This window comes from Mercenaria mercenaria, chromosome 1 (genome assembly GCF_021730395.1).
Source record: "Mercenaria mercenaria strain notata chromosome 1, MADL_Memer_1, whole genome shotgun sequence".
Taxonomy (NCBI): Eukaryota; Metazoa; Mollusca; class Bivalvia; order Venerida; family Veneridae; genus Mercenaria; species Mercenaria mercenaria.
In genome coordinates this window covers 113,852,712-113,954,007 of record NC_069361.1, presented here as the reverse complement: position 1 = coordinate 113,954,007, position 101,296 = coordinate 113,852,712, and the positions used below count along the sequence as shown (strand labels likewise).

General features: G+C 34.0%; 3 protein-coding genes across 10 annotated transcripts; 1 reads left to right on the top strand and 2 right to left on the bottom strand.

The window, feature by feature from the left end:
- Positions 1 to 12,408: 12,408 nt before the first annotated feature.
- Positions 12,409 to 35,112, bottom strand: LOC123525310 (transcription factor ces-2-like). The gene is made up of 2 exons (XM_045304257.2): positions 34,983 to 35,112; positions 12,409 to 15,098 (listed from the first exon to the last, which is right to left on the bottom strand). The coding sequence occupies exons 1-2, from the start codon at positions 35,038 to 35,040 to the stop codon at positions 14,296 to 14,298; spliced, it is 861 nt and encodes a 286-aa protein (XP_045160192.1). The 5' UTR covers positions 35,041 to 35,112; the 3' UTR covers positions 12,409 to 14,295.
- A 322-nt stretch (positions 35,113 to 35,434) lies between these two features.
- Positions 35,435 to 101,068, top strand: LOC123525263 (zinc finger protein 79-like). Of its 8 annotated transcripts, none has more exons than XR_008366667.1 (9): positions 35,435 to 35,685; positions 36,795 to 36,882; positions 38,785 to 38,867; positions 41,919 to 42,062; positions 42,394 to 50,722; positions 51,191 to 51,334; positions 52,982 to 55,018; positions 59,682 to 59,825; positions 72,519 to 72,533. XR_008366667.1 is itself a non-coding variant. In XM_045304171.2 (9 exons), exons 4-9 carry the CDS (start codon positions 89,733 to 89,735, stop codon positions 98,803 to 98,805), a joined length of 1,755 nt encoding a protein of 584 aa, XP_045160106.1. In that variant the 5' UTR covers positions 54,773 to 55,018; positions 59,682 to 59,825; positions 64,831 to 64,886; positions 89,717 to 89,732; the 3' UTR covers positions 98,806 to 101,068. The 8 variants fall into 8 exon arrangements, 6 of the variants coding, with proteins under 6 accessions (XP_045160106.1, XP_053377124.1, XP_045160133.1 ...); XM_045304171.2 differs by lacking the exons at positions 35,435 to 35,685; positions 36,795 to 36,882; positions 38,785 to 38,867; ... (2 more) ...; positions 51,191 to 51,334; positions 72,519 to 72,533 and adding exons at positions 64,831 to 64,886; positions 89,717 to 89,796; positions 90,468 to 91,637; ... (2 more) ...; positions 97,404 to 97,493; positions 98,711 to 101,068 and having other exon boundaries at positions 54,773 to 55,018; XR_008366668.1 differs by lacking the exon at positions 72,519 to 72,533 and having other exon boundaries at positions 35,436 to 35,685; positions 59,682 to 59,831.
- Positions 66,093 to 75,773, bottom strand: LOC123525302 (mitochondrial amidoxime-reducing component 1-like). Its single transcript, XM_045304245.2, has 7 exons — positions 75,445 to 75,773; positions 74,546 to 74,719; positions 73,636 to 73,810; positions 72,998 to 73,138; positions 72,425 to 72,489; positions 67,545 to 67,619; positions 66,093 to 66,572 (listed from the first exon to the last, which is right to left on the bottom strand). Exons 1-7 carry the CDS (start codon positions 75,645 to 75,647, stop codon positions 66,458 to 66,460), a joined length of 948 nt encoding a protein of 315 aa, XP_045160180.2. The 5' UTR covers positions 75,648 to 75,773; the 3' UTR covers positions 66,093 to 66,457.
- Positions 101,069 to 101,296: the final 228 nt, after the last annotated feature.

Here is a 101,296-nt window from a genome sequence, read left to right as displayed (position 1 = left end):
ATCTCAATTTGTAGAACATTACATTGGACACTTTCTCTTGTACAACATTACATTTATTGTATGCAAGGCTCATATCGCCCCCACTGCATTACATGACACTTCTGTAAATAAAATTTACATTACATTACATTTGCATTACAAAGATTACATCATCCTTCTTTTTGATAAAACCTATTTTATACCAGGTTTACATGAGGTCCATGTTATATTACTTTCGATATTAACCTCTACAGCATTGTTATATTTTGACACGATGTATAAAATTACATTAGATTACAAATTATTTTTTTTTACAATGGTTACTTTACATTATTTTACAGAAGATCAACGTGTTTTATTCAATATTCTAACACGACCCGATTAATTTTTCTAATGAGCAAAGAAGGCTGAAAATTGTGTGTTATTATACACAACACATCACAATTATTACGTTATAGCGTTAATCGGCATAGCAGCGCGCTGGAAAAGAAACCAACAGAAAACGGGCAAATATTTAATTGATAACGTCAAGAATGTACTTAAAACCCTTGGTAACGTGTTAGAATCGAAATAATATATTTCATTTAGTGATTTGCTCTTGAATAAAACCGTTGTTTGTAGTTTTGTCATTTAGATGCGTAGATTCTACTATTTATAGTCAAGCAACAATACATAGTTTTTAAGCTTTTCTTTGTAATTTTCGTTCGATGTTGTATTCTTTTTGACGTTTTCGACATTCTTCGGAATCTGATGAAGCTCATACGGGCACCTAGCTTTCCGTATATTATTATACTAATTTATTTTAGGTCGATTTAGTCTCTTCAGCTTGAATGATTGGATTTTTAAAGCACAGGCGAATAACTGAGTAGAATCTTTGCACGAAATGAGTTCTACACTCAAACTGATGTTCACCGCCGCTCGGCGAGGGGCAAGTAATTTGAAGTTGTTTCAGAGAAAAATACAAACATACAGGAAAAAAATCAACATGATTTTGTTTTGTTTTTGTTTTGTTATAAATTTTATTGCTTATATTCACAACGTTAAGTCGTGATTTGTTTTCTACGTTTGTTCTGAAATCTTTAATGAATATTTTACTGTTTCGACGCAACATTCATATGGCTGCATTTCTGCAGTTTCAATTACAAGACTCGTATTTTAGCTTGATATTTTGACTTGAACATTGACGTAATTGTCCCTTTGATCCCATGCTACGACGGCGTCGGGTGAAAAGGTCATGATGCAATCGCCATCAAGCGTCTCAGATATCAAGAACAGCTGGCTGCATGCATTCATATCGCACGCTTGATCAATATGGCGTTAGGCTGAATGGAATATCATAACCCAAAGCTACAGGTTTGAATTTTATATAAAGCTTTATCCCCATATTGTGTCATTTTGCTAGAAAGGTTCCGCTATTATATCATAACATGGAAGACGAATCCGTCATTATATATCGCCAAGGAGCCATTCTAAATGAAAACAAATGTCCTGCATATACAACTACAAGCTTTTCATTTGTTTTACCAAATTGATAAATAAGATTGTTGTAATTTTAGGAAAATTGCAGGAACATCAAATTTCTCGTTATTTCTTATTCGTCATGACGCTAACTGCCCTCTTACTGACCTTGCTAATTTGCATACTTGGAAGATGACCCAATGCATATTTGCTGATAATAGATTTGTTATATTAGAGAGTTGAGAAAAACCATAACTAATAATTTCAGATCATATTTCTTTGTTTTATTGATTAATATGGATTCCGCAATGGTGGACTTTCTGCATCTCAGCGGGCAGCAAGGCTCGTATTGATCAAAGAAAAACAGACCTCTCATCTCTGTATGAACATAGGTTTACGTCTCAAATATAATTAAAAATACTTGTGATCTCTCACGTTGACCATTAATATCAATTATTGAAAAGTCTGAATGTTATTTATCTTTATATGAAATATAACAACGGTGTCTTTGAATAACATCAAATCAAATCATTAAGATCAGGTTTCGAGTTTCCTTCTTAAAAAGAAACAGTATTTTTACACGACAGTGCAAAGCTAACTAACAATCATTGGAACTGTTTTGTGAAAACATATGGAATTGTATACATTTACAAAATACAATGATACTGAGACGTAACCGTTGATAATAATAATAATGAGTTCGGAAAACTGATTCTACATCGCACCAAGTACCACTCTCTCTTGAAAACTGTTTATTAAATAATGTTATTGTACTGTTATAAAAAGACAAATGAGATATACTTCGGCGCTGAAAAAAAATCAATACTTAATAAAATGAGAATTCCCAAATTTATGCTATATGTAATCAAGTAATGATGGACGTTTTAAACTGTTATGATATGATGTGATTTACACTGGAAAACACATATTGTTGTATCAAATAAGGAAATGAAATAAATGCTATTACGCTGCTGTCTTACAATATAAATGGCACCATGTCTTTACTATTTAGTCAATTATAGACAGAAGAAAACAGAAAACGTGCTAAAACAAAACACATAAAGCAAAACAGATCATACATTAACTGATTGGTTTTAGAATTGCTCTTAACCTTCAGTACAGGATAACATACAAATATCTTTGTTAATAGAATGAAAAATGAATTATTGATGTAGACTATATGACTTGGAATTAAATGTTAATTTGAAATAAAATATTAATAATACTTTGGAATTCAGTATAATATCTTTTGCTAGCAAGGAGAACACTATCCATAAAACATTTCCATGACTTCATTTTAAAACAAATTAATGAGATTTCATTTGTCATCATTATACCAATTTTCTACAAGCTTCTCTCTACAGGTTTCCATAATTCACGTAAAAATTATCTTATCTTGTTATCCATATAATCGCCCGTTCGATAATCTTATCAGCAATGATTGAACATGGCGTTTGGACTTAGAAATGCCAATGTTAGAATGCTGCAGCATATAACGAACGCAACAGGGTATTTTATCTACCCTCTAAACCTTGATTAGATAATGATAATTGGCTAATTATTACATCAGTCAACGTTTAATTAGATTAATTTCCAAAACGTCATTATTTAAAGCAGCACGCTTCCAAATCTTCATCAAAATACCAAGAACATTTAGAGTAAATAGAATTTGAACAGAAATCGTTATCATCTAGATGAAATTTTCTTTTTCCTACAATCATGCTGTTTTAACTTTTTTGGCTTTACAACCTAATAAAGGACAGATCAATTGGAATGTTTTAAATACACCTAGACTTTTATGTCGTCAGTTATTCACCAAAACCCATATTGTGAACAAATAGTATGAAACAAATTTCAAGGTATTGATACGCAAAACAGCCCAGACTGCTACTATAATACGTTTAAATATGACATTATGCGCGATATTAGCCTTTGTGGCTTTTATTTGATAGCTTTCACCTTGATTTACCCACTACTTGAATCATTTCTAATCATATGATCTCAGACCGGCAGTGTTTTCTTGACCCCGTTCGGCTAATAATTACAAGTTCATATCTTGTTCACGTTCAAATTTTCCTGTCAAAAATACCATATATCTTTGTAATTGACTGCATTGCGTGTCAGCAATGGCATGACTGGAACCCAGCAAGGGATTCTAAACTAGAAACTGATGCTTACACTTTATTTTGTTTTATAAAATACAGTTTTTGCACATTGTCTGGTTCCCATCAATGCATGCAGGAACGTAAACGTTTACCTCAACCGACTACTGTTTGTGGGTATACTGTCTTACAGTAGACATAAAGCCCTGTAATAACAGGTTATGATGACTGAAACTTGATAGATGAACTTTTTCAAAAGGGTTCGTAACCTGCCATGACCTGCTGCGAAAATAGAGCATTTTAACCTATCGTAGATTATGATGATTTTGTTGCGCAGAACAAACTTCTATTTTGCGTTGGAAATCGTAATACACTGTATGTACATCACAGACCAAACTGAACATGTTGAAACATAATTCTTTCGGTACATTATAATGTATGATAATGCGAGGCAAATACAGTTCGACATTATTCATAGACACATATACACATTTCTCCACGTCAATTATTTTTGTTATTACTGGACATTTTTCTGAAAGATGTTTTGTAAGGCCAGACATTACTTAGATAAGACATGTGCTAGTTAAGCCGGACATATTCACGGCGGTAAAACGTTATCTTGCCAGTTCTGGCTTTCTGAGACACCAACATTTCATATTAATCAAGAATAGGGACATGAAGCTGCTGTGTTAGAAATACTGTATTGACGGTTGACTGTTGCTCTGGCATGCTTTCTTGTAAGTTAGGTACAGTTGCGGTAGAAAAAATAACAACGTAATGGTTACATTAATTTTGATTGTTTGTCGAGACGTTGCTCTAGTTAAAAGATCTTGTGTGTATATTTTCTGGACATTTTGTATGATTAGCTTGTTAGAAGTTGCCCCAGTAGAACAGCCCAGAGATATTATGTTTGTTATATATATTGCCCTGTAAAACTGATACTTTTACTTAAATAGTCTACTGGTATTTTATATTGTAAAGTTTTTGTTTTTTTTTTCAGATTTTTGTTTAATATTGTGTAACAAGTTATACAGGTATATCGGGTGTTGGGAATAACGCGAAATATAACCCCGATTAAAATGTTCGAACTGAAAGTTAAATAAGAACTGTCAAAAACTACAGCTTACATATGTATTTCGAGTAAATGTTAGTTATCCGAACGACCTAGATAAGTATATATATAACGATACAATCAATGTAACCTTTGAGAAAACATGGTTTTGAAAAGGTATTTAATGTTCTTTTTTTAATGATCATGGACAGCCGAGTATTTATTGTATAATTATATATTTTTCCAAACAAAGCAACTTCTCTAAAGGGCCTCTCCTACCTGCTCTGAAACATTTGGTTTATTTATTTTGAAAAGGAATGGTCGATGTAGTATATGATTCATATGTGGATGGTGTTAATACTTCAAAGACATTAGCTTTCATATTAAGATCAGCATGCCAGTGACAACAATATTACAAATCGGTGACAATGTCATATGTAATATAAAAACAACAATTCTAAAGACAACAAACTTTTCATGAAATTTTAAGATGAAAACTGTAATGTAGTCTATCCATTATTTTGCTTGGCCATATGGCGCTTTTATTTTTATTTTCTCATGGCCGGTCAAAATTAACAAAAACAACAACATTTTTCTTTCCAGTTGACAAAAGACCTTATATAAAGCCGAGCACAAAATGACTTAAATATTCTGTATTCATGTCGGTCACATTCAAAATACACGAGTAATAGTAAATGTGCAGAAAAACTTAACACCTACAGTCATTCTTTTTCCAGAGGATGTGGACATTTTCATTGTAACAAGGCATTACATTGTATGTTATTATAACCGGGCAATGACACAGAATTTATGTAACAAAATACTAGTATCCCATCGGATCATTTACATTAAATTAAAGTTTCAATTTTAAACATAATTCATGTATATGTAATACATTAAAGGAAAAATAGATACAACTGATATAACACAATATGATGTCAAATACTATCACGTAATCAAGTAAAAGTTACAAATATTGTTTACAAATTATGCAAAGAAAAATAATATTTTCAACAGTAACAAGACAGGCGTAGCAAACCGTAGCTAGAACAGAGTGGGTATTAATTGAACAGAGAGTAAACTTGTACTGTTTCTTTACTTGATACATACTCGGTAGTGGCTTTTAAAACTGAGCTTAATAAATTAATAAATGTATCCACTAATTATACTTACATAAGCTAAGAAGAATGTCAATACTGACACCAAATTTACCTCAATTTACAAAAGCCCATTAAAAAGACTAAACGCCGAGATTTTGCTGCGTTTTGCCTGGCACCGATACCTATTATGGCGGCGTTCCATGGAAGACTTCTGGTATGGTTTAGTCTCACGAGTGTTCCAATTCAGTCTCGCGAGTGTTCCAATTCTTGGTCCAGCGGGTTCGGTTCTACCAAGATTACCACCCATATCTGAAATAATGTCAGGAGGGGAAACATAGTTAAACCACTGTGTCACAGATGCTTGTCTAATTTTTTACACGTATTATGTTAGTATTTGAAGAAATAATTACCGTTATATTTAAGTTAATATACATTAAATGTCACATCACTTCTGATCTAACGACGATTATAACATTTAGTGCATTATAAAACTCAGAGTAACTTTAGCAATCTCCCTGAAGTTAAAACTAGGTTAGACATTACGGTCGCTGCATTTTATGCATAATTTATTATCATAATGTAACTACTGACCATATATTTCATCTGGTGTGACCACATTTTGGCATGATATACGGGGGTTAGGTCATTTAAATGATAATGCTTCATTACAAGGGCCAGTTGGCTATTTAGATAAACAAAGTTAGTAGCTAAACATTGCCTTAAGTGATACTTATTACGTGCATTGGTTTATTTGTATTAACTTCAAATGAAATGAAAACAAATACATGCATCTGGTAGTCGCCGGCAGTAATATACATCGAAATATCCAAGAGACTGGTATAAGGATAGGACAGTGTGTGCACAGTGGCTTTTTAAACATTTCTTAGGTCTAATGTTATTCATCAGAAGTGAAATTAAAACAAAGCTTTTTATACACATGTACTATTGTAATGTTGTAAATTCATAAACCAACACAGTTTTGTCAAAACATGTTTCGCTTTCATAAGCTTCTTTAGTTGACAATAAAATACACAATACCATTGTAACAAAGCTTTGACGTCGAAGTTATTTCAAGTATAGAGAATGTTGGTTGACTTGACTTTGTCTGTAATAGGTAAAGAAAGAAGAAATTTCAATGTTTCATCAGAAAAAGCTAACATGTGTTGATCCTTTCGTTGAACTTTTCAAACTCGTTGAATAAAGATGACAAAATAATCGCCAGAACCTCACATTTTAATGTTTCCTCCAACGAGTTCGAAAAGACATCCATGGAAGATCCTTGATATATGTTGTAAGCAACTGCTACCTCTTATGCTTGTTGACAGAACAGTTTATTACCTCATCCAATGTACTCCCTCACGGTTAGTTCGCTTTGGTACAGAGTTCTTTCTAAAACAGGAAGCATGTCGTGAAAATGTGCCACAAGACAAATTGTAGTTCCATGCTGTTGATAAAATCTGGTACAATAAGTCATATGAGGATGTGACACTAATATTTTTGGCTTAGTTTTATTGCTTATTGTATTAAGAAAAGATCTAGACCATTTTCTTTGTGAATTTCCAGGTATAAGTGATATTCTTTGAGAAAATTTCTACATACGCGTAATTGCTAAACGGATATTTTCACGGGAGCATTTTTAGAGGGTGATGTTTCTCAGAACAGATTATTATTCTTATATGTAACATAACATGTCAATATTTTCTATTTTTTGATAAGAAGACATGTCATACTAAATGACCACGTATGGTTTTCATATCACTGAAATGCTCTAAAGTTCTGAAAATGAGGTCTGAATATTTTATTGTTTATATGGAATAAAGAAGCAACTGAATTTGTAGAATATAACCTATATAGATACAAAGCATTTTATTATTCATGCTAAGAAGCTTATATAATATGGAAATAAAATATGATTGTAGTAATTTAGCGTTGTTTATTTTTGACAAAATGCATGCAACATTAACACTGATATTAATAAATAATGAACGGAATGCGGAATATACAAGAAAATATCAAATATAAGATACCAACGGAAAACCTATACTATAAGTATAAAAGACGAAACGGAATAAACATGCCGTCAGAAAAAAATCAAAGTTACTTCTCTATGCAAAAATAATTATTTTATTTTCAAATACTTTATGCATTTTAGTAATTATACACAATGTTTCAGAAAACAGATACGAAAGAAATATTTCTTATATGCATGGCAAGGGCAGACACTGTCCATATTCATTGCAAAACATGTATAACTATTTCTGGTATACTGGTTATGAATATCACGCAACTTCACCTATGTTCGACCTGTTTCATACATAATCATAATTCCGATATGATCAAATTGCGCCAATATTATCAAGATCAAGTACCTGATCTAATATAGTTAATTCAGTATGTCAGGTGATTAGATAGTTTGGAGGAAGTATCGAATAATACTCGCTATACACGTGCATGCTGCGGTAGTGATTCTCTGACCTGGAATTATTCGATATGATTATGCAAGTTTTCCTAATCACGGGAAGAACGTCTCGGATAGATGAATACTAGTAGATGCCAGAGAAACAGAAAAAGTTATAATATTAGTTAGAATTTTATTAAACAAACAAATCGGCTTATCTGCTTTAGCCTAAAAAATTATTTTTGTCGTATTGTTATTGGAAAGAAGAATTATTATTTGGCGCTATACTGGTGTCGAGATAGTGTGCTACCACATTTGATACACTTCTTTATATAAAAGACGTTTCAGAATCGAAATTATATAACAAGTATAGCACGTCGTTGAATTAAGTGTTACCCCACTCTTTAATAATATCATATCGATTCTGAAAAGTCTTTTATATAAAATAGTAGGTCAAATGTAGTAGCATACTTTCTCCGTAGCTGTACGGTGCTAAATAATATTTTACGTCAAATTTCCGTATTAATGTGCATGAATTTTTCATATCAGAATTCTTAAATAATTTTTGAACTTAGTATAACCAGTATCCCTGCGACATCAGAAGGGATAGATAACAACCTCTTTTGAAATAGAAAAACATCTGCTCTGTCACCAAATACATACACTAGTTTAAAATTTTTGACATTCGGAATTCAAATCAACCAATAATTGTTTACCGATAAATGTTTGATTTATAGTTACTGTAAATACATTAAATTTTATCACAATATATCTGTAGACAATATTTAGTCAAAGATATTATCTTAAATAGCGAAATAAGCTGATGACACGTGCAGATATGGTAACAGGCGCGTGCAAGACCGTGCGCGTTTTCTCTTCAGTGCTCACCCATGATGAATGCATATTAAAATTATCAAATGAAAATCAAAATCAATAAGAGCTTGTATATCTTGAAGCAAATGAAGATACATTTTACTGATAAGTGTCTTATTTTATTGTTCAGTGGTTGAAAATGTAACTCTTTTTGCACGCTTTTCTGGATGAAAAAGATAAATAAAAAATGCGGACAGGTGTATGGATAGATTGAACTTTTGCTACAGTAGTCGACAAAGAATAAATGAATTAGAAATTTATTATTTCTTTTAATTCAAAAATAAAATTGTATCTTGATGAAAACGATCATTAATAGTTGTCTGTCGACATGATCTGGTTCTGTCGTCTGCGGCTATTTTCTATAATATCACCTTCAAGAAATATTATGATAATTGTTTCAAAAGGAATGTAGACTTTTTATTATTGAATTTATTTATGTTTCATTTTTACTGGCATATTATATTGTTCTTATGAATTTTAATACACGTATAACTTATCACGATCTTTTCCTGTAATAAACGATGACGTTACGGCGACTATAGGGACGAAGAAATAGTGCTACCATGTCCCAGTAGTTTAAATAAAAGTCATATTAAAGTCAAATAGTATGTAGAAACGTGATAAGATTTATTCAAACACTCCAAATCTTTTACGTTTAATAAACATATGATTCTGTCATTTGATATTTCTTAAATGAAGAAAGAGGTGTCCCGGCTCCAAAAATAGACCCGTATTAACCTCCCATAAACACTGTATGAATATGAAATACATGTTTTAATACTATATTAAAATTTATCATCAAAAGCCAACATTTTTATCACTACGTGACCGCTTTGTTGAATGAAACATTACAAAAGAAGTCTAAACGGATACAACGTAACGTCAATTAGGTTGCATCTCGTGTAATTCTTTACATAACTAGTCAGTCAATGTCACCTTAGATTGTGCTGGTAAAGACAATTCCTGACACGACTACTGTCAGTACCCTTTCTTCAAAGGTTCCGTAAGTTGAAATTCATGTGCAATACCGTGCCGCGTTTAGCCATCAATGTCAAATCTATGTAATCATGCGGAACATTCTGCAGCGCGAAATGCATGATGAACGAGCGTGCTTTATAGCATAGAGACAAATAATTACAATTTCATACTGCCTATGGTGTTCGGCAGGGGACTGTGTTACGTCAGGTGCCAGATGCAGGAGCAATCATTACCCAAGTACATCATGTTAACTGAGCGCTTTACTGCTCGTCAAATCTTTGCACATTTGTTAAAATAAATCCTCCATTTGATGGTGTTTATATTAAATTACAGCGGGTATAAACAGCCAGTTCTTTGTAATACGAAGATATGCTATGTAGTTTCGAGCCATTTTAGGTCGTCATAGTTTTAGCTGCAAAAAATAATATTGCACGGGTCTCAATGTACCCATAATATTACTTTAAAGTTTATCAAAACTGTATTATAAAATGTAAGCAACTGTTGCGCGCCGTGTTCAAAAATGAACATGTGGAAATTCAAATTTTTAAATTCATATGTACTTTTAATGTTTTGTAGATTAACATGAATAGCTTATTACACATGAAAGAAAATATTTTTCTTTTAAAATCGAAGCAGCACTTCTAAGCTCTTTTATCATTTAATAGCAAACGTTTTTAAAGGGGAACAGATGCTGCTGTGAATGTTGTATAAACGGGAAGTCTTCAGTGGCTTGGACCTCGTGGAGTTCATGGCCGTCGCTATACCATTTTTGTTATAATATTTCAAACGCTTAAAATATTTCGTCCTCTATTAAGTTTTCCTCTGATGTTATCTGGTTATATGTCACAAATACTAAAGGAAGGTCCTTGAAGAATATGTAATACGTCCTTGTCTGTACTTTGATTAAGCCAATCAGCATCCTAAGAGGCAACTGGTATTATTACATCTTCCTTATTATAAACACCGTTTGACCAGTACTTACTGAAAGATCTTGTATTTATGATAATGATAAAACGAGAAAACGCCATTATTTCTAGAACAAATTTATAAAAACAAACTTTTAAGAAATTGTGACAGATACAAAATGTAGACGATCATTTTTACTTGACTGAACTACCTTCTTTTCTCAGCTGTGAGCAAAACTCTTGATTGTTTTGTAATTTGTGATAACCTGCTCTACTGTGCATATAAGTTTTCTTCTGTTTTAAATAATCAAACGAATGCATTTATCTACCCTTTGAAGTGTAGTGATTTGATGTCCTTTAAAAGATCTTACAATTTATGTTTACTGTATATGTCGATAGTGCATTCAGATTGCATACAAGTACATGCATTCTTATTTTCCCCAAAATACACTATCTTTCACTAGGCTAAATAGAATAAAATATATTCTAAATTCTTGAATTCTACATGAAAAACAACACTTCTTTTCACCAAATACATTGCCTATTGTGAACATGTCGCAATACATGTTTGACCTACACTCAATACACATTACGTTCGTATCTTATCTTGAAACTGACACATATTTAGCCAAATATTAATTAGATTATGTAACGCATTTGGCAAATGTAATATCCGTTACATAACACATGATATGTTACCTCACCTTTACATATACCTTGCGATATCTAGCCTCTAGGTTAGGTGTACATTTGTAGAAAGGAATGTGTGATGTGTTAACATCTATGATATATTACATGTCCACCTAATATGTTGCGCAATTTGACCCGCTTCCCGACATTTGTACACTCGTCGGCAATGCAATAAGCTAAAGCAGCAAACGGTAGTCGTACTTCAGCTACTGAGAATGCAAATATCACTGTTACATATATATATATCGGTTTATTCTAAACAAATAATGGGCTGTTCACTTTGATCCGATAGTATTTCACCAATGTATACATTTGGCAAGGTGGCTGTGTTCATATTTGTTATTATGCAAGATTGATTTAAATACTGTTATCTTAATCACCTAATTCTATTGGGAACAATTGTTAAATGAATGTTTAATTATGCAATTTTCTAAATACTGTTGAAATTATGGACATACGGTTTGGTCAAGAGTTCACCCGCATGATTATGCAAGATTTTGTAAAGGCTGTTAGTGTTGGATCGATAGTATTGTGTAAGAGTGGCGTAATTATTAACTCTCGGCTACGGTCATGACCTAGTACTGAATCACGCAATAAAATACACGAAAATTGAATTGTTGCGTATTGTAAGCTGTACTTCAAACAAAGAAGACAAAAGTGTTCCAATAATCTTTGACCAAAATATCCTATGAAACATATTTTTTTCACAATAATATTTTAAGCGTAAGGTACTAAAAGTTCACCCTTTATGCTGTTCTTCAGTAGTAACTTACTTTACATATACAAAGAACTAAAACACGTAATAACGTTTGTTTTATTTTTAATTGTTTACAAAATTAACAATAAGACATAAAATCATTATATTCTAGTGGATTTAACATATATTATATTATATTAACAACTCACAATCCATGATTTCTCTTACACGACTTAATAAAAAATGACAAACACAATTAAGACTGTCTTTGAAATAAGAAAAAAGAATATCAAAATGTGAGATTCGCATAAAGAAATACATGAGAAAATATGCTGTCTGATTGTTAAGTCGAAACTATTATAGAAGACATAGTAACAAAGTTATCGCTTAAAATTTATTGACACCAATAATTTTTGAGCATTTTGTTCAACTGGCTACTTTATGACTGAAACATATTTTATTGGCCACACTTGGATATTTCGAGGTGGTTATGAGGTACCGATAACAAAAATAGTATTAAAGATAAAATCAATAAATTCTAAAATTTACTGGAACAAATAGTAGAAATAGATGACATAATGTAAACTTTATTTAATGATAATAAAAATGTATAATTCAGAATGTCAACCGAATCGTTTAAATACCCGTAAAGTTTTGCTTCATAAGATATAAATGAATGAACTGTTTAAAAACGAATATTAACAGGAGAGAGGGTTACAAAAATGCCATTTCTCGATTATAATCAATAAAAAAAAACATTTCACAAAAGAGTAAAATGAAATTAATAATATTCCTGAGAAAGCTAAAACATCTAAAATATATAGCAAAATGTGGACTGTGTTGGAGTTCAACTACATGTATAAGTTACGACACAAACCTTGTTGTGACGTCAATAAAGTCTCAACACTGTAAGAATGGTGGTTTATAAATGAAATAAAGATTAATATAAGAAAATATAGCACATTTATGCAGAACATGTATACATTATAAGTGATGGAAAGCAAATAAGTTTTCATTTTAATAACGACTTACGTCAGCACTACTTATATAAGCAAAAATGTTAGTAATACTTCAAAAAGCACTTTATTCACACACACAAAATTGGAACAAACGGACTTGACTTTTTTGATAATGTAAGTTCGACGAAGGCATTCAGAACGGCTTTGTGCATTAAAAAAAATCTTAAAGTAGACGTTACTTTATATAAAATTGTAATAAAATATCAATTATCTGTATGAGAAACAAAACACACAATTGTTACAAAAATCTCTTTCAGTACAAAGTCACTTAAATACATTCAAACAGTATCATTTATACACACATCTATGCACCAATATCAGCCTATGAGGTATTTTCAGGTGTATAGTTCCTTTGTTTTGAACTACAAAGCACTTCGACATTTACGCAAACAATAAACAGAATCTGTAGCTAGGTATTTGTAAAACTTATTTTTTTCTTTGCATTACGCTTTGTCCAGGAGACGGCAAGAAAACAATGTGATAAATAACTTTTGTCTACAGTGCTTACTTGCCATTTCTTAAAAAAGTAGGATTTAATTACGAAGCCAAAGAACAAAAATTAAAATCAAATATAAACAATAGAAATATATAAATCAAAGAGACCACTTGCAAAACAGTTCAAGTACCATACCTTATTCATATGAGTTAAAAATATTTGAACATTTTAAAATCATAGTGTCGACTGATTCCGTGAAAAACAGATAATCCTACATATTTTACTCACTGGGTTATTTACTGTAAATTAGTTAATTCTAGCTCCAACTAGTTGTTAAACTGTCAATACCCGAAGAACATGCTTTGTGATAACACAACATATAGAATAGTTCATGAAACATTTGAATCAATATATGTGAAATTCATCTTCCCAAATCAACATCTGTTCTGGTTTTAGAAATTCAGCACAATCGTATTAGCAAGTCATATCAAAGCAATTACACACAATATTAGCTTATAAAAAATAATTATAGATCCCTGAACACACATCTGATAACGAGCACATGATATCTCCTGAGAAAGATGACGTCTTTGAAAAATAAATATGCATCTAAATTCTGTTGTATAGCATATAATGCAATTTAGCAGTTTCATTTTTCAATATTGCCACTTGAGCTCTTAATTTCAGATTTTCCTGTTCCAAAAATGCAGCTCTCATTGCTATTTCCTCCTCTTTGCATCTTCTATTGTCTCGAGATCTTTTAGCTGCTTCATTGTTTTTTCTTCTCCTTTCCCAGTACGAATTGTCTTTCTTTTCTTCAGGCACATGTTTAAGTTTTTTATTTTCCGAGTCAGAATTACTGTCTTGGTTGGTATTTGAACTAGATCTACTCTCAGCTCTTCGTTTCCTTTGTAAAAGATGTGATGTTAATGGTGTTACAGGAAATGATGGAAAAGAAGCTGAACTCTCGTATAATGATGATAATCCGAGCCCGACGGGTAATCCCGTCGGTAATCCGGTTGCGTGGCTTGACAGAAGAGCAGCTGAAGCCGGCGATGTGAACACTGAGGTCATGCTTTCTAATGGATACGATTTGAACGGGCGGCTAGTGCCGGCTGATGATGGTGTTGTCGGTGATGATGGTAACGAATCCCCGTTACCATGATTAATGTCTGGATTTGAACACGGGGAATCACGAATACTGGTTGGAATAGGTCCTGGCACAGGTTTTATTGCTGACGGGGGTAACGACGAAGAGTCACTTTCATTTCCGTCGGATGATGATAAGGTTCTAACTGGCGTACGTGGCGAAGGCGGTGTGTCATCGGAAAATGATCGTCGGGATATCTGATCATCTTTGGTCGCCGTGGACTTAGAGGAGAGGTCCAGCGCCGCATCACTCATTTTGATACCTGAAGTAAGGTAAAGTATACATACATTTAAAAACATTTTTCCCTTTTAACACACATATCGTCTTTCATTGGCTATCTTATTAATTATATTTAGTTTGAGCAAGTATTATCAGTCTCTGTTTGTTATAAAATTAATAACAAAAAATATCAACACACGTTCACAAAAATATTCTATAATATACATTTGAGAATATTAAAAATTCGTATTTCCCATAAAATATTACCTTTTTCATGCAACCTTTAATGCTGGTAAAATCCAAGTTTCGCTTTTGAAATGATAGTATAAATTTTCCCGTTATGAGGTTGTACAATATGATCCTTCTCTAACTACTAAATGCAGTGGTCAGCCAATGACCACAGCTTATATGATATCTTGTTAGTATGAACTCTGAATGACCTGCTTGCACAATGTATGCATAAAGCGCAGAGTAAAAATGACGTTATGCGAAAGTTTGTTTCGTTTTCTGGATTTGTTTCTGATATATTTCTTTATTGTTTTAGGCGTTCTTTATGCTGTCTTATATAATCTTGCAAAAGAGCACCGTAATGAAAAATACTGTATAATTATCGCGTAATCGTAGGTGATTTTAACGCAGAGGCAATGCGTGGTTTTACACCCGATTGGTCAACATAGCGGGTCGAAATGACCGCAAGGAGGTTTTAGTGTATCGTTGATAGGATCTCAATGTTTAGACAGATCAGGGGAAAGATGGGCAAAAGTGATGAACTTGTAAATTTTCATTTGTGGAAAACAGACACCTATCATTACGCGGATACGTCTATCGTTATCATAATTCATATCATGTTAAAACGTACTGTCAAAAATATCTTTACTGATTCCCGTTTCTCGTGCTAAACGTTTTCTTCTTCTACAAAACATTTAAAAATCTGATTTTGTGATACGAAGTTTGTAATAAGATAAGTTTAATTAGAAATGGTAGACCAGTTCAAGGTCTGGCTGTCTGACTTTTACCATCAATATCATAATTTATGAAACAAACGGAAACTTAAAAGTATAAATTGGCTCGTCAGTATCACTTGAATATATTTTCACATTTACAACTGATACGAACTATTGATTAATCTTATAACTTTGAAATGTTTAAATGTTATGTGCTGTTTCCCAAATTACGGTTTACTATCATTCTTTTTCATTATTTTATTTCCGAAACTTTTTTTTAAATTCCATACATGATACTTAAATTAAATTAAATAGACAACATATAGGAGCTAGCCATGTTTCTGTATCCTGGACATACATAACTTGTTTTTATCTCGTTTTCGGTTAATTTTATTATTTTTTTTAAAATAGTTAACAAGACAGTTACAGTTTTACAAGACAATATGTTAAAAACGATTTCTTTAGATCACATTGACATGGATAGAAAGTTCATTTTTAAAGGAAAAATGATCGCAGTATATTTGCATGATACTTTGATTTAAAGATGAAATAAAAGACATTTAATCAGACATCCTTTTGTTTTCGCAATTTTATTAAGTTCCGTCTGTGATACGTATTGTATTATATTACATATCACTATGGTAACAATATTTATCAAATGCTGCAATAAAGAATTGAAGTTCGAAAATAACCGAGAAAGATTAGAATGTGCCTTTTTTTTTTCGTTAATGCGCCTGAATTTTTATGATTCATAGTGAATATTGAAGGCTGCAATTACATGTGTCGTTGTAGTTTTAAAACGTGATATAAAGATTTGAAACCCGGCAGACATTCTTGATTATTGATATCAAGTAACAACAGGGAACTTGAAACAAGGCATTGCTGGTATTGTAGGACTATCGATTAAGCCAGTTGAACTCTCTATGTAATATTACGATTTTTGGATATAAATGACCATCTTTTACAAACATAATGTTTGTTTTACCAGGTCATGTTTGGTCAGTCGGTTGAATATTCTAAAGATAAATAAACTATACAAACAACGCTAAAATCATGTAACATTTCAACTATGACTAGGAGATTACGCAAGGCTTATCCAACATTTTAATATAACCAATACAGGATATTTCTGTACTACAAATGTGAGCCGTCATGCCAAAAGGCACCATCTGGTGTGAGGCGACTACTAGTATTTGGTTTTAACTTTAGAAACTTACTGGTTTTTGTAAATTAAGATGCGTTCTGTTTATACTTTAAATGTATTTCGTAGTTCTTTCAAGTACAAATTTAATAAGTGTTCATAAACCCAGGAAGAGTATAACGTTGTCGGCTTTGCAATGTTTTTCTTCTCTACATGAATTCCCGCGTAATTTGAAAGTTTATAATTATTCAACAAACACAGTGTAGGATGACAATCGCTGCAGAAGTAGTGATACAAAGTAATGTTTGAACATTTTTTATTTTCTAAAATGCAGAATTAGAACGAGATAGTCTTTTTCTCAGTAACTTTTAAAGACATCATATGAAAAAGTGTTTGGTATCAGAGACCGTTTGATAAAATAATTAGCTTTTTTGTTCATACTGTGTGACATAAAAGAATATCAAAAGATTTTAAATTATATGCAAATTGTAACTTCTTTTTTTCACATCCTGATTGAACCGTTATTTCGTTGCAAGTGTTATTGTCCAATTTCCCATAGCATTGTTCAGAATGGTTTGACCTTACGAAAATTGGGTTCACTTGCCCGGTCACCTTACACAAAACTGTTTTAATACAGTTAACATTGGGTATAAGAGCCGCCTTTGATGACACGGCGGCTGGTCTTTATGAAAGGACTGGTGTCAAGTTAAGGTGATGTGCAGTGTTCCACCAGATACAACACGTTCCAATAGTTAATGTAAGTCAAATTATTTCAATAAGACAAAAGAGAAGGGTTCTTTCTGTGCAATAAAATACAATAGTAATATTACATCATTAAGGTAATTTCTGGGCTATAACCACCAATTTCCTTCATACAGATACTGACTTGTATACTAACGTTGAATATAATTAACAATTTTAAAGGTTACTTTAGGAAAGCTGTTTATAGAAATATTGACTTTTGTTTTACCAATATTTTGTTTCGTAAATAAATGCTATAAATAAAGAGTGGTATTCGGTATTGGGACACCAAGATGCTATCATAGCTTCCTCTGATGGCTGATTTGCTAAACATTATGACCAATGAGAAAACAGAACATGTGATTCAGTAGCCAAACACCTTTACTTGAAAAATACAAACTTTTTTCATACAATTTTCTGAATTTACCTACTTAGTAGAACCTCATATTTCAGAGAAAAAAGTATGTAAATATGATATCATCATCCAAATATAGTTTCTTCAAATTATTACAATAGTTACAAAGGACATGACCTAAATTTATACGTCAATGTTTTGGTCACAATATGTTATAAGGAAGGCGTAATTATGAGTGCTTCCTGAGAAGCTGATTGGCTTAATTGAAAGGCCAGCAAGGATATGTTACATATATTTCAAGGACTTTTCTAAAGTGTTTGTAACGTTTGAACAGACAATAGGAAGGAAAGCTTTGTGTATGACTAACTGAGGGTTTACAGAGATTGGTTCTCATTTGATATTTTGGATACTGAAGAATGAAAACTTCTAGACCCATCCCGTGGACGCAGACTATCTTTTTCGCTGTCGACAGAACGTGTTGGCAGAACTGGGACTGCAATAACCGCCGATCTGTAGAAATATATCGCGTAGGTATCGGCTAGAAATATACAATGAATATTTACAATTATAGGCATTCTTGCATTATTATCTTGTTGTCTTGGGCATTTCATGTGTGTTTTATTACAGGTGTATAAATTACTCGAGGTTTCCTATATTTATGAATCTACCCGTAGAACACAAACCCATGAATTAAGACGTCGTGAGTTCAATTAAAAGGCGATGCAAAAGATTACTCTGACGATTCGTTAGGGAAGCCATCCGCTGTCCACCTCAGCTTCATGTAGTGAAGTTGTTAGTTTCAATACCAGTACAGGATGCAGGAATACTGAATAACCGAATGTTTTAACATGAGTGAAAGAAAATATTTTTAAAAATGGTTTCAAATCCGCACCAGCCATGCATGAACCAACAGATTTTTCTTTATTTCCGTTCTCTAATGTTGTATTCTAAATCTGATTTTACTGAAAACCAAATTAACGTCAGTGTCTGCATTTTCTCTAAAATGTGATATAATATATCCAATCTTTGCATTGGTAGAGAGTGTATGACAGTACTACCTCGTGTCCGGGCGCTGTTGTGAAAGTTATAATACTAGCTGCGTAACTTTGTTATATCTGATAAGAATCACGCGGTACTTTAATTTCACGTTTTATTTATTTGGTTTGAAAAGTTACGTGCAGTGCAATTAAGTTTACTTTTTCTAAAGCTTTTGTAATAGAAAAGCACACCTTTGCACTCATAAACGTTTGAAAGAATGTATCTTCAGTTTGTGTACTGCTTTGTTTCTTTGATTTTCATCAGTCTTCAAGTTAGAGATGTCCATTTCAAAGCTTACGCATGTTTAGAATATGAGATATTGTTTAATATATTTCCTACTATTTATCACATGTTTGACGTCGTGGAAGTGAAATTAAGCCATTACATAAATTTCATAATATTAAAGTTATTGTACTAGTGTAATGAAAGCTTTGACGTGTACGTCGATTAATTATAGGAGACGTTGGTCGAATTTACTTGGTCAATAATAAGTGAAGAAAGAAGAAATTTTGATGTAACAACAGGAAAAGCTTACATGTGATAAAAAGAATATTACATTTGACTTGTGTCTTACCACATTGAATTTATTAAACTAGTTGAATAAATTCAATATGAAAAGACACTCAAATATCCTCTATTTATTTAGCATTCTTGCAGTTTGTTTGGACGTATACTTACGTTAGCACTATTCTATTAACACTAATGTTATTTATATTTTTTATTTGCCTGGCTGCTATTTGATTAACCATCATTATTATTATATAGAAACAATACACATTTATACATTATTTGTATTATAAACCCTGATAAATGTTCGTATAGATGTGGAAAGTGAATGATCAATGTTACATGTTCTGGTTTTTAGAAAATCAAATTGTGCTTTCACATTTATGTCCATGTTGTAAGCTTGACCTACTTAAGTGCATGTTGCTATCATTTACATCCATTAGCTCATGTTTGACCACAGAGTTGATGTCATATCGCCCTTTGTCATAGATAATAATAGATATATAACATATGTAAAATTAGAAGTTTGTTGCACAAAAGTTATTATTCATATCCACGTGTCGATAATGGCCGCCCACGTTTTCAAGTAGTATCTGTTACATGTACATGTACATGGACATGTTAGGAAATGTAAATATAACATATTGACAGTTTTAGAGCTTTTTAGTATCTGTAAGCTGAAAACAATAGTTTTATCATATAATTTGAATAAAGGTGACCCGATGGTCTAGTGGTAACACGTTTGACCGTTAATCCAGATGTCCGGGGTTCGAATCCTGGTCCAGACACTGGAAATTTCTGAGATGCTCTTGAGTGCCTCCCACCTAACTAAGAGGCCAGTACTGGTTCTTCCCAGGAAAGACGGCTTCGCGTATATCGATACTATACATCGGGAACGCTAAAGAACCAGATTGTCTAGTCGCAAAGTTAGCCGGGCAGGCCTTATCTAAAAGGATCTCACCCCCCCCCCCCACCCCCCCCCCCCCCACCACCACCCCTCTCTCTCTCTCTCCTGGGGGCGTTCTCACCCTGTCACTCTGGTCAGATCGCTGGTCAGATCGCACTGTGTGTCCTATTAGAGGATGAATTGGGCGCACTGAGTGGCTGCCTTTGCGCTATGTAAAGCGTCTTTGAACGTGTTTATCATGAAAAAGGCGCTATATAAATCTGGTAAATTATATTATACCAGAGAATACAGTAATTCATAGCAGTGGTGTTTTTAGTATGCAATTTTGCAAATAACATGCGGTACACATTATCAAATCGAGCTGACTGAAAAAGCAAACCTTTAATTTTATGGTTTTCTTGATAAATGGAAGAAACAGCCAGAAGAACAAACATTCCCAGTCATTGCCAAATAATTTTTCATCTGCTTAATTTTATTGGTGCGACTCTTTACATGCTAAGTAGTACCGTTTATACCTATCTTATCCATAACTGGCGTACTGATTATTGCCAATGCCCATCTGTTTTGTATGGTCAAAGGCTTCATGTATATGGTTACCTGTGATTATATAATACATGTACTTTTATCTGCTAATTATTTCAATGTCATTTTCAGCTCCAACGACAATCAATACTAAAATACATAGGTTTTTATACGTTTTGCGTTATTAATTTCACTCGGATGAAAATGCTATATATCAAGTGACCGTAGCGCATGTCAGTTATATCATATCTGTCAAGCCGTTGGTCAATTAGCGGCGTTAACTAGGTCGACGGTCATCTTGTCGTTACAAATTATGTATTTTATGATGTAGTTTTACAGCGCTATTGTTTTTCTCATTATCAATTACGGCAAACAAGACAGTTCATATATAAGAATAAAGCAGGGCAAACTTTGCCAAAAATACCATAAAAATCAATTATTTATACATTATTGTGACATTTGTATGACAAATGCAGTGGGCAGATCATCGCATAAAACATCCTTAAAACATGGACAAGTTTTACTGTTAATTATTATGGTCATTTATAAGATGTTTGCGTTCATGTCAAGCGCGTAACCTAGATACAGTCATATAAGTATTGCCTAATATAGGGATTGTGTAAGAGGGAGTGTATTTAGCGGTCATATAAGAAAATTTACAGTTGAAATTTACGGATGTGACATCCGTATGCTAATTCTTAATGTAACCATTTGCTTAAGTGTTCTTACTCTAAACATACAAACAACTAGGAAAATATTACATTACAATTTTAACTTATCGTTCAAGTCAACAGCTATTCAGTTCCAGAACAAGTTGAAAGTAATAAAGACTATTGCAAAATTGAAATCAAAGATCTTTTTTAAAATCTGATGTATCAGTAGTACATGTAAAACATGTACTAATCTATTCTTATTTGGTTTAAACACAAGTGTTTATCCAAAATACAATTTTGAATTTTGTATATCGGCGTATATGGACGAAATAGATTAGCGATATTCTTCTACGAACTGGTGCAAAAATTGTCAGATTGATTAATAAATTTTAGTTTAAAGCGGTTTAGAAAAAAGAGCATCTCCAATAATATAACCGACTGAAATAGATCTCGGAGTTTATATATACTCATTTTCGAAGAGCTTATTATGATATAAATTGCCACTAATTCAGGTCAGTTAAATTTATTACGTAACAAAAACCACCGCACATTACAGGTACTCCAGATACGGTATATACTTAAAATGGCCCGACTTTGACCCTAGACGCAAATTTGTCTGATTTTATTGAAAGAATGTCAACAAAATAAATCTCAGACACCTGGATTACATCATTTTACGGGGGTCATGTCCAGGTGATACCCCTATGTATGCTACCTATCTTATCTTTATGAATTACATAAGACGACTTCAAGTTAACTTAAAATGCTCCTCCTCCTGGTCAAAGCTGTGACCTCAAACTTCTGTCGTTGATTCGGTCACCCTGGTTTCAATATAATGTAAAATCATTGACATAAAATGATCCCAGATACAACCCTGTTTAATGTTAGGTAATTAACAATAAGGGACGCGCTAATTTGGGCTGTTTCTCACGCTCTCTCGTGACACTGTTAGGAGGACAATTTGGTTGCGTAGTAATGCGCATGCGTGAAATCATGCAAATTAAGAAATTGACTAGGTAAGAGACTTTCGTATTCAAAATTACGCAACTCTTGTACGATGGTTTACCTTTCAACCAGGCAAGGATGGGTCATGTGTGTTTGAATAACTTCTGTCTAAAACAGAAGGTGAAAAGTTCAAGAAATATTCATAATCATAATGAAAACAAAACAAAATGTTTTATCTAGATGTTGGCTTATTGTTTTTACATATATCACTGTCTAAAGTTTCATGTGTGCAGATTTTGCTTGACGCTATATTTCAAGCAGTTTTTACATCATATAATATTATAATTTTCTATTGTTTGATTTTGATTTTTTAATATGAATTTATTAGAGGCGAACATCATGCAGTTTGGAAATGTAATACATCGAGTATTATAATAAGCCGAAGTTTTGTTTTATCATTATCCAGTACATTTACAAACGGTTGATGATTGTTGTTGGTTTGAACGTATTCCTAAGCAGTTGTAGCTTAGAGTCAGATTAGTATAAAAGTTAGAAAAGTCTTATACGCTTATACACGTCACCGTTTTCAGTTACTATGACGGCATGCTTATTTGTTCACGTGCTATGGACAGATTAACACAACTTAAAATTGCAGTTACGAAGTACAATTTAAGGTTCCATACGAAATTTTTAGATGATACTGAAGACTCCAATATGCAGTTGGAAGTTAACATTTTCAATAGTCAAAAAAAAAAAAAAAAAAAAAAAAAAAAGAAAAAAAAAACTATCTACAGAAAACCAGAATAGTCTAAATAAAATGTAGCTGTATTGACAGAGCTAGATAAATTCGAAGCATCAGAACACATTAATGTTTTCTCGCGAAAACCGTGTTATAGATCGCTGGTGGAGTTAGATTGAATAAGAATAGATTTAATACATCTGTATTAACAATTTGGCCACACAATCCGATTATAACCACAGAGTGGTCAAAAGAGTAACGTTTATTATTATGTAAGGATTAATTCCTTATTACTTAATTGAACTTTTCCATTGTTAAACGTTAGATCATAATTTTATAATGTTTATCTGCCCTAATAATGACATTCTCCGTAGTACATTCCAAGGCCAAGGAAAAAATTATTTGTTCGTGATTAAGCTATCTGCTAAAAAAATTTATCGACTTTACCGATTTTTCGTAGTCAGGAACATAAGAGAACAGAACTGACACAGTAAAATTTCCGTCTGCCAAACAAAAAAAAAATACTTTTGTTGTAATCCGTTACATGCATATACGAGTGTTCAAGTAAAGGGCATGCCTATTACAATGTAAGTACAATTTATTTTAAAATCAAAAGATATAATGTATGAAGATAGTTATGTCATATGAAAGATGAGATATTGGCGGCCTATAGTTATATGTTCCATCTGAAAGAGTTTAAATGTAAATAAATTAAAAGTATAATTGATACGCAAAGCGAAATATCAATAGAAAAAAGAGATCCATTTTGAGGTGGGGATCGGGGTTGTGGATGGACGAGGTGATGGCAACACCTCCAACAATAGAGGAATATTAGTGATTTTATATACAGAACTTAAAAATAAAATACATTCGAAACGGCCGATCTTAATTGACTTTACCAATAATATACTGCGTTTTTTCACCACGAAACACATTTTTGGCACAGCTCTACTCATATTAGTATTTCTAAACCTCTTCAAATAACTAATAAATAAATGAGCCGCGTCATGAGAAAACCAGCGTAGTGCATTTGCGACCAGCATGGATCCAGACCAGCCTGCACATCCGCGCAGTCTGGTCAGGATCCATGCTGTTCGCTTTCAAAGCCTATTGCAATTAGAGAAACCGTTAGGCTGGTCTGGATCCATGCTGGTCGCAAATGCACTATGTTGGTTTTCTCATGGTGCGGCTCAAATAGTGTATAGCTCTTTGACTTCATTGAAAGTACAAATGTAGACTAATGTTTCTGGAAGTTAACATGATAACGCTATGGAACACAATAACAATCTGTACTTCGTACTAACTAGAAAAGCGTAAATTTCACATTTTGAATTTAATTTTCATTTAAATATTTCGTTAAGTGAAAGTCTACTATTACAAATTATGTTTACTGTCAGTAAGAAGAAACAATTTATATTCAGTCTGAAAGCAAGAGTTCGGAAGAAAAAAAAAATGTCGATTGGTACCTCAATTATATACTTTAATTTGAGCATTTGACTGTAAAGTATAAAACGGCTTTTCGCGCACGTGTAAATCTGTATCTCTATGGAAGCTGATATTTTAAAACGGATTTGTAATTCAGACAACATTGTTAAAACTTTCTTTGCAAAAAGTAATATAGACCATTTGATAACGACAAATATGGTATTTTATGAAAGTTACAATCGTGTAGCAAATATATCTGTAAAAACTTTGTTAATGTATATCAATGCTATTCTAGTAGTATTATATGCTGGTATCTAATTATTACCCTGGTATATTTTTGCATAGTTTCCTGTTAGATTAATTTGCCTACTAGATTTATTTGCGTACTAGAATCACCTGTACCATACCTGTACGCCCTTACGGCCAATAGTTCAGGAGCAACATGTTACATACATGACGCAATAACACAAATTGAATCCAATAATACAGAGGCCATGACATATTGCGTTGCGCAATGGCACAGATTAAATAAACCTACCTCACGTAATAGCGATATTACAGTTTATTTTATACCTTCATTATATAACAAGTAGCTTAACATGTACACGGCAAACAAAGGGATATAGAAAAATGATCTAACTTCTTTTGACCGTATACGAATCACACCCAGATTTCTCTCAAGAAAGAGTGCTTTTGATACACAAAAGATTTCTTTACATACTTATTGTAAAGCATAAAGATCGACCAAAGTCTTTCAAAAGTATCATGCGTTGCTTACATATTACTAGTGTTCTAATGGGTTCCATCCCTTTAACCTATACATCACACCCATTGTAATTTTAACAGTATTCATGCACACATTATATAGACTTCTTAACACAACATCTGATAGAAGAAAAATAGTTTTAAAAACTAACGTTTTTATTAGAAAACTATTGACAAATTGACTAATCAGCACACATAATTATCAAAAAAGACAGTACATTTTTGTACTTCCGACCAAGCATGTGTACACAACTGTAGTTGAAATAACAATTTGAATAAATTTTCCAAAATGTATTCAGCGCTATTATATTTTCTGGTCCTCTGGGATCATGTAGTCCATCAATGGATGTGTAATAGATTTCCGCTTAAGCCGCTGCTAGGGGGCGTGAAGGGTGCTGTACATTTCATTACCTCTCATGAACAGACTCAATCAAACTGAGTCTACTATTATTCTGTTTTGGTTGGATTCTGTGCTTCCAAGGGATCTTTTTACAGATTTTATTAAGACAATTAATGCTGTTATTACCAACGTTATAGTTATATAGTGAAGTAACATATAACCATGGTACACCTTTCACGTGGTTTTCATTATTACACTAATTTTTACACCATAGACTTTTTAAAACTTCCTATAACTTTGTTAATTCTCTTTGAATTTTTTTCAAATTGAACAATTTATTTTCTCTTCAGCAGTATAAGATAATGATCTGATGATATCTGTCAATGATGTATAAAAATATTGTACTATAACTATAAATACAATATGTTACAACACACGTTTGAATTACAATTTGCATATGTAACATCTACAGTTGTTGGTTGCTTATAACATCTATAAATGTAAAAAAGTGTTTAATTTCAATTTTGCTAACATTTCTTTTTAAAACTGGTGGAAAAGATTTGAGAAAAATATTAAATGGAAGTAATTTTGAAGAAAATACACCAACAAATTCTTTTAATTGGGTCCATATAACACATGGGCTTATACTCAAATATTGTACAGACTGAACAAGAAAAACTAAATGTTGACTTTGGACCTTCCAGTGTAACATTGACCTTTGATCTAGGGGTCTGGGTATTGTACATGGCACAATATCTCATTAGGGGAACATTTTTGTCAGTAGTATTAAAACCTCTTAATTGATGACAGAGTTATGGACTAGACAGGAAAAATACAACCTATTGACTGTGAACTCGACCTTTGAGTTAGGGATAAGGATGTTGCGCAAGGCGCGTTGGCTGATTATGAGAAATATTTGAGCCATGTTATATTACAATTCCTTTATGGTTGACATAGTTATGGACCAGACAGGAAAAAAACCCTATTGATCTTTGACCTCCAAGTGTGACCTTGACAATTTTGATAGGGGTATGTGTTTTACACACGACACTTTGTCTTATTATGGAATACATTTGTGCCAAGTAATATCAATATCCCTTCTTGGATTGTCGACTTACAGACCGGACAGAAAAAAAGACTTGTTGACCTTTGAACCCCAAGTGTGACCTTGACATTTGAGCTACGCGTCCGTGATTTACGCATGACGCGCCGTCTCATCCAGGAAAATATTTGTGTCAACTTATATTTAAATCCCTTTTGCATGACGAAGTTATGGACATGACAGGAAAAAAATACCTTATTGACATTTGATCTCCAAGTTTGACCTTAACCTTTAAACTAGGATTTTGGGTGTTGCACATGACACGTCATCTGATTATGGGAAATATTTGTGTCAAGTAAAATTGTAATCCCTTATGGATGACAGATTCTGGACAGGACACGACAGGGACCCGGTTCATGCCATGTAAACATTTGAATGGACCTTTAAGCTGGGGAAGTTGTACATGACAAATTGTCCTACTATTATTTACATTTTTGCCAAGTAATATGAAAATCCCTTCATGGATAATTGAGTTACATACAGGAGCTTTGTTGACATTTGACCCTTAAGTGTGATCTTGACTTTTGAGCTACGGGTCCGGGTTTGGTGCATGACACGTCGTCTTATCATGGGGAACATTTGCGCCAAGTAATATTAAACTCTCTTGATAAAAGACGGAGTAACTAGTATGGACCGACACGATATTGCGGACGGACGGAATGACGGACGGACGTTCCTACATATGGGTATTTATGTGGCTACTCTTTTGTTCTCTCTATTGTTCTTTTTGTCACGTAAAAAAATATCCACAGAAAGCCTTACGGAAATGTGCAATCTTATAGTCCCTGAAACTGGTTTAAACCCGTAGGGGACTAACAAAAACTGGTTCGCCTTGTTCTTTGATAGTTTAGTTTAAACATATTTTATTGCCAATATATACATATATAAACAGATAACTACGTCAATTGTACATATAATAGGCAAAAGGGTCGACCCACAAGTTCTCGCAACGTTCTTTGATATTTACTAGTCAAATTCAAAAATGCTGCCTTTCTTTAAGATATATGATCGGTTGATTCCATAATACCATGGTAGTATGTGCTCCCAGTATACATTTTGGTTGAAATGTATGTTAAAGAAATCGTGCAATCGATGTAGCATCAGGAGACAGCACAATATCAGGATGGTGATGGAGCGAAGGCACGATGACGAAGACGCGATACTACGATGGAACGATACTCCGACACCGTGCTTTCGTTCGATCACAACCGTGCATCCGTATTGCTGGGGTATCTCGCGTGTCTGTTGCTCCAGCGACGGTGCGATGACGTAAAGTTGCGTCTTTGTTATCGTGCTGTTGTGTCATCACCATCGTGTTATCGTACTGTCGTGGTATAAGCTTGACATGATGCGAAGACGATAGTACGATGGCGCGAAGAATTTTGGTGTCTTTATCATTGAGCTATTGCTAAAGCAACAAGTACACGATGGTACGATGTTGATGGAGCGATGCATTAATTCGGTAACAGGACGGTGATGGTGTAAAATAGTTCAAGGGAAACTACTTCGACAAAATGAACATGTATTAAAGAAGATTGATGTCCCTTGATAAACAATTTAAAGTGAATATATAGGAAAGAGCATCGTAGTTATAATTTCAACATTACCTAGCTTTAAAGGGTGTTTACACAAAATGTAGCAGTGATAATCGGAATTGTTTCTTATTATACTTTAATGAAAGAAGACAAAGCCCACTTAGACTTTAAATAGACCATTAGCATAATATTTATTTTCCCAACTACTTACTGTAATTTGTTTGGTTACCGCCACTTAAATGAATTTCAGTTTCAAACACTGTTTTAGGACTATGAATAGACAATGGTGTTGCTATTAGGACTATAAATAGATAATGTTGTTGCTTTTAGGACTATAAATAGATAATGTTGTTCAAAACCGGCAGAGGAGACTTTATAGAGCGGTGTTTGGTAATATAATCTTCTGCCTTTTATAACAAACTTTGACTGCCCACAGTCCAATTTGTAGAGAACGTGAATTTTTTTGCACTTTCTATTCATATTTTAGTAGACTGGCATCAGTCGTTAGAGTCATAAAATGTAAAGCAGTGGACATAAAATCAGTCCTCTCTGAAACCACTTTCTAAAAAAATTAACAATATCTCTTGCCTCTGTCTCTAACGTTGAGATGAGCCTAGAGAGAAAATGGTTTTCTGAGAAAATATCAGTGTCAGTATGAAGAAACTAAGTAATATTATTACAGATTATTTGATCTCAACAGACTTTGTAAGTCTAATATTTTAGTTGTTAAGAGGTTTTCAAAGCAGAACGTCATACATAGACAATGCTAATAAAGAGTTTATTTTTGTTGGGTATTTCAGAACTTCCAAAAATCTTTGATATTTCGGAACTGGCAGTATGACTCGTTGAAAGATAAAAATGTTCTAAGATTGGCCAAATTTATTATTCATGGCAAGTACAAAGTACGGACATGTTGACAGACCTTTGCCAAATTCGAATGCTGTGTGTGATCAGAAGACGGATACTCGTTCTGCTTATCGGGAGTCAGTGCCCTGTGTGATCAGAAGACGGAGTCACACTGGCCATAGCTTTATCAGATCAAGTGGTTCCAACGTTGTTTGAATGGTGAAATTTACGCCAATCAGGTGGAGAAATATGGCCGATACTACAAATTTCCGGTATTATAAGTATGATTTAAAGGAATTTCTACCCGTTAAATAACGGATCAAATAAAAAACGATGGGTGCACCTGGAGCGCAAATGTGTCTATGTTTTAACACATGTGTCCATTTAGCTGAGATTTGTGCCGTTTATTCAAACACTTCTGTACAGTCCGGCGGGGGAAGGAGATTTTTTACAGTTTTTGACAATATCGCCTCAAATGTTGTGTTTATCGGGAACAAGTAACTGTTAAAACACTTTTTATGTAAAGGGCTACATCTTAAAACAAAGCGTGTGTATTTTCGTAGATTTATTCAGAGTTGTTTCTGAAAAATCGGCCGAAAACCTGATGCAACGCCGTTTCGAGTGGGTCGCTATGCAACGCAATCAAGTGGATACCGTCACTGTGTCTTACTTGCGAAGTCTTATCCGTCTTAAAACAGTCATTAAGGCCTAACAATGAATAAATTTAGAGAGTTTTATATCATTATAATAATCCCGCCATTTCTAATACATTGTACTTTTACATTTTTATGCTCGCTTTAACATTTAACATATTTTTGTGGACATTGTCAAGAAACATCAACACAAAAAAACATAAAGCAAGGATGAACACCGAACAATATCATAAAGTAAATAATAGTATTAGTTCGTTAAAACAAGAACCATTTCACTTATCTCCTCCGCGAATGGTACTGAACAGCATACCAAAGGCGGATTGACTCTTTAAAATCAGTATAGTTACAGTTGGTAAATTTTAGTCCTTTAAAACCAATACATTGCGATTTCATTACTGTTGTGCATTTAAGCTGTTCATACAAAATAAATAAAATCACAGAGACCGTTAAAATTGGCCAGGAAAAGACAAGATTTTCTTTTTGTCCTCCATAAAACAGAAACGACGTAATAAAACTCTATGGTCGCCGTTCAAAAATGAAAATACAAATGAAATACAGACACCAATAAAAAAAAACGGACCAGCAATTCTAAGAGAGACGTGTCACCAAGCAAACGATTAAAAGCGTTTTCTCTATGTGCTCAAAGTGAATAAAAAACACACAAAAAAACCCCGAAAATTCTGCTAATTCCAACTTCAAGCACCAAAATATCAAGAAAAAAACCCTGTTCACAATAAGGAATTAGAAGAAAGAGTTTTATCAGATGAAATGTTTGAAGAATTAACAAAGGAAGAGACAGATTTTTTAGATATAGACATTGCAAGCGACAAGGCTGTCCTGAGACAACTTTCTGAAGCAAAAGATACATTATTTTACAATATTTCTAACTCTTATCAAATCGAATAAGTACCCCTTGGCAAACATCGATTTTCTTCTTTAGTTACAGACAGTTAAATAGTACAACTGTGACACGTCTCTCTTAGTATTATTGCTAGTCCGTTTATTTTCTTTCACTGGTGTCTGTATTTCATTTGTATTTTCATTTTTGAAAGGCGACCATAGAGGTTTATTACGTCGTTTCTGTTTTATGGAGGCATAGAAAATTTTGTCTTTTTCCTTGGCCAATTTTAACGTTCTCTGTGATTTATCTCTCTGAAAATAAATGAAGGCTACACCAGGAATATGAATGAAAATGTGTACAAACAACTGATCAATACTTTTATCATGGACTAAACTTTATTTATTTTGTATGAACGGCTTAAATGCACAGCAAATCAGTAATGAAATCGCATTGTATTGGTTTTAAGGGACTAAAAAGTAACCAACTGTTACTATACTGATTTAAAGAGTCAACCCGCTTTTGGCATGCTGTTCAGTACCATTCGTGGATGAGATAGATATCCTTGAACTGGTTCTTGTTTTTACAAACTGTAACTATTATTTACTAAATGATCTTGTTCGATGTTCATCCTTGCTTTATGTTTTTGTGTAGATGTTTTTTGACAGTGTCCGCAAAAATATGTTAAATGTTAAGCGAGCATAAAAATGTAAAAGTACAATATATTAGAAAGGCGGGATCATTATAATGATATAAAGCTCTCTAAATTTATTCATTGTTAGCCTTTAATGACTGTTTTTAAGACGGATAATACTTCGCAAGTAAGACACAGAACGGTATCCACTTGATTGCGTTGCATAGCGACCCACTCGAAACGGCGTTGCATCAGGTTTTCGGCCGATTTTTCAGAAACAACTCTGAATAATTCTATGAAAATACACACGCTTTGTTTTAAGAGGTAACCCTTTACATAAAAAGTGTTTAAACAGTTACTTGCTGCCGCTAAACACTATATTTCAGGTGATATTGTCAAAAACTGTCAAAAATCTCCTTCCCGCGCCGGACTGTACAGAAGTGTTTGAATAAGCGGCACAAATCTCAGCTAAATGGACACATGTGCTAAAACATAGACACATTTGCGCTCCAGGTGCACCCATCGTTTTCATTTGATTCGTTATTTAATGGGTAGAAATTCCTTCAAATCATACTTACAATACCGGAAATTTGTAGTATCGGCCATATTTCTCCATCTGATCGGCGTAAAATTCACCATTCAAACAACGTTGGAACCACTTGATCTGATAAAGCTATGGCCAGTGTGGGAGTAGGGGTAGCCTTACTCGTTCTGCTTATCGGGAGTCAGTGCCCTGTGTGATCAGAAGACGGAGTAGGGGTAGCCTTACTCGTTCTGCATATCGGGAAAGCTTATTTAATAAATTGCCATCCCTCTTATGACGCATTGTGTACACTACGGTAGCGCTTTCATACTGTCGCACTGACCTGTGTACTTTCGCTCGGGGCATTATGGGTAAGAATTATTTTCAACATGGAGTCGTAAACAAGGAAGTGAAAGTGTGTTTTGCATTTTTAGTTGAATATTCACCATTGTTGTTTCCAGAGTATGATTAATTCTAGTGTATCCATTCTAGTATCATTTGAAATGATGAATTTAAGTTATCTGCAGTTGTGTTAATCGATTCATACCTGAAAAACGGCATCGTTTAGCTTGTTTACCTCAAAATTGTACATGTTTATTTCTGTACAGTTTTTTGTTTGTTTGTTTTGGGTTTAACGCCGTTTTTCAACAATATATCAGTCATTTTACGGCGGGCAGTTAACCTAACCAGTGTTTCTGATTTCTGTACCAGTACAAACCTATTCTCCACAAGTAACTGCAAACTGCCCCACATAATTAGAGGTGGAGGACTAATTATTTCAGACACAATGTTATTTATCAAATAGTCGCAAAGAACATCAGCCCCGCCAGATGATCGAACTCTCGATCCGTAGATCTACACGCTACCTACTGAGCTGTACATGTACATCATTTCATCAAACGAATGTACAAAAGTATTGAACGCACCATTTTCAAATTCAGTATAACTATATAGAAATAACGTCAGTCATACATTTTTTTAATTTTTTGCAGGACTAATTTCCAAAGTATCAGTATGATGTAGTCCAGTAAGGCTAAATGTACAGCCTAGTCAGAAATGGTCCAGACCTTAAAGACTAAATACCAGACCTAAAAGGCTATAAATACCAGATGCACACTTTGTTTTCTTGTATTGTATTCTTGTTTTGTTAATTGATATTTTTTCTATACAAATCTGAATAAACAGCTGATAATTAGTACGTATTTATATGATGTCGGAATAGTAAAAATCATATTCAATAAAAATTTTCTCAGCTTACTTCAAAATTTAAAAAATTTCAGAATTTATTTCTCGGTGAGGACAGTCTGTGACAGGTAGCTCAGTTGGTTAGAGCACCCCAGACATAGAAGTACAATGTCATGGGGAGGTCTCAGGTTCGAATCCTGACCTGGCACATGTCCACCTTATTACCTCCAATTATGTCAATTTACAATTCCAAATTTTAACACATAAATCTTTAATTCTTCATGTATGTACATTTGATCTTATAATATCTTTCATAACACTGCACATTTAGAAAGTGTTTCAAGCATTTTGCCATGGAAAACTTATGAGATTGATGCTTTAATTTATTGTTATAAAATTTGTTGTTGAGCACAATATCCAATTAACTTTGATATAATGTTACAGTTTAGATACATGAAACAGTAGGTATATACTAATGTAACATTTAGATTTTTATGCCCCCGGAATGGAATCTTTTGAAACTAAGTGACATTGTTATTTTTGTTTCAAAATTAATTATGAATAAAATCCATTTCAGAAGCAAGGGACTTGATTTAAACATACTGCTTTGTGTTTTAATGGTATGGTTGACATAATATTTACCAAAAGTTTTGGTATGAAGATGTAAAAAAGATGGAGATTTTTGGTAAAATATTGGAAATTAAACCTACTTTCTGAGAGAAGAATGAACCAAATATTTTACAACTAGCCTGGCAAACAGAATTTTTGTGTGAAATACTATCAAATTAAAACATTGAAAAGAATCTAGAAACATTTTAAACATCTTTTATTGACTGTATATATATATACATTGTTAACATTCTAGTTACTATTTTCATTTAAGTTATGAGTGTATTACCCTTTTACCTCTTACTGATCTGATAAAATGTTTTAATGTGTGTACCAGTAATAATATTAATAATCATTAGTAATATTGCATGACTTCTTACATAAATATCTGGTCCATAGTTTGTGTTTTATGACATGTCTAATATTTAAGAATAATTGTTAATATTAATGTCTAAAGTCATGTTATATACCACTTATTGAATGGCTTGCCAGTCAGTATTCATGACTTGGCCTTATTTTTACTATTGACCAGCAAATACTTCTATTAATAATTATATTGTACTGAAGTTGTCTGTACTTAGGATTTTATATGTTTACCTGAAGTGTATTTGTTTGATATGTTCCCAATGTTAAGCAGGCCTGTTAATTAATAAAAAATAGACTGCAAAATAGTGTGTATGAACTTTAATATATGTACAAATAAAACTGGAATTTACAAAGGTGGTTGTTTTTCACTCATGATAGTGATGTTGAAAACTGAAATCCTGTCAGTATTACATTGTCCATGGTTCATACAAACAAGTGCTTTTTAGCATTTCCAGTTAGTAATAGGCTTTAGCAGAGAAATTACTCTCTCTTTGGTCTAACTGTCAGTGGTGCACCAAGGGAAGGACTAGACTATCAAATTGCTATATGTAAACTTAGAGTAAGTGTTTGGTTATTAACACTTTGAACAGAATATGATATATCAATACACCTACATTGACATGGGGTGACAGCTGGTATATCAGACCACACAGTATTCCTTCTTGATGACATGACTTAAGCACTCTATTTGTGCATCATTAAGACGTTTAGGACATTGATCTTATGATATCTAAGTCTCCCGATCCATATTGCGTTGCAATACTATAGCATAGGAAAGTGAAAGTAGATTTTCCATTTTGTCAAAAAATAATTCTATGACACGTGTCAGAGAACGATAACGGTTTAAAAAGTTTAAGTAGTCACAATTACGCGTATTTCTTGTAATAACATGCAAAAAGTAAGTAAATTCTGAAAATTTCACCTCCTCCGCGGGACTATGTTTTAGTATATGTACAATTATCCAAAATCGGCTAGTCATCAGTTCCTAGTATAGAGGTTAGACGGAATATGTGACGTCACGCTCTATGTATAGAATGCTTATGACGGGACAGCGACGGTCAAAAGTTAACACGCGGTACCTAAAGGTCCTATTACTTGGACTAGGGTAGTGCTGTGGGTGGGGATGGGGGGGGGGAGGCAGTTAAGGATTATGGGAGTTGTTTATCATGTTTTATCACAAATCTACTTCATGTACGCCCTACACTTGTTTCTTCCGGTTTTAATGCGCACGTGCTTATTTTCACGTTCACTGTAGCTTGTTTATAAAGGAAGTATCATTATATTTGTGCAGAGGCTTATTACCAAACGTCATAGTGGGTAAGTTACTTTCTTCTATATTTTCAATGTTTAAATTTGATAGGAGCCAGCATTTACATAATTACTTCAGCTTATGTTTGGGGAAATACATTTCAGAATATTGTGATGATCGATATTTTCTTTATCGATCGATATTTTCTTTATGTCTGTAATACCATACGACTGAACAGCACTGGCGGATTGCTTTTATTATGATAGTGTGAATCAATACTTCTGGCTGTATTGTGATATTTAAAACATATCTCGTATATTTTGTAAGCATCAAAAATATTGTTGAGAAAATCCTCATTCAAATAAACAGGAACATAATGGAATTATATACAACATATTCTATTAATAGATCTCGAATAGGAAGATGCATATTGTAGAATAGATCCCCGCTCTTTCGTTCTAAGTGACAATTAACGAACTTGGAAATTACAGGGTTCTTTTAAATGTATACATGGGTACAGTATATATGTGTAAACATGGGAACCATAAGACAAGAAACCATATTGAACAGATATATATATTTATAGCCACTCAAATCTATCTGATAAAGAAGCCTATAAATTACGTCTGATAACGACAAGTATTTCATCGTATGATTTATTCTATTATCATAACTACTATGTCAAATCAATAACGATACGTTTAAGCTAAGTATTTAGTATTTGGAAAACAACGATTTCAATTTTTGACATTAATAAACAACAACAACAACAACAACAACAAAAAACAATGAGACATAAACCCGTTACATTTTTCTAAGCAGTACATATTTAGATTAAATTACAAATAGAAATCAAATCTTTTTAACTCGCAGTAAGTCAGTGCGAATATTCCATTTGTTTATGCCCTCGTCAACAAAGCCGTTTTACAATCTCTTATTGCAGCTATGCTAGACTAGCCACTAGACTGATAAAGAATTTGTCACAAAATTTCAACTTTTTCTTTTTTTTTATGAGATAATGACAAATGCAAATCTTATAGTGATAACGCAACAAGTTGGTTCGAGTTTCTCTTATTGCCCAGCGCTGCGCGCCTGAACAATTAAAAACCAATCTGACTAAAGTACTCGAACCAACTTGTTGCGTTATCACTATAAGACTTTCTTCTTTCACTTGAAGGTGTCACGTTTCTATAAACTGTCCGGGGTATTCTCAAATGGTTTAGTTTCTAAACATAAGGCTGAAGAAACGAACAAAGATTGAAAAGGTAAAACATTCACTTGTATATGACTTAATAATTTACATACGTTTAAGCTAAGTATTTAGTATTCGGTAGCCTAGTGGTAAAGCGTCCGCTTCGAGTGCGGGAGGTCGTGGGTTCGATCCCCGGCCGCGTCATACCAAAGACGTGAAAAATGGTACCAGTGGCTCCCTTGCTTGGCGCTTAGCATTAAAAGGGCAGAAACTGGCCTCTTCTCTCATACCCTCGTGGCGATGGATTCCATCAGGAATGAGGTGTCGAGAGTGATTAATATAAGTTGTAGAACTTCCTTCACAATCGACCTAAAATAAATTATGTATAAACTAATTTACATAACAAGAGCTGTCGGAGGACAGCAACGCTTGGCTATTCAACAGCCTTGTCAACTGAATAAATACAAAAGTCGAAAAAGGGGCATAATTTTGTAAAAATTCAAAACAGAGTTATGGACCCTGCACAGTGTTTATCAGCTCCTAACAGTGGACAAGTGTGTGAAGTTTCAATCCATTCCAAAGAGTGGGTACTGAGATACCAGCATACATACCAAACCTTAACCAAAAACTGCTAAGCTGGTATCTCAGTATCCACTCTTTGGAATGGATTGAAACTTCACACACTTGTCCAGTGTCATGATCTGACATGCAGTGTCACGTTCCATAAGTCTACTTTGCACTTTTACAAAATTATGCCCTTTTTTAATTTCTAAGTCGAAAAAGGGGCATTATTTTTGGGTACTGAGATACCAGCTGATATACAAAACCTTTACCAAATATTTTTAAGTCGAAAAAGGGACATACTTTTGTAAAAAAGCAAAAGAGAGTTACGGAACCTGTGCAGTGTAAGTCAGTTTATAATAGTGAATAAGTGCCATACCACCAAGTGGTTACTGAGATACCAGCTTACATACAAAATCTTAACCAAACCGGGACGCCGACACCGACGCACGGGCGAGTCCAATAACTCTATATATTCTTTAAATAGTCGAGCTAAAAATTGTGAACAGAAGATTTCAGTTGTACGCGGTATTAACACTGTTAAACAAAATATTTAAGTTCTCTTACTTGCGTTTTTGATAAGCCAGGCTAATTGAGCTCTTTTATGTAATCTTTTATCAAGAATCTTGCATTTGGATTTAATCTACATATTTTGTACAATAACGAATGGCCATATGCACTGAAAAAGCAACGATGATATTTGACAATGAATTTGGAATCAAGCTTGCAAATTTAGTAAAATGATACCCTTCAGTGCTGCAACCCCTCCTCCAGAACAGGAGGTAGTCTTGTAAAGACGACTGGTCATCATCTTGACTTAGCGCAATGCCCCAACCTTGGGCCGCAAAGTTCTCAACATTGTAGAGTTAATAACACAATAATGTAATTCGAGTTGACACTGTACAGAAAAGTGTTTTTGAAACTGGGGAAAATATGTAAGCGACCTTTCAGTTCAGTCCATAGGAATATTTGAACAGTCTAGCTGTGCATTTTCGCCTAACCTTGTGACCAGTTTATGATTCATACTTTCATACTATTTTTTCCCTAAGAAAATGGACTCGTAATGGCATTCGGCAATTTATGTGCGATTACTTATTCTCGTCCGGCAATTTAGGATTTCTTTGTACGTAAAGTAGCCCAACGCGCACCTAGCCTGGTCCCAAACTGGTTGTGAGACTACTACTCCATAAAACGTAGAGAGTAAATACGTAAATACGACACCAGTCTTCTTTCGTAAAAAAATGGAGAATGCCTAATTCATGTACGGAGACTACGTTATTTGCCGATTGTCCTGACGGGTCCACTATCTGTCTTAATAATCCGCTTCTGCCTCGTAACTTTGAAATGGCAATATGGTTCGCCCATTCGTTTCGTTTTATGAAGAACTAAAAAAGTGTCTCATGTTTTTTTTCAGAACCTGACAAGTGGAGGATCACATAGTCTCAACTCATTTTATAATTAATACGAATAACAATGCAGCAATGCAATGGAATAACAGTAGGCCATAGATTAGATCTGTAATATACACTCAGTTCCAAAAGAAAGTGTGCACATAGTTTTCTGTTATTTTTTCTCGGTTATTTTCATGAAAACGTATAATGTTTGGTACCAAAATTTAAATCAGTTCGTAAACAAATTGGTGTGCATTTTAGACTTTGAGTTATACGAGAGGTAGTGTATGAAAAAAATGAAACAAAAACGTCGGGGAATTTTTTGAAATATTTAAACTTAAAAAGTGCACTCTTTCTTTTGGAACTGAGTATATGTATGGAATTGATACATGTGGTATGTCAAACAGGTTCTTACATAAGCTAGAGTTCTTCACAAATCCGGTCCTAAAATGTTTTGACCAAAAGGATACAACACTCGTTTTTGATATAAACAGTTGCAGGACAGCGGTCTCTTTATATTCCTAAAATTTCAGATTTAAAATGTTTTTCAAAAATTTAAGTCTTTCTGTAACACTTGTATTTTCGTAGCGCCCGAAGTTCACAACCATACAAAAATATGTGTTTAGTTAATTTTAGAGTAAAAGCCTGTTATGCATATCAATAGATGAACACAATAATATTTCCCAATACTTCGATGTTCTTTGCTTTACTATGACATTTTTGTGTCTTACAAAGAATATAAAGATTTCACAGTCATTTCTATTTTGACAAAACTCTGTTCAGACGTTCTAATCACAAGTATTTTGTGGCGAAGTTATTTATTACCAAGGTAAACTATTGACCGAGGAAGTGCTTTGGTTATTTTAGCTCACCCAGTGTCCGTTGTCCGTCGTCGTTGAGCGTCATGCCTCGTCAATGATTGTACCGTAAGCACTCTAGAGATTAGAGTTTTAGTCCAGACTTAATGAAACTTCATTAATAAAATCTCAGGCAAGTCCATTACTGGGTCATTTAGGATCAGAATCTAGGTCACTAAGTCAGTTTGATAAGGAAACCTTGTTACCAGTCTAGAGGCCACAGTTTCTACCTCAACGTTATGAAAAATTCTCGACTACGAAGTTTAAAACTGGGTTACCAGACATAAACACTAGGAAACTGGGTTAAATCCTAGAGAAACCTTGTAAACACTAAGAGGCTAAATGTTCTGTTTTATCGTCTTGAAGCTTTGTCAGAAATTTTTTTGTATGAAATCGAAGTAAACTTTAAAATTAAGTAATCTGAGATCAAAAACTAGACACTATGTCAAAATCATAGAAAAACCATGTTAATTAGCTAGAGGCCACATTGTCTGTGTGATCTTACTAAAACTTTGTCAGAATATTTGTCTTTGTGAAATCAATGTTAAGATCAAAACTTGTTTACATGTGTTCAGAAACTAGTTTAGTAGGTCAAAACAAGAAAAAACATCGTTAACACTTAAGAAATCACATTATCTACTTGATCATCATAGATCTGTGCCAGAATGTTTGTCTCAGTAAAATCTAGGTCAAGCTCAGAATTTGGTTACCCGATGTCGGTAGGTCAGTGATAGAAAAACATTGTTAACAAAACACAGGCCACATTTACTACTTTATCTTAGAACGTTTGCTGTTTTGAGAGCTAAGTCAAGTTTGAAACTAGGTTACCTGAGATCTTAAATTATGTCATTACTTCGAATCATAGGAAAAAAACCTTTTAACACTCAAGAGAGCACCTTTTCTACTTGATTAACAGACAACTTTGTCAGACGTTTGTCTCTATGAAATCTATTTCAAGTTAAAAACTAGATTATCTAGGTCAAAACTAGGCGACTAGGTCAAAGCATGGAAAGACATTGTTAACACCCATAGGACAACATTTCCTATATTTATCTGTTTTAAATCTTAGATTAATTTGTAAACTGATCTAAGCCATTAGCTCAAATCATAGAAAAACTGTGCTAACACTTCAAACGCCACTTTTTCAACTTGATAATCATACATTTTTGTCGGACTGTTGTCTATATAGAATCTAGGTAATGTTCAAATGTGGAGTAATTGAAGTAAAAAAAAACTATGTCACTAGATCAAATCATTGAAAAAAATTTGGTCAATGATCAGCCTGATGTACGTAAGACATGGTAAAATGTTTGCCTCTTTGAAATAAATCTAGGTCAAATTAGATACTAGGTTATCTTTGGTAAGAAATAGGTGAGCGATACAGGACCTTCTTCTTGAAAAAATACACCAGCTGCATCTCAATACTTTCCATACCTGTACAAACTCCTGGAATTCGAGGATGAATTCTAAAATGGAGGGGGTGTATGTAGTAGGACAGAGTAGAAGGGTGCACTTAAACTTCCTTGCTATTGAGCTAGCTTTATAGTGACGCTGTAGAGTGTCCGTCCCGGGTTCGATTCCCTGTCAAGCCTGAAGTATTTTCAGCCTGTTACAGAAATTATTGTCTATTTTAGATACAAGTAAAGAATAAGCTCTTCTATGTTTATTTGAACATTCTAAATTTAAGATTTTCAAGTTAGTTGTCAAAGAATAGATGAAATATTCATATGTAATACGTGATGAAAAAAAATCCATTGCCTTACTCGGAAGCTTAATAAAACTATTTAGACTACTAAGAGCAATGACAATTGACTCCACGCATCTCAAAATGTTCAGTCTTAGAATATTAACCAGTAAAATTCAAAAATGCCGCCTTTGTTTAAAACATGATCGTTTCACGATTGTTTTCAAGAGCTCTAAACCCACAAAACCTTTTAAGGAATAATATACGGGATTTTAAAATATACCAACGTGAAAAAAATGGAAATAGTCGACGAAAGTATGAAAATATACTAAAAACATACAAATAAGACTTAGATAAAGACAATATAGCTTAGAACTAATGTAAGTGTACGTGTATTTACTGCATTGGTATAATGGCGGGAAAGACGATACAGTTCATGTAGCCAGTGAACATAATATCATAGCCTCAATACTGTGGTGTAAGAATTTAGGGGAAGGTATTATGCAATGATTAATAAATAAATCTTCTTAGCAAAACATTTCCTGGGTCACTGTTAGAATTAAATATAATTTACTAAAGTGAAGTACCTATTTGCATTGCATTGTTTTCAATTCAGGTTGAAACAGAACCAGTACTTAATGTCACTGGACCCAAAAAACGTTTCCATCTAACGTTGACACAGGCCGAGGTTTTGGCTTGGATTTCATTCTGTCTGTGTTGCTGGCCTATCGGTGGCTACGCTATAATATGTGTAAATAAGGTACAGTTCACTCTTTTTACCCCTATCAACTACACTTCAAGAGAGAACGTAACTCCATACAAAGACAGACAATTTCTTTCCAAGTTCATATACATCTTAGTACTTAGCAGCAGCATTAAAATAGGCCTATTTTAGTCATCTAAACCGTGAACGTTTTAAATACATAGGAGCTGACTTGGCCGAAATGTTACGAACAATGGAAGTGCTTATAATTATTTTTAATTTTTTTTAAAAAACTATTTTATTAGAAGGTTTTTTTCTATGTCACACATTATCGTTTTCACGTATTACTGACGGGCTTCAATTGCTAACAATTCTGTTTACCTTTCAGGCCAAGATTGCTGAGGATGACGAAGAATACGAGAAAACTTTAGTTTGTGCCACATGGCTAGGCATTGTAGCCCTGGCTTTTGATCTTGTCTTTATTATAGGATTGGTTACACTCTTAATCGTCATTAAGGTATAAGGGAGTTATCTCCTTCGTGGACAAATCGCATAATTGCGGACACTGAAAGGTATCAATGTTTCCTATGAAAGCATTTGGAACATCTGACATTTTATAAATTCGGATTCGTTGACTATCTGTTAAAAGCACTAACCTCCAGATTGAAAGACAGCAGAAAAGGAAAAAAAAAGTTAGATATCAGGAAATCATTGCTATATTTCTTAAGAAGGTTTAGAACCTTAGTTAAGGCAGATGTAAACAGATGCGAACTGGATGGCGTTTGTAACGGTTACCGAAGTTAAACCGCCGTAATTATTACTGCCGTTTAAGCACGAATTCATTCGTGGTGTATTGGTCAAAAAGGAAATAAAGTTTTTTCTCGAGGCAGCCTGGGTGCGACCCCGATTCAGACATTTGATTTTTCTCTGATTTCACTTTTTTTTTCATTTGGAAACAAAGTATCATGTTCTAAAGTTTATAATATAACCAAACCACTGCTAAACAAAGATCATTTTAGCCAAAATCTGGTGTATATTCTCTTTAAGACTTGGAAATGTATGTGTATGAAAAAGCATTTTATTCCTATGCTGTTTCAGTTATAACAATGTCGTTTCATACCGTACAACTTGCACCATTCACATTGTGTTGTAACAATTATATACAGGTATTTGTAATGCTTCTCAGTGCCTGTCTAAAAAGAAGGGCGTTTCCTGAACGTTTGTCGATTAGAGAGGGTTTCTATTTTCGTTTCCACTTTTTAAAGGAGACATTTCTTTCTGTAAATTACAATTCGTAATCACAAGTAAAAATCGTATTGCGTTTGAAATAGATGATGTCGAATGAGTGCAGTCTCAGTACCCGTTGAATATAGAATATTGCTAAAATTTTGAGAAACGCATAATATTATAATATCTGAAAAATAGCTGTTAATAAAGTTTAATTGTCATAGAAGTTGATTAAACAATGAAGCAGTGGTACGCTCGTGTCACTAACTGCTGAAAATAATTCATGATTTGCAATCTACGCTGGAAATATTATCCAAATGGTGTATGTTAAATTCAGGGGCAATTGAATTGATGAAAACTAACGGTAACATTGACCTTTTTTCGGCGACGCCGTTTAAATTCGTTTTCGTTACCTATGCCACGTGACTTCAGTTTGCAAATCAAACTACTTGATAACGCATTATAGATAATTTATCAAAATAGAAGATTTATGCAACACTCAGCCTGATTGGACGAGAGTGTCAATTTCTTTCACTCTGTTGATTGTGCTACGCTGAGTGAAATATAGACAAAGCGTTTATCCTAAACGACGCTGTTCACAGTTTTAAAGCTAACTTTGGCTCAGTATATTTAGCAAGAATATTGATATATCTCAAAATGATAAGTAAGTTTAATAAATATGATAAAAACCTGTTCAAATGCCAACATATATCAAATTAAAGAAAGAGTTGAATACGGTCTGCGTATCACATGAATAAGGGTGTGATAAGAGTCTTTTATGTAGAGAAGTGCTTTTTAAAAGATTGTCCTTGTTGTTTGCTTTGATATATTTGTTATAAATTATTTAACTGATTTATTATATATGAATATTTTTCTTTAGTATGGTATGCAAATATTGAACTCAGTTGAAATCTGTTTTATTCTATATATATATGCTATATAATGACTGAATCTCATTACACTGAAATGGAGGTACGCTGCATTCAGTTTATCTATGTGATATGACTACGGTCAAACTTTGCTTATGAAACAGAAATATTGAAAGAATTACAATTGTATGTTTTGCTTGACCTTCACTTTTTTATAGGTGTGACGTCATTGTCCAAAGATGCATGAATAGCGAATATGCATTTGTTAAAGCGGGATCAGTTGGCCTATTTTAGAAATAAATAATAAATAAAAAAAATCCTTTAACTGATTTTTTTTCATGTATTCTAATCAAACTTGATTTGTAGCATCTTTATTAGGTCCGCAGCCAACTTTGTTCAGCTGGGACATTTAACCCCTTTTAGGGGCTACTAGAGCTAAAACTAGAAATGCCTTTATACAGCGTCTCATGAACAGATTGGTGGATCTTTGTCATACTTGGTCTGGAGCATCATTATAAGGTCCTCTTCCAAATTTATTTATATAGGAACTTGGGCCCTATTAGGGACCACTATAGCTAAAAGTAGATATGCCTTTGTAATGGATTTTTATCAAACTCGATGTGTAACAATATTGTAAGGTCTCCTGCTATTTTCTTACAAATGGGGATAGGGACTAATTTAGCTAAAAATATAAACACGTTAAATGACCTGTTCTCATCATGAACCGCTTCATGAATCTTCATCAAACTACTGCTGTAATTATTCGTCTAAGGATAAACGAAACAAAATTGCAACCCTACGAAACCTTTGCGAAAAATTAAAAGAGAACCATTTAAATTGTTAAAGTTTAGTGTTTAGTTTTGCAATTTAAAAAAAATGTTAGATGAAAGATGAATGTTAGATGAAAAATTCATAAACTTCTTTCCTTATTACAATTCGCCGACCATCATTTTTAAAGATTTCTTGTTTTGTTCGTATTACAGGTCTTCTGTTAGCTTTACATGCTGTGACAATGAGCTGACACTTACGGGTCAATACACTTACCTAGGTACTCTGCATGATCAGTGCTAAGCATGTAGCTCAATGCACAAGCATGATTGCCAAATCTAAAGTTATAGGGTCTTTGACATATGACGTTTTTGTAAAGCTGTACGACTCGACGATATTGCCTGTTATTTTTTACGGAAGTGAACTTTGTGGGTAATAAATCGTTGATTGCTGCACACCTACTCTATGCGGAACAGGTATGCCAGCCACTGCATCTGAAACAGTGATCTGTCTGTCAACAATGGCACAGTTTTATACAAATATATGTAATAAGTTTTCACAACATGTAAAGCTATTAAGGGGAATGGATGTAAGCGACCTGTGTGGTTTCCACTTTTTCTATTTTAGCAGTCTATTTTACCATTTTATGGGCAAATTAAGAGTAACTGAACAATTTAATCAGTGTAGGGGATAGTCATATAAATGTTTTCGGGATAAAGATATTGAAAGCTTAATCTTTAGCCGTGTGTTGAACTTGTTGTGTTCATATTTTTCATTTTTATTGATTCGTGGACTCTTATTATTTTTATTTTTGATGCCTTCTTACCGTAATTATTCAAAGTTTTGACAGGCAATCTAATAATTAATCTAAGGCATTTATAGTCGCAGTATTTTATCTCTTCCAAATCTCACCATCATAGATTTCACATTCGTACTTAATCTGCATAATTGTTGCTATTGTGTAAACATTTCCTAATGGAGAAGAATTCATATAAGTTTTGTAAACTTGTTTTCTAATCCATTCATATACAAAAATGATGTATATTGTTATATGTGCAGTTCATGGCCAGCTAATTATTCTCCCACTTGGTTATCAGTTCCCTCTGATTGTATTTTCTCCCCAAACCGGTTATTAGTGTTTCACTTCCATATATTTTGCATTGATATAGGTAAATGCAAAGGGCAATACATTTTATATTAAGCTCGCATATTACGTGTTTTTACATGTTTTTTTCTGAATGTTTTATGTTTTTGCAGAATTCATATTTCTATAGGAATCTATTAAGTGACAGGATTTATAACGAAAATGGTCAGAGCAAACGTGTCATCACCATCGTGCTATCGTACTGTCATGGTATATGTTGCGGCGACGATAGCACGACGGCGCCATCTTCATCATCGTGCGATCGCTATTCCACCAAGAACACGTAATGCCGCACCGTACTAGTACGACAGTAGTGATCTGTGCAATGATATAATACGCCATTACGTGTTATCGTTGTTGCATCGGTAACACACGGTGCCACGACAGTACGATATCACGGTGGTGATGGTGTTCATGATTGCCGAGGGCAAGCAATTCAAGAGAAGCTAATTGCGCCAAAATGAAAATGAATATAAGAAGATTAAGTTCCCTTGATATACCTGTAAAAGTTGAACAAATAAAAAGAACATATAAGAAAGAGCATCATGGTTTTAATTTCAACATAATTTTTAAAAGATTATTTACAAAAATGTACCATTGGTATTCAAAACTGTTTCTTATTATACTTCAGTTATATCCAACTGTCATCTGAATTTCTGTTTGAGACCATTAGCATAATATTTTTTCTTTCCGAAATACTAAATGTTATTTGTTTAGTTAACGTCACTCAAATGAATTTCAGTTTCAAACACCGCAGACAATTGATATATATTGATATAAATTGGCCAAATTTATTATTCCTGACAAGTTTAAAGTACGGAAATGTTGGTAGACCTTTGCTAAACTTGTTGTTATTAAGCTTAAATACACTACAGATGCTAAAATTATGTTACATGAAGTCAGCGTCCTGTGTGGACAGAAGGCGGGGTAGGGGTAGCCTTATTCGATGGCTTATGATCTGATATTTTGTAGTTGCCCTGCGGGACAGCATCACGCTGTCCCTAAAGGTTTTGTTATTGCCACTAAGGTAGTGCGGGGAGGTGTTTGTGTGTATGTGTTTTGGGGTTGGGGGTGGGGGTGGGGGTATTAAGTATGATGCAAGTTGTTTTATTCTCATGTTCGTTCAAAAAACTACTTTATGTATGCCCTACACTGGCTTGTTTCGTTTTTATTGCGCATGTGCTAACTTTCACGTTTATCAACAAAGCATCATTATACAGAATATTTGCAGAGAGGCTTATTACCAAACATCATGGCAGGTAAATTACGTTTTTTTCTATTTTGTTAAACATTTAAATTTGATAGGGCCAGAAGGTACATAAGTGTTTGATTATGATAAGAAAATGGGGAAATACAGGTAATTTTTTTCTGTTTTTCTGTAATACCAAACCATTGAACAGCACTGGCGAATTGCTTTTATAAATATGTACAAAGCGTATCTTGTAACTTTATTATGATAGTGTGAATAAATACTTCTGACTGTATTGTGAGTTTTAAACCATGTCTGAGAAAAGTCTTATATATTTGTAAACATCAAAACTATTAAATGCTGTACCGATAAGTACCTCTTATCATTCAAACAAACATGAACATCTTTATCTAATGCAATGGTAATCAACATATTCTATTAACAGATTTTAGGCTTTCAATGCCATCTGATCAGATATTGGAAAATGAACTTGGAAAATGCACTGCTTTTGAGACAAACATTTAAGATTTTGTTCGATAAAAAGCGACGAGATATATAATAAAGGGTCATTACAACAGTAGCTTGATCTGGGATTTTGTATAGAACATTATTATATAATGTATTTTTAACTGATTGCTTTTATTGTGCATTGTTAGACCGCATAGAATAGTGCATAATATATAATTTTATGTTGAAATACATAGGTGGCCACTTCTCTAATGCTTCTGTGACTGTTAAAATCGATCTACATGTGTATATGAATCGACAAATCCCTAACACATATCTAAAAATATCAACATATTAATTGAGTAAATAACATATGTCATCAGTCTCTGAGATATGTGATTGGCTGATAATGATGCATGTGTTTACTTGTCTAGAACATTTTGCATTAGAATGATTTTAATATGAAATTATCCTCCAATGTGATGAGCAGAATAATTGTCCATAATATTTATTAATGTAGGACTATCAATATTCGACTTTTACATGGGAACCATAAGATATGAATCAATGTTACAAGATTCATATTGAACAGAAAACTATAATTTACAGCGTTTAAAATCGATCTGATAACGTTGCCTATAATTTAAATCTAATAACAAGTACTTTTATCGTATGGTTGATTTTAAAAACTTTATCGAATCACTTATGATACATTTTTGTCTAAGCATTTAGTATTTTTTAGTATTTGGAAAATAACGGTTTCCATATAAAAATAAAACACACACGCACGCACGCACGCACGCAACAACAGCAAAAAATGAGACATAAACCCGAACATTTAATATTGTATTTGTTTCATGCCTACGCCAGCTATTCACCCAGACTTTTACAGTTCCTATATTTACAGCTATGATGAATGTGACATTATTAATATAAACACAGTAAATACATAATATGAACACCTAAAAATTACCAGGAAATGTCATGAACTAATTTTATATTATTATATATCGCTACATAGGTTAAGCCCTCTACAGACGGTAAGTTTTTGTTGTACAACACCAATTAAATTTAAGATGTACAGCCAAATATTATCGTGTGTATGATGCTATTCCTCGATTTCGTAAATCTTAAGTCTTGACTTACAGATTAGGACATGTTCTATTTCGTAAGTCTTGCCTTACGTACCACCCACGTTGTCAAGCAACAAATTGGTAAATAATTAGTTGATAAGAGGCAAGTGAATGAAGTTCCAGAAACAATTGCCCAAAAAATAAACACAAATCTGAATATAAAATGGCTTCTAATGCATAATGGAAAAAGGATGACACTGAAAAATTAAATGATTTGAGCCGCGCCATGAGAAAACCAACAAAGTGCGTTTCCGACCAGCATCCGCGCAGTCTGGTCCATGCTGTTCGCTAACGGTTTCTCTAATTGCAATAGACTTTGAAAGCAAACATCATTGATCCTGACCAGACTGCGCGGATGCACAGGCTGGTCTGCATCCATGCTGGTCGCAAAACCACTATGTTGGTTTTCTCATGGCTTGGCTCATTTGTGTCATGCGTAATCAAATTCATGGGACATAAAAAGGTGAATATTATTTTTTATTATTAATGGTTACATTCTTTTCGGTGCCTGATGCACTATGTTTACTAGGTAAATCTCTGTGATTTATATGGGAATGGAATACTGTCTGTATGTGTAAAAATGTACAATTTCAAAATTGTACATCTTTGAGATAATTAGTGTTGTACAACAAAAACCTACCGTCTGTAGAGGGCTTTACAGTCACTTCTTTAATGCTCCGGCACGAAGCGCTGGGTGATAGGAGACACTGTAACATCGGTGTAATCTCTTGCTTGTTTTCACTTGAAGGTGTCAACTATTAACTATTTCTTGTACGTACGTTGTGATTCGGGGTCTTTCCACCGATTTTGTGTCTAAACATGATGCAATAGTAACGACAAGAAAATATCTAATTCCACTTGTATATTGCTTGAATTTACTATTTGTATAGAGATTGTGCATTATACGCGGTATTAACACTGTTAAAAGAAAAGTATCAAGTTTTCATCCTAGCGTTTAAAAGTTTTATTACAATTTAATCTACATTCTTTGTACAATAAAAAATAACCATGTTCACTGACAAAGAAACTGACAAAGAAACAAGGATATTTGACTGAGAACTTGGAATCCAGCTTGCAACTTTACTAAAGAAACTGATATCCTTCAGTACCAACGTTAACACCACTACAACATTCCTCCAGTACATGAAGCTTTGCGCAAGGGTTTGTCATTGAAGAGTTATTAGCATAATAATGCAATTAAGTATAACTAGGTACAGAAAAAGGTTATGAAACTGGGGAGAAATACGTGAGTGAACCAATAGCTCGGCTGATAGGACAATTTGAACAGTCTGGCTGTGCGTTTTCCCCCTCGCCTCGTGTCTAATTTATAACCAATACTGAGGTATTACTTTCAATTTACACGTTAGCTCAGTGTAATCCACCTTCCGATACTCTCTCCTGTCACATTACCTCTGTCGTGGAAATCAGATAGAAATTAATTATAAATTCACAAATCCGAAATTATCAAACTTATAGTTATAGAACATCATAATATACAGCTAAAGGTTATTGTTTTAAGAAAATGGACTCGTAACGCCATTCGGCAATTTCCGTGGGATTACTTATTCTCGTCAGTCAGTTCGACAATTTTCTAAGAATATAGAGTAGCTCAACGCGCACATGATTTTTCGTAAATAACCGGAGAATGCCGAAAGCGCTTACGGAAAACATGCACTTTGCCGATTCTCTTCAATGTTCAGTCTTAATGATACGGTTATCCCTCGTACTCATAGCTACCAGACTTTGAAAAAGTAATATGGTAAGCCCTTACGTTTCGTTGTTTGATGATCTAAAGAAGTGTTAAATCATGTTGTTTTTTTTTCAGAACCTGGCAAGACGGTATGTTCTTTCATTTTCGTGGGCAATTTTCATGTTGGATATGTTCATATATCAGTATATACAGTTTTTCATGTAAACAACAGAATTACCTTGCACAGAATGTAAGTAAACATGTTCCTGACAATGATCAAAAACTGAATCTTGGAGGAACAGTCTCGGCTTCATTTGTTTATTTCACTCAGTTATACTGAGGTAAATTCATAACAATATAGTGATGGAATAACAAAACTTTTTACACTCAAGAAGCCACATTTTCTATTTGACTTTCATAAAACTTTGTCAGATTGTTTGTCTATATAGCTGTGAAATCAATTTCTGTCTAGGTCAAAAACTGGGTCACTAGGTCAAATCAGAAATATACATTGTTAACACTCAAATGACCACATTTCCTGTCTGACCTTTATGAGACTTGGTAATAATATTTGTCTGTTTAAAATCTAAGATAAATTCTTCTTAGCAAATCTGGACAGTTTTCCTGGGTCACTGTGAGAGTTAAACATAATTTGCTAAAGCGAAGTAATCAAGTGTTTATGTTTCAACATTAGAAATTCCATTCGTTTTCAATTCAGGTTGAGACAGAACCAGCACCTAAAGTCACTAGACCCAAAAATCTTTTCCATCTGACGTTGACACAGGCGGAGGTTTTGGCCTGGATTTCATTTTGTCTGTTTTGCTGGCTTATCGGTGCCTATGCTATAATATGTGTAAATAAGGTACAGTTCACTCTATTAGCTAGTATCACGTTTCCCCTATTAACTACACTTCCAAAAAGAAAGCAACTCTATACAAAGACAGACAATTTCTTTCTAATTACATAAACCTCTTTAGTACAGCAGCATCTCTAAAACAGTCCCATTTTATTCATCTAAACCGTGAACGTTTTTAAGTATGAGGGTCCTGCAAAAGGTTTTGACACTAATGGCCTTCCATAGTTTTATTTCAGGTACTTTTTAAAACGCTTCAATGCACTTAAATGGTATCTTCAATAGCTAACGATATCCGTTGATTTAGTGCAAATTGCTTTTCAAATGACTTGAAATACCTGCAGTCATATAGACTGACCAATTCACTAGTCACATTGTTAAATGGACGAAAAGACTGAAATTTGTAGCTATATTGATTACCGCATTAAGCATGATATAGATTCAAAGCAGATATTTGATGAATTGTGTGGTATATATGGACCTTGGGCCATTTCAATGCGCACAGTTTTTAGGGGGTTAAAGCTTTTACAGCTGGGAAATATCTGCCGAAGATGATATCTATTCTTGTAGGCCTAGAACCTCTGTTACCAAGGCAAACATCGCTGCTGTAAAAGCGGAGGTCGAACAGGATGCGCGATTGTCGGTATAAGATATAGCAAGTTGTACTGGCATATCAGAAGGCAGTGTGCAATCAATTCTGAAAAAGCGTTTGCATCTCAGAAAGGTTTGCGCTAGGTGGGTACCTAATTTGCTCACTGAGGAGCTAAAGAAACAACGCTTTAAATGTGCCTGGGAACTTTTGAAAACATACAAAGGCTGTGATAGTTGGATTATTTATAACTTGCTGACAGGTGACGAAGCCTGTGTACACATGTCTGAGCCAAATAGAATGGATGGAAGCGAAATGATAAAAAACGCCCCTAAATTGCCAAGAGAACCTTAAGTTCGAAAAACATGTTGTACGCAGTTTTCTTGAATTCTAGTTGGCCAATCGTTCATGTACCTTGCCCATCTGGTCATACAGTCACTGGATGATTCTACAATAACTCTGTACTGGAGAAAGTGAAAATGTTTTACAATCAAAAACGTCCAAGCAAAGGATGGTCACAGTCAATCATATACACGACAATGCCTCCTCTCATAAGTGCGAGGTTAAGTCTTTTTTTTGCTTCTGAAAATGTGGAAGTTGTAAACCATCCGCCGCCTTATTCACCTGACCTGAGTCCATGTGACTTTTTATTTCCAAGTGTTAAAAAAATGCTTCAGTTCTCTTTGCAGCGTCATTTATCAGTGTCTCAAACAGATACTAAAATAAGACTATTTATCTGCTTTTTGCGATTGGGTAAAAAGGTTATAAAAATGTGTTTCGGTAAAATGGGAATACTTTGAAGATTTGTAATAAAAATAATTTTGATAAAACGTAGCACTTAATAAATCCGAACCTAATGACGGAACTTTTTGCAGGAGCTGACTTGACCGAAATGTTACGAACAATGGAAGTGCTTATAACTATTTCTAAGTTCTTTAAACTATTTTATCAGACACTTTTGTTAATATTCACATACACATTAGCGTTTTCACGTACTACTGAAGGACTTGAATGACCAGTGATAAATATCTACGAAGCACTTGCTACCAATTCTGTTTACCTTTCAGGCCAAGATTGCTGAGGATGACGAAGAATACGAGAAAACTTTAGTTTGTGCCATATGGCTAGGCATTGTAGCTCTGGCTTTTGATCTTGTGTTTATTATAGGATTGGTTATACTCATTACGATGTAATTTTTTAAGAGAGTTATCTTTCTGTGGATAAATCGCTTATTGGCGGACACTGTATGGGTAGCAATGTTTCCTATGAAAGAATTATGAACATTTCACTTTTACAGACTTTGGATTAGTTGACTACCTGTTAAAGGCAATGACCTTCAAATTGCAAGACGACAAAAGAAAAGAGAAAAGTGTAGATATCAGGAAATTATTGCTGTATTTGAAGGTTTTGAACCTTATTTATTGACGGATAGAACCACTTGCGAACCAGCTGTTTTTGCCATTTTCTATTCAAAACTGGACAGTGCCTGAAACGGATTACCGGAGGTAAACTGCGTAAACATTTTTAGCGTTATAGTGAACTGTCGTCAAGTACGAATTTCTACGTGGTGCACTGGACAAAAAGGAAGAAAATGTTTTATTGCCAAGGCAGTCCGGTTTCGACTTCCTACTCGGACATGTTTTTTTTTTTGTAGATTTCACAATTTTTAAGATCGATTAGAAACAAAAACTCATGTTAATGTACTTTACAACTGACATTATTCATATTGTGTTGTAACAGTTATATATATATCTGTTATGCTACTCAGTTCCTCTCTGAAAAGTAGGACGTTTCTTCTGAATGTTTGTCGATTGGAGAGGCTTTATATTTTCGTTTCCGCTTTTTAAAAGAACATACATTTTATCCTGTAATTTAGTTGTGGTGTTGTCCACTTCAGACTTGAAGCTGGCTGTTACGAGAACCTCCCCATGTCAAATTTGCACAAAATCTGTTTAAAATGAGGTGCATGTAACACTATATTTTCATTGTTATGCTTTTGAAAATGTAAGACTGAAATTTATAGCGAAAGCTCTTTAGATTAAACCTGATTTTAGTCCATTCACAAATTACGAAAAAATGTTTTTATTTTCTCCAACGATGATATTGTTAACTTATTAACTTAAAAGTTACTGCAAAAAACTGTTACAGATTGCTGCAATAAAGGTAAAACATTTTGTATCAGTAGGTAATTTAGAATTTTATCCTTTTTATTATTGTTTAGCGATAGGTTTACTTAGTACTCAGTAGCCACTGAAAGTTTCTTTCATTTGTACTGATATAATAGTAATAGATGGAGGAATAAGTTTTAAAGTAACTTATGTTAGTTCTTAATGAATTTGATTTGATAAGAGAACTGGCAGTATGTTCACACAAAAATTTCAGTCTCACCTGAGTTTGATAAACTGTCAGTCGTATCTAAACTGCATGTTAAAAATAGAATGTTTAGGTTGTATTTTCAAGAGACAATTCATATTATTTAACTGAAAGGTAATCTTGAAGTTCTAGTAAAATTTCCTGTCAAATTTCAGTCTGATTTTTCTCTTACCAGTCGTTTAGTCAGTCCAAATGTTAATTTTGTTTCTTATTTAAATGTGTAGCTAACATTTTACCCAATCGAAGTTAGCATTAGTTTCTGACTATGTAATGTGTAGAGTAGATATGATGTTGAATTTTAGGGACATTTGTCTCAATATATATCTGAGTTGTGACATAAACACCATCTTAATGTTTTACTTATTGTCACTTACAATTCATTGAATTAAGAATTTTATATATGTATGCATGTTACTATTTGTACTATGACCAGCCTCAAATAAATGAATAGCCATGTAATATAAGTAGTTGACGTGATTATATAGGCCAATTGATTGTCAACAAAATCAAATTATCGAGATTTCACTGTAGTATGGATGTGTAATCAAAATAGATTACAATCAATTAATCATTGTAACAAGCAATTGTATTGCACACGTGCCTATATTAATGTCGACATACTTAACACGCTCATAAACAAGGAAGTTCCATTATTTCGTATATAATATTATACTTTCGCAAATATTATTATAATTGTGCAAGTGCTTGATAACCAGACGCCATCATGTCAGGTAAATATTTTTTTTGAACTGTCAAGGAATTGTTAATTTAGAACTAAACAGTAACAGTACTGTTACATTTAAACTAATTAAGAAAATTGCATGCCTTTATAAACATCTACTCAGTAGGATTGCCGTTAAGTGGCACGCTGTACAATATAGCATTTTATAAATGCAGAAATAATAATTTGCTATGAATTTGACATTCAGTGACATAAAAGCTAATAAGATATTTTCCGCAAATAGTTTTTCAAATATTTTCGAATTCAGAGGCGTAGAGAACAGGGTTTTGCAAATGAAAATTCTTCAGTTTGCTTCTGTAATGCTTTGCAGATTACGTTGCTCACTGATATTTTTCCTCAAGTTATAACTGAAATTTTAGTAAGTTGCAAATTTTGATAATGTAATGATATGATGTTTCCCAAACCTAAAAGCACCTCTCCAAAATAAAATTAACAGACTTACCTTTTTTTCAAGTAGTCAGCAAATCTGATATACATATAGTTTTGTGCTATTTACAGAAATCCGACAGCACATAAGAAGCACGTGCAAAATGTACGATAAGATAATTCTGGTCTAACTGAGGTAGCATGATCAACATACAAGTATCATAATCATGAATAATAAATTGAAATTAGATGCCTATGAAATGCATCTACTCATTGTGTTCAGAAAGTCGACCAACCATAATACGGAGCCTCCGTGGCCGAGTGGGTGGTTTATGTTTCTGACTTCGAATTACTTGCCCCTAACCTATATGGGTTCGTGCCTCACTCGGGGCGTTGAATTCTTCATGTGAGGAAGCCAACCAGCTGGCTTACGGTAGATCGGTGGTTCTACCCAGGTACCCGCTGTTAATGAAATAATACAAGGAGGGGCACAAAAAAGAGCCATAATACTGTCACCTGTCGCTTTAGTCACGAATGCGGGTAGTTGAATAAGCCGGACATGGATTTAACAACGCTTCGATCTGTAATATTACGATTTTTAAAAGGTTCCAACTTATTATGATAATAGTTTGGGTAAACAAAAAATGTCGAAAACGACAGGACGAAAAGGCACAAAGTAAAACATGTCATACCTATATGTGTAACTGAAGGCCTGTATCCGGAATGATATGTTATTCTCTTTTTTTTCCAGAGCCAACCACTGTGGTATGTGCTTTTCATTTATGTAGATATTTAATGGGATTAAGGTGACTGTTTATGTTAAATACAAACAATTCCTTTAACGATGTAAATAAAACAAATAGGATTGACTCGGGTAAGTTGTTTTAGTAAGTATTTCTATGATTTAATATTTATAGCAAAAGAGTGTTTTAACACTAATTATGCACGATGGGCGGTTATACGTCGGGCGTAATAATTTCACGAGGGCACAACCCGAGTGAAATTATTTGTATGACGTATTACCGCCAGAGTGTATAAATACTGTTAAAAAACTCTTTTGCTATAAATTATTTCGATTCTAATATGCCCTTAATCTAAAACAGTAGATAAAATATAGTAGCGCTCTTTCTTGGCCGCAACAAAAACATTGACGTCACCGCACGTTAACGTGACGTCATTCCAGCGTATAACTGTATGAGCATATCGAGGTTAAATATAAAGTTTTATTTTTAAGGCAGTTTATCTCCAGTACCCGTTACAAACGCTTTTCAATTTTGAATGGAAAAATAGGAAAAGCAATTAATTCTAATGTGTTTCTATAAGCTTACAAAATCACATCTCGAATACTGGGATCCCAGGTTTAATATACATGTAATTTTTTTTAACTTCTTCTTTCAAAATGTTGAAAGCAAGGCTCTGATCTCAATAGCCTGTCCCCAGACGTATGTTCTGTACAGGACCATATAATGTATGTTCTTCAGGTAAAAGGAAAAGCAAAGCAAATGTTGTTAATGTGTTTATCATTCGACGCAGCCCAGAAGGCGGCGTCGGGTATATGGGATACACTTTTATTTCGGACCCTGTAGAGATGATAATGAATGGTTTCGGAGTGATAAACTGAACACAGTGAATAGTTTCTAAAAGGATCAACGATATTGCACAATAGATTTTAGTGAATAAACAAAATATGGCAAAAAGAAAATATAAAAAATGTATGTAATGCAATTTATTATGTGATTTAAAACAATGATATCTGTCTTTCCTCTCTTTATTTGTAGAACAGAAAATACTTTTTTATTTACAATTTCGTCAAAATGTTGATCCGATTTATTGATAAGGGAGGTTACTCTGTAAGTCAAGTTTTCTATTCTGATCTTAGCATGACCTACTTACCTATCTCATTTTCTATAAATGGAACACACCGCAAATGTACCATACTGCAACGCGTGAATCGCCTGGACAAGGGAGCGTTCATGTATTTTACAGTAAACTTCGAAGAGAATATTAAAAAATAAAAATACGGAAAATTACAATTTGCCTGCATAAAATTCCTTGAAAAAAAAAACGTATTAACAAACTAAATAAAGGAATAAATAAGCATATATATGTTGAAATGAACGAAGAAAGTGCCACTGTTAACTTATTTTCAACCTTAAACATTTTATCTTATTTTCTTTGTTGATAGGTACACTGATGTAATTTCAGAATGCGTACATTTTTGCAAATTCCTATTTCTATTTGTTTTTGATTTGTTTGTTTTTTTTTTCTTTCTTTTTTTCTGCTTATGTGTCATATACTCATTTATTACAGATATACACTGTCAACTAAGGTGTGCAATAGGCTAAAGAGCATTTGGCTGAATTTGTCAGTGACAAGTTAATACTTCGTTAAATGTGGTTAGATCGAAATATCAAAAGCCTATCAAAGCATCAGTGCCTTTAAAATAGAATTCCTTGTTGAATTTATATTTTCATTGATTTTGTATGACTAGGAAGTTGCTGTGATTGTAATATATCTTGTTACTTGCTTCTTTTTTCTTTTTTTTTTTTACTTTAATAGATAGTTTTTGTACCTGTCCATTCCTGACTTAAAAAACACCCATTTTCATCGACATATTTTCTACACTTTGGCAGTGGGTTATTATGCTTATTATTTCTTGTAATATTAGATTTGTATCTAGACACTTACATATTCCTAGTAAGCTTACGGTTCAACGAGGACTTCAAGTTTATCGTTCGTCCGAAAAAAAAATGAATTCTATGATATTCCAAGAGTATATAAGAAAGATTCATGCTTTGTGATTAGGAGCAATATAGAGATTATTCATGTTATATCATTCTTTTCTTGGACAAAATTTTTGGTTGTTTTGGCAACGGAAACAGTAAAATGCTGTGTATAATCTGCATTCTGAAATCTATAATGTAGGTGACTAAGGTCCATGAAACTTCATCAGTAAATAGAAAACACTCATTACATTACATAATAATAAAAATAATGGTTTCTGTGAACCACAACTTTGAAATAATTGTCTTTCAACATGTCCTCATTTCCCAACAAACTGCATTCCTGTGAAACTTCATACACACGCTCCTGCATATAAGAACTTTTCACAGGTGCTGACCTTAGTTAGTGAAATAATTACTTTAGTTTTGTATGTAAAGGGACCACCTACTCGCAATGTCAATGTCATTGAAAGTAGAGGATTTATATTGCATGGTAATACTTTTCCATCATGTTTATTCTTCATTATTTAAACAGTTTATAACATATATTGTTTTATGTGCTAATGTTGGTAACTTGTAGCTAGTCAGACTAATAAAGTAATGATTAGGTGATTTCTCATATTGCAATAAATGTACTTCAGACACAACACATGGCGGCGTCTTTAATGCTTGCATAAATGAATTTCCTTGTTTATTTCTGAAGTATCTTTTGCGCATAACCCAACACACCTACATTATGGTGGCTGATTTCTGCCATTTCGTGTTGTCGTGTCGGCGGGGCGAAAATACGACAACACGAAAACACGAAAACTCGACAAAAACCTAATTTGTCGAGTTTTCGTGTTGTCGTGTCGGCGGGGCGAAAACACAACAAATTTTACGTGAAAACTCGACGTTTAAAGGGCGCCGACACGACAGATTTATCTGTCGAGTTTTCGTGTTGGCGGGTATAAATATGTCGTTTCGGCGCCCTTTATTTGTCGCGTTTTCGTGTCGGCGGGACGAAAACACGACAACACGAAAACTCGACAAATTAGGTATTTGTCGTGTTGTCGTGTTTTCGCGCCGCTGACACGAAAACACGACAAATACCTTCGTGTTTTCGTGTCGGCGGGGTGGAAACACGACAATACGAAAACTCGACAAATTAGAGGCGAAAACACGACAACACGAAAACTTGACAAATTAGGTATTACATGAAATGACAGAAATCAGCCACCATACTACATTCTAAACAATTTCGTGTTAAGATGAAATACTCTCTAGATCTTAGTGTAACGCATTAACTTCAAACATGTGATTATATGTGCTTAATTTGTCTTTCATGTACAAAGTAGATTAAATCAAAACCATTACCAAAGAACGCGAGGGGTTTTGAACATCATCTCATCTCATGTACAGAATTATTCAAAAGTCTGATTATCATTTCTCTTAGTTGGATTCTGTACTTCCAAACATTTAATTCTCTACAGAAAGAGTATTGTACACACGTTTCTGTTTTTTCGACAACCATTAAAGTTGTATGTTTTTTTATTATTATTGTTATTATTATTTGAAATCCAGGTTGTAACACAGCCGGCCCCCAGATCCGTGAGACCCACTCAACGTCCTCATCTTACTTTGAAACAGGCGGAGGTGTTGGCTTGGATTTCATGCTGCTTATTTTGCTGGCCAATCGGAATCTATGCTATAATATATGTAAACAAGGTATAACTTTGATTTTTTGACGTCAGATGACATTTAACATCAGTACCCGAGATGTTTAGGTGGCGGTTCTATCATTACTTGTCCGCCATAAAAGCTTTATGTTAAAGGAAGGATGAATACTTCACTCATGTGACAGATTTAACGGTATTCCTTTCTAAATAAAGCTGGGATTGTCTAGAGGTTAAGGTGTCGGCCGCTCAATCCGGGGGTCGTGGGTTCGAGCCACACTGGGGTCACGACCAGGACTTCTCATATGACACCAGTACTGGATTTTCCAAGAAGCGGACTCGAGAGTGGTTAAAAAAAACTTAAAACTTTCATCACAATCGAGCTAAAATAAATTAGTATAAACTAAATAAAGCTGGAAATATGTCATATTGCCTGTTTGGTTAATAGAAATAAAAGATTGGTCAGATATAATATACACACGTTTAAAAGAGTGTCCGGTGCAATGCACCAGCTAATTATATATGTACTGCATCTTAAACGCTTTCATAGACTCGAAACCTTCCATGTATCAGAGCTTCCTTGGACAGTGGTAGATTAATAACTATTGCCTTTCTGCTTTGCTTTTAAGCCAAGATTGCCAAGGATGACGAAGAATATGAAAAGTATTTAGTTTGTGCTACATGGCTTGGCTTCATAACATTAGCTTTCGACGTGCTCATAATTATGTTCATACTTACAGTCCCTATCACAGTGCATATTCCAAAACGTTTCATGAAATAATTAACAGTAGTTTCGAGCTCGTGGCGATCACAATTCAGTTTTTTCTTCATTTAGTTAAGTCTAAATGCGTTTACTAGTAATTAACATAAGCCTCGGAACTTTGATTTCTGCATATATATAGAATATATAGAAAAAATGTACATCTCTCTATTTCATTTAATAAAACACCATAACTTTAATACGCACGAGCACCTTTCCCGCCAAAATTAAACACTGCGAGCATACCTACTTATGTTTGTTTGCGACAACAGCAAACGACATTTGGGTAAACGGTGGGTACATTGTACCTCAAGTCGCAGATAACGTGAGATTCGGAGCTCTCTCTCTCTCCTCTCTCTCTCTCTCTCTCTCTCTACACCGCCCCCCCCCCCACCCCAATTCTCTCTCTCTCTCTCTCTCTCTCTCTCTCTCTCTCTCTCTCTCTCTCTCTGTTGTTTTTGTTTGTTTGTTTTGGGTTTAACTCCGTTTTTCTACAGTATTTTAGTTATTTAACGGTGGGCAGTTAACCTAACCAGTATTCCTGGATTCTGTACCAGTACCAACCTGTTCATCGCAAGTAACTGCCAACTTCCCTACATGAAACAGTGGTGAAGGACGAATGATTTCAGACACACTGTCTTTTATCGAATCGTCTCGGAGAACATACGGCCCACCTGAGGATCGAACTCACGACCTCGCGATCCGTAGATCGGCACTCTCCCTATTGAGCTTAGCTTGCGGGTCCTCTCTGTTGGATTCAGTGTTATATTTAACATGGGCACATGATGACTGGGTGTCTAGAAGTATAACCCGTTGACGTCTGTCTGAGAGATAACTTCGAAACTAACAGAGCAAAGATCCAGTAATACTTGCATGTTCTAGTTTGAATAGAAGCCCTTTGTGCCATACTTTGTCGAAGGCTTTACTTATGTCGATGAAGACGACACAAAGTTCCAGCACATTGTCAAGAGCTTTGCAAAGTGTGTCGTAAATGAAAACAAGTTGACTGACAGTAGAGTAACCAGGAAAAAACAGGACTGTGCTGTAGTTATAAAGTTGATTATCTTGAAGATGGTTGAAGACATGCTTAAATGCCAGTCGTTTGAACAACTTTCCAGTTGTATTTAAAAGAGAAATTGGTCGATAGTTACTTGGAAGTGATGCATCACCTTTCGTGTAAATAACAGTTAGTTACACGGGCCTTTTTCCAAATATACGGCTGTGTACAAGTTTGTAAAGATGCATTGAATAATTTACAAAGAGGAAAGGACAGCTCTTGGGAAATTTCAAATAGGTGTTTGTTACTGATACCATCTGGCATTGCTGCTTTCTCAACTTGTATTGATTTGAGGACATCTTCGATTTCGACTGTGTGCAGTAATAGATCGGATAAAAAGGACAAGGAGCTGGGACGACCAATGTCAGGTGCTTCTCTATTGCCGTCGTCAATATTCCTCTGTTGTACAAAGCAATCGTTAAGACTAGCCTTATCGGAGTATGTTGTTTGGTTGGTGTTAAAGTCTTGAAGACGGGGAATGTTATTCTTATTTGGTTTAGACATAAAAGCTCTAAGAGTTTTCTATCAGTCCTAAGACGATAGAGAAGCACGCTTGAGTTTGTCAGAAATGTTAAGAAAGTAATTCGATTTGGCCTTGCGTATTAATATTGTATTAATATTTGGCCTTGCATTTAATATTGTTTCGTTTTGAACTGTTCTGCATTTTTGCCAATGACATTGTGTTAGGGTTCTTTTGGCCTATATATATCGCCGTTTGCGTTTACTTATGTTTCTCCTTATGTCATTTATAATCCAAGGTACATCAAGGGGTCTTACTTTAATAATCTTGTTAGGAACGTTCTAAGATGTAAGGTCAGATATGTTTGTTATTATATATTGGCATATCTGTTGACATCTACATCAATACAGTTATCCCATGTATGATTTTTAACAGAATCTCGCAAGCTATCATAGTCACCGCTGTCGTATTCCAAAAGATAATAGGTAAGGGTAGATTTCTCGGAAGCACAGAGCACCACAAAAACAGCCTCAGAGATACGCATTTGAAAAGTAGGCCCACAACAAAAAGAAGCTGTAACGGAAAAATATTATAGACGGGTTGCTTCAAAAATCCAACAAGTACATTTTAATTTGATGCAAAATATAGAAAAAGTGGGGAGGAAGGTGTAGGGGGTAGAAAATTGGGGGGGGGGGGGGGGGGGGGGGGGGCTGAAGAAGGAAGTGGAAAAAGGATGAATATTCAAAAGGGAATGCTACGTTCCTTAATCACAGTTACCCTACAACGTAAACCACAGCAGCGCAGACACTCGTGTACAAAAGACACACACGCACACACACACACACGGCGCACGCACACACAAACACACATAACTAACTTACAGAGATAAACAGACAAGTAAGATATAGAAACCGTTTGACATACAGATCGTCGATACCAGTGAATGTGTTATTACACTTCTCTTTCTGTCATCATTTGATAAGACGCCCCCGCCCCTGTTACTGTTTCATTACGCTTCTCTTTCTCTTCCTGTCATTATTTGATGAGACACCCATTGACATGCACCGTGCCGCTGTGTCTCTATAACAATTATACTTTCTGATATAGTACCATTGAAACTTATAGAATTGACATATTGTATCCTTACAAAAAATACAATTATTGTGGTACATGTACATCTAAACTATCTGTTGTTTACAGACCTACAGAAACCTATTATTTGAAAAAGAGCCAGTATTGCACATATAAAATTTGGACACGCACTATTTACTGGCAAGCTTCAACTTCTCTCCTATCTGAAGAAAGACAAAAAGGAGTTTTTACAGACTTGCAATCTTTATAACGATATACAGATGTTAAACAAAGATGATCTAAATCTATGTTCTCTAAATATTAGACTTACAAAGTCTGTTGAGATCAAATAGTCTGTAATAATATTAATTTCTTCACACTGACACTAAATTATTTTCTCAGAAAAACATTTTCTCTCTAGGCTCATCTCAACGTTAGAGACAGAGGCAAGAGATATTGTAAATTTTTTTAGAAAGTGGTATCAGAGAGGATTGATTTTATGGCCAGGTGCTTTACATTCAATGACTCTAACGACTGATGCCAGTCTATCTAAATATGTAATACAATCCAAATGAACTAAGAGATCCCCGGACATTCATCAGATGAGAACAAGACTACATATGAACACATAGCAAGGTCACTTCCAGCGGGTCATTTCTTTCAGAAAGATGTTAATAGCTACTACTTATTTTTAACCAAACTTATGATAGCTGAACTTGTCATCTTTATAGTTCTTTTTAGATAAGTTGGTTTACCTGCAAAAGTTTAAACATCTATTTCATGAGTTTAGATATTTAAAATAAATTTTCTGACTTGCCACAAGTAATAATGTATTCCTATCATCCTCTAGGAACATCACCATTCATATTTATGTAATTGTTTTACTAAATACTATTATCCTTTTAAACATGGTCAAAACCATATGGTTGTAATTAACCTATCAGACTTACTTGACATTGCAGTTAGTGGCATGTTTACATCTTTTTGACCATTTCCTTAGGAATGGCCTAACATAACGAAAGGGCGAAGCGTTACTTGGCATTTATATTTTTCAACACAGCAAAATTGCATAGAATTATTACCGAATGAATGTATGTGTCAAACTATTTTAAAACCACTCAAGCAATTTCGCCGGAGATGATAAAAAAGTTTTTTTTAACCATAAAGATGAAACTATTTATGCCGCTGGTGGCCATGTTTTCTTGACAATCAATATGGCTTAAAGGAATTCAGTGCAGGTAACCTAAGAGATTTTTCTGTGAAGTCATTTTTACATCGGACCTTCAGGTTTTTTTCTAAAAGTTGCTGCTGAATAGAGGAAACTAGCCCTGCCCCACGTCAGCTATATTTAAACGAATCAACATGTTTTTCTTAAACTTTGTAGAGAGTCACCCAAGGTACATTTCTGTGCAATAAGCTGCTGTTTCAGAGAATCGTTTTCGAGTTTTCATCACAGCCATAGAGACAATTAGCCCGCCAACTGGCGGCGATGTTTTTTTAACTTGAAGGAATTTGGTAGATAGTCACCCCAAAACTATTGCTGTGAAATTTTCTCGTCTGGCAATTCAGCATTCTTCCAACTTAGATGCAGCTCAACGCACTCATGGCTGTCTATAAACACCGGAGAATGTGAAAGTCGGATACGGAATAATACATGTGCATAAGTTTCTGACCACTTCATTAATTTAAAAAAGTCTTACTTTTTTCAGGCCAAGATTGCTGATGACAACGAAGCGTTTGAGAGAAATTTAGTCTGTACCACGTGGTAAGGCATTACTCAAGATCTCGACCTTACTTAAAATGTATAGTGCTTTGAAGAATTGCGGGTTAAAGGGATGAAATATACTTATTCAGGTTGTCCAAACACCTATCTCATATATGAGCAGTTAAAATAATATTTCCTTCAATGACTTGTCTAATGTTTCGATCCAATATTTGCATTGACTGGAGAGAGCAATTTGTCAAGAAAACTTCAATAAAAAGGGGGATAAGTGTGTTAAAATTCAAGTAGGAGTAATGGGAGTTGATGACATAAACTTCTGTTATTACCTGAATGATGGATGTGACGTTTTAACATTATATCTATAATGCTTAAAACCATGTTTATTGTACTGTTTGAAAAACCTTAATCAAAACTTCTAAGTTAAAAAGTGGCATACAAAATTTACATCTGGAAATTCTGCAGATACAATTACGAATCTTGTCAAACTAATATACACTAACATTCTCAAAAAGTACACCATGTTTCAGTCGAATATCTTATGTAATTAAGATTCTACTTTAGTTTAAAAGAGGCACAACTCTAGCAATTCTAAAGACAGACTTATGCATCTTGTCACACTTATGCACATTGCCAATATGAGCCAGTACAGCAAATTTCATTTAAATATCTTAGGCAATGAAAAACTTATCGGTCTTTATAAAAGTTTTAACCAAGATTTCTAAGTTAAAAGAGGCATGGTTCTGGAAACATTGCATTTACAGGTACACAACTTGTCACACCAATGAATATTACTAGTATAGCAAGTTTCAATTATCTTAAGTAATAAAGAAGATATTGGACTTTATAAAAAACTTTCACAAACACAGACGCCGACACCGGGGTGAATGCAACAGCCCTCCTTATTATTCAAATAGTCGGCTTAAAACGGACTCTCATTTTTATAGATCGTATGCATGTCATTTTTGTCAGCTCATATTTACAGAATTATCGACCATCTCATTTATATATAAAAGATATACATCAAGAGTGTACGTGATCATTTAAAGAAATATGAAAATCCTACGGTAACAGAAATTTACTGATTTTATCCAATATTTGTAATAAAGACAAGTTTTTTAACATTACTGGGATATTTTGTAAAACGTTTTACGTCGATAACCCTTACTGCGAGGACTTTTTTTTATCGTACTCGAGAACCAAACAATCCCTCGGAATTAAACAGATGTCATAACACGAAAAAAAAACACATGCGTTATCCCTACATTTATTAGTGTGTGGTATTTTAATCTTATTCGCAGTGCAGTTTATACACACAAACAAGTCTATTTCATGTTCACATAGTTACTGTTCAGTTCGCAACAATTATATGTTTTAGGGACTTGTAAGTTTACTTGTGTCCCAACTTAAATACTGCGTTTATGTTGTGGCATTGCTTCTATAATACTTGTCAGTGCAATTTAAGCTGCCTTTGGACCATATGAGGTCTAATGTCCATATCATAAGAAAACCTGTCACAGAAAAAATGAACTGATACAAAATATAGAAGTAATTACAATATATATTGAAACAGCAGGAAAACATTTCAGCAACATTAGGATCTTTCTATCCCATGTTCATTTTCTGATGACGTACACTGGGTCTCCAATCTTGATCTCCCCCTCCGCCTCGACCGCTGTATGTATTCCCATCACAGGTTTGAATGAACCATAAGGTTCCATACATCGAAATCTGAAGTGGTTTAATACAGTTTGAAAGTTTAGTTTCAGATAAATACAATTATGTAGTTTTGATGTTAGCAAAATCTGTAACCATACTCTTAAAGAAGTATTTGAGCCGCGCCATGGGAAAACCAACATAGTGCGTTTGCGACCAGCATGGATCCCGCTAATAATTTCTCTAACTGCAATAGGCTTTAAAAGCGCATGTATCCTGACCAGACTGCGCGGATACGCAGGCTGGTCTGGATCCATGCTGGTCGCAAAACCACTATGTTGGTTTTCTCATGGCGCGGCTCAATTTTTATCATTTGAAGCTCTTAACGCAGCTAGTATGCCAGGGGATCGGTAACTGTGAGTACAAATATACCGTTATGTGCAAACAAATCCACAAAATGATGTTAAAATTATCAAAAATGTTCGAAACGGAAAAACTCATTACGTTAAGAATACTAAAGCCAGTTTATTTTCTTTAAAGTTTCCTTATAAAATAGTCGCATCTGTCTTCATGGGTATTTTATGTGTGTTCTTTAACTTAACTGGAAGCGAAAATAGAATAGCAATTTCCGTACATTTTCACGAAATTTCGGTACACCGGTACTTTCGGTACATGATTAAATACTAACGTGTTGGTAGTGGTGGTCACGTTCTATCTTCATTTGCCTTTTGATTTGTTATTCTTGTGATTTAAGCAGTTTGATTTGTATAAAACTTGTCAGGGATACCCAAGCTATTCAGTATTGTAATTCTGGGTGATATGAAGAGCACCATGTTGTAGGACTCAAATAAATATAATGTGTTGCGTTTGTTAATGCTTATCATACTATCAATATCACTACACTAGCTAAAAGGCTTTATAATATTATAACTAATTATGGCAGCCAGAATATGCATTTAAACAAATAAATATGAAAAGTGATTTTTCGCTTTTGCTCAACGAATTATTATGGATAAGAGAACCTAAAATGTATACAGTAGGATTTACTTTTTCATTTCTGTCAGCGGTTGATTTTCCTTATCCCTTGATCCAGTGTCAGGATTGATGGTAACTATTTGGCACCTAAGAAATTATATCAAACACACATGTGAACACTTAAAACACTTAAAAAGATATGACATAAAAGATTACAAACAAGACATATACTGATAAGCATTTAGACCAACATAAAATTTCAAAAATAACTAAAACCTAGCAAATACGTCTGTGAAACTTGGCAAGTTTACACGCAAACCACAACAAATATGCATGTAGCCCACGGCAAATAAATATGCTGAAAAATTACATTTGACTGTACAACTATACCTTTCGACCATGACAAACAGACATGCAAAACAACTACATTTACACAACTTTGCCTTTAGCACATGGTTAACAGACATGCAAAGCAAGTACATTTAGACCATGGCAAATAGACCTGCAAAACAATTATATATTTATAACTATGCCTTTAGACACCATTACATCTATGTCTTAAAATCACACGACGGGACAAATAGACATGAATAAGCGCTAAAACATTGTCAGTTAACAAGCAAATTCGATGAACCTGGCAAAAAAATATATCCGGCAAAAAATTAAGGATGTTACTAAGGAGCAAATAATTTCATTAGTCAAAATAAATTTAACAGAAAATGAATGCTTATTTTTGTTTCGGTGGTGTGTGTGTGTGTGTGTGTGGGGGGGGGGGGGGGGGGGGGGGGGGGGTACCGGGTGAGGGTACATAACATCACATGTGGATTATAAATACTGATGGAAATTAAAATGAAAAAAACAAAACAAAAAAACAAGAAATCACAGAGTGATCTTGGCGCCCACCATTGAGCCATTTTTTAATGTTCCAAATTTCAGGACTAATATAAAAATATCTAATATTAGAGATACACTAAAAATTAATACAAAAAAGTGTCTTACGGACACATGTGACCACAGAAAAATGTATTTACTTTTTACGTAGGACTAATAATAAGAAAGTTAGAAAAATACCTAAAATATTGAAAATCTAAAAATAGAAAATAGAATTTCTAAAAATAGACTAATTCTTGGAATTTAAGGGGAAGTAACTCAGTACAAAAGCTAACAAGAGAGATGACACCATAAATGAGTTATATGCATTCTTTTCTTATTACGGAAACAGAGAATGCACATATAATTATTTATTTTATAACTAATGATTAAACCCATACCCTAAACAAGAGAGATGACATCATTAATGAGTTATATGCAATTATTATTTTTTTATTATGGAAACAAAGAATGCACATATAATTACTTATATTATAACTAATAATTAAAGCCAGAAATTTCAGTACTAAACAAATTAATCATCAATCTACTAGGGTAGTCCATTCACTGCTGAGTTGTAATAAGAAAATAATGGACAAAATTGAATGATTATCTCATTAGCGTCTGCAGACTTTATGACCAGTCTACAGGTAAGGCCACAAAAAACCAATTAACTACTTGGAGGGCCACTGGATATAAAATAATATTAGAAATCAAAATAAACAAAGGGCCATAACTCATTAAAAAATTGTTGAACCAGTCTGATTTTCAGGGGGACACAACTAGGGTACCAAAACATCATTCTGACAAAGTTTGGTCAAAATCCGCCCAGTAGTTTCTGAGGAGATGCGATAACTAGAAATTGTTAACGGACGGACGGGATGACGGATGGACGGACTGACGGACGGACGGACCACGGACGCAGAGAGATTTGAATAGCCCACCATCTAATGATGGTGGGCTAAAAATTGGTGGAGGGGGGGTGCATGATCGGGGTGGTGGGCATGATTGGGTGGAGGAGTGAGGCGGGGGAACGGTACAACCTTGCATGTTGATAAATATTCATGGAAGGTTTGAAAAAAAATAATAAAAAGGAATAAAAAAATTATTATAAAAAATTTAGGGAGGGGGGAGGGGTGTGACCAAGGCAAGGTGGTGACCAGATGTGGGTACACAGCTTCACATGTTTATAATAAATGTTCACGGAAAAGAATGAAAGAAGTTTAATGAAATTCTACCAATTAGTTGGTTTGTTATGTACAAATCTGTAGATTTTTAAACAATTAAAGGGCAATAACTCTAAGGAAAATTTACCAATAAAAAAAATGACAGGCATCATCGAAGTATGTTGGTTCATATTTATTTCAAGTTTCATGAAATTCTACCAGCTTGTTACTGAGAAATGGCTGCAGACATATGGGAAAATTAGACCCATCGTGAAAATCACCACAAAAGCCGATAATACGTTTGGCCAGGTAAATCGGCTGTCGAGACTGTTCGCTAGTTTTCGGCCTACTCCGTATTTCAGGCCGATGTCTAACCCTTCTTCGCCAATGTACCGTTACATTAATACTTTTGATCATATGGATTTAGGGATATTGTTAAGCCTAATTTACAGTGATTGCAAAGATAGATTAGAAAATAGAAACCTAAATGGCTGTTGGTGGTTTAATCAGAATACCATTTATAACGGTATTCTCAACAAACACATTATTATAAAACCAAACAATGACTTTCCAAAAGTAATTTCTGCTTTCTTACAATCAGATGGAAACTCGCTTTTATAACACTTTCTTTGATGTTCATGATAAAGAAATAAAATAACTGCACATTTATTATTATGTCGTGAGCGGTGTCCAACTAGCTTAGAATTTTATGCCAGCTCGAAGATCGAAATTCAACTTCATAACTTATCGAATTTTGATCCTAAGCTACACCTGAAGATTGAAAAACGTCAAATTGCAAAACAGCTTTTTATTTCGGGACAGCTCAATGATCGAAATTAATAATATTCCAAAAACCAAATTTCGATCTCGTATTGAATGAACAGCCTGTTCCAAGATTGATATTGAAATGAAAAAGTCAAATATCGAGCAAGCAGTTAGTGTCGAGCCATCTCGAAAATCGTACTTCAAATTTTGAAAAGCTGAATTTCAGTATAATACTGAAACTGCGATCTGCTCAAGATTCAAAGATTAAAAATCGTGCAATATCGGATATATAGAAATTCAAGTTTTTATGCCCCCGGCATCTACTGATGCGGGAGGCATATAGTGATTGTCCTGTCCGTCCGTTAGTTCGTCCGTCCGTCCGTCCATCCGTTCGATGTTAACCAAATGGGACCGTTTCGTCTAGCATCAATGCCCCTTACTAGAATGGCTTGATACTAATGCAGATGTAACCTGTGACCATTCCTCGTCTTCAGACATCACCTGACCTCAGTTTGACCTTGACCTTGAACTTGACCTCGTTTTGGACTTAGGTTGCTTTGTATCGACAAGGATGCCACCGGGAACACAGCTCCTTGTTAAAAATCTAAATAGATTATTCTCGGTATTATATTTCAAGCATGCTCGAATTTTTAAAGCAATCGAATTTAAAACTGGTATTGAATGTGAAGCTATCTTTTAAACAGCCAGCTTCCGGGAAAACCCAGTACTGGTGTCATATGAGAAGTCATGGTCGTGACCCCTTTCACGGATGCTCGAACCCACGACCCCTGGGTTGAACGGCCGACACATTATTCACTGGACGACCGCTCCCCTAAAAATATTTGAATTTCGGTCATCCTGCTGGATCTAATTTCAATTCTGCCTCGAAATTCGACGAATTCTTTTTATTTTAATTTCGATTTCCTAGTCTGTGCGAAATTCATTGTAAGCGAAATTCAACATCATCCTTTCAAAATTTGAATTTTGATTCTCTACTTCTAACTTGCCCAAAAATGCCGCCTAAAATTTCAACGTTTCTTTTTTAAATTTTGAACTTCGATCCTCGAGCTGTTTAAAATTGACTATTGGCTGTAAACAAATCATATTATGGAGCGTCCACTAATTTATAAATCCGTACATGTGTGCTGTTTAGCGGGTGAGAAGATATCAGTCTTTACCGTTAAGGAGCTTAAATTCCGTAAGAATTGACGGAAACATACGAGAATGTTCGAGTCTTTCCGATAAGGAAAACAAACCTATACTCATCTGCAAAATGCTTAAAAAAGACCATTTTCTTCTTCACCTAGAAAACTGAAATTAGTATGAAACAATAGCTAAATGAATATAGATTACTAAGTCGTTTGCAAAGGTCTTTAAGCACACATAAGACTCTATTTATTCTTTGTTAAACAGAAGAAATTTCAGCAAATTATCCATATTTTACTATATTTCTAATTGTAGATAGACAGACATAAAGTATACGCAAATAAGACCATTTTCTTTTAAATTCATTCTTAAAATAAAATATTCATAAGAAAGACAATGCATTGAATATTATCACATCGTTTGCAAAGCTAAAATACCTATAATACTTTTTCCATGAATTTAAATAAAGTAAAGGGTTCCTTCTTTGCGCTATATAAAATATTTTCACTCGTGTGAAAAATCGATGGGTCTAATTTTCCCATATGCGTGGATTTTTCATTAAATCAAGGGCAATAACTCTAAGGGAAATTGACCAATCAATAAAAAAAAAACTTGACGGGCATCATCGCAGTATGTTGGTTCATGTTTATTTCAAGTTTCATGAAATTCTACCTGTTAGTTACTGAGAAATGGCTGCGGACGGACAACGCCATTTCAATACCCCCTCCCGATTTCATCGGCGGGGGATAATAATTAATAATGAGATAAAGCAATGCAGCATTGCTGATAAAAATAAAACGAAGATTGTTAGAAAAAAAGACCATACTTTTTAAAATATAGCAAAAACATGTATTGCGACATAACTATACTCTTAATTCACAGAATACAGCTTCATAGTTCTGGAACGTGTTTTACAACCTTGAATATGCATCCGTTATGAAATTAGGAATATTACATATTATTTTTAATTTTCCTTATTAATGTAAAATAGTTTTAAAGCCTTACCTTGTACATTTATCCACAAATCGTGTTGCAGCCTTGTCACCAATGTATACATTCTGCCATGATTCCTAAAATGTATATATTTACTTGATTATAGTTATGAACAGCATAATGAATATGAAGAAGAACATAATGATAGACATGGTGTGAAACATGATGATGAGTATGATTGGAAATATGATGATAAATATGATGATGAACATGATGATGAACATGATGTGAAACATTATGATGAATATGATTGGATATGATGATAAATATGGTGATGAAAATGAAGATAAGTAATGCACCATGACGGAAAGCACTGTGTTACCACTGAAGTTTATGAGTAAAACAAAATAATCTTCTTTCCGCCAGCATTGGCTTTCTTAGCATAAAAGTTGTTCAAAAACACGACATTTGAAAATCTGGTCCGAGTACAGAAGATTTAAGCGATGAAGACTCGGGTTTCAAATGAATCAGACGTGTAATTGATTGGCTTTTACTGCACAGATTACTTTTGTCTTTCTTCTGTACATGCAGCTAACGATTAAATAATTAATATTATATGATATGCGCAACGTTTTTGGCAATTACTTCGTCAAATGGTTGGCTTCCTTCGATCATCAGATTTGGTCTGAACTGTAAAGGTGAAACTGGCTTCTCTAACCGTTTGTTCAGAGTGTCCATTGATGACTCACTCATTATCATACATGTCACGAAATCTTGGAACGCTACCTGCAATAAAAATATACTTGTTTATATATATTATAAATATTAATCATCCGCGCATTTTAACGGTATATGCAGATACAGAAATAACTTCAAGTTCCATAAAAGTAAATGATGCAAACCATCAATATACAACTGTTTGTGCATTTAATTTCTGGAGAAAGAAGTACTTAAACGATCACTTGCAAGATCTGCTCTAAGAAAAGAAATGCAAATATCAATATGCTCTTTTCAAATATCAATATATCACCATTCTTATCCTCGAGTTTTCAAATTTGTCCCGACCGGATTATATAAAGAGTTTCCTTTATCAAGTAGGTCACAGACAAACAGTGATTAAGCTCAACATCAAGTCCTCTCAGATCATCCGTAAATGTATAACTGAAGAAATATGATATTCTGCATATACATGTATATGTGCGGTCAGGTTTCAATGCCGTGATGCAAGATATATGAGCGTGTAGTTTACGTAAAAGTTAATACTGTTAATTGTGACCATTAACCTCATCATGCTGTTGGATCAGTGTCGGCCAATCTTTCGAAACCTTGTGGGAAAGGCGTTTCTCGACTGTTGGTGCCGAGTGGTGTAATCTTAAATTGTCCTTCCCCAAGACTTTGGATAGCCATGCAGCAGCCTTGTCACCACAATCTATAGCTGACTGGGGTAATTCCTTCACACTAGCAGGTAGGATAAAGATATTATGTATTTGATACATTTTCGAAAGAATAAATCCGGTTATGCGCAATAATAATTTTATTTAGGGTGAAAACATTATATGTTTAGTATTTCTTTGACATAAACAGACGAAAAATAATTATGTCAATTGTATTTCTTTCAGCCTAAGGATAACGGCATTTTGTGAACACTATCTAGTAGTATAGAATCATATTTTGCTATTTTTGGATTCACTTACAACAATAATGAAACATCTGTTTCTTCTTTTTTTATATATAATTTCTCTCTAACATGTTGACTGATCTCTATCAAGCTTGCAAGGTTAAAAGTCCATGAGGTTTTAAATTTTATGTTAGGAAGATAAAGATATTGTCCAAATAGAGAATATGGCTAGAAAAGTACTAAACCCGCCCTCCTGCTGGGAGGGCGGGGGTAATCAAACAATAATACTCTCTGGTATGTGCCAATGACAAATATTATTTGAGAAAGGAATTATCGGAAATGGGACAAAATGTATATTTATATTCAAAAGAAAACAATATTGCAGTCACATTTAAAAAAAAAGGGATATTCATGTTAAGATCAGCAACGCCTTCGGAATAAAAATATGAAACTTTGCTCAATTTTGCGATTTCTTAAATTCTCGGCATTTATTTGTATTTATCATGGTCAAAACTGATGTTTTACTAAAATATCAGTAACTGCTAGAAATACGTTTGTATGAATGTACCACTTACAAAACAGTGACGATATTTTCTTCGTTGATTTCTGGAGTTATTGGTAACAAAAGTGGTTCCACGTTAGGCGCATCCAGTCGAAGGTTGTCCCCCTCAATACTAGTCCGTATAAGCGTTAACTGTGGTATAAAGCCCAAGTTTTGTCTTTGTCCATTTTTAGTAACAACCCAGTGCCTTAAATTTGAGAAAATGTTTCGTGAATGTTGCAAGTTGAATAATCGATGTATTTTTGCCATGATTTAAGTTTTCAGATACTTCAGTCGGGTCATTCTTGTCAGCAGACTGCCAGAATGATAGATTTCATCTCATTAGACTGAAAATAATCTTACCCATACAGAAGACTGAACACTTATTAACTGTAACAAACGGTATTGCGCAAAATCCCAACATAACCCTCGTTTCGAACTTGAACGAAAGTGGGTACAGTATTGATTTTAAGCCTCGTGTGCCATTGTAGTTGTTTCCCTTTACACTAAAATATCGATAAACCTGCAAACTGGCAAATTTCACGCTCTAATTATTGAACTGTGTAAACATAACAACATTTAGCTTAGCAAAAGGTTCCTTCTAGAGCATATACAATATTCTGTCTTTTAAGAAAATCTGTTTTAGCATCATGTTACAGATGTTTAATAACTCTGTTTGGTTACTTTATGTGCATTCTTAATTATTTTGAAAAAATATGTTGACCGATGTTTTACACGTGCATTTATTTATGGAAGTAGAAGTTGATATTGATAAATGCCGGTGCTTATGAAGCATAGTAATAACAAATAACATAATAACAAATTAAAAAGTTTCTTTTGTGTAATTGTAACACTGTTAAATTTTTGAAATTATTTTACTTACTATGACATATACATGTATCATAATAGTTCGCAAACATGGATAAAGCTTACCTGTCGCTCAATCCCTGTATCATCAATCCGTGTTTGGTTAGCTTAACATGTGTAACGTTCTGCAGTTCTCGCGCGGATTTTAGCGGAAACACGTTTATTCGTGATATTTTCCCAACATACTGTTTTTGCCTTGCACTAGCTATCCATGTTAATGCAGAAGCTTTAAAAGTTGCTCCGACACCTAACGCTATCAACACGTCCATTTCTTTATGCTCTATTTTCAATCTAGTTGGACATGTCAAAATGTTCAAATAGCTGCGTTATCTTTATTCACAAAGATGAAGGTGGCAGTTAGGTCAAACTAACTACCGACGCTAATATGTAGACACTCAACTTGTGTGTGACTTCAAATGTTGTTAAACCTATAAAGTACGTCTATGCATGATTAATTCTAAATACATTTTAACAGAGACAGATCAATAAAACATGATACATTGTTGAAAATTAAAAGAAAATACACAGCTTTTTCAATATTTTCACTTTCAGTGGAGGTAATAATAAAATCTTATAAAAGACAATAAAATATATATTTCCGACAAAAAGCTGCATGGCTCCTTTTTGTCATCATACAGATCATATCAGATCAATGTGATTTCATGTAAATATTAAACATTATAATTCAAACCGCCTAAACATAGTGTGCTAATTAGGTATTTTATAATTTCGATGTAATATATATTTAAGGTATTAGGTCACTAATAGAGAACCTCCTTTTTGAAGAGTATTTAATTCCTACTATAAACCTACTTTTACTGCAATTCTTAGCGGGGCGTAGGTTCAAGCCCTACTGGGACCAAAATTTTTTTTCTTTATTTTCCTTTTTTACTAGTAAGCTTTTACTTCTTTCAAGACTTATTATTGATGTTTTGTACAAAAATGGAAAAAGATGAATCTTATAAGCGACTTTTTGGTGTTCAAAGAGAATTTACTACTTAAACAGAAGGGGTAGAGTTACACATCTTAAAAAATATTGAGTTACGCACGGTGAAAGTTCTCTATTTTGCTTTCACTCTTAGATTATATGTTGTGGAAGAAAATTAGGTAGGTTTTACGTCTTCCCTAAGGTTATTTTTAAATGGAGTAAGCAAAATTCAAAACAGAAACACATCATTCGACCTTATTTTTTCAATGTTGAAGTATGACTTCTGTCTCATTAAATCCGTTTACTTGAGGCACCATAGAAAAAATGATATTGACATTTTTATTTTGTGTTTTATAATTGTTTACCAATAGTTTGATGATTCTTCTATTGAAATTAATGGTGAAATGAGTTCTCTGCAAACGTTTTGGATAGTGGCTATCACTTTGAAATTTGTCTCTACTTGAGCTTGAGGAGATACCATAAGTTATTCAAAATTTATAAAAAAAAACGGCACGGTAAAAGTTGTTTAAAATTTGCAAAATAGTGCAAAACACGGTTACCTTTCAGAATATACCAAGCAAAGGCCATTTTGTAAACATTACTATTAGTGACCTAATACCGATAATATTTGAATATCTTTGTCATATTCAACTAAGGAGGTAACATACCTCTAGATAATATAACATATAATATTAAAAATGCTTAAGATATAGAAATCTTTAAGGACTGCAACTTATACAATCATTATGGAATATATGTCAAGGCTTACAAAACCAATACAATCACCACGCAATGTATCTCAATGCTTACAAGTATACCATCAACATGCCATGTATCTCAATGCTTACAAGTATACTATCAACATGCAATGTATCTCAATGCTTACAACTATACCATCAACATGCAATGTATCTCAATGCTTACAACTATACCATCAACATGCAATGTATCTCAATGCTTACAACTATACCATCAACATGCAATGTATCTCAATGCTTACAAGTATACCATCAAGTTGAACATGCAATGTATCTCAATGCTTACAAGTATACCATCAACATGCAATATATCTCAATGCTTACAAGTATACCATCAACATGCAATGTATCTCAATACTTACAACTATACCATCAACATGCAATGTATCTCAATACTTACAACTATACCATCAACATGCAATATATCTCAATGCTTAAAAGAACAATATAGCCCAAGGAAGGCTTACATCCAATGCAATTAACATGCAATACATTTGAAGGCAGATAGTCTATGCCATGATATACAATTTGAATATTCAAATGATATATTTAAAAGTAACGAAAATGCCTATTTAATGTATCATAAAGCTCTGTTAGTCTTAAAAGCTTAAAACCGTTACAATCGAAATATCATTTATGTATTATATAATTATTACAAGGAATACATTAGAAACAAAAAAACAACAACATAAAATAAACAAAATAAATAAATGTAGGTGGCAGAGGGGTTTTATTTACTTGTTGATATGACCGAACAAAGAAATACAGTAACCGGCGACGTTTGGAATTCTCCAAATATAAGCTTCGATAACCAATGAGATAATCAGTTGCAGTTTTACTATTAGATGACATTAATACCTGAAAATTTTGCATAGCAGGCCATGAACATCAGCCCAGGAATTTGGATCTTATGTAAGTGTATCTTGGGCAACATATTATGGCATGATATTCTGACTCAATAGATTTTTAACTGCATAATTTACGCAATCTGTTATCCCTTTCTACAATAACATATCTTCCTAGTTCTATCTCTAAACTATATGAATATAACCGTAAACTGATCAGTTGTTTTGTTAGGTTGTCATGTGATATAACGTCTAAATACAAAATTCAGTTTTATATCTAAAATCTCCATTCTTGAGTAAATTGATCTCATACATTTTTTAACGAATTGTAACGATTTACGCTAGGATCAAAGAACACTCTTATGATCGCCAGTTCGAGCTGGTCTATAACAGGATTTATTCTGCTAGCCAAATATTTACATATGAGCCGTGCCATGGGAAAACCAACATAGTGGCTTTGCGACCAGCATGGATCCAGACCAGTCTGCGCATCCGCGCAGTCTGGTCAGGATCCATGCTGTTCGTTAACGGTTTCTCTAATTGCAATAGACTTTGAAAGCAAAGCGAGCAGCATGGATCCTGGCCAGACTGCACGGATGCGCAAGCTGGTCTGGATTCATGCTGGTCACAAACCCACTATGTTGGTTTTCTCATGACACGGCTCATATATCATTATGCATGCGGTTAATAGGTAATTCGTTATTTTTCATCACTTTTAATCAGAACTTATGCTTACAAATAGATAACAACGTTACGCGGCCAAGTTCGCCATAAACAGCATAATTAGGGGTTCAATACTTTGTTACACTTAATATTTAGTTAAAAAACGAATGTGTAATGTTTATTTACCTCTTTATAATTATAAATTTACAATTTTAGATACTTCATACTTCACGTCCGTATGTTGAACTTGAATCAAACAAAGATAACTTGGTTCTAATCTAATCATTTGTTGGGTCTATTTTAAATTATGCTTGTCCAGTTTGGGGATTTCCAAAAGTAAGGATCTAGAAAGGATCCACTTAAAATTCTGTAAATCTATTTTGGGTGTTAAACTTAGTGCCAGTAATGCGGCAGTTTATGGCGAATTGGGAAGATACCCTTTATACATAAATAGATATGTTCAAATAATCAAGTACTGGTTTAAATGATTGCATACAAACAATATTTTACTAAATGTAGTGTATGACAATGCTTTAAATGAATGTAAGAAAGGTGTTAAAAATTGGGTTTCCAAAGTAAAATGTTTGCTTGAAGAATATGTTTTTTCAGATATATGGAATAACCCACTTGCTTATCAGTCAAATGTGTTTTTACTAACATCTAAAGAAAGGGCTATAGATTGTTTTAAGCAAAATTGGTTTCTGATATTGCAAACAACAATGTATTAAATACTCTGTATATGTATATTAAACCTGTATTTGGTATGGAAAGTTATCAAGAAAAAATTGTTTGTAAAAGAACTTGACAATATTTAACCCGTATTAGGGTATCTGCACATAGTTTGCGCATAGAAACTGGAAGATATGGTAGAGATAGATTGGAGAGAAACCAAAGAATTTGTCAACTCTGTAATGTCCACGATATTGAGGACGAGTTTCATTTTATTTTGAAATGTAACTTTTATAATGAATATCGTAGCAAATGTATACAAAAGTACTACTATGAAAGACCAAATATGCATAAATTTGTCGAACTATTGCAATGTACTAAAAAATCTGTTCAGTTAGGGTTATGTAGATATATCAGATTGGCAAGCGATAAAAGGAATACTATGTTACTTAGATAATAAGGCAACATGCTCATTATGTCTCCCATCACACAGTGGTGTGGAAGACATATTGATTTACTCCGGCCTGTGTGTGTGTGTATCTGTCTGTCACAAATATTGTCCGCACTTTAAGTCAGTCGATCTTCACTAAACTTGAAAAAATATGTTTGACCATAAGACCTCGGCCAAGTTCGATAACTAGCTAAATCGGTCCAGGCATATTGGAGTTACTTTGGAGTAACGGCCATTGATTTACCGAAAAATCGGCCTTGTTGCTCTTATCCGCAATTTAAGTCAAACATTTCTTATCCGATCTTCACCAAACTTGAACAAAATGTGTTTGACCATAAAGGGCCAAGTTGGATACCTAGCCAAATCGGTTCAGGCATTTTGGAGTTACGGCCCGTGAATTACCGAAAAAATCAGCTCTTTTGCTATTGGCCCCACTCCAAGTTGAACATTTCCATCACGATCTTCGCCAAATTTGTATAAAATGTGTGTGCCCGTAAGACCTCGGACAAGTTCGATAATGAGCCAAAGCGGAGTTTGGGCCTTTGAATTGTTGTTAGTAATCTGTATATAAAGGCTTGACTTGCAATTTAGATGATTAGGCAGTTGTGGGAGGCATTCCCTTTTCTTAAAAGCAGCTCTATTTGTAGTGTTGATACATGATTGTTTCATGTGTATACGAAATTATTAATTGTGCTCATCCCACATTGCATAAAAGCATTGACAATTATACCTGCGTGGAAACATTAATGCCAGCAGTACTTACAGCTAGTTATTTTTTGTCATAGTGAATTATACACAGTTCATTTTTTCAGACAGTTTATGTTACCATATCAATATCGAATGACAATCACTGATGTTGTTATTGTAACGTTTTGGTGTTCCTTCGCAACATCATCATCTTTATTTTTAAGACTGTTACAATTCGCGGGTCTTTTTGCCCCGGGACCTCCCAGTTTACATTTTTAGGTTTGTTTGTCTGTCAAAATCGCACCAATTGAAAGGGAAATAACTGCTACATCTTTATTTACAGTTAAGCGGTTTTGGGTTGTTCCCCTTGAGTTAGCATGTTATATAGTTACCCACTTACAGTATCAAATAAGTGATTATTTTGATGCTGGGTGTCATGGTGGTTGCTGTGTTTTGGGGTGTTCTGGGGTGTCTTGGGGTAAAAAGACCAGCCCGTTACGGCTTGTTACGATCCATTTAAAGTTTAAATTTTCAACAACTTTGTCACATGATCATATCTTATATGTCAATGTATATTATGTAATGAGGTACTATATGTACAAATTACTGAATAAACTTTTGTTCTGTTCTGTTCTGTTCTGTTCTGTTCTTAAGAAGAAGAAGAAGAAGAAGAATAGTTTATTTCACTAATTAAGGACTTGAGCCATTATGGTTCCTCGTCCATAAATCTATTACAATCTAATACAAGGTCAAAAGAACATATATACATAATATCATATAACGTTCTGAAGGTATAGTGTTATAAAGTACAGTATTGAGGATGAACAAAAATAATATCAAAATAATATTGTTGGCTACATCAATGCACATAGCATAATACATTTTCATAAAACATTTTTTATAGAAGTACCAAAATATATAATATGTACTAAAATAAAACAGTAAACATATTTCTATCTCATAATCACAAGATATTGTTAATAGTGGCAGATCGTATATTTATGGCATTTTTGATAAAGGCTGCTAAGTTATTTAAAGTTTTTCTATCTGTTGAGTTCAGTAGTTCAATAAATTTCCACATACTAGGATTTCTTCTATATCTCTTTGCAATATAACGTTTTCTTAATGCGCTGTATTTTGTACATATTAAAACAAAGTGGTATTCATCTTCTATGTCAGAGCTTCTATTGTCACATATTAAGCATAGTCTTTCATTTCTCTCTATCCTGTTTCTACCATATCTGCCTGTTTCTATTCTAAGCGTATGTGTCGATGTTCTAAGTCTTGTTAGTAAACTTCTGTAATATTTACTGTTCATTGAATTTAAATAACTTTCATACATAAAATCTTTCTTCAAGTGTTTGTATAGCGATAATGTTCTATTATTTTGTAGGTTCTCATGCCACTCTTGTCTGAACATATCAATTAGTCTTTGTTTAAATATAGCAGGGAATAGCTTTTGATTTATTGCTGAAGGATTATCCCACACATATCCGTAACCATGTCTGTATAACAATGATTTAACATTATATGCCCAATTTCTTTTCTCATTATTACAGTCTTTTAAAGCCTCTGAATATAATGACTTTATAATACAATTATCTGAGTTGATTACTTTTATCCAATATTTGATTACTCTGATATACCTGTTTATATACAATGGATATCTGCCTAATTCACCATATATACTTGCATTACTAGCAGACATTTTTACATTTAACAGTCTTTTACAAAATTTCAAATGCAGGCGTTCTAACTCTTTCGACTTGGTATTGCCCCATATTTCACATGCATAATTCAAAACAGCCCCAACAAATGCATCAAACAATTGACAACATATTTTCGGATTCAGATCAAAGTATTTCAAATTATATAATAATATGTTCATTGCTTTTAAACCCTTACCGGCGAGCATATTCTGGTTGACACTGAAAGTTCCTGAAGAGCTAAACACGACTCCTAAATAGTTAAACTCTTTCTACCATTTCTAAAGGTGTATTATTATAAAACCATTTCTCGTTTTCTTTTATACGGCCTCGTTTTCTAAACACCATAACTTTAGTTTTTTCTTCATTAACCGTTAATCCCCATTTATCGCAATATTCTTTCAAAGAGTTCAAACTACACTGTAGGTCTTCCGGAGTCTCTGCTAATAGTGCCATATCATCGGCGTACATCAACAATATTAACATCACTTCATTAATATTAAAACCTGAGTTAGGACTAGTTTGTAAATATAATTCTAAGTCTTCTATAAATAGAGAATAGAACAAAGGCGAACATATATCTCCCTGCTTCAATCCGACCGCTACATTGATAAAGTCTGACAATTCTGAACAATGTTTAACTTTACATCTTACCAATTCATACATAGATCTGATTATTTTCAGAATATGCCTGGACCGATTTAGCTAGTTATCGAACTTGGCCGAGGTCTTATGGTCAAACATATTTTTTCAAGTTTAGTGAAGATCGACTGACTTAAAGTGCGGACAATATTTGTGACAGACAGATACACACACACACAGGCCGGAGTAAATCAATATGTCTTCCACACCACTGTGTGATGGGAGACATAATGAGCATGTTGCCTTATTATCTAAGTAACATAGTATTCCTTTTATCGCTTGCCAATCTGATATATCTACATAACCCTAACTGAACAGATTTTTTAGTACATTATCAAAAACATTACAGACATTATTATAAGCTGTTAGAACTTGATCACGCAGTGCTTAAACAGCTATGATTTACTATACTGCCAGAAAAGGTGAATTTAATTCCTAGATATACAAAAAATATCAATAGTTTTTTTCATAATCCGGGCCATATAAATGTAAGGATAAACGTCATGCTTCCTTTTTTCAAACATTACTGAAATTAGTTTAAGCCCAATTTTACAGTATAACGATGTATAGAATCTATATGTGACCATATTAGGATCAGTAGTGAATAATACTATATCATCACCTAAAAAGATCACATACATAGACAAAAGCTCAAACTCTGTTTCATTTAACGTATAAAATATATTTTTTCAGCAATATCATTTATAAAGTATATAAAGAGTAAAAGGTGATAATTTGACACAAATATTGATTTAATCAAATATAGTCCAGTCAAAAATCTATTATACTGAATTTTCATTAATTATTATCATTTCCTTGTTTAAATGAATAGATACGAGCACTAAACAGACCGAAGCCATCGGACATAGTTTGCGTATTATTCATATATTATTGTTTACTCTTCTAGAGTGAGTCGATCACTGAAAATGATGATGATGATGATGATGATTATTTCTAAAATTGAATAAGACGGAGCATTCGAACGAGCTGTATTTAATCTCAGACCTATACAGATCTATCTTTAGACAAAATAGAAAAAGTGGAAAACCACAGGTCGCCCAACACGATATAAACGAAAATGTTGCAGGCTTGGTTTGATTGAGCCTGTTCATGGACAGTAGTGGAAATGCAAGCTACCGTCCTATAGCCCCGGGTTGAGCAGAACTCAACATTTACACATGTTAAACGTACCAGAATATAATTTAGAGTCACCCGCAGATGTATTCATACCGCGGTGCACATTGACCCTTCAATGATAGATCTACTTAGAGTGCAATGCATTCCATGAAAACCCCAGTTAAAATAATGGTGTTGCCCTAAACGAGAACACAATGGACAGAACTAACAAACTGGAATTTAAAGAGGGGATCCGAGGAAATGGAGCCTGCATATCACAGAAACTGCCAAAAGGCAATACCCAAAGCCATTTAAACGGGAGTATTGGAACCACACAAGCTGAAAAATTACACTATTAAACACAACATAAATGCCGTACTGAACGATCTGAAGAGATCGAAACATAACAGCTCTGATTGAATGTACCGGAAGATGTTTTACGGCCGCCCCCGTCCTCTAGACCCGGGTTGAGCACATAATTCTAGAGGTGTTCAAATATTTTTTAATGTTCGATTGTTTGTTTATTTGGTGTTCCATGGACTATGTACAGTTAGAAAGTGTCGTCTGCTTTCAAATACGAGTTGAACGGAATATATCGAAGCATTTGATCTGGGTCACTTGGAAGAAAAAGAAGGCGTTTCAATAACTTGAAAAATAAATTAATAATAAAAACAATATTTCAAACGCAAGAGGAACTAATTGTGTTAGATGTATGAATCACATGTACTCACTTCTTTTTGTTTATACATTTGATACAGGTTACAGTTGTGTCGTTGTTTTATTTGCTTGTGTCTAATTTCCGTCTTTGGAGGCAGTTCGGACCGATTAAATTTCGGATGGACAGCAGAGTTGTTAAGGCTCTGTGGTTTGTCAGATTGAGACAGGGTTTGAAAGGTGGTTAGTCCTTTTAGGCTTATTCTTTTGGAGTTCAGGATTGGCCCATTTTTTGAGACTGATATATGTTTTTTTTTTACTTCCTTTTTTTGGTAGAACTTGCTTTTAGTATGTTCCTAGGCAGTGGCTACGATTACAGTACCGTAATCCTAGCCTCCGGTTCTAGGATTACGAAAGTTCCGTATTCCTGGACAACCCTGTGAGGATAGGCTAGGATTACGGAAGTATATAAGAGTTATCAAATATATGTTAGGACTTGCATAAATGACATAGTAAACTTACTTACTTCACTGAATTTCACTATTATTTCGTGCTATCGATCGGCCGTTTTGGGTTAGTATAATCTTAATAGCGGCGAGGGAAATATTATAGAATTATCTATGTTTCGTATATACCTGTAATTTTTTCATCAAGTCAACACAAATAGTCTTTAATAACATACAATTGGGTTATAAATCATAAAATTCAAAGTTTTAAATCTAACTTTGACACTCATATTTCTATGATATTTCCGGGTGCCGCCATTAAGATTATACTAATCCAAAACGGTGGACAGATAACACGAAATAATAGGCCTAAGGGAATGCGGGCCTAAGGCGGGCATGAAAAGTCGCTATTTTAGTAAGTTTACAACATCATTTATGCATTTTCTAACATATATTTGATGCCTCTTAAATACTTCCGTAATCCTAGCCTATCCTCACAGGGTTGTCTAGCAATACGGAACTTCCGTAATCCTAGAACCGGAGGCTAGGATTACGGTACTGTAATCGTAGCCACTGCCATGTTCCTATTGACCTTAGTTCAATAACATTAAACTTGCACAGGGCGCCTTTTAATATTTGGACGTTCAACATGTCCCTGTGTCAAGTTTAATCGAATGTGAGCCGTTTGCTTAGCACAGATTTCGACCTTATTTTATTGAAGTGTAATGTAGGAAAACTCTCAAACATGTGAGTTATTGGTTAACCGAAACTAAAACTGCACCTCTAATCACTTTCCTGACACATTACACAGATTCTTCTAGCATATTTTAATGAAATATCATGAACAATACAACACTGAATAAATTTATAGAATCAATTATACATGCTTAGACAAAAAATACGTTTAGCCTACGGCACTAGTGAAAAATCTGCGGCCATTATTTAACTCATGGGTACCGCCGAATACACATGGACTAGCCTTTCAAACTGCTTTGATATGAACTAATAATTTATTGAAATAACTTTTAATTTAATTAAAAACAATAAATGCTGGTTACACCCAGTGAGATTATTTTTTCGCCTAAAATCATTCTTTATAATAAAGAAGATTTGACAGTTTCATGTTGTGTTGCGAAAGTGCATGGATGTAAATTTCACTTTGAGACTGCGGACAGATCTTCAATATTTTCAGTAAGACAGTATGTTCAATTGGTGTGTAAAATAGGTTTCTTTGTCCGTTTTTGGTATTTAGTTATCGCTTTTCAGTCACCTCCACCGTGAACTTGTAAAACCTTCCGCAAGATATTTTGCAGAACTCTAAAGGGAAATTTATAATTTCGATAAAACGTCAGACTATATGAAATGTCAAAGTCGTAAAATATTGAAGTCGGACGTTTATTTATAGAACTATTATTGACCTTTTCATCAACATTATAGGATAAATCCTGTTTTCCGGTATTAGCCACCACAAAATACCCGTTTCCGGTTTTACGGTGAGGTGGGTATCGGCCATTACGCTATATAGCGGTAGTGTTTACTATTATCCTTTTTTCAAGGTTTAAACAAAGAAAATATTATCCTAAATGCATATCTTCTGGCAAAAATCAGGTTTTTTTCCTCCACTGAATTGGGAATGGCGCCGGGGCCTTTACAATTGGGAAAAATGCATCGTAAAACACCTAAACTGGGAATTGTTAAAAGTCACATTTTCTATTAAAGGTGGTCAATCACATTGAAACAACATTTAATGACATTTTTTACTTTTTGTATATTCTGGTAGAGAATTATTTAAGGAACAAAAAGACCTATTACATAGAGTTAGATTCCTATTTGAAATGTATATTTTATTATTTTTATAAAATTTTGTAATTACTCCCCTTTAATATGAAAGTATATAAAAAGCTGGGTATTTCTTTTTATTTCGATACAATGTCTAGTTTTACATTTGCATTTGATAGACATATCAACTATTGAACAATCTGAACCAAAATGCAAGTTTAAAAGCTGTGTGTAGCTTCTGAATTCAATTATTTCCAATCTATCTTGGTTGCGCAACCAAGATAGGCAAAGGGAGGTAATAATAATTTTTCAAACTTGCGTTTCTAATGAATTCCATCTAAATACATGATTTTTAATGCAAATATTTTACAAATATATTACAATATGTCTAATATTTATACATTTCCTTAGGCAAAGTATGTTTATCAAATTTATACTTATGATAAAATAACTCTATCTTGGTTGGGCAACCAGGATAGGAAAATGAAATTTCAAAAATACCTCCAGTGAAAATCTAATTTGTATTAAGTGTTAAGTGAACATAAATGAGTGTAAATGATCAGATGCTAAAGTTTCGAACAAATCCGTTACATGGCCAAAATCTGATTATCCACCTTTAAAATGTCACATTTAGGAAAAAAAATGGTCATAAAATTTATCAGTGCATTAAGTAAGCAAATTGTCTTGTGTTTCAAGGTTTCATAGGTACAGCCTTGTTTGAAAAAATTAAAAAAAGAAAAATTTAACTTTGGGAATTTTAGATTTGAAATTGGGAAAAAAACATACTATTTGCCATTGGGATTGGGGCCCAATTTCGGCCCCAAATTGGCCAGAAAAAAAACACTGAAAATAATGGCTAATATTGTACACTGTTCCATATTGGTTAATCTCGCCCCCCCCCCCCCCCCCCCATCCCCCACCCCTCCCGTCCCTTTTATGGAAATACCCCAGAAGCCACGCCAGCAGTAGAGGGTACCCCCCTCCCGCACTCTCCCCCATCTGTGTGTAACATTCATTCAAGCCTGGCTACGCCACTGCTGTGTGATTGTCTTTTGTCTCATAAACCATTCGGATGGCTTTATATTTGCTATTGACATATATTGAACAATTATTATTTCTTTTATAGCTGTTTCTAGCTATATATAGCTAGATTTAGCTATATAGCTAATTTGTGACTTTTCTAGGGCTTGTCTATCGTTGAAGGACCAGTTTCAATGACCATAACGGTATATTGATGAAAAGTTATGGAATACAAATAACACAATCAAAACTTGACATTGAACATTTAGGTTGGTTCTTTTGCTTTGAAAATTTGATCGATGTATTGGAGAATTTCTGCAAATATCACCATTCATCAGGACACTCAGACTGTTTTTTTTACCTGCATGTATTTTGCCTTATACAAAAAAAAAGTGACCTAGGAAGATTCCTAAAATACAGTATATATGTAAAAGTCTTTCTCCATTTTGTGGATAACTTAAATTCTTAATAAACATTCAAGGTATTGATTTTAAACTTCGCATATATGTAGGTGGCAATGAGACAATTAGTCCAAATAATAATATGTTTGGGAAAGTGTGATAACTTTTGACTGTCCCTGTCCTGTTAGTATATTATCAGATAATAAAATCAGCCATCCCATTAAGCCAAATGAGTAAGACTTTGAGACAATATGCATTATAAGTGCAAAAATCCAAGTTACTTAAGCTCCTCTTGCCCACCCCTCTTACCCGACTCCTAACCCCTGCTAAAAAATCAGTTTTAGTTCGTGTAGTTTTTTTGTGCTTTAGAATCCTGTTACCGCCTCCACACAAAATTCTTCAACCCCCACCCATCACCTCAGTGCCCTTCCCTCCACCTCCAACCCACACACCTTCTAAAAAAAATCTTTTGATTTTACTTCCTCCTTCTATTATTATATATATAAAAAAAACTTAGGGGTTTACATTTTGCCACTTTGGGGAGTTTTTGTTTGGTTCTGGAAAAAACACTAACATAGTATCACAATGTTCATGAAACTGCAAATTAGATTTAATAGATAAATTAATCAGAAAAATGTGTCAGTTGAGAAGATAGGTATAAATATATTAATATTTTATATTGGTTAATGGATTTTTATTTACCACTGGTGCTAGAGTAATGTCATAATGCCACCTCCAACCAGTATCAAATGTCAGAAATAAATGTGTTTATGTTGATCTTTTGAACTTGCATATTTTCTTGAATGATTAATACTGTCATTTTCTTGATGGATGTCAATATTAACAACGGGTTAGAAATTATGGGGTAACAGTATCTCACAAAAAATGCAGCTGTGAGAAATGAAAGACATGAAAAAAATTGGTTAAATCTACATTCCAGATTTTAAATGTCAAAAAAATTCCAAGCTTATAATTGTTGTAATTTCATATATTATATGTGTCAGTCTTTAAATTATTAGTGTGTTAGTGCTTTCAATATAATTATTATGGCAACCAGTATCACATTCCTTGTTTACTGTGAAATCACTTCATTCTATGGGCACAAAATTTTGTAGTTTTTATCAAAATGGCTATTTCATTGTGGATATTGACCTTTGATCTTCGCATGTAAAATGAATGGAAGTTTTTCTTCTTAATTGGGATTTAATTTCTGGGGTTGACTCAACATTGAAAACAATGAAAATTAGTCCCCATAAATATTAACCCTTACCCTGCTAAATTACGATAATGAACTTGTCCATCTTTCAATTTGGACAGTATCATTAGCTATGAAAAGGGGTGTGTACCTAAAAGATATTGACTGAATGCTGAACAGTGCAGATCATAATCAGACTGCATGGATGTGCAGGCTGATCATGATCTACACTGGTCGGAAAGGCAGAATCAAAATCAAAGGCAGAATCAGTCATCTCCAGCATGATAAGGGTTAGTGATTATGCAGTATTTGCTTTATTATGTCTCCAAATTTATACAAACATGGATAATACATTATATTTCATTTCAACTATTTTAGCTGTGATTGATTCATCATGGGTGATAACATGAAAGAAGACACACCTCAAGTAGATACAGCCTGTGCTTCACTATCAGCAGGTATAGTAAAAAACATCTGCCATTTAACTGAACATTTTAATTTACAAGGTTGAATTACACCATACTCTGTTTTGCTTTTAAGAATTGGTAAAGTTGCAAGTTTTTCTGAATGCAAAGTGACAATTATTTTGTATTTTTCATTGATATGACATTCAGACCGCAGGAAAGGAAAAATGCCGAAAGCACCCGGAACTGGGCGTTGCACGAAAAGTGACGTCAGGGGCCATGTTTGTGACACAATAGCATAAACCACGAACAATATGGCGATAAAGTAAAACTGGAGCTCAATCGCATATATCTTGAATTTTATACAGTATAAATTTCAGGACGAAATTCGGCAAAAAAATTTGAGGCGCATTCCACCTTAATAAATCTACATGGAGGTCTTTGTGAAAAAGCAGCTCCACTATGTGGAGGATTTTTTATTGTTTTTATGTAAAACCAGAGACAGGTGGAGGAAAAGTTAATCTTTATGTTACAGATAGATACCTAAAGCCTATCTTTTATTCCTTGTTTTACAACAAAACTGCTTTCTAGAATTCTATGTTGTATTCTAATTAAACTGCAACATTTCACCCCCATTGAAAAGTCCTTTTTATATAGTGGATATCTTTATCTGGTAGATATTTCTGTGAGCTGACCTGTGATATTGATATTGTGTTTTTTTCCAGACCTTTCATTACTAGATGAGCTTTTCCCTAGTCTTGGTAATGGAGAATCCTCAGCGAACCACTTTACTAACCAGTTGGCACTTCTCCTCAACAATCTTGGCTCCAGCGATGATGAGGGCTCTAATGGACCGAATTTATATAATCCTCTACAATTATCGCCACCTAGACTAAACGAAATCCATGCTCTGGCAACTGCAAACTTGATCTCTCAGACACAAGAGGCAATCATGCAGGAATATAATATCACCAACTTCGATTTTGAAAAGAGTACACATTCAGATATTGCAGAAAATGAACAACTGATCAGTAAGGAAATGAATTTTCAAGATGACAGCCAGGTTGTCTGTAACACTGATCAAATGCATAAATTAGAAAATATTCAAGAAAATGCTACTCCAGATGTGAATAATTCTTCCTCTAGTAATGTTGATAATGTAGATCTTGTTGCTGAAACATCCAGAAATTTTTTCAAAGCAGATAGTCAAACTTTAAACAGCCTTAATGGTTTTGGACATGATTATGTACTAAACAGTACTACTAAAGAAGATTTGAATATTGACAAAACATGTTTAACTAAAGTGAAAATAAAAGCATGTGATGAAACATTTTCTATGGATAAAAGAAAAGATGATAATTTTGATGTTTTGAAACAACAGCATGAACAACATTTGAGATCACAACTTATTTCTGACCATGATTTAGAGACACAGTCAGCAGTGTATAATATTTCAGACAGTTGTTCTGCTGCACAAAACGAAAATGTTATAAGTCTTCAATCTACAAACGTTTCATTCATAAACAGAATAGAAAGGAATAGTGATTCAAGTTTTCATTCTAGCATTAATAGACCACCTTCTGATGAAGAAAGTCCACCAAAATTATTGATGAAACGTTCATTAGAGAATTTAGATCATTTTGATTCAAACACTTACGTAGAACATACAGAACTAACTTCAGATATAAAGAAGAGCCATGAAGTTTTGAATTACGTGCTACCTCCTAAGAAAAGACATTTAGAATGTAACAAAGTACCAGTGACATTTACTGATAACAAAAGTCGTTTAACAGGTGGAAGCAGGAATGTTCATTGTAACAGTTTACAGAATGAGGCAAAAGCTAGAAGTAATTCATGTGTATCGAAGGAATTAAGCAGTAAGGAAAATGAAAAAGGTTGGTACAAATTAAAGTGTCATCTACTCAAACTTATACAGAATATATTTGATAATAAGCCAAGTGAAAACCAGCCAGTTTGTAATAGTGTTCAGAGTTCATGCCCTTGACTTGGTTAACGTGGCAAAATTGGTAGCGGTGATCCAGTTGAATAACATGCAGATTTTAATCAAACTTTTATTGCCTTTTTTTTTTCATTATATAAAATATAAAGGCCATAGTTACCAGTAAAACAAGGGAAGAAACTTGAATGTCAGTTTTCATAGAATGATAATTATGTTCATTTTCTATGTAAAGAACAATTTACTGTTAATACTCTTTATGACATAAAGTTATGATTGGTTTATATTGGTAATTTTATAATACTTGGGTCAGTATAATCAACAAATTTGTTTTCTAAATTCATCAACAGAAAAAAGCATATTGTATATATGTGTGATCTGCATGAAACAGTTCAGCAATGTAGATGATCTAGAGCTTCATTCATCCAATCACCAACAATACATCTGTCCCTACCCTGGCTGTGTGAGAACATTCACTTACAGGAGTCACCTTAGTTACCACAGACAAACACATGAGTAAGTAACAGTTCTCATTTTTTGCCACAATCATTTGAGTGATTAGGAGCACTTCTCAGTTACCACAGACAGACACATAAGTAGAAGCTCTCCTTAGTTACCACAGACAGAGACATAAGTAGCCGTTCTCATTAGTTACCGGTGACCACAGACAGACACAAGTAGAAGCTCTCCTTAGTTACCACAGAGTCAGACAGACACATAAGTAGAAGCTGGCCTTAGTTACCACAGAGTCAGACACATAAGTAGAAGCTCTCCTTAGTTACCACAGACAGAGACATAAGTAGCTGTTCTCATTAGTTACCGGTGACCACAGACAGACACATAAGTAGAAGCTCTCCTTAGTTACCACAGACAGAGACATAAGTAGAAGCTCTCCTTAGTTACCACAGACAGAGACATAAGTAGCCGTTCTCATTAGTTACCGGTGACCACAGACAGACATATAAGTAGAAGCTCTCCTTAGTTACCACAGAGTCAGACAGACACTTAAGTAGAAGCTGGCCTTAGTTACCACAGAGTCAGACACCTAAGTAACAGTTCTCATTAGTTACCAGTGACCACAGATAGACACATGGATGACACACATGAGTAAGTAACAGTTCTCCTTAGTTAAGACAGAAATAGAAGTTCTCCTTAGTTACCATAGACAAACATATGAGTAAGTGGAAGTTTTCCTTTGTTACCACAGACAAACATAGGAGTAGGTAGAAGTTCTGCTCAGTTACCACAGACAAACATATGAGTAGGTAGAAATTATACTTAATTACCACAGACAAACATACAAGTAGGTAGAAGTTCTACTTAGTTACCACAGACAAACATATGAGTAAGTAGAAATTAAACTTAATTACCACAGACAAACATACAAGTAGGTAGAAGTTCTACTTAGTTACCACAGACAAACATATTAGTAAGTAGAAATTAAACTTAATTACCACAGACAAACATATGAGTACGTAGAAGTTCTACTTTGTTACCACAGACAAACATACGAGTAAGTAGAAATTAAACTTAATTACCACAGACAAGCATATGAGTAGGTAGAAGTTCTACTTTGTTACCACAGACAAACATATGAGTAGGTAGAAGTTTAACTTATTTACCACAGACAAACATATGTGTAAGTAAAAGTTCTATGTAGTTTCCATAGACAAATATACGAGTAGGTAGAAGTTCTACTTAGTTACCATAGGCAGACACATGAGTAAGTAGGAGTTCTACTTAGTTACCACATACAAACATATATGAGTAAGTAGAAGTTCTTCTAAGTTACCACATACAAACATATGAGTAAGTGGGAGTTCTATGTAGTTAACACAGACAAACATATGAGTAGGTAGAAGTTCTACTTAGTTACCACAGACAAACATATGAGTAGGTAGAAGTTTTACTTAGTTACCACAGAAAAATACATGACTTGGTAAAATATCTCCTTAGTTACCACAGATAAACATATGTGTAGGTAGAAGTTCTACTAAGTTACCACAGACAGACACATGAGTAAGTAGTCTGGATTTCTACATAGTTACCACAAACAAATATATGAGTAAGCAGAAACTATACTTAATTACCACAGACAAACATGTGAGTAGGTAGAAGTTCTCCTTAATTACCATAGACAAACACACGGCTAGGTAGAATATCTCCTTAATTACAACAAACAAACATATAAATAAGTAGAAGTTTACTTAGTTGCCACAGACAAAAATATTAGTAAGTAGAAGTTCTCCTCAGTTATCAACAGTGTGCACTTGATGTTATCATTCTTGTATCTTATTCTGGTAATATGTTATTAGTTAAATAAAATTATCAAAATAGTGAAAAAATAAATTTGCTTCACCAGTTAAGTTGTGGTAGTAAGGAAATCTGTTCTTGGTCAGAGATATGTCCCAGGTCTCGTTAGAACCTCATTTTTGACAAAGTCTCAACCTTATTTAAGATTTCCTTACTATGACTCAAGAGCGTGGTAGATTTACTTTATATGTGAAGAACCAAGAAGTTTCCATATATGATATGCAAAGACAGATTCATGACAGGATATGTACATGTATTATCATTATCCACTGTCTTTGAATAAGAGAAGTATTTGAAGCTATGATAGTTGTTGTAAGTAATTATCACAATGAGATCCTTGAGAATTATCTTAAAATGAGCCGTGCCATGAGAAATCATACATAGTGCATTTGCATCCGCACAGTCTGGTCAGGATACATGCTGTTTGCTAACAGTTTCTCAAATTGCAATAGGCTTAGAAAGCGAACAGCATGGATCCTGACCAGACTGCATGGATGCACAGGCTGGTCTTGATCCATGCTGGTTGCAAATGCACTATGTTGGTTTTCTCATGGCGCGGCTCAAATAATGATGACAGATATAGAGCAGTATTTACATACTGGCACTAGTGAGTCTGTAAAAGATGTTGCTGAATATAAAAAGAACTTTCCCTCACTTGTTTTGACTCATGCTTAGACAAGAGTTGAATACTTTCATGTGAGAAAAACAGCCAGCTTGGTTGTATTTGCCTTTTAGTTCTGTCAAGGAGATAGAAAAACCTGCTGTAATACAGTCAAGGTTTTCTCCAATTATTAAATTCAGTAATAGATTTAATTATGCTCTCTGCTTGCATTAAAATGTCACCTTTTTCAAGGTTTTCACTTCTGTGCTAACACATGAGTAAAGCTAAGCAGTGATATTAGAAAGCATATTTTTACCTTTTAGCTGCATGGAAATAAAGAAGCAGTTAACTACTTTTTATCCTGAGATAATGTATGCATACATAGCTTTACCTCTTGGCAAAAAGTGGTTGTCTAGAAGCAGTGAACTTTTTTGTGCTGAGGTGATTTTATATAAATACCATATGGCAGCGTGTGTGACATTGATATTGTCAACTCGAGGGCAGAATGTCACCCGAGGCGAAAGCCGAGTGGTGACATTCTGTTCCGAGGGTTGACAATATCAATGTCACACACGCTGCCATATGGTATTTATTTTATTATACCGAACAAAACTAAACACATAAAAAAAGTTTTTAAAATGTTCTTGATTCATTTAATTCAATACTTTCATCTTTAGCGCGGTAATCAGTTGTGTACACATTAAATAGCGACGTCATTACAATATGATATTGTGTACAAGGGAGGCAATCATGTGGCTAAAAACTGAAGCAGTTATTTGCCCTTATATGACATTCAAAATATCAGCGCGGTCACATGACCTGACAGTCACTTTCACTTGGTCACGTGTCAAAAAGGTTGAAAAGGTTTCTGATAGTCAAAATATCTCCTTTTCGGGTAATGGGAGTTTACCATTATAGACAAAAGTGAGGTATAATAAATGCAAATATATATTTATTTATAAACAGTATCATAAAAGATACAGGTCTACACAAACTGTCAGCATGAATGAAACTTTCAAAGTATCAAATAATAAAGTTATCACAAAAAACGTTTCAACTTTTTGTTTTTCCAACTAGAGGACAGAAGAACTACCAGTGTTCTGAATGTGGTAAAGTGTTCACAAAAGCTCAACATTTAGATGTCCATATGCTGACACACCGTGAAGCCAAACCTTTTGTATGTAGTGTTTGCAGCAAAAGTTTTACTACAGCGGGAAACCTGAAAAATCATGCAAGGACTCATTCAGGTATTGTTTGAATATTGATTATACCCATGAATATACGAGGGCTGTTAAAAAATAATAGACTTTCACTGTCAGAAGTGGTCTGTTGTGTATAGTGCAATGTGAAATATATCACTGTAATTCGCATTCTTTGAGTAATTTGGTCATTTTAATTACAATAGCTACGTTTAACCGGTGTAGTCCCTTATGCATCTGTCAATGTTTGAATTAGACAACTAATACTTTCACTGTTAGTTCACTTGTTTACTTGACAATATGCCAAGTACAGCAACACGTCCATGCAACATGCACTGAAAGTAGGACGTCATTCTGACATTGTTGGAGGAAGTAAACCCTGTCTAACCTAAGTGAATATTGCTGTTTATAAGGCCTGTAATGTCGTCATCTGCTCAGACAGTTGTTAAGTTATATAGAGATTTTGGCAAACACTAACTGAAATTTATAAACTAATGAAGCAGATACCACAGCAATTTGATTTGATGTTAACATCAGTCTATGACGCCTTAGATAAAGACCAACTGTTCACGGTGTGCACCCTGTCTGAGATGCTTTGCATAAGAGTTCTTATTACATACTCATTTATAAACTCCGTTAAATTATAGTGGAACCTGAAATGTCAATATTTTTCCATATTGATGTTCAAATTTCATATCGGGTGCGTGACATCATTTGTGACGTCAGTTCCATGTATTCAGTCGCGTTTAAAAATTCTTTAACGACAATATTTTCAATTGTGCTCAGGCTAAAGAACACATTTATATGATAATTATAAGTGTAGTATGTGTATGTAATAAAAAGATTATTAGATATGCATCGAGAAATATGCACTCGTTCTTTTGCGGAATGATATTGCACTCCTAAAGTTGCGCAATATTTCTGCAGCAGAACTCGTGCATATTTTTGATACAAACCTTATAACCTATAAATATTGTTTTCAGATTCTAACCTAACAATTTATTATGACTTAGCTATTGTGAATTAAAATTAATAAAAATATTACAAATTAAAATAAATGCGAACTTTAATGAAAGCATCTCAATTAAGTTACGATGATAATGCCTTTAAAATATGATTACTGGCATCAGGTTCATGAAAGTGACTGATTTTGAGAAGGCATAACTCCTGACTGTATCATAATCACACCATTTGCAGTGAAGTTAGTGGAAATGTTGCATATCATGTTGGTGCATGTCTTGTTTTGCTTCGTAAAAGTATATATAAGATAGAGACAAAGTCTATGTTATTCTTGATCAGCCCTCGTATTTAAATTGTAAAACAGTTTAAAATTCTGACATAGACTTTGAGAATGCTAGTCAATTTTCTCTTTCAATAAGTTAACCAAGGTTGTAATTAGACTGTTAACAAATGTCAGAAGATGGCCATTACAAAGCCATTTGTTTGTATTTTTGTAATCATCTGTTTTATACATTGCTCAGGTGAATTCTTTAAACTTTTGTTTGAAATATAATTGTTACAAATTTTTGAGGAAAGTTACCTTTTCTAACTGTTACAGTTATGTAGGGATAATATTACTCTTGTATTTTAGGAGAACGTCCATACGCTTGTGATACTAAAGATTGTATAAAAACCTTTGCAGAACTTTCAAGTCTTAAAAAGCATAAAGTCACTCATACAGGTAAGGAAAAATCTTTCTTAACAATGTAAACTAAATAAATTTTTAGATATCTTAATGGGCATTTATAGAATATCAGCAGTCAAAGGTCAGTATTATTTAAGTTGAATATTTATGTTATGTACAGCTAAATTCCTTTCATTTTAGATGTGATTTTTAAACTCCCACCAAATAAGTTTGGTGTTGGTTGGGTCAAAGAGCTATATTTCTATCACATAATCCACTGATTTAGTGCTAGGGTCTGTCTGTCTATATGTCACAAAGTTTGTCCACGCCTTTAACACCTCTGGGCAGATTCACACCAAACTTTACAACAGAAATCATTGTCAAGCCTAGTTCTGCATTTCGACAGCGTTTTTAGCTCGACTATTCGAAGGATAGGGGAGCTATCCTACTCGCCCCGGCGTCGGCGTGAGCGTCACACAAATGTTAAAGACTGAATTATGGCCCCTTTTCGACTTAGAATAAATGTTAAAGTTTGCGTACCACCCCAAATATTTTCAAAGTCCATTGAGATATTGCTTTGATATTTTGCATACTTGTTTACCATCATGACACCAGTCTGTAAAAAGGAGGAGGCAACTCTGTCAAGCATTTTGACTGAATTATGGCCCCTTTTCAACTTAGAATAAATGTTAAAGTTTGAGTACCACCCCAAATATTTTCAAAGTCCATTGAGATATTGCTTTGATATTTTGCATACTTGTTTACCATCATGACCCCAGTCTGTAAAAAGGAGGAGGCAACTCTATCAAGCATTTTGACTGAATTATGGCCTCTTTTCGACTTAGAATATGCTTATTGTAATGTTATAGTTTTACTCATAGCTTATATTATACTATCAAGCACTGAGAATAGTCGAGCGTGCTGTCCACTGACAGCTCTTGTTTGGTTTCATTGATTTTCTGTGGAGTTATGGCTCTTGATTGGTCAAATTTTATTATGTTTTCGTCATGATTTTTATATTATTGATATATTGATTCATCTAACTTTGTGATTACCTTTGATTTGTCAAGTTTGACCTGTGTTACTTCTCCTGTGATGGCCCATAATTTGCAGCATTTTACAATTTCTGTATGGTATGTGGTGGAAGAAATATGTTTTTCATGAAAAACAATCTCTAGCTTACTTTGAAATATACATGATGTTGCAAACATTTTGTATTTATGATTGAAATATAGATGATATTTTGTTTATATTATCATTACTTGTTATTTCAGGTGAGAAGTCTTTCAAATGTGATATATGTGGAAAAGGATTCGCTCAGGCTAGCAGCAGGAGTTATCACATGAAAAAACATAAAGAAAAAATGTGATTAGCAATAGTCGTAGGGAAATGAGAGGTTCTTTTTTCTACCACCCCATGTTAGAAAGAATGCCCTCTTTAATAGTAAAGATAATTTATGTCTGTTCAATATGTCTTGTCATCCAACAGATGTTCAGGATACACGGATGATATGGTGTACACAATATTTAGATCTCCTGTGCCAAGTTCAAGGTCGCACTTTGGATCAAAATAATCATTACCATGTCTCACGTGCAAGACCCAGTTCTTGAACAATGTCAAGATCACGCTTCAGGATCTTGTATATTGCCCATACTTAGTCATCCTTCACAGGATTTTGTACTAACATGCTCAAGTGTTCACCTCACAACATTATATCATGCTTGACACCAACATTTATAGCTGCCAAGGCCATGGCCACAATATGGATCAGAATTTTACAGAGTTAATTTAGTGCCAAATCTATTCTGCTGTCCTCTTTTAATTGTGGATTTTGAAATCACTTTAAATATTCCCTATTCTGACAGTTTACTAGTATCATGCACAGCAACCAGGTCGCCATCTTTCAGTGTCAAAGTCACACTTTGGTTTCAGATATTTATAGCATTAATTTTGTGCCTAACCCATGTTTTATCAATGTTGAAGGACTGGGTCCCATTTGTGGTCTACAAAGTGTCTACTGTGCAGCTCTGCTTCATGTTTGCAGCAAACTCTTATCATCCATTAACCTTCAGCCTGCTAGTGGCAAGTTGTTTTGCCTTTTCGACCGGTGCAGACCAAGATCAGTCTGCACATCCGGGCAAGCTGATCATGCTCTGCACCCTTCGCTATTCAGTCAGTAAATTGTCAGTGAACACCACCTTGAATAAGAAGTGGTACTGCCCAAATTGAATGATGGACCAGTCCATTAAATTGATTTCATTAATTTAGCAGGGTAAAGGTTAAGGGATTTTTAAAGAACCTAGCAAAATAAATTATATCCTTCTATAAATGATGATGTGCTGCACATAACACCGGGTTCAATAGGAATTTCACACTCGGATATCTAGGTTCATTGTTAACGTCACCCTGGCCATAAATAAATACATAATGTTAGGAAATGCTGCACACTCCTCCCAGGTCTGTAGGTTAATGTTATACTTTAGGAGCAAAGATTTTTTAGGGTTTATTCCTCATCAAGTGATTTTGAAATAACATGTCTGACATGGTCAATTTGGCATAACATTAGTCAAAGCTGTAAGAGATACAAACACTATGTAGACTTTGCATAGTACTTGATTCTACAACCCAGTAAAATACTCAGTGTCGGGGTCTAAAATTTAAAACTGTGTTTAAGAAACATTTGTATTGTTAAGGAATATATTTCATCTTTATAGATTCATGTAGTGTTTAGAAAAATGATCAGTATTTTTTCCAGACCATTGTGTTTCGCAGTTGCTAGATGTAATTCCATACATATGTTGTGTTCCCCAGTATGCCAGGCAGTTAGATTCACCAAATTATAGGTCAAGAATTAAATTTGTGACACAGATACCTAGTTTGTTCTCAACTAGTTGTTAACTTTGCAGTTTTTCTTTTTTTGTTGGTAATACATTTCTTATAAAACCATGTACAACTTGTATTATACAGATTTATTTTCAAAAATTGTTAGCTGGTATAATTTAACAGGGGACTGCAATATTTTATTTGTGTTTTAAGTTTAACAACAGTTAACTTAAAGGCACTGATGTCCAGATCTTACAAGACAATAAAAAAGAAAATTTTTAGATATCAGAAAATTATTGATATATTTCTTAAGAATGCTTTTGAAACAGATTATATGTTATTGATTTTACTAAGTTTTACATTCAAAATTGCAAAAGCGTTTGTAATGGGATTCTGGAGGTAAACTGCCTTAATTATAAAACTTTATATTTAATGACCTTCAAGCATGTATTCCTCCATGGTGTATTGGTCAAGAAGGTAGGACATTTTTTATTGCCTCAGCAACCCAGATTAGATTTCTGACTGGGATTTCTTTTCTTGATCTGGCATTTTTAAGATAGGTTTGAAACAAAAACTCTTGTTCTAGTGTTCATAATATGACCAAACTTCAATTTTAAAGGGAAATCATTTTTAACCAAAATCTGTAAGTCAGTGCCGCTAAGTCAGATAATTTCAAGTCTTCCAAGTGTTAGATATTGTAGAGACCATGAATTATTTTAGATCGTCACAGTATTTCATACCTGCCAGATTCTCACCCTATTTATTGTTAAGTTTGTCAATATTTATACTTAATTAAATTTAATGCATTATTTGATTCTATGTTTTTATTAGTTCACATAGGGTATATTGTTCAAAGGTTTTATTTTGTCTTTTGTAATGTCTTTTAAAACTTGAAAATCTGCAGCCCATTTGCTTCCTGATGCCAGTACCAGTGTATTATGAAATGCCTGCTGATCCCACCCTGGATCAAGGCTCTTGTCTTTTAAATATCCTTAATGAATATCTCGGTTTATATTTGAAAAGGATCATTGCTCAAA

Excerpts from the sequence above, each read along its gene's own strand:
- LOC123525310 (XM_045304257.2), bottom strand. The coding sequence starts at position 35,040 with ATGTCATCAAGAAGGAATACTGTGTGGTCTGATATACCAGCTGTCACC. Across the intron at positions 15,099-34,982 it reads AGCTGTCACCCCATGTCAAT|GTATCAAAATGAGTGATGCG; the intron begins GTAGGTGTATTG and ends ACCTTACTTCAG.
- LOC123525302 (XM_045304245.2), bottom strand. The coding sequence starts at position 75,647 with ATGGACGTGTTGATAGCGTTAGGTGTCGGAGCAACTTTTAAAGCTTCT. Across the intron at positions 72,490-72,997 it reads GAAGCCAACCATTTGACGAA|GAATCATGGCAGAATGTATA; the intron begins GTAATTGCCAAA and ends TATACATTTTAG. Across the intron at positions 67,620-72,424 it reads TTTGTGGATAAATGTACAAG|GTGCCAAATAGTTACCATCA; the intron begins GTAAGGCTTTAA and ends ATAATTTCTTAG.
- LOC123525263 (XM_045304171.2), top strand. The coding sequence starts at position 89,733 with ATGGGTGATAACATGAAAGAAGACACACCTCAAGTAGATACAGCCTGT. Across the intron at positions 89,797-90,467 it reads CTGTGCTTCACTATCAGCAG|ACCTTTCATTACTAGATGAG; the intron begins GTATAGTAAAAA and ends GTTTTTTTCCAG. Across the intron at positions 95,861-97,403 it reads TCATGCAAGGACTCATTCAG|GAGAACGTCCATACGCTTGT; the intron begins GTATTGTTTGAA and ends CTTGTATTTTAG.